Below are 126,816 nucleotides of genomic sequence, written 5' to 3'. Positions count from 1 at the left end.
CACACACACACGATTCTCTGGGATGATCACTTCACCCCTCCCCTCCACCGCATGGTTAACAGCGGGGAACATTTCTGTTCAGAAGAGCAGGAACGGGCGCCTCTGAATGTCCCCTTAATAAAATCACCCCATTTCAACCAGGTGACCGTGAATGATATCACTCTCCTGAGGATAACAAAGAGAGACAAGGAATGGATATTGTCTGCATGCCAGCAAACACCGGGACCATACGCTGCCATGCTTTGTTATGCAATGATTCCAGACTACGTGCTACTGGCCTGGCGTGGTAAAGTGTCCTACCATGGCGGACGGGATAAGGCAGCCCTCCCCAGAAACCTTTTGCAAAGGCTTTGGGAGTACATAAAGGAGAGCTTTCTGGAGATGTCCCTGGAGGATTTCCGCTCCATCCCCATACACGTTAACAGACTTTTCCAGTAGATGTACTGGCCGCGATTGCCAGGGCAAATTAATCATTAAACACGCTTGCTTTTAAACCATGTGTAATGTTTACAAATATTTACAAAGGTACACTCACCAGAGGTCTCCTGTGTGCCCTGAGGGTCTTGGGTGAGTTCGGAGGTTACTGGTTCCAGGTCCAGGGTAACAAACAGATCCTGGCTGTTGGGGAAACCGGTTTCTCCGCTTCCTTGCTGCTGTGAGCTACCTACAGTACCTCCATCGTCATCTTCCTCGTTCCCCGAACCGTCTTCCCTGTGTGTTTCTCCAGTGAGAGAGTCATAGCACACGGTTGGGGTAGTGGTGGCTGCACCCCCTAGGATCGCATGCAGCTCCGCGTAGTAGCGGCAAGTTTGCGGCTCTGCCCCGGACCTTCCGTTTGCTTCTCTGGCTTTGTGGTAGGCTTGCCTTAGCTCCTTAATTTTCACGCGGCACTGCTGTGTGTCCCTGTTATGGCCTCGGTCCTTCATGGCCTTGGAGATCTTTTCTAATACTTTTCCATTTCTTTTACTGCTACGGAGTTCAGCTATCACTGCTTCATCTCCCCATATGGCGAGCAGATCTCGTACCTCCCGTTCGGTCCATGCTGGAGCTCTTTTGCGATCCTGGGAGGACTCCATGACGGTTACCTGTGCTGATGAGCTCTGCGTGGTCACCTGTGCTCTCCACGCTGGGCAAACAGGAAATGAAATTCAAACCTTCGCGGGTCTTTTCCTGTCTACCTGGTCAGTGCATCTGAGTTGAGAGCGCTGTCCAGAGCGGTCACAATGAAGCACTGTGGGATAGCTCCCGGAGGCCAATAACATCGAATTCCGTCCACACTACCCCAATTCCGACCCGCAAAGGCCGGTTTTATCGCTAATCCCCTCGTCGGAGGTGGTGTAAAGAAACCGGTTTAAAGGGCCCTTTAAGTCGAAAGAAAGGGCCTCGTTGTGTGGACGTGTCCAGGCTTAATTCGGTTTAACGCTGCTAAAGTCGACCTAAACCCGTAGTGTAGACCAGGCCTAAGAGAGCTGATCAGCAGCATTCAAATAACCAAGTCCAGATTAGTGAGCCAGCAAATAGCTCTGGAAGTGGCTTAGTGTCGTCAATTAGGGTTGATGAGTTACATATTACAGAACTTTAAACTTCTATGAAGCTCATTCATATAAGTGATGTCACAGTAAAAACAATATGGGATTGGTTTAGCCTTTGGCAAGAAGCAACATTTCCCTGTCTTCCCCATCCCCTCACTTCTCTGTCCAAGACTGGGCAGCGCTCCCCCACACCCCGCTTCTCCCCCTGCTCTGGACCTCCCCTTGCACTCCCCCACCACCCTGTCTTGCCTCCTGCTGCTCCAGACCTCCTCTCCCTGCTGCATCTGCTGTGCCATCCTCTGCATACTCTCCTCCCTCCTGCACCTCATTCCCCTGCACCCCTTCAATCTGTCTCCTGCTCCCCTTACTCTCCCCACCCACCTGTTACAGGGTCTCTGAAGGTCTGTCTACACCAGGGGTTCTCAAACTGGGGGTTCGGACCCCTCAGGGGATCACGAGATTATTATGTGGGGGGTCGTGGGCTGTCAGCCTCCACCTCAAACCCCACTTTGCCTCCAGCATTTATAATGGTGTTAAATATGTAAAGAATCAGGGGGGTAGCCATGTTAGTCTGTATCCACAAAAACAATTCCCCCCCTTACTTCCTGATTGACGGCAGACTATATAGTAAAACTTAAGTTATGCTTAGCTATACCTTAGCTATACCTTAACCAATCATTTTACTAAAATTTAACTAACTAATCCTAACATATTGTAACATGATTATCTAACCAATTATATCCCATCACCTTAATTGGTTTACACCCAACAAAATTAATTATACAGCAGACAGAAACAATCACAGAACCAGACAGAGATTATACAGACAAACAATAGGGAAATGGGGACTACAATGATAGAACAACAAAGAAATGAGGATTTCACACCCCAGCTATTGATAAGTGATTTCTTTCCAGACAGGACGCTATCAAACTACGTTTTTTTTTAATTTTCTAGGCTCTTCCCTTTCTCTGGAGGTGATAAATTGGATCACCTTTTTAACAGCCCAAAACTATCTTATTTCAGTGCCCGTTTGCTTCCCAGCTTATCGCTGCCCCTGCTGTTTAGCCAAAGGCCTTAGCCTAAGAACAAGGCCTTAGACTATCATAGTGAGAGAAGGCCTATAAACAGGCAGACTGTGATTTTGATTCTTGTTTTGTACTTCTATAACTAGCTAAGTAATAAGAATACACCTAAATTCTTAAAGTATAGGCCTTTGCAGACAGGCCTGAATATCTATATCCTAACAGGGGCGCTAGGGGACGAGAGCTGAGGAAGCATTGTTCTAAGTCAGCCATAAAAATGTCGGCATACTGTGGGGCCATGCGGGTACCCATAGCAGTGCCATTGACTTGAAGGTATAAGTTGTCCCCAAATCTGAAATGGTTGGGGGTGAGGACAAAGCTCAGCCACTAGGTGTGCCGTGGCCTCATCAGGGATACTGTTCTTGACGGCTTGTAGTCCATCCTCATGTGGAATATTGGTGTAAAGAGCTTCTACATCCATGGTGGCCAGGATGGTGTTTTCAGGAAGATCACCAATGCATTGTAGTTTCCTCAGGAAGTCGGTGGTGTCTCGAAGATAGGTGGGAATGCTGGTAGCGTAGGGTCTGAGGAGAGAGTCCAAATAGCCAGACAATCCTGCTGTAAGAGTGCCAATGCCTGAGATGGTGGGGCGTCCAGGATTTCCAGTTTTATGGATCTTGGGTGGGAGATAGAATACCCCTGGTCGGGGTTCTGGGAGTGTGTCCATGTAGATTTGTTCCTGTGCTATAGCAGGAAGTTTCTTGAGCAGATGGTGTAGTTTCTTATGATACTCCTCAGCGGGATCAGAGGATAGTGGCCTGTAGAATGTGGTGTTGGAGAGTTGCCTGGCAGCCTCTTGTTCATAATCCGACCTGTTCATGATGACTACAGCACCTCCTTTGTCAGCCCCTTTGATTATAATGTCAGAGTTAAAAGCAACAGAGGGTCCTGTGGCACCTTTAAGACTAACAGAAGTATTGGAGCATAAGCTTTCGTGGGGGAATGCCCACTTCATCAGACGCAAGTAATGGAAATTTCCAGAGGCAGGTATAAATCAGTATGGAGATAACGAGGTTAGTTCAATCAGGGAGGGTGAGGTGCTCTGCTAGCAATTGAGGTGTGAACACCAAGGGAGGAGAAACTGCTTCTGTAGTTGGATAGCCATTCACAGTCTTTGTTTAATCCTGATCTGGTGGTGTCAAATTTGCAAATGAACTGGAGCTCAGCAGTTTCTCTTTGGAGTCTGGTCCTGAAGATTTTTTGCTGTAAGATGGCTACCTTTACATCTGCTATTGTGTGGCCAGGGAGGTTGAAGTGTTCTCCTACAGGTTTTTGTATATTGCCATTCCTGATATCTGACTTGTGTCCATTTATCTTCTTGCGTAGTGACTGTCCAATTTGGCCAATGTACATAGTAGAGGGGAATTGCTGGCACATGATGGCATTCTCAAAACTATGATACCCACACAAGGAAATAAAGAAACAATTCAACAGAACCAGACGTGTACCCAGAAGCCTCCTGCTACAAGACAGGCCCAAAAAATAAACCAACAGAACTCCACTGGCCATCACCTACAGTCCTCAGCTTAAACCTCTCCAACGCATCATCAGTGACCTACAATCCATCCTGGACAATGATCCCTCACTTTCACAGACCTTGGGAGGCAGGCCAATCCTCACCCACAGACAACCCACCAATCTTAAGCATATTCTCACCAGCAACCACGCACTGCACCATAACAACTCTAACTCAGGAACCAACCCATGCAACAAACCTCGATGCCAACTCTGCCCACATATCTACACCAGCAACACCATCACAGGACCTAACCAGATCAGCTACAACATCACCGGCTCATTCACCTGCACGTCCACCAATGTTATATATTCCATCATGTGCCAGCAATGCCCCTCTGCTATGTACATTGGCCAAACTGGACAGTCACTACGCAAGAGGATAAATGGACACAAGTCAGATATCAGGAATGGCAATATACAAAAACCTGTAGGAGAACACTTCAACCTCCCTGGCCACACAATAGCAGATATAAAGGTAGCCATATTACAGCAAAAAAATCTTCAGGACCAGACTCCAAAGAGAAACTGCTGAGCTCCAGTTCATTTGCAAATTTGACACCATCAGATCAGGATTAAACAAAGACTGTGAATGGCTATCCAACTACAGAAGCAGTTTCTCCTCCCTTAGTATTCACACCTCAACTGCTAGCAGAGCACCTCACCCTCCCTGATTGAACTAACCTCATTATCTCCATACTGATTTATACCTGCCTCTGGAAATTTCCATTACGTGCGTCTGATGAAGTGGGCATTCCCCCACGAAAGCTTATGCTCCAATACTTCTGTTAGTCTTAAAGGTGCCACAGGACCCTCTGTTGCTTTTTACAGATTCAGACTAACATGGCTACCCCTCTGTTACTTGACACCAATGTCAGAGTTGTTTCTGAAGCTGTGGATGGCATTGCGTTCTGTACGGCTGAGGTTATGGGGCAAGTGATGCTCTTTGTTCACAATTTCAGCCTGTGCATGTTTGCAGAAGCACCCTATGTAGAGGTCCACTTTGTCATTTCGAGCGTCAGGAGGAGTCCACACAGAATTCTTCTTCTTGTAGAGTTCATAGGAGGGTTCCTGTGGGTCAGTGCACGGTTCAGTAGTGTGCTGAAAATATTCCTTGAGTCAGAGATGATGAAAATACGCTTCCAGATCACTGCAGAACTGTATCATGTTCGTGGGGGAGGTGGGGCAGAAGGAGAGGCTCCGAGATAGGACAGACTCTTCCGCTGGGCTAAGTGTGTGGTTGGATAGATAAACAATATTGTCGGGTGAGTTGAGGGTACCACTGTTGTAGCCCCTGGTGGCATGTAGGAGTTTAGATAGCACTGCTCTACAGCCAAAATGCTTCTGAAATAAATGTAGTCAAACTTTACTAATTCTGGATCACTGAGAACGAAAATGATGCTTAAAATTGTTGATTGGCTCTAGTTTTCAAGATATGCTATTGGGTCAGTGTATACGACCCTTGACTTGGGAATGGCGGAGGATAAGTGAGTTATAAAGGGAAGGGATCTCAATTTAATCCAGAAATGACTAAAATACATCTTTGACTGGATCTATGAATAAATCTATGACTGGGTTTGGACAGTACTTGCTTTTTAGGCAAAACAATGAATGATGCAATCTGAAGCTGGTATTGCATCATACATGATATGAATTGCATCATGTTATTCCTAGAAGTCATGGATGATGCAATCATAACGAAGCTTACATCACTCTGCTGAACAAATTGCCCTATATCAGCTCTAGAAATCATACAGTGTCGTGCTCTCTTATATGTCAGTGTTTGATTTTGCAAAGGGACACATTTCTGTTTAGCCAAAGTGAGCAGAGATGCCTCGTACTTGTGTGAACAGTGCAGATAACTTCTGCTATGTTTGTGGTGAAGTGACTTTTGTATCACAAAAGTGCAGTCTAACCACTATGGTTAAGGAAGCCTATCACCTTTATTTTGGCTGCAAAATTGGAGATCAGGACAAGAGGTGGGCCCCACACATATGCTGCAACACTTGTGCAACAAATCTTCGCCAGTGGTTGAATAGGAAAAGGAAATCTATGCCTTTTGCAGTGCCAATGATTTGGAGAGAGCCAACAGATCATACCAGCAATTGTTACTTCTGCATGGTGCCTCCAGTTGGGAAAGGTGTGTCAAAGAAGAAAAAGCAGACTGTGCATTATCCAAACATTCCATCAGCTATACGCCCAGTACCCCACGGAGAAGGACTGCCGGTTCCTGATGCACCAGAATCATTCTCACTTGAGTCAGACGAGGAAGAGGATGAAACTTCTGGTCCTGAACCATCAATGTCACAGGACCCACATTTTCTCCCATCCTCCTCCTCTGAACCACACCTCATAACACAAGGTGAACTGAATGACCTTGTCAGGGATTTGGATCTACCCAAGAGTAAGGCAGAGCTGTTGGGCTCCAGACTACAGCAGTGGAATCTCCTGGCAGGTGATGTTAGGGTTTCCATGTTCCGTGACTGTCAAAAGGATCTTGTCCCATTCTTCTTCATGGAAGGTGATCTTGTAGCCTGCAACAACATCGATGGTGTGATGGCAGCCCTCAACATCGTTCACAATCCAGATGAGTGGAGACTGTTCATTGATTCATCGAAGATGAGTCTTAAAGCTGTTTTACTGCATAATGGCAATGTTTTGCCATCAATTCCAGTTGGTCACGCAGTCCTTTTGAAGGAAACCTATGTCAACATGACACAACATTTGAGGTGCATAAACTATGACCAACATCAGTGGCAGCTTTGTGGCGATTTGAAGGTTGTTGCTTTCTTGCTTGGTCTGCAGACTGGATACACAAAGTACTGCTGTTTTCTCTGCGAATGGGATAGTCATGAAAGAGATTCCCACTACATCAAGAAAGATTGGCCACTCCGACAGTCATTGGAGCCTGGGAGGAAAAGTGTTCAGCATCCACCACTTGTTGAATCAAGGAAGATTTTGTTACCACCCTTACACATCAATCTGGGTCTGATGAAGAACTTTGTCAAGGCCATGGACAAAACACAAGCAGCTTTCAAGTACCTCCATGGAAAATTTCCAAGGTTAAGTGAAGCTAATATAAAGAAAGGTGTCTTTGTTGGTCCTCAGATTCGTGAACTTCTTCGAGATGATGCATTTGACATTGCACTGCGTGGCAAGGAAAAGACGGCATGGAAAGCCTTCCAGTTAGTGGCAATAAATTTTCCCGGAAACAACAAGGCAGACAACTACAGGTTGTTGGTGGAAAACCTCCTCAAGACATACAAAAGCCTTGCTTGCAACGTGTCACTAAAGATACATTTTTTGCACTCTCATCTAGATTTTTGTCCACCGAACTGCAGAGCAGTGAGCGACAAGCACGGCGAGCGATTTCACCAGAACATTGCAACAATGGAGAAACGCTATCAGGGCAAATGGAGCCCATCAATGCTTGCAGACTATTGCTGGACAGTGACAAGAGATGCTCCATTTAATGAGTACAAGAGACAAGCCATGAAGCGCCGAGTAGACACTGAATAGGACTAAACTATGTTTATAATAGTTTTTTGCCTTTTGTTTCATAATAAATTTTATTTATATAACCCTTTTGCTGATTTTTAAAGTGTTACATAAACAGGACAGGTGAAATATTATCATGTAAAGCAACCATAAACACAGAAAAGACCTAGGTTTACAATTTATGATTAAAACTCTACTATCTACACAATATACATAGACATAAAATGTAAAAACTTAAATATCTTAGAAACATTAGCCAATCAGTTGTTTTAATTGTCATATTTGAATTCAGCACATCAAAATACATAATAAATAGCACATTTTATCTCTGAAGCAGACGACTTCTTAAAAATTGTAGACCAGTGTAGTTTACTGTCCTTTTTCCTCTGTAGAGAAGTGAAGTGTGCATTGTAAATGGCTTGTCTTGTTTTTGGAAAGTCCAGCCACGTGGAAGTCTGTGTGGAAGGTTGGTTTTATATGAGAGTCTCCAGTTTTGAGAGCTCATTCTTGATCTTCTCCTGTGTGCTGTACAGGATGCTGATCAATCTGTCACCACAGTCAGTGTAGTATGTCGATTGCAATGGATTTTTTACCTTCAGTCCATTTGGTATGATGTCCATCTGTTTGCACTTGGAGAGGAAGATGATGTCTGTCTGTATCTGTGTGAGTTTTTTTATGGGGTTGATGGATTTCCACATCTCTTCATGTGTCAGTATAATAATGCCTGCATCTGTAATTTTCACTCATTACATCTGAAGAAGTGGGCTTTTTACGTACGAAAGCTTATAAATCTGTTAGTCGTTAAGGTGCCACCGGACTCCTCATTGTTAATATGTAAAGACGTGTTTTTAATTTTAAAGGGGGGTCGCACACAGAGGCTTGCTATGCGATGGGGTCACCAGTACCAAAGTTTGAGAACCGCTGGTCTACACAGCAAAGAAAAAGCTGACTTGGGCTCAGGCTGCGGGGCTGTTTCATTGCTGTGTAGACTTCCGGCCTTGGGCTGGAGTCCAGGCTCTGAAGGTCCCAGGGCTCTGGCTGGAGCCTGGGCCTGGAAGTCTACACAGCAATGAAACAGCCCCGCAGCCTGAGCCCCGCAAGCCCGAGTCGGCTGGCATGGGCCAGCCACAGGTTTTTCTTTGTTGTGTAAACGGATCCAGACACTTCTCACAGTCAAGGTGTTCTGTCCAACCCCCTGAACCATAGTGTGGCTGCCCTCTTGCCTCTGGACATGGCTTCATCTTCACTGAATGCAGCGGCAGGTGGCAGCCAACTTTATTAAGTGTTGTTGTAGCTGTGTCAGTGCCAGGCTATTAGAGAGACAAGGTGGGTGAGGTAATTTCTTTGATTGGAGCAACTTCTGTCAGTGAGAGAGACAAGCTTTCGCGCTTACGTGGAGCTCTTCCTCAGGTCTGGGAAATGTAATCGGCATGTCACAGCTAAATACAAGGTGGAACAGATTGCTTTGCACAAATAGTTAACCCATAGTTCAAGGGACCATTCAAGGTGAAGGGGGCGGGTAAGGGGTAAGGCAACTGGGAGGGGTTGTTCATGAGTTACAGATTGTTGTCATAAGCCATAAATCCAGTGTCTCTGTTCAGTCCAGGATTTTTAGTGTCTAGGAAAGTTACGAATTTAAGCTACCAGGCTCATCTTTTGAAAGTGTCTTGTAGGTTTCCTTTGAGGACAAGGCTGCTAGGTCAGACGTAGAGTGATTGCTTTGTGAGAAGTGTTCACCCACAGGAGATGGCGTGTTTTTATCTTTTATCATTGTCCTGTGTGAGTTAGTTCATGTGTTCTCGAATGACTGGAGGGGTGGCACCTTTACTGGTACCCAGAAATATGTGTTAACTACTTATGCTAAACAATCTGATCCACCTGGTATTTAGCGCTGAGAACCTTTCCCAGACCTGGGAAGAGCTCCAAGTACGCTCGAATGCTTTTCTTGCTCCCCTACAGAAGTCAAAGCTATTTTCTCCCCCAACTTGTGTCTCAACTTGTCAAGGGTAGCCTCACTCCCACGTGCAGACAGACTGCAGGGAAACGGCAGCATCTCCTTGGCTGCAGGCCCATTGACAGGACTAGGAGCTGGTGGCCACTTTTAATAAGGGGACATTTGTGAGCTGGCGCCTTTCATCACGTTTTCATAAGACAGTTAGAAACCCCCCCCCGAATCACTAGTGTTGTGATAAAATCGCCGTAACGAGTTTGGTCACAGAGTGGCGGTTGCCAGTGTCACCCAAACTGGCTGCAGCAGGGCCTTGTGCTGCCCACAGGTGAAGGGTGCAGCCGGACTGCTCACTGGGGAGTGACGGGAACGGGTAACGGGCTGGGGGGGGGGGTGTGCCAGCACCAGGAACCAGCTCAGAGCGAAGAGGCTGATGCTGTGAACTGGCCACATGGGCTATTGTCGCCAGGCAAGAGGATGTGAGGAGCATCCACAATTTAACTTGGCTGAATTTATGGATGGTTTGACGGGGGAGGGTTAGACTAAGCCAGGGGTCGGCAACGTTTGGCACGCGGCTCGCCAGGGTAAGCACCCTAGCGGGCCGGGCCAGTTTATTTACCTGCTGATGCAGCAGGTTTGGCTGATCGCAGCCCCCACTCAACGTGGTTCATCATCCCGGGCCAATGGAGGCGGCGGGAAGTGGCGTGGGCGAGGTATGTGCTGGCCGCGGCTTCCACCGACCCCATTGGCCCAGGACGGCGAACCGCGGACAGTGGGGGCCACGATCGGCCGAATCTGCCGCGTCAGCAGGTAAATAAACTGGCCCGGCCCACCAGGGTGCTTACCCTGGCGAGCCGCGTGCCAAACGTTGCCGACCCCTGGACTAAGCCATTGGAAAATAATCTAACAGATTTCTGATGAACACAGCACATGTCTGGGGTCCCTGGCTGCTAGGGGCTGAGAGCCCACCCTACCAGCAGAAGGCAGTGGGAGCAGCCTGTGCTCAGCTACTCTAATAGGGTTGCCAACCCTCCAGGATTGTCCTGGAGTCTTCAGGAATAAAAGATTAATCTTTAATTAAAGATAATGTCATGTAATGAAACCTCCAGGAATTCATCCAACCAAAGCTGGCAACCCTACACTCTGACCCCGGGCGGCTCCAGGCACAGCGCACGAAGCGTGTGCCTGGGGCGGCAAGTCGCGGGGGACGGCCTGCCGGTCACCGTGAGGGCGGCAGTCAGGCTGCCACGGGAGGTCCACCGGTCCCGCGGCTTTGGTGGCAATTCAGCGGTGGGTAAGCCGAAGGTGCGGAACCGGCGGACCTCCCGCAGGCATGCCGCCGAATCCGCGTTACCAGCCAAAGGCTGCCTCACTGCTGTGCTTGGGGCAAAATACATAGAGCCGCCCCTGACTCTGACCATCAGGCCCGGTGTGTGAGGCATCCGTGCTAAGGCTGTGTGAGGGGCTGACACGCAAGCCAGCCCTTTGGCACCTTTCCCATCAACATTTATTATTGGAGGAATATTTTATAAACTTTCACCTACTTTCCAATTCCTGAGCTCACAATTGGGGAAAGCCTGCTAGGCCCAAGTGTTACAACAGCTCTTTTAACTGTTCACCGCCCAAAAAACCCTCCCAAAGAATTAAAAATCCATCCCCCTTCCCAAAAGGGCACTAACATGCTGTATGTAAACCCTGGCTTTGCATGTCCCTGCCCCACGTCTACCTTGTCTGCTTAGTCTGTGCCGGTAAGGGGCAGGAGCTGTCTCTTGCTACGTGTTTGTGCAGCACCGAGCACACAGGTTCTCGATTGGTCCCGGGCACTAACATACCACAAATTATCACTAATAATGGCACATGAGACCTGTCATCACTGGGATTATCCAGCATGCGTGAGGCTTGGAGCTAGCATGATGCTCCGTGTGTGTGAGGCTCAGCCAGGACTGTGAACCCCAGACAATTAGACAATGTTTGTACAGCACTAAAAACGTTAGACACCCAGTCATAATACTCAGCCCTTCTAATTATAGTGTAAGAAGAGCCAGACCAGGAAAGAGGCCTGGGCTGTGGGGGATGGAGGCCTGTGATCCAGTTAGAGGTAAAGAAACTAAAACAATTTATGGAATATTGGGCATCAAGACAGGTACAAATGGAGATGCTAGTGTTGTGTCACTAGGCATGACCCTAGGTAACTCGGGAGGGTGGAAGACCACAAGTGTCGATGAAGCCTTCCTGCACTAGGCCTAAATGAACCAAAGCTCCTCCATGTTTGAACTTTAATCGACCTAATAAGCCAGTAACAGAGAATGGAATGTGTAACGGTCAGTTATCAGTTGCAACACCGCTCAAACCGGTATAAAGCAGTAGTAATAAGGCCTGCATGCTTCTGGCTGAGAGGCAAAATAACAGATCAAAGGGAAAAGGACAAGATAATGGTTCAAAGAAGAATTACTAATGAGCTAGACTTATAGCCGCCAAGATGACTTAACTGCTTAAATGTAATTGCTACTGCTTAATGTAACTGCTATAGGGAGGAGGGAAAGGGGAAAGGGAAGAGCTTAGCTAAAGTAAAGTATAAAAAGAGAAAAACTGCTTATGTTGGTGTGCTTGATCTGAGACGTGCTAAGTCTCCTTGCACCACTTTGAGATCTCAAATAAACTTTGATTGCTTCTCCATCCTGGTGTGTTCATTGGTGCGATGCACACCGGGCAACAAACCCCGCTATTGCTTTCCTCGGGCACTCTGTGCCGGCAACACTAGGAGGGTGCAGGCCAGACCCTTTCCCCAGTCTGACTAAGGGGTCTGAGTGACTCAATCTGGAGCATGACTTCAATTCTGAAAGCGGAGGGGAAAGAGGGGAGCAGGGGCTGGGGCTGCCTGGTCCCTGTGAGCTGTGTCTGGAACTGCCAAGATGCTGAGTGCAGAAATATTGACTTTGTTATTTTAGTCCAAAATCTGAGTGCAAATGGCACTGCAGGCAGGCAGCCCGGATTCCATTTTCAGTCCCCCTCTGCCTCCAGCACACACAGGGTACATCCACACCACAAATTAAGGTGTAACAGTAGCATGGCTAGTCATACCCACACTCGCGTTCCTGTAGCTAGCATGGGTAACAATACTAGTGAAGTTGTAGCTGCAAGGACTTAAACATGGGCTAGCTGCCCCAGCACAAGCCCGCCGGTACTCTGGGTATGTATTTGGGTTGCTAACCATGCTTAAGCCTGTGCTGTCATGTCTTCACTACCATTGTTACCCATGCTAGCTAGATTAAAGATAGCAGGGGTAGGCCTACCCAGGCGCCAATCACATCTTAATTTGCAGTTTAGGCGCATTCTAAGTCCTTCAGAAGAGTGGGAAGTGGCAGGCCTCTCCAGGCAGGTAAGGAGCACGGAAGTGCTGTGGTCGCCTCAGTGCCCAACCACAATGGGAAATTAAGAACAACCCTCGGACTCTTAAACTAGGGGCGTTCCCCGCTCTGACTGCTGTGCAGGAACACTGCGCTTCTGATGGACATGATGCCGACAATCGGCAGATTATTATTTAGTTGGGCTTGGAAACTGAAAAGCAGTTACTTGGCAAGAACAACACACTTTTATTGAAGTGTAATTGGGGCCCAGTGCCAGCTTGGCTCCTGCAGAAGGAACAGTGCTCATCACATCATGGGTGTGAGTCCTGTTCCAGAAGGAGCTCAAAGGGAGAAAATGCAGCCTCTTTGCAGCTCCATACCCTGAGATCAGTGCTAAACACAGTTGCATAATATATAAAAAGGAAAAAATGTGCAAGATGCAAAGAGCTCTGTATTGTGAATTATTTACACCTCCAGAGAAGTGGCAGGTGGGGCTCTGGGCTCATGTACTTGCCTGTCAATCAGTGTTTAAGCCATGGATGGGTGGGCAATACCTTCCAGCTTTGGACAAATTATTCTCCCCTCACTGTGTCTCCTGCAAAATCCAATCCTTGCATGGATGCAGGAGTGCACACGTTCACCAGTGCCACTGGGGCCCTCCCAACTCTGGTCACTTCAACCAGCTAGCAAGCCAGTGCTCGAGTCAGTGCTCAAAAGCAGGGGACAGCTCTAGGGCAGTGCCCAAGGACATGGTCAGTCTAACTTGGCTGGAGAGCTGAATGGTGCAAGCACCTGTTAGCAGGGCCAACGAGAGTTGGGGGGAAGCCGGTACAAATTACCAGGACCCGGCGGTTCGGAAGGGGGCCCGGGGCCCGGCTCTCCCCCTCCCCCCTGTCAGCCCTGTTTAGCCGGTCCGCCCTTGCTGGGGGGCCCGAAAATATTTTTTCAATGGGACCCGAACCTGCTCCCAGCAGCCCTGCCTGTCAGTAGAGCCCATAGCCATACCAGTTCTTTGTCCAAGAGTGAGGGTAATTAACCATTGGAACAACTTACCGAGGTTCATGGCGGTTTCCCCATCACTGAGCATTTTTAAATCAAGACTGGGTATTCTTCTAAGAGATCTGCAGGAATTATCCTGGGGCATGTCTCTGGCCAATGTTACACAGCAGGTCAGCCTGGATGATCACAGTGCTCCCTTCTGGCCTTGGAATCTCTGGACCTAAGCAGAATTGTCAGATCAGTGCCTGATGGGCAGGGCTGGCTCCAGGGTTTTTGCCGCCCCAAGCGGCGAAAAAAAAAAAAAAGCTGTGAGCGCGACCGGCGGCACTTGGATGGCAGTTCCACCGCGCTGCTTTCTTCGTCGGAGGCAGGTCCTTCCCTCCGAAAGGGACCGAGGGACCCGACGCCAAATTGCCGCCAAAGAGCCTGACGTGCCGCCCCTTCCCCTTGGCCGCCCCAAGCACCTGCTTGCTGAGCTGGTGCCTGGAGCCGGCCCTGCTGACGAGAGACCTCTAGGAAAAGCCCAGGTGCTGCGTGGAGCATGTGGGTGGCTCAGTAGGGGGCATTGTCCCCTCCCAGGCAGTTCTGGCACCAATGCTGCAATGTGGAGTTAGGGGGTACTGGGCTGCAGGTGGCTCAGCGGGGTAGTAGAGAGACAAGCTGGGTGAGGTAATACCTTTTACAGGAACAACTTCTGCTTCAACATAGCGCTCTCCTCTGTGTAAAGGTGTCTCTCCCCAACAGAAACTGGTCCAATAAAGCATATTCACTCACCCCACTTGTCTCTCTAATATCCTGGGATTGACACGTCTACAACACTGAGTACAACAATCAGACGGGTAGTGTCCTCAGTGTCCCAGAGTGGTGTTAGGCCTCACTGTGACTGGGACCTGAGAATCTTCCTCAGTTCCTGTCCTGACTTGTAGTGCAGTGCTGTTGTGAACTGTACCAGAGAGGGACCACCCTAGCTATGGAACGGTCTCTTTCTGTTCAGTGTGCCACTGCTCTCTCCTCAGTAATACCAGGAGAGGATAATATTGCTGCACACAGGGCTGCCGGGGGTGGGGGTGAGCAAGTGGGGCAATTTGCCCCAGGCCCTGGGCCCCACAGGGGCCCCGCGAGCCCTGGCCCGGCAACAGTCTGGGTCTTTGGCGGCATTTCGGCGGTGGGGGGCCCTTCATTGCTGCCAAAGATGCGGAGCGACTGAAGGGCCCCCCCGCCACTGAAATTCCGCCCAAGACCCGGACTGCTGCCGGGTGAGTACAAGTGCTGCAGCTCCCCGGCTTTGCCCCAGGCCCCCTGAATCCTCTGGGTGGCCCTGGCCGCACAGTGGTAAACAGCTGCCACATTTCACCTCAGCGGTGGCTAGATTTCATTAATGGGGCAAGTGATCCCTGCATCTGTGTAAAGCCTGATTTATTTCCCATTTAAATCAATGCTTCATCTGGGGGCAGGGTTAGGCCCATAGCACATGAAGTGTTTTGGGACCCTTGAAGACACAAGAGAAACATAAAACACTGTTATCAAAGCCAGATGCTCACAGGGAAAGGAGTTGCAAAGAGACCATTGGCTCAAATCCATCTGAGTGGTCATGTGGACGCTCCAGATGGAAAATCTGAAGCCATGTACAGAATGCTACATCTCCTCGATATGTTTGTTTCCAAGCACTTTATGTCCCCTGTATGTTTGCGACTTTGCTTTGTTTGCTAACCTTGTTATTGCTGAGGGAGATTGCTCAGAAACACACCTGCATTGCACAGGTGCTCACCCAAATTTCTCCATCTCTAAGACTAAGGTCTGCTTAACCAAAGCCTGCATCCACTTCATGCAAGTAGGCCCCTCTGTACCCTCTTCTCTTTGGCCATCATTGGAGCAGCCTCTACAGAACACACTCCCTTCTCCTCTCTGACATCAACTCAGCTTGCAGATTCATCAGTATGCTTGTTCCCATAAGAATTAAGTTGACCTCATGTATGAATTGCCTACCTAGTGTCACCTCTGGGGTACATGGAGGGAGACCCAAGGAGACATTTTTTTCTGGAGAAACACTGAGGGATCTGGTTGAGTGGGGAGATATTTGGGTTTTCATGTCTCATTTTGGAAGCTTCACCTCCCTTATGTGCTAGAGGAATCTAGCAAGAATGTTTACATAGGTGACAAACCTCCTCCAACACAAACCACTGGGACACGTCAGCATGTGGAGCTGTGCAGTCTCCTAAGACAGTGGTTTTCAAACCTTTTTCCTGGTGAAGAAAATTGTTGATGTCTGTGACCCAATGGAGCTGGGGGTGAGAGGTTTGGGGCGTTGGAGGAGCTCAGGGCTGGGGAAGAGGGTTGGGGTGCGGGATGGGGTCAGGGCTCTGGGCTGGAGGTGTAGGGTCTGGGGTGGGGTCAGGGATTGGGGGGGATTGGGGTGCGGGGTTGTGGTGGCATGGGCTTACCTCATGTGGCTCCCAGTCAGCGGCGCAGCGTGGGTGCTAAGGCAGGCTTCCTGCTGTCCTGGCACTTCAGACTACGCTGTGCCCTAGAAGCGGCCAGCACCAGGTCCGGCTCCTAGGTGGAGGTGCTCAAGTGGTTCCGTGCAGCTCTTGCCTGCAGGTACTGCCTCCCCCAGCTCCCACTGGAACCAGCCAATGGGAGTGCGTTGCCGGTGCTCGGGGCGGAGGCAGCATGCGGAGCCCCGTGGCCCCCCTGCCTAGGAGCCGGACCTGCTGCTGGCCGCTTCTGGGGTGCAGCGCAGTGTCAGAACAGATAGGGACTAGCCTGCCTTAGCCAGGCAGCACTGCTGACAGGACTTTAAACAGCCCCATCGACGGTGCTGACCAGACGTGCCGCGACCCAGTGCCTTGCATTCTGCAACCCATACTGGGTTGTGACCCACAGTTTGAAAACCACTGTCCTAAGATGTGCTAGCTCATTCGTCACGTCTTATGCTGCCGCCTAAGGCTCAGAAAGAGGGACCTGTGCAGGCTGTTCCATGGACTATCTCGCTAACAGAAAGGAACTGTGTCACGCTCAGGACTTGTTGACACAAGAAAGCTGCACCAGTTTAACCTCCGCTGTGACTTTTGAACCAACGTCGTTAAACGGGGGCATAAGGCCAGGGCTGGCTCCAGCGGTTTTGCCGCCCCAAGAGGCAGAAACCCCCCCCCCCCCCCCCGCGATCAGCGGCACTTCGGCAGCTGCTCTACTGCAGCCGCTTATTGGCGGCAATTTGGCGGCAGGTCCTTCCCTCCAAGAGGGACGGAGGGACCTGCCGCTGAATTGCCGCCGAAGAGCTGGACGTGCCGCCCCTTCCCCTTGGCCGCCCCAAGCACTTCCTTGCTGCGCTGGTGCCTGGAGCCGGCCCTGCATAAGGCTGTGTGGATGCTTCATAGTTCCATTTAGCTAAAGTCGATTCCTTCTTGAGCTGAGTCCTCCTGCTTTACACTTAACTACAAGTGTCCACACAGCCCTGTACACTGGTTTAACTAAACTGGTTTTAAGTCACCCCTTAGAGTGCCTCTTTCTCATGTAAACAAGGCCTCATTTTAGGGTGCAGCTTTGGGTGTGCCTGGTCCTTCTCAAGTGAGCATGTTCATTTGGCTGCCCCTGCTCCACCTGGGAGAGCCCTGCCTAACAGCTGGGGCAGCCATTTCAAGGTAGGAGCTGATTATAAAGAGTTCCTGGCTTCCTCTTTCCCCAGATCAGCTGGGGAGAGGAAACCTGTGCTGGGACCCAACCAGCTCCTCTGTAAGCTCAGCAGGTACGGTAGTGTGTGCCAGCTGGCAAAGGTGCCAGATTACCAGGGAGAATGAGCCTGTTGCTCAGGGTGCAGGAAGGGGTACTGCTGTTGCTCAGGGTAGGGGGGCTACCTGCAGGCTGACTCCTGTCACTCAGGATAGGGGGGTTGAGTGAGGGACTGATCTCCGGGCTAGCGAGCAGCAGAAGGAGTGACGCTTGTCACTCAAGGCAGGGAGATGGGCAGGAGCTGACCCTGCTGCTCAGTTTTATGTGGCAGCGACAGCAGTGGTGGTGACCCCATTCCCAAGCTGCCCTTGTTTATACATAAAGGGTGTTTGATACTTTACAGCGGGCTGTCTCATTCAAACGAAGGAAGCAGCTGGCAAGAGCCGGAGATGATTTTCTGTCGCTGAGTCTCAGATCCTGCCCATGACCCTGAGGCACAATAAACCATTCACAGCAGCATGACCCCTTGCCACAGGAGGCTAGTTCCCTCCTCATCCCTTGCTTCCTGCTCTGGGAACTGGCCAGGCAAGCCCTGCTCCTCCTGGCCCCAGGCATCACCGGCTGGGCCTTGGTAGTCAGTCATGTGGTTGGCGTCAGCCTCTGTTTGGAAGTGCTGCTGCCGCCAACAGTTTGGCCTGGAGCAAATGGCATCCCTTAATTGCCGTGGCCCTGCAGGACAGGAGCACAGGAACTGATGGTCTCTTTTAAGGCTCCAAATTTCAGGGAGAAGCTGTTTAAAAATGGGACATTTGGGCACTTTACAGACATGCCTGTGAGCTGTATGTGGAAGCATGTGCCAGGGGCTTGAGCACAGGATGGGGGATCAGGAAGCCATGGTGCAGATACCAGTGCTTAAGGCAGGCTCTGAGAAGGTAATGTGTCAGCCCCATGTCTCAGTTTCTCTATTTGTAGTGAGAATAATGCTAGATCCCTGTTTCCCAGAGGCCTGTGAGAAGCAGTTATTTATTTGCAGTTAAATAAATAACAGTTATAGTTAGCTGGGCTCCCTCACCTGTTTGATGCATCCACCTGATGTCTCTCAGGTTCCACTTGGATTGTAATCTCTTCAAGGCAGGGATTGTCATCTTGTTCTGTGTCTACAATGCCTTCCTTCATTAGCTCACACAGCCCAACTGGGGTCTCTAGGCCATATTGCAACAATAACAACCATCAAGTCAGTATAATTAAAAACAGAACTCTGCTTTTTAAATATACCGGGGGCACTAGCCAGCCTCCCAGCTCCAGCTGTGATCCAGCTGCTTTGCACCACGCAGCTGTCTGAGCCTCACCAAAGGCTTCCTTCCTTTCCAGGCTTCTCTCTCTCCCACCAGCTGGGAAATTCAATCCAGGACAAGCAGGGCCGGCTCTAACTTTTTTGCCGGCCCAAGTAAAAAAAAAAAGAGCACCGCCCCGCTGTAACACACACCCCCAGTGCCGTGCCGCCAAAACACCCCACTGAGCACCACGCCGCTGAAACAGCCTCCCCGAGTGCCGCGCCGCCGAAACAGAAACAACCCACCCCCCCCGAGTGCCGCCTGGCTGAAACAAAAACAACAACAAAAAAACCTCAAGCGCCGCCCCACCGAACCAAAAAAACAAAACAAAAAAACAACTCGCGCGCCCCCCCACCACCCCAAGATTGGCCACCCCTTACAAGGTGCCGCCCCAAGCACGTGCTTGGTCGGCTGGTGCCTGGAGCTGGCCCTGAGGACAAGGCTGAAAAAATGGAAATGGCCCCATCAAGGGAAATACTTTGGCTTCTCAGGGGCTGTATAAACCCCTTCTCGATAAGGAAAAGAGAAAAAAATGTGTCTTTCCTTTCTCTGGAGAAGGATTAGGAGCAAGATGCTGCAGTGACTTACAGCACAGAAACAGCAGAGCTAGGTGGGTATATATTCAGGGCCGGCTCCAGAAACCAGTGTAGCAAGCAGGTGCCTGGGCGGCCAATGAAGAAGGGGGGCGGCACGTCTGGCCGTTTGGCGGCAATTCGGCAGCGGGGCCGTCACTCCCTCTTGGAGCGAAGGACCTGTCGCCGAATTGCTGCCATAGAATGAAGCGGCGGTAGAGTGCCGCCGCTTGCGATCGCGGCTTTTTTTTTTTTTTGCTGCTTGGGGCAGCAAAAACGCTAGAGCCGGCCCTGCATATATAGCATTCAATCCTACTCTCTCCTAGTGCATAGGCTCACAAACAGGCCCACTCCCCCTTTTATCTGCTTTACCAGAGACCATTCAAATTTGCTGCTAGAATGTCATTGCTGGCAAGGCAGCGCTCTGTTTCCCCAGAACAGGGGTGCTGCGGTTTTCTCTGAGGCCCAGTCCTGAGTGTTCTGGCTTCCCACGGTGTTTGTTAACCCAACAATCTGAATGCACTCTCTCTCTCTCCCCTCAGGCTCTTAGCCACCATGCTGAAGTCAAACAAGACAATAGTGAAAGTGGTCCTGGCAGTTCAGTCCATTGTTTTCATCTGCTTCCTCTCTCATCTTCGCAGCAGCTATTCCCCCCAGGAAGAGAAGCCAGCTCAGGTGCACATCCTCATTCTGTCCTCCTGGCGGTCAGGATCTTCCTTCACTGGCCAGCTCTTCAGCCAGCACCCTGATGTCTTCTACCTTATGGAGCCTGCCTGGCATGTGTGGAAAGCCATGTACCAGAACAGGGCCAAAGCCTTACAGATGGCAGCACGTGACCTCATCAGGTCTGTCTTTCTGTGTGACATGTCTGTGTTTGATGCCTACATGTCTACGCAGAGGAATAAATCTGATTTATTTCAGTGGGAGGCCAGCCGGGCCCTGTGCTCCCCCCCTGCATGTGACCACTTCCAGCGCAACCACATCATTTCCAAAACCGCCTGCAAGACCCTCTGCAGCAGGTACCCATTCAGCAAGGTGGAGGAGGCTTGCAAGACCTATAGCCACATTATCCTCAAGGAGGTCCGGTTCTTTGATCTGACAGTTCTCTATCCCCTTCTCACCGACCCCTCCCTGAATCTCAAAATCATTCACTTGGTTCGCGACCCCAGGGCTGTGTTCCACTCTCGTGAGAAAACAGTGGCTGCTCTGATGCACGATAGTAACATTGTGGTGGGGCCCCAGAAGAACCAAGGGGAGAGGGGGCCCTACAACGTGATGCAGGAAATCTGTAAAAGTCACATCCGGATTTACACTGAAGGCAGCCAGGCCCTTCCCAGCTTCCTCAAAGGCCGCTACATGCTGGTGCGCTATGAAGATATTGTCAACGATCCCCTGGCAAAGGCTGCACAGATGTATAAGTTTGCAGAGCTCCATCTCATACCCAAACTTCAGGTGTGGCTGTATAATATCACTCATGGGAAAGGCCTGGGGATGCAGGCCTTTGACATCGGCTCCAGAGATGCAGTGAATGTATCCCAGGCCTGGAGGAAGAACCTGTCCTTCCAGAAAATAGCAAAGTTGCAAAATGTGTGCAAGGATGCCATGGACCTATTGGGTTATCGACTAGTGATGTCCGAGGAAGAACAGAAAGATATGGCACTGAACCTGTTATTTACCCAGGGCCTTCCACCCAGTGACACAGGGAGCTGAATGCCGAAAATTTGCCTCCTGTTTGTCAGCTGAAGGCTGCAGAATTCAGAACTGTATGCACAAGTGAAAATGTGTGTGTGTGCGTGCATGCACATATGTGTACAGAGTGATAATAGCAGTTGAGAGGGAACAGAACATCCAAGTAACAGTACCCAAAAGAGTCAGAAATCTCCCAGAAGGCCAATTTAATTAAACACCAATAAAACCACAATTAGCAGGTGTATTCCTGGAGACCAAGAGGCACAGTGAGTGTCAGACACTCAGGCCCCTACCTGTACAAATTCCATGTAAATTCCAGAGCTTATGCATTTTTACCTAAGGATTTAGTGGATTTTCCAGCACTTGAAGTTTTTAAATCAAGCTTAGTGTCTTTTTAGAAGAGATGCTCTAGCTCAATCATAAATTATGGGTTTGTTGCAGGAATCACTTGATGAAATTTTCTGTCCTGTATTATGCAGGAGGGCAGCCTGGATGGCTACAATGCTCCCTTCTGGCCTTAAACATCTAGGAATCTATGCAAATATTAAGAGTCCCAGAACAGGTTTAAAACTCAGGTAACCCAAGTATCCTTGATCCACTCAGTTAGTTTTCATATCACTGTCAAACTACATGTAATCAGGGGATGGTCCTGCTATCGTGGTGAATTTGCCTGGTTTCTATACTGCCCCAGGTAGAATTGGAGGTGACAGGTTCTGAGTCGCCACCTCAACAATATTTACCGGATGCCTGCTAAGCTCGAGAACGCCTCTGCCTTGCTCCCATCTGACAGAGCCCTCGTAACCCCGATAAGGCTGGGGCCAGGATCACTGGGGGATTAACCCCCAGTCTCATTATGGGTTGCTCAGGACTGGGGCTAGGGTCTCTCCTCTGTGGGATACTCTCTCCTCCCCGGCCACTTCCCTGATCATCATTGCATTGAGTTTAAACCACGTACAATTTATTAACCAGCAACTGTAAACCAATCAGGGAAAAATGGAGATGGTGTAAGGATCCAGAAACCAACACAATGGGCACCGGGACACCATAAACTACAGTTTCTCTGGGGCTAGTCACAGCCTATTCCTACACATCCCAAGTCCTGGCTGCACTGCTGTGACACCATGGGTCAGACACCTGCCCTGGGGTGAGGGGTGAGGGATACACGCTCTCAGGCTCCAGGTGGCAGGACGCTTCTTCCCATCATCAGCCCTCCCATTGGGGTCATGGTCCCTACTCCCAGTCTAGCCTTCAAGGCCCTCTTGTCTGGCACCATCTCCCTCCACTGAGCCTTCTGTCCAGGGCCCCCCTCACTTTCCCCTGCTGTTCACTGTGCTCAGCTCCAGTTTGCTTGTGGCATGGCCAGCGTCCATTATCCTAGCTCTGGCCCCACAAATTTCTGCTGTAGCTCAGCCCTGGCACCCCACTGGTGCAGCTGGACAGCGCTGCCGCAGCTCTGGCTCCCCTGGCTTTCATCATAGAATCATAGAATATCAGGGTTGGAAGACACCTCAGGAGGTATCTAGTCCAACCCACTGCTCAAAGCAGGACCAATCCCCAACTAAATCATCCCAGCCAGGGCTTTGTCAAGCCTGACTAGGGTGACCAGATGTCCCGATTTTTATAGGGACAGTCCTGATTTTTCTTATATAAGCATGGCCCCCCTTACAGTCATCATCTTCTCTCCAGATTAGCCTTACAGGGCCCAAATGCAGTGTTGCTAACTCTTGTGATTTTATCACAAGTCTTCTGATGTTTGGGGAATAAGAATCTGAAAACATGACCCCAAGTGAACCCTTCAGACTCAGAAATCAAATGGCAAATAATAAGCCCTCAAAATGTACTATTATGGTGCTGTGGTAGCACCTGCTATAGATTTCTGTTCATTTTAAGAATGTATTACAGGTTTCATTTTATAGGTGTAGTTCTTTTTTGGCGCCCCTTTTGCAGTAAATCTGAAATGCTCTGGGCTGTGGCTCTACGTTGCTCCTTCTGCTGCTGATTCAGACAATATCAGTTATACAAAGCACTGTTTGTTAATGGAGCATATTTTAGAATAAACACTTCTACTGCTGTCTAGAAAACAGAGTGTCACCCATTGGGATAGTGTGTGTGAAGTCCTTCTCTAGTTGATGGTCCACAAAGAGGCAATTACTCCAGGAGTTAAAGCAATAGGGGTTTGAACTGGGAATCTGACAGTTGAATGTTCAAATGCTCCTGCTGATCTGCATGGGAGATATTCTGATTACATGTGATTCACACAGTCAGAAGAAACCTGGGATAATCAATAAATTATGGTGTGAATCACCAAAAGAATACAGGTGTCTCACATTTCAGTCATTGGTCACGTATCTGGTCACACATTGCAGGTGTCACAGATTAGTAGGTTTGAAGGTTTATGAGTGATATTTCACACTAGTAGGCCAGACAAACACAGTAATTAGACATGCTAGGGAAGTGCAGCCACTCCTGGCTGTATCAGGTTACAAAAGTCCATGAGAGGTTACATCCTTGGGCTGGCAGGGAACTGGACTTCTGCCAGGTGTACTGATGTTTATACTCCTAGTGCTGGGTTGACATGGAAAGAGTTAACCTTGTCCTAGGAAGGGCCACAGCTGTTTGCAATGATTGCAAAGACTCTCGGGAGAGGGTGGAGACAGGTAGGAAAAAGAGAAAGAGGTAATAAGGTAGGGTTACCATACGTCCGGATTTTCACAGACATGTCCGGCTTTTTGGTCCTCAAATCCCCGTCTGGGGGGAATGGCCAAAAAGCCGAACATGTCCGGGAAAATGCCGGCATCCCTGCCCCAGTCCCATGCTCACCTGAGCGGCTCCCGGAGGCTACGAGCTGTAGGCGGATTCCCTGCTGCAGCGGCGGCTGCTGCTGCTGCTCCCCCCAGACACCTCAGCTCTGTGCAGCTGAAGAGCGGAGCTGCCCGAGCGCTACCGGCTTCACGGTTTGCCAGGCAGCCTCCAGACCCTGTGCCCCTGGCCGGGCGCTTCCCCTCCCGGGCTCCGGCTGCACTGAGGAAGGGCCCAGCCGGGGGCGCAGCGGGTCTGGAGGTCTGGGGGCTGCCCAGCAAAGCGTGAAGCTGGTAGCGCTCAGGCAGCTGTTTCGCATGGCTGGGAGGGAGGAGGGGGAATGCGGGGCGCTCAGGGGAGGAGGCGGAGTTGGGGCGGGGACTTTGGGGATGGGGCGGGGACTTTGGGGAAGGGGTGGAGTTGGGGTGGGGCTGGGGGCAGGGCCCCGTGGAGTGTCCTCTTTTTTAAAACCTTAAATATGGTAACCCTAAATAAGGTCAGAGGAAGGAGGGGTGTAATGGGAAGAACTTGCTAGGCTCTCCAAAGGGACCAAACCCTGGGAAGGGCTATGAGAACTATTGAGCTATTGCCTAAAAGGGTGGAGGATAAACCCTGTGTAGTGGGGCAGTAATCCCACTCCTGCCCTGAAGGGCTTAAAACAGCCCTGCAAGAGGGCTGTGGTGGCGAACTAGTAAGCCTGGGCTGATTGGGGAAGGCCTAATCAGGCCTCAGCAGGCCCTATAAAGGGGCTGCTAGGCTGGAGCTAGGCAGTCTTTCTCTGGCTGTTGAGAGGGATAGGCCTGGCTGCTGGGAGCTGAGCCGGGTACCTAAAGTGGAGCAGGGCTGGGGAAAGGCCAGAGGAGCTAGGAAGCTCTGATTTGGAAACCCCCTAGGCTGCAGGCCTTGTTAAAGGCCAAGAAGGGTATCGGGGTTGCAAAGGGGCAGCCAAGGGTAGGCAAAGTCAGCAGGTCCAAACCCTCCTTGCCAATGATGAGTGGCAATTATACTGCAGTCTGCCCCAGGGAATGGGGGCTAGATGGTGACTGGCAGTAGCCCAAGACTGAGGTGAGGTGGGGATAGGAGGTTGGGGGTTCCCTGGGGAGGGGAGACCCAGTGAGACTGTGGGGTACTGCATGGGGCAGAACCCCGAGGTAAGGGGCACCGGGAGGGACATTGGGGCCAGTGGCAAGCAGGACGCCAGCCTACAGAGGGTGCTCCTGAGTGGAAAGAGCTAATTCCCTGGATAAACATCAGGAGGCGCCGCACCGGTGAGTCGTCACACAGCCACAAAGGGGAGAACGGGTGGGCCCAGAGAAGTGCAGGAAGACCATTGAGGCTATGATAGCAGATGACAGGCTTTATGTTAATGGGTTATTTTGGACATTTTACTCTGGAAGACTTGGAGGCTAAACCTCTTCCAGTCTCCCACCTAGGTGGAAGAAAATTGCCACCCATAGAGGAAACTGAGGCACAAGTGCCTCACCCAGATTTCTTCAGGTCTCCAGGGCTAGAGCACCCACAGATTAAAAAAAGGTGAGTGCTGAGCACCCACCGGCAACTTTCCCCCCCCAGCAGCATCTTCCGCCTGCCCCGATCAGCTATTCCGCAGAGTGCAGGAGGTGGTGGTGGGGAGGAGTGAGGGCCAGGTGTGCTTGAGGGAGGAAAGAGACGGGGTGGAGAAGCATTGGGGGGAAGGGATGGAGGGGTGGTGAGGCCTAGGCTGGGGACGGGGGAGTACTGCCTGTCATATTAGAAACTCTGCGCATATGAAAATAGCTATCCCATCCTGGGTTTGAAAACCAGTCAATTTCTGTATGTTTGTAGTCTTTATAGAGAACATTCTCCCCTGTATGTTAATATTAGTGATAGGACAGGGACTCAAAAAGAGCAATGCATTTGGAAGAAAGCGACCTAGTATTATAGGAAGGGGGGTGGTAGCATGTGGCAGTAAACTGGCATAAGAGCAATTACTAATGGCATATTCTCCTGTAGAAGGTCCTCAGCTGGCTGCAGCTGGAATTTTGTGGTCAGGACTAATCACTGACTTCGTCAGGAAGTCAAGATGATGGGAAATTAGTATTGAACAAACAAGATTGATCTGGACAATGGAAGGAAAGACTGCTAGAGTTAAACATGACCAGCCTAGAAAAAAGGCACCAAGGTAAGATTCTATTATGCTGTGTGTGTAAGTATCTATGGAAGGAGCTGCTCAACCAACTATGGTCATAATCTGAAACTAAAGAAGGCAAGGCTTATGGTAAATGGTTTTTTTAGTCAAATGATATAGAAAGGCTGGTGGTATGTGAGCAATTAAGACGAGAACAGAATCTTCTCTACACTAGGAAAATGACCTGCTGCTGAAAATGGTTGTTAGCAAAGGAAAGTCTCAATCACATGTTCTGTAATGGCGCTGAAAATAGTTTTATTCTATCTGCACTAGCAGTTAAACCATCTTCAGCAATGGGTCAATTTCCACAGGAGACATTACCATATGTGTCTGGTTCTGCTCGTTAAGAGAGCGGATCCCTCTTGCAGCAAGACAGAGTATAGACTATATGATCCTTCCCTTCACAAAATGATCTTGTTTCTCTGTCACCCTTGGTTCAGGATGCTTTTTCTAATGATGCATACAAGGATGTGAGCTCATCAGTCTATCCGTCTATTCAACACAGCCTTGTTACATTCCATTTCGATGTTTTTCCATTTCTGTTGTAAATGTAAATCCTGTCCTCCTGCAGAATATCTACAAATGACTGTATGCTATCTGCTAGCCATTCCTTCCAGAGCAGAGACAACTTCTGAATCTTAAACAAAGGGCTCAGCTACAAGATCATTGAGGAAATTAATAATAGAATGAATTATAAAAAGGCTGCTATTTGATTTACTTCTCTCTGTATTTAGAGCTTGGGTATAAGTCTAATTTGAATCCAAATTAAAGACCATGTTATCAATTCTAACACCCAGTACTGGTTCATACCCCTTAGCAACTCAACAGTATAGTATAGCCACAAATAGAAGATCTATATACTCCATCTATAAAGATTTCTTAACTATTCTACCTTATCACTCTGCCACCTGTATAGTGACCATAAAAAACTGGCTGATTATGATCTATCAATACTGAGTGATGGTTTCTTCACCAATTCTGCATCAATGCTTCTGGTATCCAAAGCTTCCCCTTTTGAGTTAGACTGTGGAAAAGATTTGGTGGAGAAGATTCTGGTGAGACAACTCACATTATCTAGATTCCTCAGATTCTCCTTGACCTCACCAACTTGTGAGCAGCCCTGGGTTTGGCATGGGGATCATAGTAGTCTTTTTTTGATGTTTTCCTCTTAAGGGTGGTGATCAGCTGTCTACACTGGTACTGTTAGATATTTTAGTTGCCTCCAATACTGTTGATCATAAGGTGGTGTTGATTTGCCAGAAAATCTGAGTAGGCAGACTGCTCTTCAGGGCTTAATTCCTGTCTTTTGGAAACCACTCAGAGTATTTGCTCTTCTGTCTCAAGGGTTCTGTATTGTGGGATTCCACAGGGCTCCATTTAGATCCCCCCTCCCTTATTTTAGGCTCTAAGGAGGGTGAGTGAAGAGGCATGGAATACAATGTTATCAATATGCAGATGACTCCCCATTTTGTCTTTCTCTCATTCTGCCCAGACTATGCAGTTGAGCACCAATACTTCATTGAGATGGGGGGCATATTGAGGGCAAACTGATTACAGCTCATTCCAGAAAAAAACTAAGGTAGTGATGGTGGTACGTTTGGGAAAGCAGCAAGAGATAGTATTATTTCATTTCTCATTTGATTGCAGGGTGTGTGTCTACCACTCATTGACCAAGTTTGTCATTTATGGGGGTGTTGGTCCCACTTCCTTCAGGATGATCATATTTCAACAGTGACCTGGGAACTCTTTTCCATCCGGGCCTTGTCTTGCGGTCACAAGTTTCTATCAATTGTGGGGAGCTCGCTATTATCATCCAGACCTTTGTCACCTCAGAAGTAGACACCGCAAAGCACTCTGTATGGGGCTACACCTGAGATCAACACAGATGCACAAACTTGTGCAGAGTGCAGCTGCCCACTGAAGTGTTCCACGTTGCAGGGATAATGTGACACTGATGCTCTGTAATCTGCATTAGCTGCCTCTTGGCTCCTGTGTGGAGTTTAAGGAGTTGGCTCTGACCTACAAAGCCCTAAATGGTTTATGACCTGCCTATTTGAGAGGCGCCTCTCTGCTCTCAGCAAGTCAGTTGAGCCACTTGAGCTCCTGTGATGTAGATGGTAGGGCGTTCTCAGACAGGGCCTGGTGGTTCTGGAACTTGGGGTGAGATCCATGAAGGGATGTAGACATTGCAATTCTCAGTGTCACAGCACTTAACTTTTAGGAGCCTAGAAAATCACAGGAACATCATTGCAATCCACAAAGCTGCATTAGGTGCCTAGGCTCCCTGTACAATTACTGGGGGGAGAGAGGCACATAAGAATGCAATCTACAAAAGCCAGCATGGTAGGCAGGGAGTTGCTAAGCTAAGCATGGGAGATGCTGATGAGCGGCCTGTGTGCTAAGCCTGCCCCCACCCCTTACAGAGAGAGGCACTTCCCTGCAGACTGGATTTTGGCACCTATGTCTGCTTAGCAATCCATTAACAGGAAGCCCGCTCCTGCAGTCAGGTGGCTTAGGTATCTGTGCTCTTGAGTTAGGCACCTGCCTCGCTACATGCAAAATGCCCAGAGCAGGTAGAGGTGTCCACCTTAAAACTTCTGGCCCAGCAGTTAGAGCATTCACCTGGAATTTGGGAGACCCAGGTTCAATTCCTCCATCTCTTGGCCAGAGGGGGAAGAAAGGATTTGAATAGAGTTCTACCACCTCTTAGGCAAATGCTCTAATCAGTGAGCTGTGGGATCTTCTAATGTGAGGTTCCCCCAGTCTCTCTTGTTGAAGTTGTTCTACTGTGGATAAATAATGAAAGAGTGACTGGAGCAGAGGTTAGGTCTCCCTTGCAGGTGGGAGACCTAACCACTAGGCTACAGCATCCTTTCCATGCTCTGGCCTAACAACTGGCAAAGTATTTATCCACAGTGGTGATTGAGTGAGCCCCACATCAGAATATTCCATAGCTCAGTGGTGAGAGCGCTCTCCTGAAAGATGGCAGAGCCCTGTGCAAATCCTTCCTTTCTCCCCCCAGCAGAAGAAGAAAGTGTGCCTGGGTCGCCGACATCCTAGGCAAATACTCTAACCACTGGACCAACCATTACAAAGTGGCACCACCAACTCCTCCAGTGGGTTTTCAATGGGCTGCGATCCGGTAGATGTGCTCAAAGGCTGCCTACAAACATCTGGTCCCACCTGCCACTTAAGCAGCTGAACGCCTCTCTTCCCCAGTTCATGAATTGCTCTGGGACTTTAGGCTTAAGACAGGCATTCAAATGCCTAGAGAGAGGCAGTAATGCACATGTCCAGATGGAGAAAAATAGGCACTTTTACTTTTTACTTTGAAAAATGTATGCACCAAATGAGTTTTGGCACCAACAGTGTTGGACGGGAGTTTTGTGGATTACAGTGGAGCCAAAACTGGAAGTTAGGAGCTACATGTGAATTTATTATTCTCCTTTGAATAAAGGCTTTGAATGTTTCCCTATTGCCTTGTAATGGACTGGCTGTTATGGAAAACTATTGCTCTTTCACTGGGTGAGCTGCCGGATCATCCTGGATTAGCGCAGAACATCAGCTGCTGATGTAGTTCTTTCTAAAGTCCCTCTAAATCTGAACTGCACTCAATATATTGCTTTAGTTAAAAGGTAAGAGTCCCAGTGGCCAGTTCTTTGCTGAGGCCCAGGAGGTGTTAGGAAAACTTGTTTCTCAGCAGGTACAGATTTTTTGTAAACCAGGCTAGTTATATTTCTGCAGGAACCAGAAGTCAGTCTGCATGGCATAAATTTTGTTGGTAATGTTTGTGTTGGATTAGCTTGGTTACTCTTACCTCAGTCTGGAGCTACATGATTGGAACATGAGTGTTCCCAAACAGAGCAGAAAGTCAGCCAATAAACAAATGATTTCAAGATTTACACAATTTGGGCTAACAATATGCTGCTGTTTTTTTAAAAAACCCTCAAATTTCTCTAGTAGCTGAAGCATCCACAGTATCAGGGAAAAGCCAGGACAGTTAATTTTAACAAGTTCTCACTGTGTTTAGCTGGTTATATTTCCTAATGACCATAGTTGGTTAGACACTAGCAAGGAAATACCAAAGAGATGCACTCTGCAGCTGAAGTTAAACAATTAAAGCTGTCTTCATGCTAATGCAGGCAAAGGTGACTTAAAATGTTAAGGGAGGGGCTTGAAATAAAAAATATTGATCAGTCGTATGGGAAATGATTTGGAAAAGAGAGTGGGATGTTTATAAAAGAGCATCTCTGCACACACAATCATGTGAATCATAGAATATCAAGGTCGGAAGAGACCTCAGGAGGTCATCTAGTCCAACCCCCTGCTCAAAGCAGGACCAATCCCCAGACAGATTTTTGCCCAGATCCCTAAGTGGCCCCCTCAAGGATTGAACTCACAACCCTGGGTTTAGCAGGCCAAACCACTGAACTATCCCTCACCCCCCACCCCCACAGAAAGATGCAGGTCTGGGATTTCTCCTACTGCAGGGATATGTAAACTCATGCCTTTTGGAAGTGAACTAAAAGCAGTTTTATACTGGGCAGGTTCAGAGTAATAAGGCTCCCTTTCAAGAATCACCTTTATAACAAATAAACTTTGTAAAAAGTGTGGGAAGTTTTCTCCTGAACTACTTTTTGCCTAGGCAAAGTGAGATCTAACACTCAACTCAAGGTGTTTCTTGATCTGGACTAAATCACAATAACTTTTGAAAACTGCAACCATTCAATTCCAAAATTTCAGAGAATGTTATAGGCATCAAAGGCCAGATTTTGGCAAAAAATTGAAATGGGGAAATGAGGAACATATGGAGTCCCAGGTATCTGTTTAGGAGAGCCAGAAGCTTCAACCACCTCTGTAATGGTCTATAGATCAAAGAACCAGTTGGTGATAGCCATTGACAGATTCCAGTATAACAATAGCAAAAGACAATAAGATAGGTTCTTTAAAAAGATTAGGATGAAGAGAATGATGAAGGAAAATATAGGTCTAATACTTAATGAAGGAGAGCTAATAATTGATATCAAGAAAGCTGAGGTATTTAATGCCTATTTTTCTTCAGTTTTCACTAAAAAGGTTAATGGTGACCAGATTCTCAACATAATTAGAATTAACAACAAAGCATAAGGAATGCAAGCCAAATTAGGGAAAGAACTGATTAAATAGTTAGAAATATTCAAGTAAGCAGGGCCTGGTGAATTTCATCCTGGGGTACTGTACTTAAGGAACTAGCTGAAGCGATCTCAGAACTGTTAGCAATTATCTTTGAGAACTCCTGGAGGATGAACGAGGTCCCAGAGGACTGGAGAAGGGCAAACACAGTACTTATCTTTAAAAAGAAGAACAAAGAGGACCCGGGGAATTATAGACCAGTCAGCCTAACTTTGATACCTGGAAAGATATTGGAACAAATTAATAAACTATCAACTTGTAAGCACCTGGAGGATAGTGGGGTTAAAAGGAATAGTCAGCATGTTTTTTGTCAAGAACAAATCATGCCAAACTAACTAAATTTCATCTTTGATAGGGATACTGGCTTAGTGTATAGGGGAGAAGTGGTAGATGCCAGAGATCTTGATTTTTAATAAGGCCTTTGACATAGTCCCACAAGATATTCTCATAAGCATACTATAAAATTGTGGTCTGGATTAAATTATTGTAATGTGGGTGTGCAACTAGGTGAAAGGCTATACTCAAAGAGTAGTTATCAATAGAATATCAGGGTTGGAAGGGACCTCAAGAGGTCATCTAGTCCAACCCCCTGCTCAAAGCAGGACCAATTCCCAACTAAATCATCCCAGCCAGGGCTTTGTCAAGCCGGGCCTTAAAAACCTCCAAGGAAGGAGACTCCACCACCTCCCTAGGTAACGCATTCCAGTGTTTCACCACCCTCCTAGTGAAATAGTTTTTCCTAATATCCAACCTGGACCTCCCCCACTGCAACTTGAGACCATTGCTCCTTGTTCTGTCATCTGCCACCACTGAGAACAGCCGAGCCCCATCCTCTTTGGAACCCCCCTTCAGGTAGTTGAAGGCTGCTATCAAATCCCCCCTCATTCTTCTCTTCTGGAGACTAAACAATCCCAGTTCCCTCAGCCTCTCCTCATAAGTCATGTGCTCCAGACCCCTAATCATTTTTGTTGCCCTCCGTTGGACTCTTTCCAATTTTTCCACATCCTTCTTGTAGTGTGGGGCCCAAAACTGGAGACAGTATTCCAGATGAGGCCTCACCAATGTCTAATAAAGGGGAACGATCACGTTCCTTGATCTGCTGGCAATGCCCCTACTGATACATCCCAAAATGCCGTTAGCCTTCTTGGCAACAAGAGCACACTGTTGACTCATATCCAGCTTCTTGTCCACTGTGACCCCTAGGTCCTTTTCTGCAGAACTGCTACCTAGCCATTCGGTCCCTAGTCTGTAGCAGTGCATGGGATTCTTCCGTCCTAAGCGCAGGACTCTGCACTTGTCCTTGTTGAACCTCATCAGGTTTTTTTTGGCCCAATCCTCTAATTTGTCTAGGTCCCTCTGTATCCGATCCCTACCCTCTAGTGTATCTACCACGCCTCCTAGTTTAGTGTCATCTGCAAACTTGCTGAGAGTGCAGTCCACACCATCCTCCAGATCATTAATAAAGATATTAAACAAAACCGGCCCCAGGGCCGACCCTTGGGGCACTCCGCTTGAAACCGGCTGCCAACTAGACATGGAGCCATTGATCACTACACGTTGAGCCCGACGATCTAGCCAGCTTTCTATCCACCTTACAGTCCATTCATCCAGCCCATACTTCTTTAACTTGGCGGCAAGAATACTGTGGGAGACTGTATCAAAAGCTTTGCTAAAGTCAAGGAATAACACATCCACTGCTTTCCCCTCATCCACAGAGCCAGTTATCTCATCATAGAAGGCAATTAGGTTAGTCAGGCACGACTTCCCCTTTGTGAATCCATGCTGACTGTTCCTGATCACTTTCCTCTCCTCTAAATGTTTCATAATTGATTCCTTGAGGACCTGCTCCATGATTTTTCCAGGGACTGAGGTGAGGCTGACTGGCCTGTAGTTCCCCGGATCCTCCTTCTTCCCTTTTTTAAAGATGGGCACTACATTAGCCTTTTTCCAGTCATCTGGGACCTCCCCCGATCGCCATGAGTTTTCAAAAATAATGGCTAATGGCTCTGCAATCTCACCCGCCAACTCCTTTAGCACCCTCGGATGCAGCGCATCCGGCCCCATGGACTTGTGCACGTCCAGTTTTTCTAAATAGTCCCGAACCACTTCTTTCTCCACAGAGGGCTGGCCACCTTCTCCCCATACTGTACTGCCCAGTGCAGCAATCTGGGAGCTGACCTTGTTCGTGAAGACAGAGGCAAAAAAATCATTGAGTACATTAGCTTTTTCCACATCCTCGGTCACTAGGTTGCCTCCCTCATTCAGTAAGAGGCCCACACTTTCCTTGATTTTTCTTCTTGTTGCTAACATACCTGAAGAAACCCTTCTTGTTACTCTTAACATCTCTTGCTAACTGCAACTCCAAGTGTGATTTGGCCTTCCTGATTTCACTCCTGCAAGCCTGAGCAATATTTTTATACTTCTCCCTGGTCATTTGTCCAATCTTCCACTTCTTGTAAGCTTCTTTTTTGCATTTAAGATCAGCAAGGATTTCACTGTTTAGCCAAGCTGGTCACCTGCCATATTTACTATTCTTTCTACACATCGGGATGGTTTGTTCCTGCAACTGCAATAAGGATTCTTTAAAATACAGCCAGCTCTCCTGGACTCCTTTGCCCTTCATGTTATTCTCCCAGGGGATCCTGCCCATCTGTTCCCTGAGGGAGTCAAAGTCTGCTTTTCTGAAGTCCAGGGTCCGTATTCTGCTGCTCTCCTTTCTTCCTTCTGTAAGGATCCTGAACTCGACCATCTCATGGTCCCTGCCTCCCAGGTTCCCATCCACTTTTGCTTCCCCTACTAATTCTTCCCTGTTTGTGAGCAGCAGGTCAAGAAAAGCTCTGCCCCTAGTTGGTTCCTCCAGCACTTGCACCAGCAAATTGTCCCCTACACGTTCCAAAAACTTCCTGGATTGTCTGTGCACCGCTGTATTGCTCTCCCAGCAGATATCAGGATGATTAAAGTCTCCCATGAGAACCAGGGCCTGCGATCTAGCAACTTCTGCTAGTTGCCAGAAGAAAGCCTCGTCCCCCCCACTCCCCTGGTCTGGTGGTCTATAGCAGACTCCAACCACGACATCACCCTTGTTGCTCACACTTCTCAACTTTATCCAGAGACTCTCAGGTTTTTCTGCAGTTTCATACCGGAGCTCTAAGCAGTCATACTGCTCTCTTACATACAACGCAACTCCCCCACCTTTTCTGCCCTGCCTGTCCTTCCTGAACAGTTTATATCCATCCATGACAGTATTCCAGTCATGTGAGTTATCCCACCAAGTCTCTGTTATTCCAATCACATCATAGTTCCCTGACTGTGCCAGGACTTCCAGTTCTCCCTGCTTGTTTCCCAGGCTTCTTGCATTTGTGTATAGGCACTTAAGATAACTCATCCATCGTCCCTCTTTCTGAGCATGAGCCAGGAGTCCTCCTCTCTTGCGCTCTCCTGCTTGTGCTTCCTCCCAGGATCCCACTTACCTCAGGGCTTTGGTCTCCTTCCCCCGGTGAACCTAGTTTAAAGCCCTCCTCCATTGTTCACTGTCAAACTGGGAGGATGTTTCTAGTGTGGTCATAAATTGAATGAGTCAACAATGTGATGCAGTTGAGAAAAAGGCTAATATTCTGGGGTGTGTTAACAAGAGTGTTGTACACAAGACAGGGAAGATCATTGTCCTGCTGTACTTGGTGCTGGTGAGGGCTCAGCTGGAACATTGTGTCCAGTTCTGGGCACCACACTTTAGGAAAGATGTGGACAAACTGCAGACAGACCAGAAGAGAGCAACAAAAATGATAGTTTACAGAACCTGACTTATGAAGAAAGGTTAAAAAATTTGGGCATGTTTAGTCTTGAGAAAAGAAGACTGGAGAGGAGGGGAATCTAAGGCTTCAAATATTTTAAGGGCTATTCTAAAGAGTGTGACCATTACTTGCCATATCCATTGGATGTAGGACTAGAAGTAATGGGCTTAATGTGCAGCTAGGGACATCGAGGTTAGATAGAAGGAAAAGCTTTCTAAATCTAAGAGAAGTTAAGCTCTGGAATATCCTTCTAAGGGAAGTTGTGGAATTCTCATCATTGGAGGTTTTTAAGAACAGGTTGGACGAACCCCTGTTGAGGATGTCTATGCTTACCTGATCTTCCCTCAGCAGAGGGCTGGACTTGATGACTTCTCGAGGTCCCTTCCAGCCCTACATTTCTATGATTCTACAATATCCCCAAACTTAACTCTGCACGGCCTCTCAATACAATTAAAAATTCTAATGTCCTGAAAGAGCAAAGAAAAATATGAAAATGGTGTAGGAGTTAGGGGTGCACACAGCCCTGGCATAGAAGGGAAAAGGGTGCACACAGAATCCCAAGTGGGAGGAACGGAGAACCTGGTATAGGGAGAATGGGGGTGCAAACTGAGCTCCTGGCTTGGTGTGTATGTCATACACACAGCCCCTGGCATGGTGGGCAGAATAGGGGACCTGGCATTGGGGAAAGGGGAAACGAGGAGGTTTACTGGAGCGGCTTCTCCCTGCTCCAGCCAACCTCCTTAGTTTACCTACTGACTGATCGGAGTACAGTCATTACAGTTAACTGCTCTAGTCTGAGAAACATGCTTTCATCTCCCCCATTCTTCCCTCACCAGTGGTTGTATGCTTGCCTTTCCTTCTTTTGCCAGGGTCTGTATGTCCCCTTTCTCCATTGTGCCAGAGTCCTAGTCTCCCCCAGTGCCAGAAGCTCTGTGTGCTCCTGCATTCCCTCCTGGTCTTTAGGGGCACTGAGGTTTTGAGAACAGAAAATAACCAGCATCAGGACAAAGGAACCAGATATTTGCAGTGGTACATATAGACTTGAGGGACTCTAGGGACTCATAGTTTTGATGTAATATACTTAGACTTCTGTAAGGTGTTTGATTTGATACCACACAAAGTTTTCATTAAAAAAATAGAATATAAAATTAAAATGGCATACATTAAGTGGATTTAAAACTGGCTGATAGGTCTCAAAATGTAACTATAAATGGAGAATCATCACTGAGCAAGTCTGTTTCCAATGGATCCCACAGGGATCAGTTCTTGTCCCTATACTATTTTTTTTTTTTTATCAATGACTTGGAAGAAAACAAAATCACTGATAAAGCTTGCAGATGACCCAAAAATTGGGGGAGTGATAAATTATGAAGAGGACAAATCACTGGTTCAGAGCGATATGGATTGCTTGGTAAACTGGGCACAAACAAACATGTACTTTAATATGGGTACATGAAAATGTACAGGTGAGTCGCATAATACGCGCATTTAAACTTACGCGAATTCAACTATACGTGCTTGGCAAAAAAAAAGAAAAACACAAGATACCCGTAAATAGTGTGGGCGATTCCACCCAATGAGCGTATGCCCCGGAGTGAGAATGAGATGGGAGATGTGAATCTGCTGTTCCCTCAGTCGGTCTCAATTCCAACGTGCCTCTCATAGTGTGAGCATCTCGCCATGCTGAGTGTGATTTTAGTGTTTAAAGATACGTATTTTTCGTACAACATGGCCCCTAAATGCAAGCCAACTACTTCATCTGGTGCTCAACTGAAGAAACAGCAATCTGTTCCAACACTGGAGAAAAAACTGGCTGCATTGGACTTATTGAGAGACGGTATGTCGGTCTCCGTGGCACGTAAATATGGCCGCAACAAATCTAGCATTGTGCCATCAAGATTCAAGAGAAATTCGTCAAGTCGTGGCATCAAGTGCTTCAATAACTGCTAAGGTGACAAGCCAGGTGCATGATAAGACTTTAGGGAAGACTGAAAAGGCATTAAACTTATGGCTGGAAGACATGAACTGTAAAGCGTGCCTATCGATGGCAACACGTTTCAAGAAAAGGCTCTTAAACTCTATGCGCTGTTCAAACCTCCTGCCGAAGAGGAACAGCCTTCTGATTAGAAGAAATTCAAAGCCAGCCAAGGTTGGCTTAAGTTTTAGGAATTGCTTCAACCTCAAAAACGTGCAGACTACTGGTGAAGCTGCATCTGCCAACGAAGAGGCAGCAAAAGCCTACCCCGAACAAATTAAAGAAAATCATAGAAGAAAAGGGCTATCTTCCGGAACAAGTTTTTAATGCTGACGAGACTGGGCTCTTCTGAAAAAAATGCCCACCCACACTTACATTTCGAAATCAGAAAGACAAGCCCCTGGCTTCCAAGCAGCTAAAGACCGTGTGACTGTGGTGTTTTGTGGCAATGTGGCTGGGCATTTAATAAAGCCAGGCTTGCTCTACGGGGCTGCAAATACTCATGCCCTAAAAGGCAAGAACAAAAATCTCCTGCCTGTGTTCTGGCAATCAAATAAAAAGGCTTGGGTGACAGCAGCATTATTTCTGGATTGGTTCCACAAGTGTTTCATTCCGGAGGTCAAGCGGTTTCTCGACAAGAAAGGACTTGTCTTTAAAGTGTTGCTGATCGTAGACAATACTCCTGGCCACCCTGCGGCACTCCGGTTTGCACATAATGACATTGAAGTAGTCTTTCTCCCCCCAGTACCACCTCCAACCTCTCGACCAAGGCATGATTCGCTGTTTCAAGGCCACATACATGAGGCTTACGTTATCACGGATATGTAGCGCTATGGATGCTGATCCCAATCTTAATGTGATGGAGTGTTGGAAGTCCTTCAACATTGCCGATTGCATCACTTATATTAAACAGGCAATGGATGCAATCAAGCCTGAAAGAGTCAATGCATGTTGGTGAAACCTATGGAAAGAATGTGTGAATGATTTTAAGGGTTTCCCAACCATTGACAAAGAAGCGAAATGTATTGTTCAGGTGCCAGGCAAGTGGGTGGTGACAGGGCCAGCTTTAAGCCGATTCACCCTTGTAGTAGGTCCTAGCCGGGGCTCGACCCTTCCGGGCAGGAGGGGAGCCACACCGACTCACTACTGTGGGTATAAACAGTCAGTTAGTCCCGAAACTCCGGCTCTTTGGTGCAGAGTCGGAGCAACCACAGTTAAAGCTCAGGAGCCCAGGCCCTGGATCAGGGCGGGGCAAACACAGTTAGGCTCAGGCCCTTGTTGCAGGGGCTGAGCGGGCAAATAATTCAAAGCCCAGGCCCTGGATCAGGGCGGGGCAAACACAGTTAGGCTCAGGCCCTTGTTGCAGGGGCTGAGCGAGCAAATAGTTCAAAGCCCAGGCTTTCTGTAGCCGAGCGTTGGGTGAGGGGGAAGCCTGCCACCCGTGCGGAGGGTGGCAGGGGGGAACGCAGGCCCACCCACTCCACTGCGTTCCAGCCCGGGGCCCTAACAGCGGTTGCTGCCGCTGCTGGTCAGTGGGGTATCCAGACCGCAACACACTGACATAGGCTCACACTCAGTTGCAGCCGGACCGGGGTCGGCTACCCCCGGGCTACTTCCGTGATCCCCCTCAAAGCCTACCTCGGTCGTTGCGCCGGGATCGGGCCAGTCCACCTGCATGGGTTCCTCTCTGCCCGGGCTCGGCGGCAAGTCTGGTAGCTCTGCCGGGAAGTCCGGCCAATGGTCCTCAGGCGGCTCCTCTGGATAGCAGCAGGGGCGAAGGGGTTCAGGTCCAGTCTCACCCTCAGGGTTAGTGGGGTTCGGTTCCCAGGGATTCTCCCAGTAGCGGGCGTGAACGGGCTCCGGCGGCTCCTCCTCGTAGCGGGCCCGGGGTAGCTCAGGCCAGCTAGGGTCTTCGACGGTCTCCTGGCCGGGAGCTCCCGGCCGCACGTCTGCTCCCTGTGGTGGCTGGCCGCCGACTGAGCTCTGGCGGCCGGCCTTTATACTTCCTGTCCCGCCCCTTGACTTCCGGGGGGCGGGGACAGGGGGTGGTGGTCCCACCCACTCTGGTGCCTGCACGTGGGCTCCCTCTTCTGGGCAGGAGGGGAGCCACACCGACTCACTACAACCCTATTCCCCAGAATCGGGCCCCGCTCCGGGGGTCTTCAGCGGCATTTTGGTGGCGGGAGGTCCTTTGGTGCCACAGAAGACCCGGAGCGGACCCCCCGCCGCAAAGTGCCGCTGAAGCCCCGGACTGCTGCCAGGTATTGGAATTGGTCCCCGTGGGTCATAAAGCCGGCCCTGGGTGGCGATGACTTCGTCGACATCCTTCAGGAAGAAATTGAAGAATTAATTGAGAGCCATTGAGAAACATTGACTAACGAAGAATTAGAGGAACTCATAAATCCTCTACAGAAGACTAAGATGATGACGACGAACAGGAAGAGCCAGCAAGTTGGAATCTTCATAAATTTGCTGAAGTGTTCCAAGCAGTGAAACACTTGAATGATTTAACTTCTGAATACAATCCCTCTATGGAACGAAGCCTCAAAATCACATGTAGTATTACGGACTATTTGAGACCGTATCAAGAAATGTGTGAGCAGCTCAAGAGACAACAGCGACAGTTGCCAATCACCATGTTTTTCAAGGAAAAACAACCAGCAGCAGATGAGCCTACGCAATCAATTTCTCGAGCTGAACCAGAGCCCATCACTTCATCTACGACTCGCTCTCAGTCACCCAAGCTCTCAGTCACCTCCATCTCCTGGATCAACATCAAGCCCTGACGACCCACTGTAATTAAAAATACAGTACTGTAAAATTATATCTTGCATATGTACTTTATTATACTGTACATTTATACACATTACTGTACAGGGTTGTATACACAGTATACTATATTTTATGGGCAATTTAAGGGATTTTCAATTTTTACTATACGCGATTTTCACCTTACATGCTGACAAGCAAGACAAATTCAGACTGGAAATAAGGTATACATTTTTAACACATTTAATACATTTTTAACTGTGAGAGTAAACCCATGGGAACAATTTACCAAGGGTCACAGTGGAGTCTCCCATCACTGACAATTTTATAATCAAGATGGGACAACTTTCTAAGAGACCTGCTTTAGGAATTATTTTGGGGGAAGTTCTGAGGCCTGTGTTATACAGATCAGACTAGATCAGGGGTTGGCAACCTTTCAGAAGTGGTGTGCGGAGTCTTCATTTACTCACTCTAATTTAAAAGGTTTTGCATGCCAGTAATACATTTTAATGTTTTCAGAAGGTCTTTCTATAAGTCTACATACAACAATAGTTTAGTTATATATTATAAAGTAAATGTTTAAGAAGCTTCATTTAAAATTAAATTAAAATGCAGAGCCCCCCTAGACCGGTGGCAGTGTGAGTGCCACTGAAAATTGGCTTGTGTGTCGCCTTTGGCACGCATGCCATAGGTTGCCTACCCCTGGACTAGATGATCACGAAGATCCCTTCTGGCCTTAGAATCTATAAGCCACACAGGAAGCTTTAGGCAGGAGACAGAGAGAGGCACGCTTTCATGGGGAAAAGGGGTTAGGTACAGGGCCAACCAAGATTAGGGGAAAAACAAGCTAACCTAGAGGGAAAAAAACTCCACAGTTCAGAAGTCAAGCCATGAGCTGCAGATCTGCACCCCAGCTCCAAAGAGTACTCCAGAGTGGTGAGGAAACAGAGTTAGGAAAATGCATGTAGGGTTTATTATTTATTTTATAGAGCTGTGCATTTCTCTTGCTATTATCATAGCTCTTTAAGAGCAATGGGGTGTTAGAATCCTGTACCAAGTTTTTCTGCTGCATTATAGCTATTGTGCCTTGAAGACGTAAACTGTAAAACAGAAAGCTCATACCTTTTGAGGGACATTCTGGGAGAGGATATAGATATGGGGAGAGTCTATAAAGAGTCAGCACTGGTGTCAGTGACTGGACAGTCAGACTGTGGGGCCTCACCTCACAGGAGGGAGGCTCCATATGGAGGATCTATACCCCAAGAGTGTTTGCCTGGACTCTGTTCAAACGGCAGTTTTAATGCATAGAGGATTCAATGACTGGTTCTGTCACAGCAGTGTGTGTGCTCAAGATGCAGTGTTCATCTAGATTTGAGAGTAAGTCACACAGAACCCCTGTCAAGGGAGAACAGGGACCCTGATATGAGGGGAGGGGGGGAAAGCTTCTGGCCTGTGGGGCTTGCAGGGAGTCCCTAGAAGGAAGGCACTCAGAGTGTGTGTGGGGATGGAAGGAGGCAAGGAGACCCTAGTGTGTGCAATTTGCTCAGCCTACCGAGGCAAAAATGTGTGCCCCTCTAGTTTAAATAGTGCATATTGTAATTAAGTTTTAAACAGATGGAAAAAGGAGGGCTGCATCCTCCCGAACATGTTCACTTCCTATCATGCTTTTTAATACTGTTTCTATAAATAGGAAAACTACATTTGAGTAGAATATGTACAAGTGCTGAACTATGATTCAAGGTAATAGATGCCTTCTAGCCCCAGTGTTAGGAGTAATCTTTGTACGCACATTTAAAGGTGAAAATACTACACAAGGGCTAAATATCCTGTATGGCAGGGTTTGTTCCATATCCTGAAAACAGAAACCCACTCTTAATCATGCATCCACTTGACATCCAGGCAGAAGGCAAGGCATACATATTGTTTCCTCTATTTGCTTTATGCCTAAATATTTTTACATTTATACACACTTATATTTAACTAATATAACTTAAAGGTACTTCATATAACATGAAATCTCATAATGCATTTGACTAAATGTTATAGGTGAAGTGAAGGAATTTCTTGGCTGCACTGAGTAATTGAACTTAATGTAGTTTTGATACTCAATAGTCCTTGAAACTTAAACCTATCTGGTAACTACTGCTGCTACTCATGTAAAAAGTGTTTAATCCTTTTTAATCTTATTACATTATTTGCCTCACTAGCTTGGGACCTCCACCTAAATACTTGCCTCTTCCATAAAAATCTAGAAAAACCACTTTGAAAGGTTTTAATTTAGCATCCACATCATTGCACTCTTGCCATTTTGTTAACCAACAGGTCTTAGAGCACTTTGCAGAGGTAAAAACATGCTACTGGCATTTTAGTGGGTGCATGTATAACATTTCTCTAGCAAGGTCTGCTCATGTAACAGTGTTGAATTGGAGGGATATTCTCTCCCCACCAAGTTACAACTGAATTTAAAAATAATATATTCCCACATTTGCTAACTACCAATTCAACTTAAAACAAAACCAGAGCACAACAGGCAGAGACAGACTAGAAAGACTTTAGCGGGACCCTTACTAGCTGTGTTTAAGCCCTTCCAAGCTTTGGTCAGGTACTAGTGATCAGAAAAAGTTTCAATCCTTAGCTAGCATTTGTATCACATACTAGATTAAACTCCCTACTAGAAAGTGTAATTTTATATGATATAAATATATTCAATACCTGCACTCTGCAGTGGAACCTATTCCTCCCTCCAAAGGCTTGGAAACAATGAGCTTAAAACCCATCCTGAGACTAGACAATCATGCCATCTGTTAGGAAGGACTGGTGGCTTAGCAGCTGCTACATGCAGCAATGCTAGAGAGTCTTACAGAATGTACAGGGTTATAAGACCGCTGAAGGGTACAGAAGTCTGGAGCATAAAGGAGAATCAAGATGCTTGCTCTGTAACCCCAAGGCAAGTCTTGTCATCACATAAGCCTGTTTACTTTGACCTAGAAGAGAGAGGTTTGTCTGCCTCTGACCCCAGGGAAGCCTTACAGGTGCAAGAGGGTGATGCTGTTTTTGTTTGTATAATGAGGCACACCTTCCCACCTTAATGCCAATTAAAATATGCTGAAATGCATGTTCATGTATCATCCCATCTCAACGGACCAATGTGCAGACTCTCCCCACCCCACTGTGTATAGGAAAAAGCAGATTTCCACTGCTCAGCCATTTGGCTCTGAAGAGATTAAGGAGCTCTCATCTTCACCCAATATTTTAGTTTTAGATTTATCAGTGGGGTACTCAGTACAAAAAACCCCCAAATATAAAACAAGGCCTTGCATAAATACGGAAACTCAAGGGAAAAGTTTACAGAAAATGATGGAAAGGATAAACTGTTTGGCACAGAGGTCTTTTAATTTTCGATGCCAGATTTTTCTGTATGAAATGAGATTGCAGGTGGCTATCCTAGAGGCTTCAGAACATCTACAAATCCTCACCCTTTCTTCCATGACGGTCAGAGATGCAAGTCTCATCTCCTGCTCTCCTGTGAGGGTCCCAGTCCATGAACCATCCTTCACAAGTTACTATCTAACTCTTCCTGAATGCAACCCGCTTTACCACATTCTGAGCTCCAAATTTTTCTATTAATTTGCTTCTGACATTTTCATCTGCTTCTTGCAAATCTAAATCATCCTGTCTGGTCCATATAGGGTATCCATCCAAGCGCTGACTGCTATGTAAGAAGTAGGAAGTGGCCTCCACTTCACCACTGTTTTTCAGAAAGGCTTGTGTAACAGTTGAGAGGTCCATGCTGAATTCCTCCATGAAATGCTGTACTGTCTTCACTGCATCTGCCACCTCAGTGGGGGAAGGGCAAGACCTTATGGGCTTTTCCTCCTCTTGAGGCTCAGTTTCATTTATAGCAGAGTCCTCTGCAGTTACCAATTCTTTCAGTTCCATTTTCTGACTGGAGACTTTTTCAGGGGACTTCAGCTCTTCATCTTTTGCAGGATTTTCTTCCTGAAGGTCAGAGGTCTCATTTTCTGACTAGGAATAAAAGTTAGAGTGAGTGACATTCCACTATAACTCAGGCAAACAAAACTGCTAAATTAGGAGTCCAGAGCAGTGCAGTCCTCCCCTCCTCCCATATGAATCCTTCTAAAGTATACTGATATGTTGAACATGATAGCTGTGCCCAATAAAATCCAATAATCCAAGTACAGCAATGCACAACACCCACGATACAGTGGAATGTGGAAAGGCAGGAGACAAGGGACAGGATTTAAATAAACTAAATCTAACCAGAGTCAGGAATTAAGTTTTGTCATTGTGAATTGTGTAAATCTGCTCAAGAAGCACACCCTGCTTGTGACAGGAAGGCCTTGTTTACATTGCCACTTTACAGAGCTGAAACTTGCTCGCTCAGGGGTATGAAAAAACACCCCTGAGCAAAGCAAGTTTCAGAGCTGTAAAGTGGCAGTGTAGACAGTGCACCAGCGCTGATAGCTACTCCCCTCGTGTGGGATGGTTTTTTTACAACGCTAGTGCCGCAACTACACAGCCATGTTAAAGCGCTGCCGTTGGTAGTGAAGACATACCCTTAGTGAATCACTCCCTACTAGCCAATGGAGCGTTAGCACTTACAACTTAACTCAACATGACAGTGATGGGCAGATGACCATTCTTTATCAACCATTTTTGGTCTCATCCAACATCCTCCAGTTTCTGGACAGGGTCAAATTGGAAAAAATTAGTTCATGCTCTTTTTACTTGATATGCCACAATGATACCATTCATAGTAAGTTGTGTAGTTAATAATATCCTTCCTCCTTAGATGCTTTAGCTAGCAGTGTAAAAGTTTAAAATGTTAACTCAGATGACTATTTAAAGTGTTAACACCTAGAAAACATGTCTTATTTTATTTATTATCTGGGAATCAATTGACTAGCAGTAATTTTGTAATGTAATTCATCTTAAATCAGAATAGAACATGGAAAACATTTATTGCTGCTGAAGCTATTTTTGCTTCTTTGTTATTAAAAATGTAAGCCATTGGTATAAAAAAGCATGCTGTATCCATATTAAGCCATAATTGCCCAGCTAGAGAGAATAAATCTGCACCTGTGAATTAGAGAAATACTTCACAGGATGGCATGCTCCAGATGCTTACCGTCTTACAAAGGGCATTTTAGCCACACTTTTGTTAATTTGATTTTAGTCAGTTCTAGGTAACCCTGGGAAGCAGTTTAAGTTATAACCATGATTGTCGGATAGTCATTCTCCAGGGAGATGGCTGGTGTAACCCATGTGTTTATAACTTTATATATACATACCCCATCCTTTCCAATATTGCCAATACTGTCCTCTCTTTGGCACCAACACAAGATCAACTCCCTCTCTGCTACCTTGATGTACCAACCTGTTCTGACTAACGACTGAATTGTTCTCCCCCAGTCATTGGTCCTGTTGTTTTTCATGCCACACAAATATTGCACCCACCTGATTTACCACCACTGTCAATTCCTGATTCAATGGTCAAGCTGAAAAGTATCAGAAGTGGGAAGCAGTCTGGGGAATGGTAAAGGTTTTTATCACAAGCAGAGCAGGTCTTGCTGTAAGTAGGGGCCCCAATATGGCCTGCTGCTGAAAACTCCTTTATCCCTGAACTAGCACACCCTAACTAATATTACTACAAAGCTGTAGCAAGAATCAGCATCCCGGTGTTATTCACACAGGAACAAAGTCATATTTAAGATTAAAGTTATTTATGAAGGTTTAAGTAGTAAATTTGAGGCGTAAGTATTTTAATCTATACATCAGAAAACATTCAACATATCTGTGTGATCACATTATGCAGATACAGCTGTCCAACTATGAATGTATACCTCACTGCCTTCAAATTCTTTGTTAGCCAGCTGGAAAAGGCTACCCCCTTTTGTTAATTGGTCTTGAACCATTCCTTGGGGTACATCGGCTACTTCCTTCCTCCAGGACTCTGTTAGAGAGAGAGAACATTAGCATTTGCTGTGTAACTGCAATGCTATTATCCTCCTAATCATAATTTGAGATTACATTTCACATCCTACTAACTGCTACAAATAATCAGTTTGGTAGTCTCCTAATCACTCAAAGGGTAAGAAGAAACTCATGTTCTGGCAGAGTTAATGGTTTCTGTCCAGATGAGGTATAGGGTGAGGAAGTTGTGGGTCTATGTTCAGTTTTAATAAAGATTCTAGGAGTGATCCAAGGAATTAAACCAGTAAACATTACACCTATCAAAAAAATCACACGCCAAACAACCCTGATTCATTCCCAGAGACCATCCATTCTGTGCACTGAAGCGATCATGTCATTAAGACAACATGCATCTGCACAAGGGAGCCAAATTAAAGCCACCTGTATGACTTGAAATCTGGCATTTCCTAACTCTTAAGGTTGCAAAGTCAAGAACTCAATGCTCCTTAGATGCTTTAAAAAATAATTTTTTTTTTTTTTTTTTTACTAAAGCTGAGAAATTAAATTCAATCATATGGTACCAAACTGAACTTCCATGGATCACGAGCAGAGTTTGGACTTTCAGATTTACAGAACAGACTTATAGTTTATAAATTCAGAAGGGACCAGCAAGATCATCTAGTCTGACCTCCTGAACATTGCAGGCCACAGAACCTCACCCACCCATTCCTGGAATAGACCCCTAACCTCTGGCTGAGTTACTGAAGTCCACAAACCATGGTTTAAAGACTTCAAGTTACAAATGAATGAACCATTTACACTAGTTTAAACCTGCAAGTGACCTGTGCTCCATGCTGCAGAGGAAGGCAAAAAGTATGTCAGTGTAGGTGCTCTACTTTCCTGAGAGGTGGTAGTTATGTCGACAGGAGAAAACCTAACTACAGCCATACCCCTGACAGACACTGTTACACTGACCTAAGTTCCTAATGTAGACCAATCTCAGTATCTTGTGGCAATGAATTAACAGCTTAACTGTTGGGGTAAATATTTCCTTTGATCAATTTTAAATTTGACATCTTTCGTTTCCTTGTATTAGGAGATAGTAAAAATAAACAGGGTAATGCTAATTGTCCTACACCACTTATTTTGTATAAATATCTATTGTACCTTCCTACTCAACTCAATAGTCACGTTTTCACTCTCCTCACATGAAAACCTTTCCACACTAATTTCACTGCTCTCTTTGTGCTCTCTCTCAAGACAAATCTACCAGAATTGAATAAAGGATTCCTGCTGATGTCATCCCATTACATTTATATAATGGCATTATGATTTAATTCCGTTCAGCCTAAATTACAATGAAAAGCTTCTGGATATGCCTATTAGACTGTGGAACAGTTTCTCCAAGGAATGTGGGGGCAACTCCAGGCTTGGGGCATTTAGCCAGACTCCCCCAAACACTGTAAGAGCATACTGGAGGAAGCACTAGATCTCCTGCAGCTTTTGCAGCTCAGGTTTCTAGGATTTCATGAATACAGGTCACTGAGGTGTGTTTATGGCTGTGTGCCTGCTATGCTCACCTAACCCCAATGGCTGAATGAATGCTGGTCTACATGGGCGTGACCCAGGTGCTTTGCAGGCCACGGTGGGTGGGTGGCACTTATCCCCAGGCACACACAGGTGGAGAGATTACACAGGGCAGCGGCAGAGCTGGGAACAAAGCCCAGCAAGTCTTTACCCCCCGCCCCGCCGCCCCCGCTTATCCGCACCGCTATCCGCCGGCTGCCGGGCGCTCCTGGCGAGGCTGCGGGGCGGCGCGGAGCCGGGCCCGCCCAGCAGGTACTTGTGCTCCTGGCCCCGCAGGTGCCGCAGGTAGCGGTCTCGCATGGCCTGCCAAGAGTGCGGCGTCAGCCGGGCCCGCTCCATCTCCTTCCAGAGCGCGGTGCCGGTGACGCTGCCCTGCGCCCGGTCCCGCACGTGCAGCAGGATGGCCTCGTCCTCGGAGCCCGTGAAGGCAGAGCGGCCGGCCGGGGCTCCGGCCGGGACCGGGGCCTGCTCAGCCGCCAGCCGGTAGTGCTCAAGCGGCAGCCGCTCGTTCCTCTCCACACAGCGCCGCACGTACTCGGTGGAGACGAAGTTGCCCGTGGCCCCCCGCTCGTCGGGCTGGGCCAGCAGCACCGCGCCCGGCTCCTGCACGCGGCAAAGGCGCCCGCCGCCCGCCAGGATCAGCGGCGCGAGCTGCAGCTTGGCGGGCCCGGGCCGTACGTAGAAGCGCATGGCGCTGCCGTCGTCCTGCAGGAACAGCGTCCGCGAGCGAGCGGGGCCCGCGCGCTCCGAGCCCATGGTCGGGCGCCGCCGACACGCGCCTTAACTTGCACTTGGAGGCTTCCCGCCACCCGACATGCGCGCGCACCCGTAGTCCCGCCCCTTCCTATCTGCGCGCGCACACAAGCCAGGATGTCGCCAGGCCCTGACCCACATGGTCTCTGACCCGGAAGTGCTCCTTCTCTCTCGGACCGGCCCGGGAAGATGGCGGCGGCGGCCGGGGCTGCTCCGGCCAGTGACGTGGTGGAGGCTGAGGCCCCTCTTAGCAAAAAGTGAGAGCGCGGGGTTGGGGGTCTGTGCCGGGACCTGGGGAGCGGGCGGCCTGGGCGGGGCCCCGGGAGACGCGGCCCTTCGCTGATCCGGTGTCTGTTTCTTACTAGGTGACGGTCTCTAGAGCCGAGCGCTCGCGCCCGCGCCATGCTGAACCCAGCAGTCGCTCGGCTCCTTCGGGGCCGCTTTGGCTGGGCCTGGCGGGCTCGGCCTCCCCGCGCCGCCTGCCCCGCTCTCCGAAGGCTCCAGGCACTTCATGACCAAAGAAGGTTGGTGATTTGTTGCTCTCGTCTTGAGTGTCGCCACCTCCTTTCTCATGAAGTCCCTGCCCGGGAAGCCCTGCCCGGGGCGCTACAGGTGGTGGGCGAGTGTCTTGCGGCGTCAGTGACCTTCCCTGATGAATCCTCTCATGGCATCTCCCCCCCTTTGCCTGGGGGCCCTGGGGCACCATAGAAACCTTTGTGCTTTGGCACTTGTCTGTGGAGCACGTGGTAGAGCAGAGGTCCTGGAGTGATTAAGGCCTAGATCCTCAAAGGTATTTAGGCTGTTTCTATCTTCCATTTACTTCAGTGGAGGTCAGGCGCTAAATACTTTTGAGAATTTGAGCCTAGAACATAAGAACGGCCGTACGGGGTCAGACCAAAGGTCCATCTAGCCCAGTATCCTGTCTACTGACAGTGGCCAATGCCAGGTGCCCCAGAGGGAGTGGACCTAACTGGCAATGATCAAGCGATCTCTCTCCTGCCATCCATCTCCATCCTCTGACAGACAGAGGCTAGGGACACCATTCGTTACCCGTCCTGGCTAATAGCCATTAATGGACTTAACCACCCTGAATTTATCCAGTTCTCTTTTAAACGTGTTGTAGTCCTAGCCTTCACAACCTCCTCAGGCAAGGAGTTCCACAAGTTGACTGCGCTGTGTGAAGAAGAACTTCCTTTTGTTTGTTTTAAACCTGCTGCCTATTAATTTCATTTGGTGCCTAAGTAGGTTACAGATATGCATGGTGATTGTTATAGACTGGAGACTCTATATCTGTTGTGCCCAGGGGGAAAACACTTTAGTTTCTTCAAACTGTACTGTGATTATCCTTGGTGCTTCTCTCACTGAAGACTTTTACCTTATTTTGACTGTCTGTTATGTAAAGTTTCTAGGGGTGTGAAAGGTGAACAGTGTAGGGTCAAGAAAAAAACAAGCACATTTCCTCTATATGAGACAATGCCCAGCTAGTACTGCTTTCTCTGGATACTGCTGACTGTAAGGTGAGAGATTGGAGCAGCTCAGAATAGAATTTGGGTACTTATCACTTCCTATGAGGTGGAGCAAGGCAGCATATCCTCTTGGGGAGATGAGAGAGAGTTAAGTATAAGGTGACCCTTGGACAGAACCTCTCTGGCAAGTGTTTCTTTCTGTGACTTTCAAAGTGGCTTCTGTGTCTGTTTTCCTCTCTTTTTTCTAGTGAGCTGAAGAGACGTTTGAAGGCCGAGAGAAAAGTAGCCGACAAAGAGGCAAAGCAAAAAGAGCAAAGTGAGAAGCATCTGAGCAAATCTGCCTTGACCCTGGGATCTGAGAACTGCAATGGAGCTGATGAGGAAAGCCTGGACCCCAATGTGAGTAGTTTGGCCAATGCCTGTTAGGACTATGAGAATAAGTCTTACTGATTCCTGTTTGATTGCTAATCAGTGCTGAGCTGGAGAGTTAGAAGGGAAGTGAACTATGGCCTGCGCCAGCTCTGAACTGCACCTTTTCAGGAACATTAGCTGGGAGGCTATTTCAGATGGGTGTTTGGTTTATGTGCTTGCTTGGCCACTCATTGAAGAAGGCAATAACTGTCTGCAATGGGAATTTTGCCTGTACTACCTTACTACTTAAAATGTGGAAAAAAAAAAAAATTATGCACAATATAAAGATGATCAAAAAAATCCAGTTTATTAATATAACTAATTTCAGCTGAATAAGAAATCTGCTCCCTGCATTATATATTGTGCTAGCTAGGAGCATATATGGTCTATCTTATAGAATGACTGAGATACGGGATTTATCCTGCAAAAGGAGTGTCATTAGCAGCATTTCACTAGAGTTATGTTCCAACCTTCCAATAAAATCATGACTGGTGTGGAGAAAGTAAATAAGGAAGTGTTATTTACTTCTTCATGTAACGCAAGAACTAGGGGTCACCAAATGAAATTGATAGGTAGTAGTTTTAAAACAAAAGGAAGTATTTTTTCACATAACACACAGTCAACCTGTGGGACTCTTTGCCAGAGGATGTTGTGAAGGCCAAGACTATAACAGGACTCAAAAAAGAACTAGATAAGTCCATGGAGGATAGGTCCATCAAAGGCTATTAGCCCAGATGGACAAGGATGGTGTCCCTAGCCTCTATTTGCCAGAAACTGGGAATGGATGACAGAGGATGGATCACTTGATGATTACTTGTTCTGTTCATTTCCTCTGAAGCACCTGGCATTGGCCACTGTCAGAAGACAGGATACTGGGCTACATGGAGCTTTGGTCTGACCCAGTGTGGCCGTTCTTATGTTCTTAGCTGGACAGTGAGGCTGCAAGCAAGGATTACTAATATTCCCCAAAAAACCTGCCTGAGGGAGAGGATATACAGTATCTCCTCACTTAGTCGTCCCGGTTATCGTTGTTACGTTGTTGATCAGTTAGGGAATATGCTCGTTTAAAGTTGTGCAAAGCTCCCTTCTAACGTTGTTTGGCAGCTGCCTGCTTTGTCCACTGCTTGCAGGAAGAGCAGCCCGGTGGAGCTAGCTGGTGGGTGGTTGGAACCAGGGTGGACAGGCAACCGCCCTATCAGCTCCCCGCTCCCCTAAGTTCCCTGTGCAGCAGCTGCCCAGGAGGCTAACAATTGCAGCTGTCCCTCCCCCCACTGCCATGTGCTGCTCCTGCCCTCTGCCTTGGAGCTGCTCCCTGAGACTTCTGTTTGCTGTGCGGGGGGGAGGGGAAGAAGAGAGGGGCTAATGTCAGGGTGCCCCCCTGCTCCTGCACCCCGCTGACCCCATCTTCCATAGAGCAGGGGGGACACACAGCAGGGCTCAGGACAGAGGGAGGTCGCTGGCAGCAGCTGCTGTGGTCTCAGCAAGCTGATCTAATTAATAAGGCAGTGTACTTAAAGGGGAAATGCCACACACACACACTCTCTCTCTCTCTCTCTTCTCTCCCCCCTCCCCTCCATTCCTGCTGCTTTGTAGACTGTGAGAGTTAACCCTTGAGGGCTCAGCCAATTGCTAGTTCATCATTTAGCAGTAAGGCATTCCCTGGAAATATCCCACCCTCTGACTCCTCCACCTCAACCAAGCTTCACAATCATCATCACTGTGTACCAGTATTAAATTGTTTGTTTAAAATTTATTGTGTGTATATGTGTGTGTGTGTATGTGTATATATATAAAAATAGTCTTTTGTCTGGTAAAAAAAAATTCCCTGGAACCTAGTCCCCTCATTTACATTAATTCTTATGGGGAAATTGGATTCACTTAACATCGTTTCGCTTAAAGTCGCATTTTTCAGGAACATAACTACAATGTTAAGTGAGAAGTTACTGTATCTAAGGTTTGAATGGTAATGGCTTAAAGCAATGACTCTCTTCTTCTTGCTTCATCACTGCATTCATTTAGCCTCTTCTTAGTCCAACCTCTTAAGTGCCCTCTGCCTTTTTTTTGTGCTTTCTGTCAGAGGAGCTGACTCTTCTGAGGTGAAAAAGCCTTAGTCACTCAGGTATTGTCTGACTTGTCAAATAAATATTCACAAGTCAAATCAGCTCTGCTTTAACTTGTGAGCTGTACAATCCCTTTGGTGTCTAACATAAATGTTCTTGTTTATGACTGATGACAGCAATATTACAAGATCCGCAGTCAGGCAATCCAGCAGCTGAAAGGAACCAATGAAGATCCTTACCCACACAAGTTCCACGTAAGCCTTTCCCTCACAGACTTCATAGAGAAGTACAGCCACCTGCAGGCAGGAGATCACCTGAGAGACATTACAGTGAGAGTGGCAGGTAAAGACTCAACTGGGACTTGGGGGAGACAGTCTGCCACTTTGTGAAGACAAGCACTTACCATTCTTGGAGGGAGATAGATGGGAATGCCTCCACAACTCTGTGGACCTTGCCCAGCAATTCCTCATGGTGCTAAGGCTGTAGCAGGGTTGGGACCTTTGGGATAGAAGGTAGAGCTTTAGAGTCCTTGACAAGCAAGGAAGCAGGTCTGATGAGAGGGATTAATTCTGAGATTCTATTACCTTGCTAACCAATGATGGGATGGAGGTTGGTGATATGTTGCCTGGGTACAAGGTAGGAGTGATGCTGTGCCTTGGCTTGGGCATGGAGTTGTATCTTTGTTTTGGGAAAATGGAAAGTGTTCTGACTTTGACTTGCTGTAACCATTGGACCATCTAACTTTGGGTTTCTAGGTCGAATCCATGCAAAACGTGCCTCTGGAGGGAAACTGATCTTCTATGATCTCCGTGGAGAGGGAGTCAAATTGCAAGTTATGGCAAACTCCAGGTAACTAGGGATAGCCATAGCAGCATTCTAAATCAGACTGTACTTTCTGAGAGGAGCAGATTAGCAGATGACATCTTCTTCTTCCCTATGCCTGTGAGCTTCATTTCAGATTCCTAGTCTCTAGCCAGGTGGTGGTGAACACAGTACAGGACCTCGAGGCTCCTATGCTAGCCAATAAGTGAATATTAAGTAATGAGGAGTTCGGTGGCACCTTAAAGACTAACAGATTTAATTAGGCATAAGGTTTTGTGGGTAAAAACCCACTTCTTCAGATGCATGGAGTAGAAGTGGGTTTTTTACCCACAAAAGCTTATGCCCAAATAAATCTGTTAGCCTTTAAGGTGCCACTGGACTCCTCGTTTGTGGGTACAGACTAACACGGCTACCCCTCTGATACTTGAATATTAAGTGTTTTGAGTGGAAAGAGATTCAGCAGAGCTTGATCTAAGGACAAAAAGTGCTTAAAAGGTGTTTATTTTTCCACTTGCAGGAACTACAAATCAGAGGAAGAATATATCCACATTAACAACAAGCTGCGTCGGGGGGACATTATTGGAGTTCAAGGGAGTCCTGGAAAGACAAAGAAAGGGGAGCTGAGCATTATTCCCTGCGAAATCTCTCTGCTTTCTCCATGCCTGCACATGTTGCCCCACCTTCACTTTGGGCTCAAAGACAAGGTAACAACCACTCCTGGTGTTGAAGCCAAACTGGCAGATTTTGTGTGTGTGGTATCATTGGTATCAGTGCACCAAATGAAGATCAAGTTTTATTTTTTTCTCTTTGGCAATAAGTATAATTTAGATTGTTCTAAAATTATCCATCCTTTTCAGGAAACTAGGTTTCGTCAAAGATACTTGGATTTAATTCTTAATGACTATGTGAGACAGAAGTTCATAATCCGTGCAAAGATCATCACATACCTCCGGAGCTTCCTGGATGAGTTGGGCTTTCTTGAGGTAAGGTTTGGTACTTTGCTTCTCTCTGTGTGCTGGTCTTTTTCACACTTCTTCAGCCCCGAGGAGAAACCAACCCCACCTCACGTACAAAATGTGCATGGGAGTGGGAAAAATATACATATTGACTTTGGCTCAGTATACATGTTCTATCAATTTTGTGCCATGGAGCCACAAAGCACACTAAGTGCAATAGAGTTTATTCTTCTTTGTCTGCTCCCTTTCAGGTGACAGGGCAATTTCTGAGGGTTGCTCTTTGACTGAGCAAACCCCAAGTTAGCAATTCAATTTATCAATTATCTTTGTTCCCCCATTGCGTTCTTCCATAATTGAAGTTTGTTAAATAACACCCTTGAGAATGAGGGGACGTTCTCCCCTCCCCCCACCCACCCCAAAAAAGAAGAGTCAATCTAACTTACAATAAATACTACCTATGTTTCATGCAAGATATAACAGCAAACAACATACCAGAACAAAAGACTTGTTTATTTCTAATACTTCCAAATTTCTGTTTCCACTTCCACTCTCAAAGTATGACTCTCTTTGCCACCCACTACTTGGCAAATTTTAACCACTTTGTCTACTTGATCCACAAAAGCTGCTAGTGGAGTTGTTTGTGTGAAATAACTAATGAATATATTGCGGTTCTCAAATATTAAACACCGATATGTGCTGTGTCAAGGTGCCATTACTTCATGACTGTACGTTTCCTATTTTCCTGAAATTAATCACTTGTAAACTACCATTCAAATAGGCCATTTAGGCTTGGTGATCATGCTGGTAATTAACTACCGTGCAGGAGAAACAGCCAGTGTCTTTAATACAAAGTGACTTGGGAAGGCATTGCCACACAAACTCTACAAAAGTTACTCTTTCCCTTCAGATCCTAGATCCGTTCTGAATCTTCCTTCAATAGAGACTCCCATTTGGCTTCCATTTCCTATGTTGTGGACAGACCTTTTTGCTTCCACTGGAACCCTGAGTCTCATTCTGAATCAGTATGAGAAACTCGTTTTCCTTGTTTTTCCCTGTTTTAAATGGTTGCAGTTGGAATAAAAAAGTGCTTGTTTTGTACTGTCCCTAAATGAATAACAGAGCTGGATTAATTCCTGCTAATGCAACCCAAGCGCCGGACCCCTAGTGGTGGTATGGTACCTAATGCAGTGGGACATGCAGCCTGCAACCCCTACTTTACTTGTGTGGAGGTTAGAGCTGACTGGTCAGCACAACCCTGACAGTGGGTAGAACGAGGCAGACTCTTGTGGAGCCTAACCAAATTGTAAAATTGCCCACATCTTGGGGAGCCCTGTTGAAAGAGGAGCGGGTAACATTGGTATTGCCATCGTTTGGGTGAATTGCCATGCCACATCACCTTCTTCCCATCACTGATGGCTGTTTTTAGAAAATGTTTATTTTATCTATATACCTGGCAGATCCTTCCGTTCCCTGGCATTTTACTCTTTATTTGGGCCTAGTGATGTATAGTACTCTTGAATAGACTAAGTTGTGAGGCATGTGGTTATACTCCATTACTCATGCACCTTTAAACACCTGAAAAATGCAGCTTCCGTGAAAGTTAGGTTGGCATAGTCTCCAGGAGCGCTGCAGCCCAGAGAGAGAGAAATCACATGTTGATTTTGCCTGCCTACGTGCTCATATCTACAAGACACATATTTTGAAAACCATTGTATACTGTAGAACTCCTTTGGGGCTCCAGAACTCTGTCTCTCCACACAGACACACATGCAGACAGACCCCTTCTCTTCTCTCTCCCCCCCCCCAGCTAATTTTAAAATAACAGATCTAGCCGTATAGTGTCCTTATGCTCCTGGAAACTTTTTCAGATGCAATATTTTATATCTTAATTTTAAATAATTAAAACCCCCATCTTTTACCAAAGCAATTACATTTAAAGTAGTGTAGTTTTTGCAAAGTGTTCAGGTAGTGAAAGGCATTCTGCTTCTTTCAGTATTTATTTCTCAGTTGGTTGCTGTCAGTTGCTGCCCCAAGGAACTTAGTGTAATCGGTGAAATGGAGCAGATGGGACACATTGAGAAGGATTGATTAACTTTTGTTTTCATATACATAATTTCACTTGTCAGTGTAGTTTTACAAGGTTTAGAATTCCTGAGAAGCCAGACTTTCTCTGCTGGAGGCTGAAAATGTCTTCAACAGCTTGGCCCAATCCCTGTTCCTTCGCCTACTCCACAGCTCCTTAATTGTGCAGAATATAGTTGTTCCTGCTAAGCTCTTGATAGAGAAGATGGCTTAAATAGACTGACCTTGTTGACTACATAGGAAAATCTTTTATTTCAGAATAATTTCTCTGCTCATGATGGTGAATGAATAAATAGAATGTAGAGATTTTATATCTGAGCCAGGTTCTCTCTTTAACGGAAGTATTTATTGAACACACATTATCAAAATAGTTGTAGCATGGGGAATGGAGGGGAGGGTATGATTGAGTCGGGGGCATGAGAGTATTTGAGCTAAGGTTTAACACATTTTTTTTCATCAGATTGAAACTCCCATGATGAATATTATTCCAGGCGGAGCTGTGGCTAAACCTTTCATTACGCATCACAATGAACTGGACATGAAGTTGTACATGAGAATTGCGCCAGAACTCTATCACAAGGTGAGAGGTGATTCCCCCAGTGGGCTAAGCATCACACTTTTCTGACTTTATCTGCCTTCCCAAAATGTGAAACATAAGACTGAAGTAACGATTAGACTAAAGGCCAGCAGATTTAATTGGGTTGACAAAAGCAACCTTGCTGAGGTGGAGCATGGCTAAAGAGGTGAGCAGGAAAGAGGCCCACATTGATTGGAGAATAGTGGATGTCAGGATAATTGAACCAGAGTTCATTAGGTTTGTCTAGTGCTCCTTTTACCTCTGTTTTTTGCTGATAAGCTTGGGAATGTAGATTTGTGCAATTTTGTGCTAGTCAGAACTTTCTTGACTTCATTTCAGAAGGCTAATGTGACCAGCTGGATTTCTTTTTGTTTAGATGTTGGTGGTTGGAGGCATGGACAGGGTATACGAAATTGGGCGCCAGTTCCGGAATGAAGGAATTGATTTGACTCATAATCCTGAATTCACAACCTGTGAGTTTTACATGGCTTATGCAGACTATCACGACCTGATGGAGATCACAGAAAAGCTGCTTTCAGGTGACCTAACTAATATTAATTAAAGGAGAATAAGAATCAGTGTGAAGATAGCATGTGATACAGCATGGCATTGATTTTAAGTGCAGTTTTATCTTGTAGGAATGGTGAAGCACATTACTGGAAGTTACAAGGTCACTTATCACCCAGATGGTCCTGATGGCCATGCCTGTGAGATAGATTTCACCCCACCCTTCCGGAAAATCAGCATGGTGTGTGAACTGGAGAGAATCCTGGGAGTGAAACTTCCAGCAACGGATCACTTTGAGACTGAAGGTCAGATGAGGAGTCTGTGTGCTTTCACCTCCCCCTCGCTATTATGGGGCAAAGACCTCTAACCCCAGTCCATGTTGATCTATAAGCTGCCTTTAATACTGTTTATTACAAGGTTGTGTTCTGCTCAGATCTGCATGTAAGCTGAGTAGATGGGGTTGCCTGACTGTGGTTTTGTTTGATTTAACTACAAGATTTCAGAGTGTAGTCTTGATGCCCTGCAAGTTCTTGTAAGGGTCAGCAAGGTTCTGCTTGATTGCCTTTAATACTTCATTGTGTATACATGACACTGTTGGGAGAGTTAGTGAGGAGGCCTGTCTTGAAGTGTTTTCACTGCATTGACACCCAGTGTTGTATCTCTGTTTCGTCTGTCTCTTAGGGAGCAGAGAAGACCCTCTGTATCTGGTAGTTATTAGGGTGTGACGGGTTGAATCACAGAAACCCCCTTGGGGCTGCCAACTGATGTGCCAAGACTACTTCTTCCCCTGCTTTCCTGCCCTGGCAGCTTGGGACTTCAGTGCCCTGCCTGGTTTGAAGCCAGACCCGCTAGCCTGCTGCAAACCCAGAGCCAGGTCTGAACCATGTCCCCTAACAGCTGTAGGCTTAAACTGAAAGCAGCTTAAGAAGTGTTCCTGTCTTTAACACTCAGATGCCCAACTCCCAATGGGGTCGAAACCCCAAATAAATCCATTTTACCTTGTATAGAGCTTATACAGGGTAAACTCATAAATTGTTCGCCCTCTATAACACTGATAGAGAGAGAGATGCACAGCTGTTTTGCCCCTCCAGGTATTAATACATTCTCTGGGTTAATTTAATAAGTAAAAAAGTGATTTTATTAAATACAGAAAGTAGGATTTAAGTGGTTCCAAGTAGTAACAGACAGAACAAAGTAAATTACTAAGTAAAATAAAATACGCAAGTCTATGTCTAATAGAGTAAGAAAACTGAATACAGATAAAACCTCACCCTCAGAGGAATTCCAATAAGCTTCCTTTTACAGACTAGTCTCCTTCTATTCTGGGTCCAGCAATCACTCACACCTCCTGTAGTTACTGTCCTTTGTTCCAGTTTCTTTCAGGTATCCTTGGGGGTGAAGACAAAATGGAGGGCTCTCCCCGGGGTTTAAATAGACTTTCTCTTGTGGGTGGAGACCCCCTCCTCTTTCTCATTGTCCTTTGAGTGTTTCTTGATGGGGCACTTAATTTGCACATTCCTTTCTCAAGAAGCTGACCAAATGCTTTACTAAGGCTACTTAGAAATCAAGCAAGTACACAGCCAGTATTCATAACTTTGAATACAAAAATGATACATGCATATAAATAGGATGAATAGATTCAGTGCATCATAACCTTTACAGAGATGTTACATGGCATATGTAGCATAAAACATATTCCAGTTATGTCATATGTACATTCATAAGCATATCTCCATAAAGCCTTATGGGGTGCACCGTCACATAGGGCATGGAGTGCAAATAGGTTGGTGTAGCAACTGGAAGATTATATGGGGCCCTGTGGCTGAAAATGCATCTGCCATTTGTCCCTTGAGTTGACAGTTGTGGAGAGCTGCTTTTAGGTGATTACATAGCAGCAATGATTTGGTTGGGTAGTTATGATCTTTTCCCTCAGATGTGAGCCTTGCTACCTCTAGACAAGGCTATAATGCATTATACCGCAGTCTACACCAGTGGCTTTCAAACTTTTTTTCCGGTGACCCAGTTGAAGAAAATTGTTGATGCCCACGACCTAACGGAGCTGGGGCAGAAGGTTGGGGTGAGGGCTGCTGGATGGAGCTGGGAATGAGGGGTTCAGGGTGTGGGAGGGGGTCAGAGCTCTGGGCTGGTGATGACGGGTTTGGGGTGAAGGGGAGGGCTCAGGGCTAGGGTGCAGGAGGGGGCCATGGTTCTGGGGTGGGGCCAGGGATGAGAGGTTTGGGGTGGGCTCAGGGCTAGGGGTGGGGCAGGGGATTGGGGAACAGACTTACCTTGGGCAGCTCCTGGTCAGTGGCGCAGTGGAGGTGCTAAGGCAGGCTTCCTTATGTTCTTATGTTATATGTTCTTATGTTCCTGCCTGTCCTGGCACTGCGGACTGCGCTGTGCCCTGGAAGTGGCCAGCAGCAAGTCCACTTCCTAAGCGGAGGTGCGCAAGTGACTCTGCATGACTCTTCCACCTGCCCCTGCGCGTCGGTGCTCAGTGTGGGGGAAGCACGTGGAGCGCCGCCCTTCTCTCCCCCCCACCCCCGGCCTAGGACCTGCAGCTGGCCGCTTCCAGGGCGCAGCACAGTATCAGAACAGGTAGGAACTAGCCTGCCTTAGCCAGGCAGCACCGCCAACGGGACTTCTAACAGTCCAGTCGGCAGTGCTGAGCAGAGCTGGCGCAACCCAGTGCCTTGCATTCCGCTACCCAGTACTGGGTCACGACCCGCAGTTTGAAAACCACTGGTCTACACCTTAAATATATCTGAAAACTAAAGCTAGTGAACAATTTGGTAGTTCTCTTAAGTGGAAAATCTCATCATGATCATGTGACATTAGGATCTGCATGGGTTTTCTGGCTTTTTCAGCTGCTTGATTTCGTTTTGTTAGCCCTAAAATAGCTCTGGGACCTGCCTACTTGAGAGATTGGCCCTCTCTTTGTGTGATACTGATGCTACTGCAATCAGCAGAAGTGCTTAACATAGGAGCCCCTTGATTTATGAGAGTGAAGGCTGCTGGCAGATATGCTCTTTGAGGACCTGTCAACTTTGGAGTATCCTCCCACTGCCTCCTTGATCTGAAATGGTCCAAATCTGTTGACCATTAGGACATTCTTCAAAACTCCTCAGTTTGAGCAGATATTTGGGAGAAATGATAGATCAGTGGTCTCCAACGCGGTACCTGTGGGCGCAATAGTGCCCGCCGGGGCATTTATGTGCACCCTTCTACTGACAAGGGAGCGCTTCCGCTGGACAACCCGCCGCCGAGGAGTGCGGCCGCTGGACAACCAGCCATCAAAATGCTGCCGAGAAGTGGCAACGCCAAGAAGCGTTGCCATCGAAATGCCGCTGCTTCTCAGTGGCATTTCGGCAGCAACACTTCTCGATGATGCCAGTTCTTGGCGGCATTTCGGCAGTTGGTCGTCTGGCGCCCGCCACACTCTTCTGGGAACATGAATATGCTATTGCAACAGAAAGGTTGGGGACCACTGGAATAGGTCATCTTTGTAGATAGATTTTTTTTTTTTTTTTTTTATGCTGAGACTGGCTGTTTGTCCACAGTGGCGCTCTCTGTGTGGGATTGTGTTTATAACTGTTGTCAGAGCATCTAGAGTCTGGGATTAGGAATCTTATTTTTGAGTTTAAATTGGCAGCAATTAATACTGCCCTTCGTGCTCTGTGGAAGGCTGAAACTGTATTCCTTAGCTGGTATGTCTCACAGTGTATTATGACAGAAAATACTGAAAGTCATTCCAGTCCTTCTCCATTGTGTCCGGATCATTCTGCAGGTGGGGAGGAGGGGGAGAAGAACTGATTATATGAACAGCTTCTCTAATATTTTGCATTATGAAACAGAAACTCGCAAGTTCTTTGATGCTATTTGTGTGGAGAGAGGTGTTGAGTGTCCACCTCCCAGGACCACGGCCAGGCTTCTTGATAAGGTAAGTGGAGGTGGCTTTTTCATAATCCTGAGATCTGGCCCTCAGTCCTCCTCCAGCACACACACAGGTAGGGACACAGCCAGCTGCAGAAAGACAGACACTGAGATCAGCTCTGCATGGGAAAGTTCAGCTAAGGAACTGCCCAGCACTCAAGTGCACACCCCCTCTGGAGTGTAAACCCCAAATTGTATCCTCTTGTGCTGCACAGAGAACTGTACAGCGTAAGCTCATAAAATTCGCCCCCTCCCTCAATGTGGAGGAAGATATGCACAGCTTTTTGCCCTCCAGTTATGAATTCCACAAACTGGTTTTAGAGAAAACAAAGACAAGTTTATTAACTACAAAAGATAGATTTTAAATGATAAGCGTTAGCAAAGAGATCAAAGCAGATTACTGAGCAAATAAAACACACGCAAACTAAGTTTAATATACTAAAGAAACTGGGGAGGGATAGCTCAGTGGTTACAAGTAGTAATTTCTCACCCTAAATGTTGTTTTATGGCAGATTGCAGAGGTTTTTGAAGACAAGCTGCTCTTGTTTGCAGCTTAAAACTCCAGGTATTTCTTTCACAGGCCAGACATCTTCCCAGCCTGGGTTCAGCTCTTCTCCCCCGCTTTCTCTTTGTTTCTTAGGCCTTGTCTACACTGGCAAGTTACTGCACAGTAAAGCCACTTTCTGTGCTGTAACTCCCGAAGTGTACACACTGACAAACAACTTTGTGCGCAGAAACTCCTCAGTTGCAGCGTTGCAAAAAAAACACTTAGCCGAGAGTAATAAGCCTTAAAGTGCAGAGGCTCCAGCGTTGTATTGGCAGAGTAAACATATTGCAGCGCAGAAAGCAATCAGTTGGCCTCCGGAAGTGTCCCATAATCCCTCAAGTGGCCGCTCTGGTCATCGTTTTGAACTCGGCTACCCTGGAGACATGTGCCCCTTCCCTTTCAAAGCTCCATTTCTGACAGCCCTTGCATGCTGTGCTGATCTGCTCCAGGACACAAAGCAAATCATTAATGCGTAATGCTTGTGCTGTGCAGAGAGCTGGGGAGGGAGGCGGGGGCTGATGGTCAGGGTTTCCCCCTCCCCCTGCCTAGGATTGGTTGGTCCTGCTGCTGTCTGAATTTACAAGACAGCATGCTGACACACTCTGTCCCCCAAAACACACGGTCTCTCTCTCCTCCCCCACCATACACACACACACACTCTGCCTCCCCCGCGCGCACACTTCAGTTGACAAGCAGCTGGCAATGTAGTAGGATGCCCATGGAACAGTGGGATTGGGAAATCTGCATCATGTGATGCTGTGCCTGCCCCATGAGGCACTGCAAACCCTTCCCAAAGCACCCTGCGGCCAGTTACACAGTGGGATAGCTACCACAGTACACTGCTCTCTTTGCCGTTGCAAGAGCTGATAATGTGGATACGCTCCACCGTCACGAGCACAGTGTGGACACGCAACAGTGGTTTAATTCCAGCGCTTTAATAAAAGTGGTATAACTTGTGCAGAAACTTGCCAGTGTAGACATACCCTTAGATGTTTCCAACAGTCGCCTTAGGCAGGAATTCAGTGAAGAAAAAACACTGATTAAGTCACTCCTTGGCCTTAAATAAGTTTTACATAGGGCGGGAACCCTTTTTTCCCCAGTGTGGTTATCTCCCCCCACCCCCAGTGGAAAAATACTGGTATTCTATTAGGGAGTCCAGTACCAGGTGATGTGATCACATGACTCTGCAGTGTCAAAGCCATGAGTCAGAGGTTGTTTGTGGCATCCCAGGAAAGCTTCTAAGGAAGGTGGGAGATTAGCATCTTCAAAGACCTATTGTTTTTTCTAATGGCCTATCCAGACTGATTGCATTCTCCAGGTGTAAACCCAGTTGTAATTGATAGTCAATATTTCTAACTTCTATACAGAAATAAATATCCATGCAAATAGGATAATCATACTTAGCTAATCATAACCTTTCCAATGATATCTCACAAGACCCATCTTGCATAAAACACATCTTAGTTATGCCATATTCATATCATAACAATATCTCTATGAAGAATATGGGGTATAGCGTCACAGACCTGTTTTCCATGAATTTATCTAATTCTTTTTTTAACTTAGTTATGCTTTTGGTGATAACCATGCCCCATGGCAATATGTTAATTGTGTGGGGAAAAAGTACTTCCTCTTGTTTAGACTAAACCTACTGCCTGTTAATTTCATTGGGGGACCACTGTTTTTTGTATTGTGGGAATGGGTAAGTAACACTACTTTCTCCATTTTTTTTCCATACCATTGGTTCTATTATACACCTTTTTCATATGCCCCATTAATTGTTTATCTTCTTAGCTGAACAGCACTAATCTTTTTAATCTCTCCTCATATGAAAGCCATTCCATGCCCTTGATAATCTTTGTTGCCCTTTCGTGAATCTTTCCCAGTTCCAGTATATCCTTTCTGAGATAGGTGACTAGAACTGCATGCAGTATGAAAGGTGTGGGTACACCATGGATTTATAGAGTAGCATTACAATATTTGCTGTCCCTTTCCTAATGGTACTTAACATTCTGTTAGCATTTTGACCGTTGCCATGCATTGAGCTGAAGTTTTCAAAGTGAGTCTAAGATCTTTTTCTTGAGTGGGAACAGCTAATGTAGAACCCATCATTATATATGGGTACTTATTGGAATTATTTTTTCCAATGTGCATTACTTTCAATTTATCAGTGTGGAATTTCATCTACCATTTTGTCACCCAGTCTTGTGAGATTCCCCTGAAATTTTTTGTATCATCTGCAAACATTGCCACTTCACTGTTCACTCCCTTTTCCAAATCGTTAATGAATAGGTTGAACAGCACAGGTCCCAGGTCAGATCCTTGGGAGACCCTGCTATTTACCTCTTTCCACTGTGAAAACTGGCCATTTCTTCCTACCTTTTGGTTTTTATCTTTTAACCAGTTACTGATCCATGAGAGGACTTTCACTGTTATTCTATGACTAGTTTCCTTAAGAGACTTTGGTGAGGGACCTTGTCAAGGACTTTCTGAAAATCCAAGTACACTATATCGATTGGATCACCCTTGTCCACATGCTTGCTGATTCCCTCAAAGAATTCAAATAGATTGGTTAGGCGTAATTTCCCTTTACAAGAGCTGCACTGACTCGTGTCTTTCTGTGTGCCTGATAATTCTGTTCTTTAGTATAGTTTCTACCTGTTTGCCCTGTACTGGAGGTAGGCTTACTGGCTTGTGTTTGCCAGAATCACCTCTGGAGCCCTTTTTAAAAATCTGCATTATGTTAACTATTTTCCAATGATCTAGTACAGAGGCTTCTTTCAATAGTAGGTTACATATGGAGAATAGGATCTGGCCCTCTGAAAGGACCTCAGTTCAGATTCCATAGGGGTTCATGGTGAAGAAAGGAAATGGCTTGCAGTCTTGCTTGCCTTTACCAGTCCAGAGGTCAGAGGTGCTGGCTTTGTGGAGGTGGGGGGACTGCAGCATCTATAGAATGATTGTGTAGCAGAGATGTACATGAGACTTTCAGTGAATCGGGATGTTTGGCTACATCTAGGAAAACACACTGGAATTTAATTCAGCCCTTTTCCTGTTGCCAAAGAGAATTCAATAATACCCCAGAGATGTTGTTCTGTGTATGTTTATAACAGAACACGTTGTACTGGTGGCAGAGTGATGTAGAGGATTCTGGATTGATACCTGGCCTCCTAGTTCCTGAGCTAGTAGGATAAGAGAGAGCTATTTTAGTACAGTGGATGGTCCCAGGTAGGAAGAAATATCTTATAACAGGGATGGCCAAACGGTGGCTTGCAGGCCACATGTAGCTTACAGTTAAAGTGCGGCTCACCCCAGCCCCCCATCTCGTTCTCCACCTATGAGACTGGGGGGGAAGGGGTTTGGGGTTTCAGACCCACAGGGTACATGCACCAGCCGGGGCTCGGGGCTTTAGTAAGAGCAGGGATGAAGCCCCGGCAAGCGCCTCCCACAGGACTGAAGCCCCGAGCCCTGCTAGGTGCGGCCTGGCTCTCAAACTTCTGAAGATTGTCATATGTGGCTTGGAGAGTCAGTAAGTTTGGCCACCCCTGCCTTATAACCTTGCAGTGACACTTCCTCCCAGTCAGTTAGAAGCAGTGTAGATCAACTCTGAAAGAAATAGGGGATCAAATTTTTTTTGTGGAGCACCCCCCCCCCCCCCCCCCACACACACACACATTCTGCATGAGTGGAGAGAAGAGTGTAATTAGATTCACATGTCCCTCCAAAATGTAAGGTAAATGTATAATACACATACTGGCCCTTTGCTTTGTTTTCCTCTTTTCTGCCTCTTCTCACCCCAACTATTGCCTGATTGTTTTTTTTCTGGCTGCTTTGTCTAGTGGCTTGTGCCACAGATGTCAAAACTGGAATTAAACTCCAATACCACCCTGAGACACTGTAGGTAATAGCGGTAGGTTTATGTTTTGACACTGGAGTTCTTGTTAAACTGGATGAAGTTTAGACAATACTCTTGTGTTTTATACAGTCCTGGGCTAGATCAGATTTTAACCTCTCCAAGCAGGATGCTTGGCCTGTCTTGCAGGGACTCATATCTGTCAGTGAATACGTTGCCCTAAGTAGGCTTTTGAAGTAGTGAGTCATCTCAGTCTTATGGCATCTCCCTTCATTATGAGATGTTCTAACATGAAAGTTCGGTCCTCCTATTTTTCAGCTTGTTGGTGAGTTTCTGGAAGTCACCTGTATCAATCCCACATTCATCTGTGATCATCCCCAAATCATGAGCCCTTTGGCCAAATGGTAAGAGTATGAGATTTTATATAAAGTCGTGAAATCATGACAACCTTTTTTATCCCCAGGAGAAAAATTGTCTGTGAAAAGGAAAGCTTGACTTTAGCAAAGCTTTTGATACGGTCTCCCACAGTATTCTCGCTGCCAAGTTAAAGAAGTATGGGCTGGATGAATGGACTGTAAGGTGGATAGAAAGCTGGCTAGATCGTCGGGCTCAACGGGTAGTGATCAATGGCTCCATGTCTAGTTGGCAGCCGGTTTCAAGCAGAGTGCCCCAAGGGTCGGTCCTGGGGACGGTTTTGTTTAATATCTTTATTAATGATCTGGAGGATGGTGTGGACTGCACTCTCAGCGAGTTTGCAGATGACACTAAACTAGGGGGCGTGGTAGATACACTAGAGGGTAGGGATCGGATACAGAGGGACCTAGACAAATTAGAGGATTGGGCCAAAAAAAACCTGATGAGGTTCAACAAGGACAAGTGCAGAGTCCTGCACTTAGGACGGAAGAATCCCATGCACTGCTACAGACAGGGACCGAATGGCTAGGTAGCAGTTCTACAGAAAAGGACCTAGGGGTCACAGTGGACGAGAAGCTGGATATGAGTCAACCGTGTGCTCTTGTTGCCAAGAAGGCTAATGGCATTTTGGGCTGTATAAGTAGGGGCATTGCCAGCAGATCGAGGAACGTGATCGTTCCCCTTTATTCGACATTGGTGAGGCCTCATCTGGAATACTGTGTCCAGTTTTGGGCCCCACGCTACAAGAAGGATGTGGAAAAATTGGAAAGAGTCCGACGGAGGGCAACAAAAATGATTAGGGGTCTGGAGCACATGACTTATGAGGAAAGGCTGAGGGAACTGGGATTGTTTAGTCTCCAGAAGAGAAGAATGAGGGGGGATTTGATAGCAGCCTTCAACTACCTGAAGGGGGGTTCCAAAGAGGATGGAGCTCGGCTGTTCTCAGTGGTGGCAGATGACAGAACAAGGAGCAATGGTCTCAAGTTGCAGTGGGGGAGGTCCAGGTTGGATATTAGGAAACACTATTTCACTAGGAGGGTGGTGAAGCACTGGAATGCGTTACCTAGGGAGGTGGTGGAGTCTCCTTCCTTGGAGGTTTTTAAGGCCTGGGTTGACAAAGCCCTGGCTGGGATGATTTAGTTGGGAATTGGTCCTGGTTTGAGCAGGGGGTTGGACTAGATGACCTCTTGAGGTCCCTTCCAACCCTGATATTCTATGATTCTATGAAAGATTTGGTTCCATGTGGCAGTTTTGGACGTCTGACACTTGTCCAGGTCTTGGTTCCTGAGCCAAGGAGCCCATTTCATAGGGCATAAAATACAGGGGGGAAATGTCTATACTGAGTGGCCTGGAGTTTCACAGTGGTGACTGTCAGAGTGGACATCTCTTCTGAAACAGTGACCTTGTTTTTCATGAGGAAGCTCTGTTAGTTTCTGAGCTGCCTGGTGACTTATCTCCTCTGCACAGGCATCGCTCTCAGCAGGGACTGACAGAACGCTTTGAACTCTTTGTGATGAAGAAGGAAATATGCAATGCATACACGGAGCTCAACGACCCCTTCCGGCAGCGGCAGTTTTTTGAAGATCAGGCGAAGGTAGGGAATTGTACGATTAGAGACCGAAAACATTTGTGGTTGGGGTGAATGCCAGAATGTGTATTTCCAGTTTACACAGAGTCCTATCTCCTCTTTCTGTGTCCCCTACTGGCTGTTCTAAACATTCCAAACTAACATCACAGGAATCTACTGGCACTGAATCTCTCAATCAGATGGGTCTAACATAAGCTTTTGTAAGAAATATCTCCTACATCAAGTCCAGTCCTATCAGCTCTGCCTGCCACCAAATGGAGAATTGTTAGAGGACAAATGAGTGGTGCAGCAGGCACAGAGGGAAGAGTTTGGCACAAAACACATGGGAAAGATGGGAAAAAATGGAGAACCAAAAGAGCTTGTTAACTTTTTTCAAGAACAAAATACTTATTGCATTAGACAATTGTTTCCTGAACACTTTCTTAATATAACTTCGATGTATGCAACTGCTGTAGACTGCCATCAGGGTGTAGTTCAGCTATGAATTATATTGATTATGAGAGGAGATATTGACAAGATTATCTATTGAAATGTAATACTAAAAGTTTTAAAGATACCGCCTATAATCCCTTCTTCTGGTACTAGTTGAGTGCTGTGTCTCCAGTATCCCTAGGTACATTTCTTCACATATGCCAAAAGGAATCCTGTGCAGCTTGAGTGCCAGAAACACTGTTTCACAAGACATTTAACTTGGTTAGAATTAGATGTTGTGGGCAGCACCCATGTCATTTTCTAAGGCTATGTCTACACTACTGCCGTAAGTTGGCCTATGCTATGCAACTCCAGCTACGTGAATAATGTAGCTGGAGTCGACGTACCTTAAGTCAAGTTACCGCAGGGTCTACACCGCGGGGGATTGACAGGAGAAACTCTCCCATTGACTTGCCTTACTCTTCTCATCGGGGGTAGAGTACAGGGGTTGACTGGAGAGCCATCTGCTGTCGGTTTGGTGGGTCTTCACTAGACCTGCTAAATTGACCGCCGGTGGATCGATCTCAGAGCATCAGTCCTGGCTCTAGTGTAGACATAGCCTGTGATGTAGCCTTCAGACTACTTCTCCAGACGATAATACCCCGGGATGAGGGGTAAGATCACCCCCCTGTTGTTCATTTCTTCAGCTGATTTTACAAATATTCAAACCCTCCTGGAACATAGCCTCCTAGGTTTTAGGAATGTAGTAGCACCCCTTTGTGGTGACATAGGAATTAGGAGTGTTGACATTTCCTGCACTATGGGCAGTGGGAACTACGTCTCACTGTTCATTAATCATCTAGGCAAAAGCAGCAGGTGATGATGAAGCCATGTTCATTGATGACAACTTTTGCACTGCATTGGAATATGGACTTCCACCGACAGCTGGATGGGGCATGGGCATCGATCGGCTCACCATGTTCCTTACAGACTCCAATAATATTAAGGTAATGGACCACCTGGAGGAAACAACAAGGAGTCTGGTGGCACCTTAAAGTCTTTAAGGTGCCACCAGACTCCTTGTTGTTTTTGTAGATACAGACTAACACGGCTACCCCCTGATACTGGAGGAAATAGGGTGTAAGAAATCCTGCAAGGTACTCTCTAGTTGTAAAACATAAGGCTACTTATGTAATATGAGACTCTGATTGAAACACCTGTCTCCTTCCACATCTCATTCTAAAGACCAGGAAATTCAGAGTTATAGCTGAAATCCACACTCCATAAGCACCATTGTGGGGGATTAAATGGCGTAATGGTAAAAATTAAATTTTTTCTGAATTAGGCATTTCCGGGGTTTTCTCTCTGACTCCTGGAGTTTCATGATGTCCATTATGGGACCTGGGGAAATCCAACTTGAGCATTGAGGAAGTAAAGAGGGTTTGTAATATTTAAGTATGCACGAATCAAGTACTTACAACTTGCTGGTTTAGGGGTTCTTATTTTTATGCAAAAAGGAATGTGAATGGGAGGTGAGGAATAGGGAGAGGGGGGAAGCTGATGGTGTTTGGTTCCCCCCACAGGAAGTGCTGCTGTTTCCTGCTATGAAACCTGAAGACAATAAGAAGGAGGTCGAGCCCAGTCCTTCTGCTGAAGGCACCTCAGTGTGAGAGGCTGCTGATCCTTGCCTATGTTCGGTTGGGAGGAAGATGTTTGCTTTGTCTTCAGTAATGAAGGATCGTGGCCAAAGGTTGCTCCTGCCTTGAAGAGACCAGTGAAAGTTGCTGTATCATGGTTCCTGTAAATGAATAAAAGACGGCACTATCCTGCCTCCTCTTGCTTGGTGTTTGTGTGGAAGGTGGTGGGGTGGCAGCAGCTGTGCCTAATCCAGGGTTTTACCTGCCTGCGTGCAGCCAGGTTTGGACTTCATGGGATGGAGCATGTGGTTTGAAGAGGTTCCTCCCACCTGTGACAGGTCTGCAGATCCCTGTCCTGCAGGATCACGTGGGAGCTCAACCTCGGTGCCAGCCTGGTAGAACTGCAGTTTTTCCTCCATTTTCCCACCCACTGCTTGCTAGGAACCAGCACTGGGTTGGGAGGTACAGGGCCAGATTAACCTTTTGTGGGACCGGCGCCAAACATATCTGTGGGCCCCTTCTGAGGTGGGCCTAGTGGCACCATTGTAAACCTGGTACTGAATCTGAGACATTTTTCATTTTGATCACACACCTCTGCAAGCCTATATGTATTGCCATACACTGCTTCCTCAGCCCCCAATTTTTCTCACTGAGCTGTACCCATGTGGGTTTACCAGTGTCCACAGTGAGCAGAACTTTCATAATGATCAGGGGAAACTCCCCACAGGGGGAGGGATAGCTCTGGTTTGAGCATTGGCCTGCTAAACCCAGGGTTGTGAGTTCAATCTTTGAGCGGGCCAATTAGGGTTTTGGGGTAAAATCCGTATTTGATCCTGTTAGTGAAGGCAGGGGGCTGGACTCGATGACCTTTTGGGGTCCCTTCCAGTTCTATGAGATAGGTATATCTCCATTATTTAGCTCCTTCCTTATTCAGAAGTTCTGTAGTCATGTCACCCGTACCACCCTATTTCACCAGTCACTATAAGTGATCCTGGCCTCAGCTCAATGAAGTTCCACAGCCAGCAGATATCCAATCAGTTCTGACAATCCCCTCCCCTGGTGCCCATTCTGCCATTTGAGCAAGCCACTTGCAAACACCATTTCCCCAATCCTGGCTCAGTAAGCAATTCGCCATTGGGACCCTGAAATCACCAGCCTTTCTCCCTTTGCTCTGATTTACATGCTATTCCAATACCTGGTCACCAACACCTTTCCTCATGTGTTTCCCTTCTACCCTGTTTGTGCTCCCCAGTCAGTTGGTCCTATTCTCCCCCTGTAACCCTGACCTTCCTCTTTCCCTGCTCCCTTTGACATTCCTTTTCTATGGGTGACCTTTGTTCCTTAAGGTTAACTCCAATTTCTTTCTCTGCTCCTAGCTTAATGGCCCCCAATAGTCACAGAGCCACCTGTAGCTTCTCTGGCTACAGCCGTGGGGCCAATTGCCAAAGACCAGCCTTAGACAGCTGCAGCTTCTAGTCACAGGAGGGTTGGCAATTCCAAGGCTGAGCATGCTTGAACCTTGCGATGGCAGCAGTAGGTACTCTCAATCCTCAGCATTAGCCCTAGGCAACTGCAGTTAGGTGCTTCCCTACTCCAGGCCATGGCTTTGAGATACCCATCACCTGCAGCAGAGGCCCCCAGTGTCATCAGACATCACCAGTGTGGTGCTCTGCTCTGTCCAATGTTAAGTCAGCTGTGTGTGTGTATGTGTTCTCCCTGGGTGCGGTCCCAGCTCTGCGCAGATATATGGCACAGCAGATCTCGAGCGAACCACCCAGTGACCACAGACTTCGATAAGGTATGAAGGCAGCCGGCCAGGTTTATTGCCAAATGAAACACAGTCTCCAGCTCCCCAGATCAGATATCTACAGTTCTGCTAGTACAGGGGTTCTCAAACTGGGGGTTGGGACCCCTTGGGGGTTGTGAGGTTATTACATGGGAGGGTCACGAGCTGTCAGCCTTCACCCCAAACTCTGCTTTGCCTCCAGCATTTATAATAGTGTTAAATATATAAAAAAGTGTTTTTAATTTATAAAGGGGGTTGCACTCAGAGGTTTGCTATGTGAAAGGGGTCACCACTACAAAAATTTGAGAACCAGGGCTAGTACATATGTGCTCTCTGACAATGGACCGGCTCAGTCAGTGGCAGGATTTACCACTACCGCCTAGGCCAGACAAAGGCACCTCCTCAGGGGTGCATTCTTATACACCAGTACAAACAAGTTACACATCACTCCTGATGTATTGAGGTACAACCCCTCTATGTGTTAGGGTGCCACCTCTCACCTGGTACATGTTGGTTTGGACAAAACAACACTATCCATCATATCCTTTTGACCCTGTCTTTGGGATGGGTCAGCATGTTCCTTGTTATCTGTGTGGAATGTACTAGTATCAGTGGTCATGGTGCCATCCTGGCACATGTTTATATCTCTAGTGTCCAGTACCTTTTAGGTATATGTATTTTTGCAACATCAGCCCTTTCCTTGCCAGACTATGAGTAGGGCCTGCCTCTTGCTCACAGCTTAACTTTGCTTTATGTTAAAATCTTGACCATTACTTTAGTTCAGGCCTTAGGCTTCATACTGGGCCTCTGAAAAAGGGTTTATGTTTCAGGGCCTCCTCTTACTATATTATGCACCCCTCAGCTAGCACATAGTCATGCAGAAGGTGCAGCCTGGATGATTTTGGAGGCTGGAATGCCAGAAGGTTCCCCATCCCCGAGCAGTAGCTCTGCAACAAACTCACACTGCCCCCCTCCGCAGTGGGACCGGGACCCTGTGAAGACAGTGGAGTTACCCCGTCTATAATCAGTTCCACCCAAAGCCTGTTGAAGTAAGTGGGAGTCTTTTCATTCATTTGTCATGGGCTGCATATAGAGTCTAGAATGAGGTCCTTTGCTTCTAGGAGCACAGTGCATTCTAAAACTATGCTGCACTGGTTTACTATTGTAAACAGGAGGGTCTCCCATGACCTACTGAATAATCAACACCCCCAGTCTGAAAATATCAGGTGGTATGGTTACAAGATGTGCACAGAATGCAGGCCTGCTTCCTGCATTGTTGCAAAACTGCAGTAAAGTGGAACAATTTTCAGTTTGTGTGATTAGAGGATATCTGGATCCATATTGTAAGGCTGTCCCACATAATGAGGAAAAGTTGAGGTGCTTTGCTGTTCTTTTGTTCCACTCTTAGTTTCTGTGGAGAACTTGCCAATGCAATATTACTGTCATTTTTATGGGAAATCAAACTAAAAAAAATGGTAATGGTTGTTGAAAATAGCAATTCTGGTCCTAGTTAGCATTGAGAAGAGGCCAGCATTTGTTATTAAGTTTTAGCTTACTTTTTCTACAGCAAATTATAGTGGAGACTTGGGAGAAATGAAGTAACAGAGAGTGGCCCAAACTGAACCTTAGTATTTCTGAACTTTGAGGATGTTCAAATCTGGAAGGCAGGTGCTAGATTCCCTTTCTGAATATTAGGCAAATCTGGAAAAGAAGCTCAGAAATGGAAATTGAGTCACATCCTCGTGCATGCCTGGTACCTAAAGCTGCCCAGGTCCTCAAGTAGAACCTCTCTTTCCTTTCTTACTATTTTAACTTCTCCTGGTGGGGTCCACATACCTCTGACCCTTGCTAGGCTTCAGGTAAAGATGCATTGTCTATTCATTCCACCCAATTCCTTCGCTGGGGGCTGCCAGCCAAGGCCACCACTATTGCTAATCCAGTTTGGGGAAGTCTCCTGAGAGCGATAGCGGGGCCGACGCCTTGGGCATACATGTTCCCCACTCACCGCACCACTGCCCGCTTCTAGCGGCCGGCTCCCCACTCCCCGCAAGCTCAGGGCGCAGGTCGCACCAGCCGGGCAGCTACCCCTCCCTTTCCGGTTGGTAGCAGCCAAGGGCATGCTGGGAGATGTAGTTCCTTTTCTGTTCCGGGGCGGCTCGCCAAAGAGCTGCGGGGTCCCTCGGCCTGCGGCCTGGATCCAGGCGGGCAGGGGCGAGCGCTGGAGCCCGTCTGGGGCCGCGGCGGGGGTGCAATGTCTCCTACCGGGGGTGGCCTCCTGCCCCAGGGCTGCCCGGGAAGGGTTGGCTCTGGGGCTGTGGTAACCGGGGTACCGCCCCTCGCCCGCTGCCAGGGAGCTGTAGGCCTTGGCGGGCCCGCGGCTGGCGCGAGCCCCCTCCCAGCAGCGCTCCTGGGCGAGCCCCGCGCGAACAGCCACGTCCGGGTCAACCTTGCAGTCTCCGGCACGGGGTGGACTTTTGCGCATGCGCTCTCCTCTACCCCCGGCCCTAGAGCGCGCCGGCTCGCAAACGTCCTCGTGCGCGGGGGGCTCCGGCCGTCGCCGCGGAAACCAACCTCCTGACAGGTCGCGGGCGAAGCTCGCCTTGGGGCCCGGGCTCTGCTTCCGGAGCAGCCGGGAGCTCGGCAGGCCCGGGTGAGTGTCCCGGCCGGGGTTCCCTGTCCGGCCCCACCCGCACCGCTGTCTCCCGGCGCGTAGGCGGGGCTAAGCTGGCTGGAAAGGAGGCGGGGGCCAGAGATTGGTTGTGTTATGGTGGCACCTAGGGGTGCTCCCTGTGACCAGGCCTCCTTGTGCCGGGCGCGCTGCAGACCCCAGGAGAGTCTGAATGACAGTGGGAGGGGGAGGGGGAGAGGAGCAGTGAATTGTGCATGGCAGGTCAGAGCTGGGAATAGAAACTGGGTCTCCTGACTTTCAGTCCAGGGCCTTATCTATTAGCCACCGCCTTCTTTGGCACTTCTCCAGCCCTCCAGCGACTCTGGGAAACATCTAAGGGGATTAGCTTGTTTGAAATACCACCTGCAAATAAAGTTCTGCTGTATTATGATGATGTGTAGGTGGGAACTGATGACACTAGGGAGGCTGGGGGGGTTGGACGGGGGTACTAGGAAAGGGTAATATGTGGTGGTGGACTGGGAAGGGCAGGTGATGCTTTTCTGGTTGTTTTTATGCTGTATCCCAATTCTGTTCAGAAGCTGATGTGGCAGCTGTAGCCATGTGGTCAGCTGATGAAGTTGCTGGTCTGTGCTACACACATTATAGCACCAAGCTTCCTAAGCAGGGGAAGCCGGATCCTAACCGGGAGTGGACTTTACTGGCAGCTGTGGTTAAAGTGGAGTCTGCACCTGAAAGAGAGGCTTGCCTTAATGTTGGGAATCTACAGGGTGAGAATGCATCTTCCTTTCTCAGTAAATGCCTGTTACGTGATTTTAAAGGTGACCTGTAAAGGAAAAAAATTGTGAGTTTTTTGCCTAAAAAGTGTTTGAATTCTTTCGCTTACTTTTATCCTAGAAACATCAGGGATGTTAAATATTCTTTTCCTGTTTAGTGGAGATCTCCATTGAAGGACCCTGAGAAGTAAAGTGAGATCTTTTGCAGATCTTATTTGAAAGGACAGGGATGTGACTCTAGCAAAATTATCTTCTCTCAGGAAAAATGGAGTACATAATTATTGCTAGCCCAGTATCCTGTCTCTGACAGTGCCCATTTTCAGCTGCTTTACAGAAAGGTCTGTGAAACCCTATAATGAAAAATAATGGCATAATCTGCACAAAGGAAGATGTCCCTTCCTTTCTGTTTATATCACCTAGAGTTTTGTTGTGCCACACATCATTGTATTGTCTGATCACTTCCCATGTAAAATAGACTGGCAATAGCAAAGTTCCTAGTGAGCTTTACAGAGTGTCTTACTCTTCTCCCTTTTTTGGCTTTTGAAAACTCTGCAGGGGCCGGCAGTTTGTAATGTGTGTTTTGTGAGTGTGACAGATAGGAGGGGTTGTTGGTGTTGCCAATATCAGTCTTGTCTTGGTGGAAGGGCTCTTTCTGGAGGAAGGTTTTGCAACACTTGTGAAGGGGCTTGAACTCTGCAGTCTTCTGCTCTCTGGAAGCTTGTTCCATAGCCACATCTCTTTGATTGAGACCACTTTGTCCCTGGCTGTCACATGCTTTGTTCTGGACTTTGTGATTTGCATTGGCCCAACTCTCTTGGCATTTTACAGTTTGGAATTTGATCTCTAATGTAACTGGTCTTGAGTCATTAATTGGTCCTAATCTTCAAGCAGTCTTAAAACTGGCATTGGAAATGGACTGGGAGCCAGTGGAGGGACAGTGCCATGCGGTTAATGTTCTCATGGCACCCTAAACCATGGAAGAGGTGGACAACCGCAGTTTGCATCAGCTGGAGCTGTTGCATTATTCTTACATTCTGCTTCAAACACAGTGAATTACTGTAATCTAGCCTGGAAGTGACAAATGTGTGCATCATTGTGGTCAGATCCTCATCTGGGAGGAAAGGGAGGAGTTACCAGTAAGCTGGAGGTGAAAAGTGGCATTTTTAGATACTGATGCGACCTGGTCATCCAGGGTTAGTGGGAAGTCTTCACATCACTTTGATGAATGGACATTGTGTGCTTTCAGCGAGAGGGTTCTTCAGTGTTACTCTTTCCGAGCAACTCCACCAGATTTACTAGCCTCACCAGGGAGAGACTGTGTCCCAGCTCATTCTTCAGTGTTTCCCCATTCTGTCCAGCATCACTTCCTGTCCCACATTCTAACCCTCATCAGGTAGTGGTTGATTTACATCCTAAAGCATGAGAGATTAGACTGTCATATAATGTGGATGTTATCATTATTCATATTAATGTTTAATCCTCCTAAGTCCTTGGCCTTGGTGACATCTTGTGGCAGAGAGTTCCACATGTCAGTTATTCAATGTGCACAAGTATTTTATCACTTTTTAAATGTAAAGGAAGGAAAAAGAGAGAACTTTCTCCCAATAGGCAGCTGACCCACCAGGAAATGTCTGTACTTACTGCGGGCAGATCTGTGGTTCCAGGATTGGACTCCTGAGTCATCTCGGGACCAGTATATAAATCAGTGGTAGAGATGATCCTTGAATTGAGGGATCACCGATGATGAAATGTACTGCCTTTCGATTTCAGTGAATGTTCCTTGTTCTTGCGTTATGAAAGAGCATAAATGAGTCCGCAGTTGACCTTCTCTATACCATTAATTGTTTTATATACATTTATCATATCCCCTCGCTGAATGAAACAGTCCAAGTCTCTTCAATCTCTCCTTATACAGAAGTCTTTCCAGGACTCTAGTCATCCTTGTTGCCTTTCTCTGGAACTCTTCTATTTTGCTATATCTTTCCTGAGAAGAGGTGACTAGAAATGAACACCATGTTCAGGGTGCTATGAATCAGGATTCAGGCCTTGTTGTGCTGGGTGCTGTAGCAATGCATATGAAGAGATAGACTGCACAGTCTGAGACAGGAACTAAGAAGACAAGTGACTACAAAGGATGAGGGGACAGGATCACAGTGAAATACATACCATTTTTATGGAGTTTTGCAGCTGTAGGACCTGTTTGGAGAGTGGAAAAAGAGGATCAATTGAACGAAACTGAAGGAGTGATCTGAGAGGAGAATTGTGAGAGGACAACCACAAAAGCCAAGATGGTGAGATTTCAAAGAGTGTTACAGAATTACAGGCTCTGGGTTTGGGCCAAGAAAAGGCAATAGAAATCTTGGGGAGAGAAGTTTCATTGGAGCTGAGGGGATAGAAGTCAGACTGGAAGGGGGTCCAAGATGGAGCTGCAGAAGAGGAACTCTAGACAGTGGTTGCACATGGCATGTTCTCAAATTTGGAGGTGAAGGGGAGAAGGAGATAGGGTGGGCAATATTTGGAGAGGCAGGTGAGGTTGAGGGATGGCACTTTCAGCATTCTCATGTTGTGAGGGGAAGGGGTTAGAGGCGAGTGAGATTAAAGGGGATTGTGAGGGAGGGATGAGGGGGCAAAGGAGGTCATGAGGCAGGAGGGGGATGGATGTGGTCACCGTTGCATGTGGAAGGTTTAGAGGAGGAGAGCAAATGACAAACCTCGGTCAGTGATGAGGGAAAATATGGGGAAAGGAGATACAAAGATTTTGTGGTAGATTTTTGTCAATCTATTTGAAAGAGCAAAATTTTGCGTAGAGGGGGTGAGGGAAGGAGGGTTTAAGGAAGGTGTCAGACATAGTGACTTGGCAGCTGGGATTGTGGATGTGGCCAGGTCACCACTCTCCCCTTTCTCCAGATCATTGTTAGATATATTTTAACACTAGTCTTAATATGGATCCTTGGTGCAACTGCTGTTAGCCACTTAATCATGGGAAGTGGTTGGTTATTTCTGCTTTGTTTCCTGTCTTAGACAATTTTTGATCCATGACAAAAATTTACCACTCTCCCCATGTTGCTTATAATTTATTGGGACTTTCATTAATGACCTATCAACATGTTCTCCTGTATCCTCTGTTTTCTTGACATGCTCAAAGATTGAAGAGGCACAGTTTTCCTTTACAGAAGCTGTGCTTTTTTGTCCCTATAGTATCCTCTCTATCTTGGGGTTGCATAAGTCTGTAGTCATCACTTCAGCTGCTTTCCATATTACTAAAGTAAAAGTTGCTGGTCTATAATTCCCAGGATCACTCTTAGTGTTGGACAGAAAGACGTTTGCTACTTTCCAGTTCCCTGGCATAATAATTGATTTTTAATGAGTGCATATTTTTGGTAGTAGCTCATCCACTTCATCCTTAAGCTCCTTCTGAACTCCTGGATGTACCTGCTGCTGGTTAATTTATCAGTGTCTCCTTTGACACCCCAGTCTCCGACGATGCCACATTTACCTTTTCTGTGGTGTCCTTGTCCTCTGTAATTGCTTAATCTGGTGATTCAGTGGAACCACCAGGTTTTTGTGGGCTTTGTATTTCTGATGTACTTAAATTATGTCTTTGGCTATTTGTTCTTCCACTTCTGTCTTAATTAAAGTGGAAGTTACAGAAGTGATTACATGCTGTAGTTTATGTCTGGCTTGGGCTGGATTTCCATTTTCTGATGGATGCTTGCTTTGATTTGCATAACTTCTTGAACCTTGCCAGTTAACCATAATGGCTTAATTTTTTGCTTTCCAGCTTCTTTTTTGTTTGGGGCATACATGTCTTCTGTATCCCTCTTTCTAGTTTTTTATATTCTTCCCATGATAATATTGAAGAAATTATCTTCTGATCACTTTTGCTTCAATTCCTCAGCTACAGTTACTTCCTGAACCAACTCCTTACACATTACTCCTACACATAGTCTCTCCTCTGTGCACTTTGGAGTTAGCTGTTCCAAGAAGCAATCATTTAAGCTGTTGAAAAATTGCAGTTTAAGTTTTCAGAAGTGGGTAATGATTTTTTTTGAGTGCACAACTTGATGCATCTTAGAGGTGCCTGCTTTTCAGACAGTGCTGAGCACTCACCCTTTTAAAGTGTCTCTTGGCATCCAAAATCGCTAGTCACTTAGCAAATGTAGACCTTCTCTACCATGTGTTCTGATGTGAAACTGACCAATTAGCATGCAGTGAAATAGGCAAGACCTAAATTTCTGAGTAAAAAAAACCAAACCCACACTTTGACATTCTTCATAAGAATCCAAAAAAGGATACTAATCCAATTTTTTTTTTTCTTAGCAAGTCTCCTTTAAAAGGGCCTCCTTTGTGCTATGCATTGTATGGTGCATTTCCCTTATGTCGTCTTCCCTATTTTGGGGGTCCCTGAATTGGTGGTCACCTTGTGTTGTCTGTGTGTAGGACCACATGTCAGTGCTCCCCTCTTCCCTTGCCACATGTCATGGCTTTCCCCCTACACTGGTGCTGTACCTGGTACGTGACTTTCCTCATTTCAGTGTGTCTGGCAGTCTGGTACATAGCCTCCCCCTCCAGTGGGGGGTGTGTGTGTGTGAGAGACAGGTGTTACTTCATCCCTCCTCTTGTACCTTGTCTCGTGTGGGGCCCCCATGTGCTGTCTGATTGAAATGATCAAATTAGGGTGATTCTTTTAGAAGTGGTTCAGCTAACTTTACTATTTTCTTTTTCAGTAACTAAGGAAGTTGTTGCTATGGGGACTGGAACTAAGTGCATTGGCCATACAAGAATGAGGAAAACTGGTTAGTATGGTGTAGAAACCAAGACTACCGATCTTGGCCTCTTTATTACTTGTCATTGGCATGAGCTCAGCCTCCTGAAATGCAACAACAGTACAAGACAAAGTCCCAACCCTATAGGGTTGGGTAGACAGCATTACCATCTAGGTTTGCTGCACTGAGCTCCCACTATCTGCAGCCCTTAAGAGAAACTGACAAAAGCCATATAAATGGACATTGTCAGGTAGTGTAGGTCCCAAATGTATGCGTGTTTACAAAAACAACAAAAAAGGCAAATCTTGTTTTCTAGTCTGATTCCTTCAGAGCCTGTTGTGAAAAACACCACAGTAACCAAGCTCCAGAAAAGTGAGAGAAAACGCCTCTTATTTAGCTGTAATCAGCAGCGAGATACCGCACTGATTTCTCTATAAGTAACTGAGAGCTGCTGTGAGAATTTATTCATCCTGTCTCCTCCCTTACTATGCATATTCATAACAGAGGAGGACCAGACTGCACTTGGCTACTCCTCCTTGGAGAGTGGGGGGGCCACAGAGACTCATGTCAGGAAATATCCTGGGCAGGAGACATGGCCAAGAGCCTTTCAATACAAGGCTCTTTACCTCTACCTCTGGATTCTGGGGAAGACAGAGTATAGCAAGAGAAGAGAGCAGGTCTGGCAAAGCTATTTCTGTGCTCTATTGTGCATTTTGCGTATAAACACATCTTGAAGCCTTTTTATTTTTTGCCTTGCACTAAATGCTATGTCTTGGATTGCTTATTATGGATCTTTCTGGGGTCAGCACCACCACAATGTAATATTGATCTGGATGGTTTCATTATTTATTTTTAAATTTTAAATAAAAACAGTTTTCTAACTTAATTTTTTTTATTGCATTGATTGCAACCAATATGATGTCTTGTAAGATCTAAAGGGTGACATTTACCAGACATATGAGTGAAATTGAGTAGGTTTTTTCCATCATCTAAGTTGAGTGCAATGAAACTTAAACAAAGAGTGCCACTGTTGAAAAGTCAACTAGATTTTAAAATTAAATTTTGCTTTAATAATCTCGGGTAGCATTGGTAACCTGACAAATCTATTAAGAGAATAGGGAAAGTTTCTTTGGTGCTATTAGCAATCTCAAAAACCTATACGTCTAAGGCAAAAAGACAACTAGAATGTATATGGATTTTGTGATATTTAAGTTTAATAATTTAATAAAGTGCATTTAAAAAAGTGCAAGAGATTACAGTGAAATGCATTATACAGTACAGTGATGAAAGTGCATATGATTGCATTAAAATGTAAAGAAAGCAAGGATATGTGCTTTAAAGTGCTTTACATAGATATGTGATTGGCAAAAAGGACATTTCTGAGAAGCTAAATGGTTTCTTTGCATCATTCTTCGCCTTCAAAAAGGAGAGTCCTACCCCACATCTGTTGTTTCCTGGTAACAAAGCGGAGGTAGTCTCAGATCTTGAGATGACAGGAGAAGAGATGCTAGAGCAAATCAGTAATATTAAATGCAGTAAGTCACTAGGCCCAGATGGTCCATCATCAAGTTCTGAAGGAGCTCAAATATGAAGTATCTGAACTGCTCACAAAAATGTGCAATCTTTCATTAAAAACAGCTACTGTTCAAGAGACTTGGAGAGTAGCAAATGTTGTTGTCCTTTCGAAAAGGTTCTAGGGCAGGGGTTCTCAACCTGTTTCTTTCTGACCGCCCCCCCCCACCCCAACATGCTGTAAAAATTTCAGGGCCCAGCAAGGGAGGTGGGGGACTTGGGTCTGTGGGCCAGGGGTGGGCCCTCGGGCATAGGCATAGTTTGACTTCTATTTTGGGGGGGCAGGGGCTGGCAGGGCTTGGCCAGCTCTGCAAAGTGGGGACCAGGAAGGCAGTGCCACCTCTACCCCCTGACTCACTTCAGCAGGCCACCCAGCCTGTCTGGGTTGTGTGTGGTGGGGGTTCAACTCAAAAAGTTTGAAAACCACTCAGGGTACAGGGAGGGGGTAGCTAGGGGCTGTGTGCGAGCGGGGGGTAGCTCCAGGTGCAGGAAGGGGGTAGCTAGGGGCTGGGTGCAGGCAGAGGGATAGTTCAGGATGCAGGCAGGGGGTAGTTAGGGGCTGTGTGCGGGCAGGGGGTAGCGCAGGGTTGCAGTGAGGAGGTAACTAGGGGCTGTGTGCCAGGAGGGCTCCCCTGTGGTCACTGCTCCCCAAGGGCTCTGCTGGCCACAGAGAGGGTCCCCCTGCCTGGGTGGCTCTTACCAGCTGCCTGAGCTGAGGAGCAGCACCAACCCCGGGCACCAGCAACAGCGGCAGATGGGAGAATGCTGTGGCTGCCTGCTCCATAGTACCATCCAGAGCAGTAGCTGCCCACACTGCCCGATTCCGGCTTCCCGCCTCTGACATGGCCAAGGAGTGGGGCCTCAGGGGCGGGGAGAGGAAGAGGGATGTATGTGGAGCTGCTCCTGGGACTGCCCCACTCTGGCACTGCAGTGAGGGTGGCAGGGTGGGAACCAGTGCTCAGGGTTTCAGCCCCACAGTTCAGGATTTCAAGCCTGTGGTGGGGAGCACAGGGGCATGGGGTTTCAGCCCTGCAGCAGGAGGTGCTGGGGCTCGGGCTCTGGCTTTCAGCCGTGGGGTCCCGCGATCCCCCTGAAAGGGCTCATGTACCCCCATGGGGCCATGGACCCCCCGGTTGAGAACCACTGCTCTACGGGTAATTTGGGGCAATATAGACCAATTAACTTTACATCTATACCTGGCAAATTAGTTCTGTTTTTAAATTTTTGATTCAACCAACAAAACACCCAGAAGATCATGATATAATAGGATCTAACCAGCATGGATTCTGTAGAGGAAAATCTCATTAATCTCTTAGAATTTCTTGAACATATCAATAAAGTAATGGATAAAGGGGAAATAGTTGGCCTAATTTATTTAGCTTTTCAAAAGGGTCCCTCACTAGAGGCTATTAAAGAAGCTATGTAGTCATGGTGTGAGAGGCAAAGTATTATCATGGATCAAAAACTGTCTAGGAGACAGAAAGGAAAAAGGACTAAATGGTCAGTTTTCATCATTGAAAAAGGTTAACAGTGGGGCCTCAAGATTCTGTACTAGGTCCCATGTTTAATATTAAATGATCTCAAAACTAGGTGAGTGCTGAGGTAGCAAAATTTGGGAATATCTGGGGATCACTGTAGACTGCTTAGAGACCTCTGCATCAAAAAAGCAAACAAGGTTCAGATGCATGAGGAATGGCATGAAGAATACCAGAAATAGTATTCCTTTATATAAATCGGTGATGGGACCTGTGCAGTACTGGGTCCCCGCTCCCAAATTTCAGAATGGGAGGGGTTTCAGAGAAGAGCAAACATGATGAAGGCCCTGGAAAAGTCACATGAAGAGAGATTGAAAAGATTGGTATTGTTTACCTTAGAGAGGAGATGATTAAGAGGGGACATGATAAAAGTACATAAAATAATGAATGGTCTATACAAGGAAGAGCAGGAGCTTCTGTTCTCCTTGTCTAATAACAAGAACAAAGGGACATTCAATGAAATCAAAAGGTGGGAAATTAATAACTTATAAAAGGAAACACACTTTCACACAATGTGCAATTACACTGTGGAAGTCAGTGCTGCAAGGAGTAATTTGAAGTCGAGAACTTTAGATTTAAAAAGGGATTGGACATCTATATGGATATCAAGACCTATCCAGAGGTCATACTCTAAAATTAATTATGCCTAATTTTGGAAGAGTTATTCAACCTTGTGGTTCAGGCCTTAAGTCAGTCTCTAACTAGTAAAGACCAGGATGAAATCTATGTGCGGGAGAGATTACCCATATTTGTCTACTGCAAGGCTCTTCCACCTTCATTTGAAACAGCTAGTTCTGGCCCCTGAGAGAGAGAGAGAATACTGGACTAGATAGACTTTGGTCTGGTTCACTGTGGAAATTTCCATGTTCCTAATACATGGGTAAAATCTTTACAATTTTTGATTCTGAAACAGGAAATTAATTAGACTCACCTATAGATATTTCACTAACATTTGTAGTAACTCAAATTTATTTCTGTACATTAATATTTCCAGCACTTTTCTGTTCCTAGAAATGGGTGGAGGCTTTCTGATTGTCTAAAGCTTTCTATGATTGAATTTTTGTAGACAAGGGTCATCATCCTCTGAATCAGACACACAAAGTTCCTCCTGCACTTATTTAATCAGAAGAAATTTTGCTTGTAACAGGCAAAACGCATTCAAATTTAGTAAATATTTCAGTTCTCTTCAGTAAATATATCCCAGATCTATTAGCAGCCTTTAGTATATTAACAAGGGCTCATTATCAAATTTCAAAACATCACCAATTTTCATATTCGAACCCATCGACACTGAATGTTACCTTCTCTAACATTAGTAGAGGAACATTCCAACATTTATTTACGTTGCTAACAGATGATCCAACCAGCCTCTGCTGTTTTTAAAACCTTCCTGAAGCATTAACTCTGAGAATTCCTTGGCTTTTGTCTGGAATGCTGTGTTTTTTAGTCTTACCTGTGGGCTGTGTGGTTTTTTTTTTTTTATAAAGAAGGAGGGCAGTTAAGGAGATCACTGAAGATACAGCTCTGCAATCCTAAATGCTTTGGGAAGTTCATTTCCAGTGGGCCCACATCCAGTGTGGTGAATAAATTCTTTATTTTCCAGTGTGCACACCCATATACTCCCCATCACTGTTATACATGCCTGCTCTGAATGCTGTGGAATGAGATCATTACAGGTCTCCCATTCAAGTACTGTCCCAGTCCTGCTTTCCTTGTAGGATCTGACTGGATCATAGCCCAAAGAGGTATGGCTTTAGGTGATGGTCCTTTGGGTTGGTAGTGTGCGGCAAGAGTCACTGCACCATGGTGCAGGAGTGTGACAGTAAGCATTTATGGTAAATGAGTTGTTTAAATACCTTAGGATAGCCAAGTTCAGACAACTGCACTAATACTAGTGTCAGACCCACAAAATGCTGGGGCAGAGCTGGCAGACTGCACAAGTCTACCTCTACTTGTTGTTGCATGTGACTTTTTCCTTCTGTCTGGTCCACAGTAATGTTGGATTATTTAATTTTTTTGGATGCTGCTGCAGGGGATATTCTCAACGACAGTCATGCTGAAGTCATTGCCAAGAGGAGTTTCCAAAGGTAAGACATTAAACCCCTTGTGGTGTTATCTGTTCAGTGGTCTGTTTGGTCATATCCACTTTCCTCAGGACGTTTACGCTATTGTAATGTAAATGCATGTGTCCTTCACCTGTAAGATTTGGAACACAGGCCCTTTCCCCTCTCCAATGAGCTAAGCTGTGCAAGAAGAGAATGGAAGAGGCTAGCACCTCCCATGTTCCTTCCACAGGCAATATGTTTCTGTCCTGTGCACAGGTCTGTTCTTTTCCCCTTCGGGGCCCCTCTCCTGTCCTACACACCCAGGCTTCTTCTTGCCCATTGTATACAGACTTTGCAAAAATAACTCTTCACATGGGGCTGATTCCAGGTCCTTTGGGCTCACTATGAAGCTTCTGATCAGACAGCAGGTATCCTTGTGGAGACTTTTGGATCACATCTGCCTACAGAAGACTAACCAGCCACTTGACTCACTGTAGTGCACTTCAGTGTCAGCTGGCTAGAGGTTTGTGGGTAGAGCCCTGCAAATCCGCAGATATGTGAACCATTTTTTGCGGATTGTGGATGGATGCAGATCCAAATTTTATATATTTAAAGCCCTGCAAATCTACGGATATCCACAGATCACTTTTGTGGATCATGGATTGGATGCGGATACAAATTTTGTATTAGTCCAGGGCTCCATTTGTGGGCCTTAATTTAATTATCTTTACTTCTTCCTCTCCTAAGTTAAGGGAGTGATTCTCAGTAACCCTTCTTGCTCTCCAGGTATCTCGTCCACCAGCTGTGGCTGGCAGCCTCACACCAACAGGGCAGCATCTTCAGCCCAGGGACTGAGATTGGGAAATGGAAACTCAAACCACACATCACCTTTATTTTTTTCTGCAGCCATACCCCCTGTAAGTACATAAGAGCCAATCCCTCATGCTCTCATCCCTGCCTGGTGCATGTGAGCCAGCTACCCCAACCATGGCTGAGAGAGGGTGAGCCAGCCTCCTTCATATCAGTAACATATGCAGTGGATCAGCATTGGCCTGGCAAATTGGTGCGCTGCACTTTCTACCCTATTAGGTATATTGATGTGGGAAGGCAGCATACGTATAAGCCAGTACCTGGCTCAGTACATACAAGTGCTTCAGTCTCCCCTGATTAGACATGGGCCACCATTTTCTTGTCCCGAAACTAGCATCTGCCAGTGGTCCTGTCATACTAAAAGCCTGTCATTTTTCCTGGTTGCTTTGCTTTACCTGCCTACTCACCTCTCATAGGGAGCCCAAGTACGTTTATTATACTCTGTGGGCTAAAGATAATTATTTTATTCCCCAATCCCCAAAAAATCCAAAAAATTAGGATTTTTTTATAAAATGAAATCCAAAACCCATGCTGTATGACTCACTTCACAGCAGATTTATTCCCCCAACATAAAAAGATGCACTGTCCAAAATGACAATGTTGCAATTCTATAAGTGAAACCCAAGAACACGAGTCCCCAACCTATTAAGTAGTTAGGCCTATTGATGTTTCATATGTGCTGTGACAAAGTTCCTCCTCTATCTTGGTGGGTCCTGCGCTTATTGGTGGATTTTCTTGCCTCAGAGATTCACCATGTGGGTTGGGGAACAGCCCAGAGACCTTCCCCTCTGGAAGAACCCACAGTCCAGGTCAATTGGGAGGTTTGGGGGGAACCCAGGCCCACCCTCTACTCCGGGTTCCAGCCCAGGGCCCTGTGGACTGCAGCTGTCTATAGTGCCTCCTGTAACAGCTGTATGACAGCTACAACTCCCTGAGCTACTTCCCCATGGCCTCCTCCAAACACCTTCCTTATTCTCACCACAGGACCTTCCTCCTGGTGTCTGATAACGCTTGTACCCCTCAGTCCTCCAGCAGCACACCCTCTCAGCTCCTTACGCCTCTTGCTCCCAGCTCCTCACACTCACACCACAAACTGAAGTGAGCTCCTTTTTAAAACCCAGGTGCCCTGATTAGCCTGCCTTAATTGATTCTAGCAGCTTCTTCTTAATTGGCTCCTAATTAGCCTGCCTGCCTTAACTGGTTCTAGCAGGTTCCTGATTACTCTAGTGCATCCCCTGCTCTGGTCACTCAGGGAACAGAAAACTACTCATCCAGTGACCAGTATATTTGCCCTCTACCAGACTCCTGTACCCCACTGGTCTGGGTCTGTCACAGTGCCCTTAGATACAGATACATTTTTGTCCCATGTTTGCTTTTTCAACACTGACCCTACTACAAAGGTTTCACTAAAATATTCCAAATATGCTGAACCATGCTTGACTGAGAAGGAACTGGCATGGTCAGAGTGCAGGCCTTCTAAAAAGCAACAAACTGTGAATTTACATCCATGATTTTCCACCATTTTGATTCAACAAACTGATCCAGTCTTCTTCACTAACATAGATTTGGGACAGGAATTTGGATCTTCAAATCTAAGTGCGGGAAGAGAAGGAAGGGTACTCAGGGTTATGTTTTGTCAGCTATGTATCAGCCCCTTCCTGTTCTAGGTGTAACCCGGAGTGCCTGGGGTAGCCCTCGCTGAAAATGCTAAGATCAGGGTAGACTGCAAAAAGGAGAGCAGATTCTCCCAAAACTGGTGGTTAACACTGAAATTAGACTCACCAACCAGTCACAAATTGTTTCCCCACACTGGTTATCAAGAAGCTAAAAAGAAATCACACAGCCCACTTTATTGCATTCCAGTTCTCTGGCTCCCAATCACATAGGTCCAATACAGTGAGAAGTTATTTAAAAACTCTGTTTACTATACAGAATGTTCTTCTGACCCCAAAGAGCCAGCCACACTATGAGGTCAATATTAGTGCTGCCAGCCAATCCTTTAATGTCTAAAACTAAAGGTTTATTAGAAAAGAACAAGAAGAGTTGTTAAATGGTCAATCATATAAATATATATATTTATATTTAGAGAGAGACTTCAAAGTCCATATACCAGGTTCTTAGCAGTATTGGTGAGTTTGCTGGCTTGAAAGTCCCTCTGAACACATCCATCAGTCCTTTGTTCAGAGCTTCAGTTTGTAGAAAAGTTGCTTAGGAGGTAAGAAGTAGAATTGAAGACAAAACGGAGAAGATGCAGCTGCCCTTTATATTCCTTTTGCCATTTGGCTTGTCCTTCCTGTGTCCCAAACACAGGTTTCACAGCACATAGCATGGAAAAACCTTAAGGCACATCTACACTGGCAAAGTTAGATCACCGCTCAGAGAGCGCTGAAGGGAAATCACTGTTGTGTGTTCACACTGTCAGCTGCCTGCACAATAGCGTGTTCGCACTTGCAGCAGTACTCGGAGCAGTGCACTCTGGGCAGCTATCCCACAGAGCACCTCTTTCTCTTCAGCCACTAAGACTTGTGGGAAGGTGGAGGGGGTCGCCGGGCATCCTGGGTCCTATCCAAATGACCTGTGATGCATTGCTTCGCATCCTAGAAATCCCTGTGCTTCCGTCCGCATTTGCTGCCATATTTCAACAGTTTGTTTACTGCGTGCCCTGCCTTTTCGGGCTGCAGAAATGGATCCTGAACTGTTGACCAGTATGCTGCTCGCTCTAACATATCATGAGTGGCAGTGGAGTTATTTCTTATACTGCAAAGGCAACAGGAATGCGATATTGATCTCACCACGCATACTAGCTATGACACGAGATTGCTTGTGACATTCACAGAGGTGCTGACCACAGTGGAATGCTGCTTTTGGGCTCGGGAAACAAGCACTGAGTAGTTGGATCACATTGTCATGCACGTCTGGGATGAGGAGCAGTGGCTGCAGAACTTTTGGATGAGGAAAGCCACATTCATGGGACTGTGTGATGAGCTTACCCCAGCCCTGCGGTGCAAGGGCATGAGAATGAGAGCTGTTTTGTTGTTGGAGAAGCGTGTGGCAATTGCACTGTGGAAGCTGGCTACTCCAGACTGCTACCGATCGGGCGGTAACCAGTTCGGAATGGGAAAGTCGACCCTTGGACTCATGTTGATGGAAGTATGCAGGGCCATTAATCGCATCCTGCTCCGAAAGACCATGAGTCTGGGCAACGTGCGTGACATTGTGGATGGCTTTGCATAAATGGGCTTCCCTAACGGCGGAGGGGTGATAGATGGCACACGCGTTCTCACACATTCCAATCTGGCACCAGACCACCTAGCCACCAAGTATATTAATCGGAGGAGGTATTTCTCAGTGGTTCTCCAGGCACATGTGAATCACCATGTGCATTTCACAGACATTAATGCAGTCAGGAAAGATGCATGACACACGCATCTTTCAGAACACTGGCCTGCTCAAGAAGCTGCAATCAAGGACTTTCTTCCCGGACCAAAAGATCATCGTAGGGAAAGTTGAAATGCCCATTGTGATCCTGGGAGACCGCACCTACCCCTTAATGCCGTGGCTTATGAAGCCATATATGGGCAACTTGACAGCAGCAAGGAGCGTTTCAACAACAGGCTGAGCAAGTGCAGAATGACTGAGTGTGCTTTTGGCTGTTTAAAAGCCCGCTGGCGCTGCCTCTATGGGAAGCTGGACCTGGCTGATGACAATATTCCTATGGTTACAGCCGCGTGCTGTACGTTCCATAATATTTGTGAAGGGAAGGGTGAAAGCTTCACTCAGGGCTGGACCGCAGAGGCTCAGCGTCTGAAGGCTGAGTTTGAACAGCCAGAGACCAGGGCACAGCGTGGGGCCATAAGGATCAAGGATGCCTTGAGGCAGCGATTTGAAGCTGAAAACCACTAATATTTGTTGCTGTGATGAGGATTGCAGTGCTTGTAATGCTAGGAGGTGATTGGTGCACATGATGCAATAAGGGGATTTAACATAATTGTATGTTGCTTTGCAGAGCTCTCTTTGCTTTCAATTAATAGAATAAAGATTGCTTTCAAACCTACACAATTCTTTTATTAAAAGACAACAAACGGAGGAGAGAGTCAAATGAAAAAATACATCAGCATGGAGGGGGATGGGGGAAGGGAAGGTCCCAGGAGGAGGAGGGGATCCGGGATGGCTAAAGCTTTGTGTATGTCCAGGGATCATATCCTGCCTTCTCCTTTGGAGTACAATGCAGTGGGTACTGTACTTCAGCAGGGCCAAACTGCAGAGGGATGGGTGTTGAGTGTAGTGGGTAGTGGGAGTCCACACTGCTGCACTGTGAGGAGGGAGGAGTGGAATGCTGCGGGTAGAGTGGAGCCAGGAGGTTAAGAGTGTGTTGGCGTTGTCTGTGGGGTGCATGGGAAAGAGTTTTGTGAGAGCGGCTGCAGGACAGGGCGGGCGCGTTGCTGCTCAGTTTGAAGAGCTAGTGTTGCCTGGAGTGTGTCTGCTTGGTGCTCCATAATGTTTAAGAGCTGTTCCATGGCTTCTTTCTGACATGCTGCGTTGTCCTTTCGGTCCCTCTTCTTGCTGTCCCGCCACTCCTTCAATTCCCATTTCTCAGCAGCTGAGTGCATCATAACATCACACAGTAAGTCCTACTTAGTTCTTCTTGGCCACTTTCTATTTCTGCGCAGCCATTTTGCCGCCGATAACAGGGAGGCTGGGCTCCCAAGGTCATCTCTGTGAAGTGTTAATGCAACATTTTACAGAAGCGGTATTGTTTGCAACACACACAACCCTGATTCAGTGCTTTAAAACACAGCCAGTACTCTCACACCTATCACTAACTGGCTGACTCCAGGCAAGCACACATGAGCCACAAGACCCTCAAAATGGTGAGTAACCACAGGGGCAAGGTAAATCACTCTTCCCAGACCCTCCTGGAAAATGGGCACGTGGCTCAGGCACTTGGGGAGAGCCAGCACTGTAGGGGGGGCCTGATAATCATTCCTGTCCCCACACTTTCAACAGGATGTGATCATTATGGAAGATATCTTGCTGCTGGTGGACTGAGAGCAATCAATGGGACACAATCATTCCGGGGTACAAAATATATCGGAAGGACAGAACAGGTCGTGCGGGGGGGGAGGGGCGCGCTATATGTGAAAGAAAATGTAAAATCAAATGAAGTAAAAATCTTAAGTGAATCCACATGTCCCATAGAATCTCTATGGATAGAAATTTCATGCTCTAATAAGAATATAACAGTAGGGATCTATTATAGACCACCTGACCAGGACAGTGATAGTGATGATGAAATGCTAAAGGAAATTAGAGAGGCTATCAAAATAAAGAACCCAATAATAGTGGGGGATTTCAATTATCCCCATATTGACTGGGAACATTTCACTTCAGGACGAAATGCAGAGATAAAATTTCTCGATACTTTAAATGACTGCTTCATGGAGCAGCTGGTACGGGAACCCACAAGGGGAGAGGCAACTCTAGATTTAGTCTTGAGTGGAGCGCAGGAGCTGGTCCAAGAGGTAACTATAACTGGACCGCTTGGAAATAGTGACCATAATACAATAGCATTCAATATCCCTGTGGTGCGAAGAATATCTCAACACCCCAACACTGTGGCATTTAATTTCAAAATGGGGAACTATGCTAAAATGAGGGGGTTAGTTAAATAGAAGTTAAAAAGTACAGTGACTAAAGTGAAATCCCTGCAAGCTGCATGGGCGCTTTTTAAAGACACCATAATAGAGGCCCAACTTCAACGTATACCCCAAATTAAGAAACACAGTAAAAGAACTAAAAAAGACCCACCGTGGCTTAACAACCATGTAAAAGAAGTAGTGAAAGATAAAAAGACTTCCTTTAAAAAGTGGAAGTCATATCCTAGTGAGGCAAATAGGAAGAAGCATAAACGCTGCCAAATTAAGTGCAAGAATGTAATAAGAAAAGCCAAAGAGGAGTTTGAAGAACGGCTAGCCAAAAACTCCAAAGGTAATAACAAAATGTTTTTTAAGTACATCAAGAAGCAGGAAGCTTGCTAAACAACCAATAGGGCCCCTTGATGATCGAGATACAAAAGGAGCGCTTAAAGACGATAAAGTCATTGCGGAGAAACTAAATGGATTCTTTGCTTCAGTATTCACGGCTGAGGATGTTAGGTAGATTCCCAAACCTGAGCCGGCTTTTGTAGGTGACAAATCTGAGGAACTGTCACAGATTGAAGTGTCACTAGAGGAGGTTTTGGAATTAATTGATAAACTTAACATTAACAAGTCACCGCGACCAGATGGCATTCACCCAAGAGTTCTGAAAGAACTCAAATGTGAAGTTGCAGAACTATTAACTAAGGTTTGTAACCTGTCCTTTAAATCGGCTTCTGTACCCAATGACTGGAAGTTAGCTAATGTAATGCCAATATTTAAAAAGGGCTCTAGAGGTGATCACGGCAATTACAGACCGGTAAGTCTAATGTCTGTACCGGGCAAATTAGTTGAAACAATAGTTAAGAATAAAATTGTCAGATACATAGAAAAACGTAAACTCTTGAGCAATAGTCAACATGGTTTCTGTAAAGGGAAATCGTGTCTTACTAATCTATTAGAGTTCTTTGAAGGGGTCAACAAACATGTGGACAAGGGGGATCCAGTGGACATAGTGTACTTAGATTTCCAGAAAGCCTTTGACAAGGTCCCATACCAAAGGCTCTTATGTAAATTAAGTTGTCAAGGGATAAAAGGGAAGGTCCTTTCATGGATTGAGAACTGGTTAAAAGACCGGGAACAAAGGGTAGGAATTAATGGTAAATTCTCAGAATGGAGAGGGGTAACTAGTGGTGTTCCCCAAGGGTCAATCCTCAGACCAATCCTATTCAACTTATTTATAAATGATCTCGAGAAAGGGGTAAACAGTGAGGTGGCAAAGTTTGCAGATGATACTAAACTGCTCAAGATAGTTAAGACCAAAGCAGACTGTGATGAACTTCAAAAAGATCTCACAAAACTGAGTGATTGGGCAACAAAATGGCAAATGAAATTTAATGTGGATAAATGTAAAGTAATGCACATTGGAAAAAATAACCCCAACTATACATACAATATGATGGGGGCTAATTTAGCTACAAGAAGTCAGGAAAAAGATCTTGGAGTCATCGTGGATAGTTCTCTGAAGATGTCCGCGTAGTGTGCAGAGGTGGTCAAAAAAGCAAACAGGATGTTAGGGATCATTAAAAAGGGGATAGAGAATAAGACTGAGAATATATTATTGCCCTTATATAAATCAATGGTACGCCCACATCTCAAATACTTCATACAGATGTGGTCTCCTCATCTAAAAAAAGCTATTCTGGACTAGAAAAGGTTCAGAAAAGGGCAACTAAAATGATTAGGGGTTTGGAACGGGTCCCATATGAGGAGAGATTAAAGAGACTAGGACTCTTCAGCTTGGAAAAGAGGAGACTAAGGGGGGATATGATAGAGGTATATAAAATCATGAGTGATGTGGAGAAAGTGGATAAGGAAAAGTTATTTACTTATTCTCATAATACAAGAACTAGGGGTCACCAAATGAAATTAATAGGCAGCAGGTTTAAAACAAATACAAGGAAGTTCTTCTTCACGCAGCGCACAGTCAACTTGTGGAACTCCTTACCTGAGAAGGTTGTGAAGGCTAGGACTATAACAGCGTTTAAAAGAGAACTGGATAAATTCATGGTGGTTAAGTCCATTAATGGCTATTAGCCAGGATGGATAAGGAATGGTGTCCCTAGCCTCTGTCAGAGGATGGAGATGGATGGCAGGAGAGAGATCACTTGATCATTGCCTGTTGGTTCACTTCCTCTGGGGCACCTGGCATTGGCCACTGTCGGTAGACTGGATACTGGGCTAGATGGACCTTTGGTCTGACCCGATATGGCCGTTCTTATGTTCTTATGAGGGTGAGCAGGGAATCAAGGGAGGGTCTTCTCCAAGCCTGCGGCTTCCGCCCTGGCCGCTATGCTGCTTGCCTGTATGCAGCAATGGTCTCTTCCACCTCCGCTCCCGCCTCCCATGACAGCACAGTGGCATGGTAAAGTTACCATTAATGGGGCAAGAAACAAAGCAGCTCTGCTGAAGAACCAGCAGCAGCGGATTGCCTAATAGCTCCTCAAGATCTCTGAGGGAGATTCCCATGAAATGAGGAAGTCAATCAACAGCCTGTTCTGCCGCTCAGACTAGGCATGCGGTGGGAGACAAGCATGCTTTCTGCAACTCTCCTGCCCGCAACAACTCGCTTCAGCAATTCTCAAAGTCAGATCCACTTACCAGGGACCTCCTCTCCTGTTTGCGCTTCACCAAGATCCGACGACTGTGACTGGCTAGGCTTCTCCGGGGTAGAAAAGAGCTCCTGGCTGCATGTATCTCTGGCCTCCGAGTCATCCTCTGCCTCTGGGTCCCCCTCCATATCCTCGTCCAAGATTTCCTCCTCCTGTCTCGGTCCACTCTCGACTGGCATTTGAGCCCACAAAGTATCCACAGGGGCTTTCGCAGTGGAGGTGGGATTGCCACCGAGTATCCTGTCCAGCTCTTTGTAGAACTGGGTGCAGCACTGGAGCAGCGGTTTGCCTCCCACGCCTTGTGGTAGGGGATACGCAGCTCCTTCACTTTGACCCTACATTGCAATGTGTCCCAGTCATGGCCCCTTTCTGTCATGAATTGTGAAATTTGTCCGTAGGTATCATAATTCCTACAGCTGGAGCACAGGTGGGACTGCACAGCCTCCTCTCCTCAAAAGCTGATGAGGTCCAGCACCTCGGCATTGCTCCAAGTGGAGGATCACCTGGTGCGTGGAGGAGACATGGCCACGCTGAGACCACTGCATGCATCACCGAGCAAACAGGAAGGGGACTTTCAGATTTCCAAAAGAATTTACAGAGTGAGGATGACGGCATGGTCACCTGAGGGCAGGACAGTAGAGTTCAAACCGATGACCAGAGAGGTGAGAACAGGCATTGTGGGACACTTCCCGGAGGCCAATCAGAGCGCTATAATCGCCACGGTGTCTTCACTGGCACTGCAGGTCTGTAGCCACGGTGCAGAAAGCTGTACGCCTCTCGTTGGGGTGGGTTTTTTAAAGTACTACAGCTGTGCAATTTCTGCACACTAAGTGGCTTGGCAGTGCAGAAAGCTGCTTTACTGTGCAGAAACTTGCCAAAATAGACAGGGCCTTAGAGTTCTCTGTCCACTGGCCTGCCCTTACACGCCTTGCTGACTCAGAAGGTGTATCCCCTGGCTCCTTTCAGTGGGTTCATTGTACAGCGGATGACCCTTGATTGGCCATCAAACCGGCTAGGTGGTGCTGATGGCAATCTGTCTGGGGTATCACCCAGAAACACAGCACAAGTTTGGAAATACAGATGTACCATACATATCTATAACACAATACAAAGGTGTTACAAATATATAAATAACATTATCATACTTGGCAAATCAAAACATTTTCACTGACACCTTACATGGCATATCTGGCACGATTATTGCAATTTTATAACATTGATAATATTATCAGAGTTTCCATATTCTATACAGTGTCACACTAGGCTCAACCCTGAACTTTGTATTTGGGATCTGTCATTTTAGCTAAGCAGTAGAAAGGTTCTGTCACTTCTCATGGGAGTTTTTCATTATTATTATTATTACTATTTTATTTTATTTTATTTATTTTGTCCTTATTGTAGTTCCATTTCTTTGTTAATTAGATCGTCAGATTTCCACTGAGACTGCAACAATACTGTCCTCTGCCTGCAATCTGTCAAGACTCTCTCATACCTCCTTTAGTTGTTTTTGTAATTGAATGTTATTGTTTTGATCCATCTCTGCTCTGTTCAGTGCAAATTGCAACATTCTCATGGTAGCTGGAAGCAAATGGAAACACAGTCTTCCTGAGAGTTCCACCATGTATCATTGCAAAGCTGGGGTGTCAGTTATAAATTTTTAATCAACTAATCATGCCACTGATGTAACTGCTTTCTCAATAAGGTTTAAATAGTTGTTGAACACTCATGTGCCAGACATATCAGATGATTGAAGCTGAGAATTTTTCTAATCTTTTCCATTTTAGTTTCTTCTAAGGAAATGGCAAAGATCTTGTCATTCTTTTCACTGCATTTTTGGGTGGTATTTTCAGCAACTTGGACACAATGTTTTGAAAGGGGGTGGGATTCAGATATAAGATCATTAGCATTAAGCAGGAATGCAATTTCCCCTGTATAGATGTGTACACACATTATCTTATCATTTCTCATGCTTGACTAGCCATCTAGCATTAAGTATTTATCTTGATTCCTGTGGGAATGGACATTTAATTTTTCCTCTGTTTCTTCATTTACACCCTCTATTAGTGTACATGTGAGTTTAAAATCTGTCTGGAAAAGATGCTTTATTCCTTTCCTTTTATGGCTCGTTTTGTGCTATGCTGAAGGTGATATTGTTAGCATAGAAGAGAGTTGCAACTTTCTTATTGAGTTTAAATCTTGATCTTTCCGTTGCTTCAGTTTAATAATTTCTGACCGAACTTTGCTATTTTAGTGCCAAACTAACAGAAAATGACGTTGAAGAGTTGATGGAAAGCCTGGAACCAGAGACCTTAAATTGTCCTCATGGCTACATTTTGAGGATGACAGTGACATACTCATTACTGTTCTGTGCTTTTGCTTAATTAGACAGTCTTATTCAATGGCACATTTGATCTTGAAATACATGGACAAAAATGGATTGTCTACACTTCTGAGATGAGCACACATCTTTTCTTTTTTGATATTTAACCCTTGACACTGATATTTTACTTTAGAATTCTAGTTTTCACTACTTCAGTCACTTGCTTCCTGTCACTTCAACTTCAAGCATGCTGAATCAGATAAATGCTGACGTTAATCACTGAATGCTAATCACTTGTTTTCTATATTGATTGGTAGCTTTCACATTTACTACACTTAGAATAAGAAATAACCACCTAGTTGATTGAATTCTGTGAAGACTTAAAAAAAAAAAAATATGATGAGCTACTTAGTTAAATATAGTCGTCTTATCAGCTGTCCTGCCCACGTTCCAGAAATTTCTATATTCTATCAAACAGAAACACCCAAACAGTTCACAACTCCATCTATTCCCCTCAACATGATAGTTGATTCTAGCCATGTCCTTACCACAAATGACTCCACCTGTTCCTCTTTCCTCTCCAGAGTTCTAGATTGCTCAGTAAGAAAGTTATATTTTCCTCATTGGTGTTAACAGGAAACTTAGTGTTTTCATTACGTCAGCTAACTTCTTAGAGTAGTTAGTTTTAGAGTGAGATTTTCAAAATCTTTGTCCCAACTCTTTCCAACCTTTGTGTTTTGTTTCTTGTAATGTTAATCTTCTTGTAAGGGGACTGTAATCCTCATTTCCTGGTTGGTAAACAGCTGAGTTTTGGGAACTGACAATGTCCCATCGTGGAAAGGTACGAGAAGTACAGGGAAATAGTGAACATCTGCAATCTTTACTCCAGGTTAACAAAGTTTTTTGCATGTCAATTAATGGAACAGTGAAGGTACCCACTGACTGAACGCATATGGAACCTGAATTTAGTTCTTACCTCGTGAAACAGAGTTGGTTCCTTCAGGATAGGGGTGAGGTCCATTGCTGGAGGAGTGTGAGGGCTCCTTGAATTAAATGTAAACCATGTCTGAATTCTCGTTCAAGTCTAATTAAAGTACACCTCTACCCCGATATAACGCTGTCCTCGAGAGTCAAAAAATCTTACCGCATTATAGGTGAAACCGCATTATATCGAACTTGCTTTGATCCGCCAGAGTGCGCGGCCCCGCCCCCCCGAGCGCTATTTTACCGCGTTATATCCAAATTCATGTTATATCGGGTCGCGTTATATCGGGGTAGAGGTGTACAGTGCAGTGTCATTTGAAGAGGTTATTCTCCCTGGTACTTCAGGTACTTTTTGTTTTTGTTCAAATCTTTAAAAACACGTGGTGGTTGCCTTATCTATGAAGGGGTCTGCATTAAATGGCAAGGAGAAGCAGAAATCTCTTTCTAGGCCAGTGCTAATGTAACTTCCTTTCGTCTAGGTGGAGATGCCTCCATTATTCCAATGACCAAACCAGAGGACCAGCCTTGTGAGCTGGTTAGTAGAAAAGATCCAACAAGGCATTCAGCAGATTGCAGTGGCAACCATGATCCTGTGGGTCCAGAAAATAAAAGGAAAACAGAGGAAACTGCAAGTGATCATGTGACCAAGAGAATGAAAACTGTCATCAGTGATTCTACATGTGAGGTCACTGAGAGAATAACTGCTCAGTATGTTCCTGGCAATCAACAAAACATACAAGACACAAATATCAGCCGCTCTGAATTTATTACAGATGGACAAAGAGAGATCTTAACGTGTGCTAAGGAGACCGGACTAATAGGAGCCAAAGTGATGGATGTTTATAGAACCGGAGCAAAGTGTGTGCTGGGAGAGAGGGATGATGCTCGGAGACCTGGGGTAGAATATCATCATGTTGAGTTACTACGAGTGAAGCCAGGCCGTGGAGACAGGACCTGCTCCATGTCCTGCAGTGATAAACTAGCTCGCTGGAATGTACTGGGCTGTCAAGGAGCCCTCCTGATGCATTTCCTACAGCACCCGGTGTATTTCTCAGCGGTTGTAGTGGGGAAATGCCCATATAGCCAAGAGGTCATGCGGAGAGCAGTTATTGAAAGGTACTTGATCCATAGAAGACCAGGAAGAGTGTACCAAGACTGAGTCATGGAGAGCAATGCCTGTCAGTGTGGTGTAGGGACATGGGTATTAGAAAGTTTGCAGTGCTCAGTCAGACAATCAGCAGAGAGATCAAAGTGATAAAGCAACCATGTGTGGCTTAGAGGGAAGGTGACTGCTCCTGATGAATCAATAATGAGAATTTGATGTTCTCCAGGAAACACTTCTTGGGTTTCTAACTCTTGCTGTTCTTAATCCTTTGATCTGATCCTAATCCCCCTATCATCATGCAGTCCCTCAAGAAAATGACATCCTTTTCTCTTCGATCCCTGCTCTCTCTCTCCTCTCTTCCTTTTCACATTATAGACAATCCCAACAATGGTTCCTTTTCTTTTGATATTGCTCCCAGTACTCTCAAATCTGTTGCTCTGGCCCCTTCTTAAAGGGGACCTACTGAGATTGATATTGAGTTTGCATTATTTTTTTTTTTAATGAAATACAAAGAACGTCCTGCAAGAATTTTATCAAAATAAAGTTGTTGTTTTTTCCTACTTGCTTTTGACATTTGAAATTCAGGACTTGTCTACCTAGGAAGATTCCCTGGTGACTGTAGATCCAGTGACATTGTGTCACACATGACTTAGTGCTGCTGCAGTTGAGAGGGAAAGATTTTTAATCCGACTGTTTAAAACTGTTTAAGATGCTTTTGTTAATACCTGTTTAACTCTTAAGACCATTGAACATTTAGGGTTTTTGTTTGGTTCAGACTCATCCAGCTTCCCTTCAGTTAAGCTATCAGAGCACATGATTCATACTCGAGCCTCCACCGTGGCTCTCCAGCAAAACCAGGGAAGGCCAAATTTAGAAATATCAATTTTCTTTTAAAACATAAAGGATAACAATATACTACTGCTATCAGTTACTCTTTTAATTTACCTGGCAGAGGTCTGTGCTGTGGATTTAAATGTCCTGGGTTCAGAACCTGCTGATTGCCCATGCAGGGATCAGTATAATTCTATATGATAAAATTTCTGTTTCTTCAGTTTTCTTTTTACAAACTCCAGGAAATGTCATTAAAAAAATACATTAGAAGACCATTAAGGTTGTAAAATGAAGCTCTCAAAAGTTTGGCAATGCCAAAATTAAGGTTGGCTATGCTACCTTAATTTTGCCTTTTTGTGCAGCGGCATTCTGATACAGTCTTAGATGATCACATATCATGCGGGAGCCTCTACATTTATTTATTGACAAATAAAATTTGCAGAATTTTAAAATATTGTGCACAGAATTTTTGTTTTTTTGGCATAGAATTCCTGCAGGAATAATATAATATACTACAGTTTTTACTTACACATACTATGTATCTAAGATTGTTTCTTCTGGTACTGTGTTCCAATCTGTGTATGCCAGACAGTCCAGGAAAATAATTTTATTTACAAAATGCACAAGGCATGAATTCTGGTGGAGACCTTTCCTCACTCGCTCTGTACCTTACAAAATAAGAGATGTTAAAATAAGGAATATGATTTGTCCTTTTCTTAATTTAATTATATTACTCCTGGTTTTATTCCGAGAATATGTGATACAGTTCCTAACTGGGAAGTTGTTTGTATTAGATTATGGAATAGTCTGTCAATGCAAGTGGTGGATGCCTAGTCTCCAAGGATAGCTAACTGATGCAAATTGTGCATATTTGAACTTTTTAACTCTTGCTTATTTGATTTACCTTAAGTTGTCTACATTAGGAGTTTGCACCAATTTAATTAGATCTCTTTTAAAATGAAATTGGTGAAATTTTCTAGTATAGATAAGGCTTTACTAAGCTATTTGGTTCAGCAATGTCATGAGGCACAGAGTTCCACAGATCAAACAAAAGTTGCTTGGTAAAGTATTTCCTTGTATCTGTTCTGACTTCATAGCATTTCAGTTTCATTAAGTGGAGGTTGCAGGGTTATAACTGGGAGTCTGCTGAAGGATCATTTCAGTGACTTGCATTTCTCCATATCTACTGTAGATGTCAGCACATCTCATTTTTACCTGATGGTTTCCATGTTCAGGAGGTGAAAATGTTGCAGTCAAATCTTCAGTTTAAACATAGCCGCCATGCAATTCAGACAGGTCATGCTAATGGCAAAGCAAAGCTTGTTCCTTGTGGTGCAGGTGAGTGACTTGGACCAGTTTCTTAAATACCTACAGAGACCAAAGAGTAAATGGCATGACTTTGGTATATTTTTCCTGAAGCGTTCTCTCTTTAGGGTTTTATGTAGCAAGAGACCGCTTTTATGCCAAGACTTCATCATCATTAGTAATTATGATTAATATTAAATTATTCATACAGCTCCTGAAGTGTGCTGAAGACCCTTCACAGAATGTGTAAAAGACTTGGTCAGTGCCCTGAGAAATTTACATCTATAAGACTATGTCCTTGTTTCAGTTAGTTATGCATTCTTGTTGGTGTAGGAATGCAGGAGTTGCCATACTGGATCAGATCCACACCAGCTAGCGATTCCTATGTATATAGAGCGTACAAAATAGTATGATGTAAAAGTTTTATTGGCATGAATCTGGGATGTCTGCCTTATTTATCAGTGGCAGTGAGTGAGGTAAGCAGGTCATTGCGTGGTTTCACAGTTTATTCTCATGCCTTTGCAAAGTATTACATGGATGTCACCACCACATGTGTAATATGCAGTTTCTCTCCATCTGTGGGATATACATGTACCATCTGTTACCATGTACTTCTCTGGCTTAGCTGAAAATTGACTTGGAATGTTTAATGGAGATGTGCCTAGGAATACTGATGCATGAAGAAAACTGGTGGAAGGATTGTAAACAAAATAAAAGCCATGTCACAGGTTAGATGGGTGCTTAAATAAGCAGGTCCAGGTGCTCCCAGTTTGGCCAGTTAAGAGAGCAGGGCAGCATCTGGGGCTATAAAGAGAGAGGTTGTCAGTAAGGAAGTGGGAGCACAGCAGAGAGTCTGCTGAGAGGGGAGGCAGTGTAGTTAGGGGAGAGGGGCAAGCCCTGGGAGGTGGTGATCAGTTAAAAGAGCAAGGAAGAATCCTACAGGAGGGACTGAGATAAGCAAAGGGAAAATCCCCTGGAGCTGTAGCCCAGCGTGGGCTGTGGAACTGTTTTGTTTTTTACTTGTGTTTAGAAAATAAAACTGACCTGAAAAGAGACTCTGGGTGTGGCAATAGGTCCTTCACGGGCTGAAGACATGCCAGCACTGTACAAGTCACCTCTGGCCATTTGGTTGCCAAAGATTTCTGTGTTAGGACTGATCTTATTTAGCAACTTCATTGGTAGGATAGAATGGGAAAGAAACAGTATATTAATAACATTCACTAAATTGGAGGATATTGCAAATGCCAGTGAGGAATATATTTAGCTACTGTGGTGATAAGGACTCAAAATAACTAAAACAGAGAGAGATTAGAAACATTTCCAGGAAATAACAAAATGAGATTTCTCTTGGAAAAGTGCAGCTGATTCATCTGGGAAAAGATAATCTGAAACACAGGTACAAGAGGAACCTTAGAAGCAATAATGCTGAAAGAGACCCAAGGTGGGAGTGGACTACAAATCAGACTAGAATTTTTTGCAGTGCAATACAGCAGCTAAAAAACCACTGCAATTTTGAGCTGCTCCCACAGAGGCATTGCATCATGGAGCTGAACGGCAGTGGGTTCTCCATATGCTGCTTGATACAACTACACCTGTGCCATGTTACCAGGAAGACCGAAAAAAAGAGGGAATTCAGAGATGAACAAAAATAACTTATCATGTGGCTGTAGAGATTTGTAAGGAGAGAGTAAAGGAGCTGTAGTTAGTCTATGCAATGATAAATTGGGTACATTGTTAGTGTTTTTTATGTATTTATATTAGAATAGCACTCACACAGTGCTAAGCACTTTCAACCCATATAAGAATATATAGTCCTGGTACCAGAGACCTTACAATCTGGGAAGTGGTTGGGTTTAGGTGAGGCTTGGCTAACACACGTTGGCTAAGCCCAACCTAAATTCGGCCCCTTTCCCTAGTCATGACATAGCCAAAATTACTGGGAGAATACAGGGACTCACTCACGGGCAAAGATTAAAGGCTCATCTATGCACAAAACTCTTACTGGTTTAATGAGAGGTGAGGCTTTTAAATGGATTTCAGTTAAATCTGTGCAAATCTGTATGTGGACAAACAAATCACTTTATACCTGATTTATATTCATTTATCTTAAACTGATTCCTTACTGGTTTATGCTAAATTGGTGTAAGCCAGTTGGAAACCAATGTCAGTGTGTTCACACAGGGATTTGCAATGGTTTAACTAAATCAATTTTTAATACACCAGCTAGAAGAACTGGTAGTAGAGACAAGGCCTAATATAAGTAAGACTATAAGGAATTAATTCGTCATTAAGGGAGGTCTAGGTTGGACATTAGGAAAAAGTTCCTAACTGTCAGGGTGGTTAAACACTGGAATAAATTGCCTAGGGAGGTTGTGGAATCTCCATCTCTGGAGATATTTAAGAGTAGGTTAGATAAATGTCTATCAGGGATGGTCTAGACAGTATTTGGTTCTGCCATGCGGGCAGGGGACTGGACTCGATGACCTCTCGAGGTCCCTTCCAGTCCTAGAATCTATGAATCTATGAATCTATGAGTAGAAACAGACAAAGTATAGGGGAGAGGGATAGATAAATATCAGCTCTTCCCTGCTCTTTCTACTCAGCCTTTATTCATTCGCTAATTTCTGATATCACTTTCAAATATCTACCGATATTTGAAAAGTATAAGTGTGAAAAAGGTTGAGGGATTGTTTAGGGTGGGGGGAGGCAGCAGCAAGAATATAAGCTGACTAGTATGCAAAACTTTTGCCATGAGATGGAATATTCCACAATCTAATATCTCAAGCAAAGCAAGGGGAAGCCTTGTTGTCTGGGTCACTTAAAATATGTTTGACCAAAACATGACAGAATGTATTGAAGGGAACTCTCCTGCCTTGTGGATAAGAGAGACTACGGGCCAGGTGTTAAAGGTATTTAGGTGTCTAAATAGGTAAATAGATGCTTCTGAAAATCCCACTAGGTGCCTGTCAGCATCTTTAGGTTCTTATATACCTTTGAAAATCTGCCCCGAGATGACTTGATTGGTCTTTGCCATCTCTAATTTTTTGTCTGTTTCAGGAGTCTAGTGGGTTATTGGGAAGGGAAGAAATGTTTAATCAAAATGTTTCTATATGAAACTCCAGACTTATCCCTGATGGGACTGGAAAGATTACAATGCTAGTGGCATATTCATTTAAGTTTACCTGAATTAGTCTGGGTAGTGGTATATTGGCATCACAAACCCTTTTGTTTTGCAGTATTGAGAGTTGTGATTTTCTGCTGAGAATCTTTGTTCATGATCTTTTTTCCCCCAGCTATCAGCTGGAGTGCTGTCCCTGAGCAACCTCTAGATGTCACCTCAAATGGCTTCAAGCAAGGAACAACAAAGAAAGGAATCGGAAGTTGCCAGACCAGGTGTGGTGGTAGTAAGGGCTTGTGATGTCCCTCTGGGAGTGTATCCTTATCAATGTATGTTCCCCTCTCTCTTTTACTTTGATATAGAGTGTGGTGTGTAGGGACTGCGGGCATCATTAGTGGGTAATGCGATGGGAAAGAAATCCCCATGTTTGTTCCATCCCAGACCATGCTCCTACTGCACAGAATAGAGAGTAGGGGCGGGGCAGGTTGAATCTGTGTGTTTATAGGCTTAGCCCCTTCACTGGGATGTTTCTTGTTACCTTTGCCTAATAGAATTTTTCTAATAATTAAACCAGGGGGGATATTTTTAAATGAAACCAGAATCTTTTGTTGATGATGTAGACTAAATTGTCATTCTCTGCCTAGCAGAAGGCAGTGGCCTCCATCCTGGTTATTGGGTAGGAGATGAACCTGTTATTTGATAGAATTTTCACATGTGGCCACCCCCTTTTCGGAGAGGATTGTTACAGTGCTTCCTTTATTGTTGGAGTAATTGATTTCTTTGGTTGCACTTGTTTGAGATGTGTGTTTTCCCTTGCAGGCTGCAAATCTTATTTCTGCCTGCTTTGTGTGAAGTGTAATCACTTTATTGGAAGCTGGAACACTTGTGGTTTATTTCTAGCACTTCTGTCTTACTTTTTCCCATGACACTTGCTCTTCTGTGGTCATTAACATGTCAAAAATGGAAGCTGGCCTCTGTCCTCAAAGCTGTACTTTTTAGAAGAGATTGCTGTTTTGTCCTGTCCTGACCAGTTTGGAATGAAAAATTTCCTATGGTATTATCCTAGAATCATAGAACTGGAAGGGATCTCGAGAGGTCATCTAGTCCAGTCCCCTGCACTCAAGGCAGGACTAAGTATTATCTAGACCATCCCTGACAGGTGTTTGTCCAACCTGCTCTTAAAAATCCCCAATGATGGAGATCCCACAGCCTCCCAAGGCCATTTATTCCAGTGCTTAACCACTCTCACAGTTAGAAAGTTTTTCCTAATGTCCAATCTAAACTGCCGTTGCTGCAATTTAAGCCCACTGCTTCTTGTCCTGTCTTCAAAGGTTAAGAACAACAATTTTTCTCCCTCTCCTTGTAACAACCTTTTATGTATTTGAAAACTGTTATCATGTCCCCTCTCAAGCTTCTCTTTTCCAGACTAAACAAGCCCAGTTTTTTTCAATCTTCCCTCATAGGTCATGTTTTCTAGACCTTTAATAATTTTTGTTGCTCTTCTCTGGACTTTCTCCAATTTCTCCACATATTTCCTGAAATGTGGCACCCAGAACTGGACACAATACTCCAGTTGAGGCCTAATCAGCGTGGAGTAGAGTGGAAGAATTACTACATGTGTCTTGCTTACAATACTCCTGCTAACACATCCCAGAATTATGTTTGCTTTTTTTGCAACAGCATTACACTGTTGACTCATATTTAGCTTGTGATCCACTATGACCCCCAGATCCCTTTCTGCAGTACTCCTACCTAGGCAGTCATTTTCCATTTTGTATGTGTGCAACTGATTGTTCCTTCCTAAGTGGAATACTTTGCATTTGTCCTTATTAAATTTATCCTATTTACTTCAGACCATTTCTCCAATTTGTCCAGATCATTTTGAATTTTAATCCTATCCTCCAAAGCACTTGCAACCCCTCCCAGCTTCGTATCATCCGCAAACTTTATAAGTGTACTCTGTATGCCATTATCTAAATCATTGATGAAGATATGGAACAGAACCGAACCCAGAACCCGATCCCCGTGGGACCCCACTCGTTATGCCCTTCCAGCATGTCTGTGAACCACTGATGATTACTCTCTGGGAATGATTTTCCAACCAGTTTTGCACTCACCTTATAGTAGCTGAATCTAGGTTGTATTTCCTTTGTTTGTTTATGAGAAGGTCATGCGAGTCAGTATCAAAAGCCTTACTAAAGTCAAGATATACCACATCTACTGCTTCACCCCTATCTACAAGGCTTGTTACCCTGTCAAAGAAAGCTATCAGGTTGGTTTGACACGGGTACAGAAGTTAAACTGACTGGTCTGTAATTCCCCGGGTTGTCCTTGTTTCCCTTTTTATAGATAGGTACTATATTTGCCCCTTTCCAGTCTTCTGGAATGTCTCCCATGTTCCATAACTTTTCAAAGATAATTGCTAATGGCTCAGATATCTCTTCAGTCAGCTCCTTGAGTATTCTAGGATGCATTTCATCAGGCCCTGGTGATTTGAAGACATCTAACTTGTCTAAGTAATTTTTTACTTGTTCTTTCCCTATTTTAGACTCTGATCCTACCTCATTTTCTTTGGCAGTCACCATGTTAGATGACCAATTGCCACCACCCTTCTTGGTGAAAACCGAAACAAAGAAGTCATTAAGCCCCTCTGCCATTTCCACATTTTCTGTTATTGTCTTTTCTCCCTCATTGAGTATCAGGCCTACTCTGTCCTTGGTCTTCCTCTTGATTCTAATGTATTTGTAGAACGTTTTCTTGTTTCCTTTTATGTCCCTAGTTAGTTTGATCTCGTTTTGTGCCTTGGCTTTTTTAATTTTGTCCTTACATACTTGTGTTGTTTGTTTATATTCATCCTTTGTAATTTGACAGAGTTTCCACTTTTTGTAGGTCTCTTTTTGAGTTTTAGATCATTGAAGATCTCCTGGTTAAGCCAGGTTGGTCTCTTGCCATACTTCCTATCTTCCTATGCAGTGTGATAGTTTGCTCTTGTGCCCTTAATAATGTCTCTTTGAAAAACTTTTTGAAAAATTGTACTACTGTGGATGAGACTGCTGGTTTCTGTAATATGAACGTGTCTGGGGATTGACATATCGACAATGTTGATAAGTTGGGATGTGATAGCTCAGAATTGATGATGGGATATAGAGACTTTTGCCTGTGGGTTGCTGGTTCAATTCCAGTTCAGGTGAGTGATGACCAAAAGTTGTAGCTTGTTCAGTAGCTTGTTTGAAAGTAGACTCATAGACTTTAAGGTTAGAAGGGACCATCATGATAATCTAGTCTGACCTCCTGTACAGTGCAGGCCACAGAACCTCACTCACGCCTGAAATAGACTTCTAACCGAGTTACTGAAGTCTTCAAATCATGGTTTAAAGACTTAAAGTTATAGAGAATTCACCATTTACACTAGTTTAAACCTGCATGTGACCTGTGACTCAGGCTGCAGGGGAAGTCAAAAAGCCCTCAGGTCTCAGCCAATCTGACCTGGAGGAAAATTCCTTCCTGATCCCAAATATCGTAATCAGTTAGACCCTGAGCATGTAGGCAAAACCCACCAGGCAGATAAATGGGAAAATAGTTGGCAGTATTGGCCGTGTTCTGGTACTGTAGTCAGGTGTCCACATCACCAGTCCATTAAGTGGTGCCTTGCATGGCCTGTCTGTTTTCCAGTCAGCTGGGAACTGAGCAGTAGTGAGTGAGGTGATGGGGAGGAGAATCCTAGATTTAGTCTTACAGAAGGAGAGTAGGAGAAAAATCTCCTTGACTTAGAACTGCTGTTTACCTTTATTAAAAGCCCACTGTACAATATTTCCAGCTCCTCTCTAGGAACAGGAGGACCAAGAGCTTTATAACTTCAGTGTGGTATTTGGGAGAATATTAATTAATATAGATGATCCTATTTGATTTTTGTAAGTATTTTTGTAATTTGTTTGTACATTTTGTACAAATTGTTTGTTTGTACAGTGAGAGGAACCAGCCAGAGACACTAGCCCATGGGAGCAGAACCAGGAACCTTTTGGACCTATGGATCCTTAGATCTTTCTGCAATTTTCATTGGACTCTTCCTGCTCTGTGCTGATTGGCTGCTTGTTCCATCCCTCCCTCAGTCTCCTCACCTCATCTTCACTCTACATCTGACCCTCTTCTCCCCTGTCCTGTCCCCCTCATTCCCCTTCCCTTTTCTTTCCCTTTAGCTTATCTCCTCTTATGTAGCCCCCCATCTGCCTTCCTCCCCGTTCCTCCCCAAAAGTGGAACTAGCATGCTGTTTGCTGTCATCACATTGCTCACTCTGCTGGTGTGTTCTATTCCTTCCCCCACCCTGTGTCTGTCTGGTCTAGTTACACTGTAAGTTCTTCAGGGCAGGGACTGTCTGCTGCTCTGTATTGTACAGCGACTGGTCCTGTTCTTGGTGGGCCCTTAGGCACTGCCATAATAAACATGTTAAATAATAATACCTGCTCCTAGAACTGTGGATAAGTGCACTTTATATAATTGCAATAAAGTCAGACCAGAGAGACCAAGAACTGGATGGACTATGGAGGTTGAATTAACCTCTCATCCTGAACAGGTGAGCTGATGGATGGTGTGAGGGAAGCTTACAAGACTGTGCTCCATACTATATCTGTTCTGTGGCTAAGTAGGACTCTCTTCATTTGCACTAATTTAACACATTTGAAAAAAAAAATCCGGTGTTGATCGACCTGCAAAGGGGTGTATATCCTTTTCTTTCTTTGTGACTAAAGTTCAAAAGTTTATTTTCTAACGTAAAGGCTTTGTTTGTTACATTAAAAATTCATGTCTTGTCTACTGTTTTTCCTGGAAGACTTTATGGATCGCTATTATTGCTAAAATTATATAATTGGCTCTTTATGACATTTAAGATTACGACATAACAGATAGCAAGGAAATGAAACCTGATTAACTGAAGGAGGAAGCAGTTTTATACAGTCTTTTTTGGCTTTTGTTAATAAAAATTAACCAAACCACTAAACGTAATAAAATATCTTTGTTAAAGGCTCAATATTCTAAGCATTCATTTAAGGCTGAAGGCACTCCCCATTCTACTTTCCTGGGTTCTCCAAAAAGTCTTCTGGCAAAAACAGGGAAGAGAAGACTTGATATTCCTGCTATCTCTAAGGTTAAAAAATTGTCAGGAAAAAAACTATTTAACAAACTCCACCATCTAGGCCTTCCTTATAAATCATCATTTTCAAATGGCACTCACTTTCCTTACTTACTGATGGGCCTTTTGATGTCGCACCACTATACCGTCCGAGTGCCTCGCAGCCAGTAATGAGTATGTCTGCCTGGCACCCCTGTGAGGCAGGGCAGGATTTTTATCCCCTACCCCTTTGCCCCCATCTGTCTTATTGAGGGTTTTTATTCACGATAAATAATGTAATTGTTGGCACTTCTGTCAAAGTCTTGTGGGTTGTTCTCTTGCTTGATGTTTGGTGCTGAGCCCCTCGTTTCTGAGATGGATGTGGGCTGGCAGGGGCACAGTCTCTTGCACAGGATGCTGTGGGGATATTGAAATGTCCCCTCTGCAGTCTGCCATAGTACTGGCTAGGATGGCTTTACAGCTTGCTTCTTGGACAATGTAGCTCTTTATCAGTGTATCACTTCAAGTGAAGGGAAAGGAGAGTGGGGAGCTCGGATGGAGCAGCAGAAGTTAAATCACTACGGATCCCTTTACATCATTCAAGAAATTAACAAAGGGTCTTTGTCTGAGCTGTGCTAATGTGAATTGTAAAGGTAAGCATACCATTCCAGATTCCCATGCCACTGCTGAACACAGCCAGAAAGAGAGAGGCCAGAAAATGCTCCTGATACAAAATTCTGATTCACTCTTCTGTAGTATCCCACTGCTGTCTTTGTCAGTGTACACTAGCCTACGGCTGTTCTACGGTGATTCTATGAATGATTACCTCTCCCTTTTGGCTTTCCATGACCCTTCCTTTCTCATCATTTCACTCCTTTCACTTCTCTAGCAAACTCATTATTTGAACATTTAAAACTATAATTAGAAAACCAATTCTAAATTATCTCAGAAACCTACAGAACTGTTAATTGTAGTTGTATTTTATCTTTATGGCCTCTTTCTAAATATTTATAAAATTACCACCATTTTGTGGTTTGAACAGGGAATAACTTTGTAAATGCCCTAAAAAAATTCATACAAGATAGTGTTTATAAGTAACCAGACTTTTCCAGTAAGTGAAGATAGTTACTGTCACCTCCACCAGGCGTAGAATGGAAGCAGGGGACCATTTTCTCCAACATATCAACCTCATCTGCAAAACTCTTTAAGGTTTTACAAACAAACAAAAGTGCATTTGTTGAAAAGTTCCTTTCTTGTGTCATCCTCTTCTTCTCCCTGAGAGCAATTCTAGATGTACAAGACTCTGGGAGGTGGCTAGTCATTTGTAAGAGTATCCTAGGCAAAGCATTTATAATTGAGGGAAGGAGCAAATTATCTATCATTGCTGTAGGCCTAATGAGACAGGTGTCCACAGCAAAACTGCTGTTTTATTTATCCTACAGCTGATGATTTGAATTCAGTTTCCTCTTCCTATTAGGTCCCGGATCTGTAAGGTGGAACTTTTCCATGTATTCCAAAGGCTGGTGGCTAGTATTTCACAGGAGAATCTGCCAGAATCTCTCAGGTGAGGAATTACTCTTTCTGATTGGTTATAAGGAGAATCTCAACAGATCCCAAGAATGGCTCTGATGAAACCAGAGGCTGCCAATATAATGAAATTTTATTTCTGCTGGGATCAACATTAAAATTTGACTTTTTAAGGCTACAACATTTGGATATTGGCAAATGCAGTATATGCTTTCTTACATCTGTTACCCAGTTGGAGTTAGCAGTAGTGGTACCTCTTGTATTCAAGTGAGACCATGATATGAAAAAGTTCTTCTTCGAGTGATTGCTCATGTGTATTCTACTATAGGTGTGCGTGCTCGCCACGTGCACCGGTGCTGGAAGTTTTCCCCTTAGCAGTACCCGTAGTGGGGGAGCACCGCTGCGACCCCTGGAGTGGCGCCTCTATATCACGCCATAAAGGGGGCTGCGTGCTCCCCCCACCCTCAGTTCCTTCTTGCCGCCAGTGAAGGTAGTCCGAACTTCTGCTCCAGCCTTGGCTGCAGTGCTTCTATCCTTAGTGGTATCCAGTTCGAGTATGAACACTTTCTCTAGTTCTTAGCCTGGCTCAGGGCATGCCCCATGGTCCAGGCTTCAAGTCGTGCGACTCTTGTCGCAATTCTGTGCCCAGAAGCGATCTGCACTTCCAGTGTCTTCGCTGTCTGGGCGAGGTTCACATTAGTGAGCGTTGCAAAATCTGCCGCTCTTTCAAACCCCGGACAAAATGAGAGCGTGAGATCCGACTCTGGGCACTTCTGATGGAGTCAGCACTAGCCCCGGCACCGGCACATCGACCCAACCCCACGCCGGGCACCGCATCTTCGGTGCATAGTGAAGCGCCGTCCCTACCTAAGAAGCAGGGAAAGACTCAGCGGTGCTGGGAGAAAGAATGGGGTGAGGCCAGACCCGAGCTGGGCAGCCCACAATCCCCGTCGGGACCTAGACCTCCAACTCGGGCTGAGCAGAGTAGTCCGGTCCTGTCCACGCAAGTGTCTCCCGAAGTGCGGATGCCTTCGACGGCAGAGGCAGCCCAGGCCGCGCGCAACATCTTAGCCCTACCAATGCCGGGAGCGCCACTTCAGTTGGGCCCCCGGTCCTGAGGGAAACCGCCCTTGGGCGCACATCAGCCCGCCCTGGACGTGTCAGAGATCGAGGTGCCTTCCCGGGTTGAAGGGCCGGCCCGAAGCCCGCGACACACTTCCGGCCTGCGGGCCGGGTCTTCTGGGAGTGAGTTTGACTCCTCTGATCGCAGGGACCGTAGACGCCGGGACAAGAGGTGGCACCGCCCCTCTTCAAGCCAGAGTGAGAGGAACAGGTCTCGGCGCCAACGGCACCAGCATTCTTACACCAGTAGACGCCGCGCTCGGAGTGCATCCCGGGAGTCCCCGACACCGCAGCATCATAGCCACAGTCGCCGAAGGGAGTTGAGAGACAGCTCCTTGGAGATCTACCTGTCCTCGTCATCGAGATCAAAATCTCGGGGCAGGAGACGTCATGACTGGGACCGTTCCAGTTGATCATACGGCACCGTGCAGTCGTCCAGGACCTCAGCGTCGGCACCTAGCTGCCCTTCTCTGGGCCGCTCCGCACCGCAGGACCAAGCGGCTCTGCTGGGCCCCCACGCGTCTCAGTGGCAGGGGGTTCCCTGGCAAGGACAATGGTGCCAGTGGGCACCGTGGCCCCAAGCACCCGCACCGCCGAGACCCCGCTTTGTGGCTGGAGCCTCTCAGGCCCACTCGGCGTCTCCGCCTCGGCACCATGACCAGGTTGCGGGCACCAAACGACCGGCGCCGACCCCGGGCCCGGGTCCGGAGTTCAAGCAGCCGGTGCTGCCGGACGTTGAAGGCACCATGCCAGCTGCCTCCTCGGCGTCGGACGAGTCCATTGCGGTGCAGCCTCCCGTCTCTCAGGAGGACTTTAAGGCTCACCAGGAGCTACTTAGAAGGGTGGCGTCGAACCTCCAGCTCCAGGCTGAGGAGATGGAGGAGTCCTCGGACACTTGAGTCAATGTCCTGACCTCTTCGGCACCGGCCCGTGTGGCCCTTCCTCTGCACCAACGGGTGGTCAATATTTCCACTGGCCTTTGGCAGACCCCGGCCTCCCTGGGGCCCATTGCTAAGAAGGCCGAGAGGAAGTATTTTGTGCCCGCAAAGGGGCACGAAAACCTCTATATCCACCCAGCTCCGAACTCTCTGGTGGTAGAGTCCGTTCACCACCGTGAGCGGCATGGCCAGCCCACACCCACATTCAAGGACAAGGACGCTTGGAGACTTGATAACTTTGGAAAAAAGGTTTATTCCTCAGCGAGTTTCCAGCTCAGAGTGGCTAACCACCAGGCGCTACTGAGCCGCTATGATTTTAATCTGTGGGGGTCCCTCCCAAAGTTTGAACCCCTCCTTCAGGACAAGGACAGGAAGGAGTTCCGGGCCTTGGTCGATGAGGGTGCGGTGGCGACCAAAGCAGCTCTCCAGGCGGCTTCTGATTCGGCGGACACAGCGGCCCGTTCGATGGCTTCGGCCATCTCCATGTGGAAGGCGTCGTGGCTCTCGCTGTCGGGGCTGTCCGTGGAGTCCCAGTCCATCATGCAGGACCTGCCATTCGACGGGAGGGCCCGTTCGCGGACCAGACAGACATGCGTCTGCATGGGATGAAGGATTCCCGCACCACCCTGCAGACGCTAGCCCTGTATGTCCCGCCCACCAAGGATAAGCCCAGGCCTCAAACCTCCACTCGTCCGGCTCGGGGCAGATACGAACCCCCGCCTAAAAGGCAGAGGGAGCAGAGGTGTCGATCCCAACACCAGTCCCGTTTGGCCCCACGGCCTGGCCCCTCGAAGGGCAAGAGGCCAGGGAAAAGGCGTTTTTGACTCATTGTGGGGGGGTCACCGGGCCTGTTGCCAGGGGAACCCCCCCCCCCCGTTAATAAAGTTGAGTTTTGCCAACCATTTTCTGCCTTCCGACAGCAATGGTCCCGTATAACGTCAGATCGATGGGTCCTCAGCACCATCTCCCAAGGGTACAGGTTGCAGTTCGTTTCGCCCCCTCCCCATCATCCTCCATCCCGGGAGCCGGCCGGAGCTGTGGAGAGGGTACCTCGGGAATTCCAGGGCAAGGGATTTTACTCCAGGTATTTCCTCATCCCGAAGGCAAAGGACGGGCTCCGGTCCATCCTCGGTCTGCGGGATCTCAACCAGTTCCTGGTTCGTTGCAAATTCCGCATGGTGTCCCTGGCCTCTATTATTCCATCCCTAGACCCGGGGGATTGGTTTACGGCTCTGGACCTCCAGGATGTGTATTTTCACATCCACATTTTTGAGGGTCACAGGTGCTTCCTCCGTTTCCTGGTGGGTCAGGACCACTACCAGTTTACGGTCCTTCCCTTTGGCCTTTCTACTGCCCCTAGGGTCTTTATAAAGTGTATGGTGGTGGTGGCGGCCCACCTCAGGAGGAAAGGGCTGCAGATCTTCCCCTACCTAGACGACTGGCTGCTCAAGGGCAAGTCTCGGTCTCAGGTGCAGGAGCAGATGAACTTCCTGCTAAACACCTGCGCAGCTCTAGGCCTAGTGGTAAACGAGGAGAAATCCACGTTAGCCCCAGTTCAGGGCATAAACTTCATAGGAGCGCTGTTAGATTCCCGGGTGGCCACGGCCTCCCTCCCACGAGACAAATTCGAGATGCTCAAAGCTCTCATCGCCTCAGTCACGGCCTTTCCGGTAACTACGGCACGGGTGTGCCTTCAAATCCTAGGCCATATGGCAGCATGCACCTCTGTGGTGCGATATGCCAGGGGTAGGATGAGGCCCCTTCAGCTCTGGCTGGCCTCCCGTTACTCCCAGGCCAGGGATGGCCTGGACAAGGTCGTCATGGTGCCACCAACGGTGGTGGCAGACCTGCAATGGTGGTCCCTCCCGAGGAACATGCTTCAGGGTATTCCCTTCCGAGATCCCCCTCCCTCACTAGATCTAGTGTCGGATGCCTCAGACCTGAGATGGGGAGCCCACGTGGGGGGCTTCAGGACCCAAGGTATGTGGTCACCCGAGGAACTGACCCTGCACATAAATGTCAGGGAGCTCAGGGCCGTGCGCCTGGCGTGCGTGGCATTTCGCCAGCACATACAAGGGAGGGTGGTCAGAGTCCTCACGGACAACACGACCGCCATGTATTACGTCAACAAGCAGGGGGCATGCGTTCCCGGGCCTTATTCCAGGAAGCCCAGCTCCTGTGGGAGTTCTGTATAGCCCACAACATCCTCCTGCGGGCCTTTTATCTGCCTGGCAAGAGCAACACACTCGCGGACCGCCTGAGCAGGGTTTTCTCCCAACATCACGAGTGGTCCCTGCACAGGGAGGTGGCCAGGTGGATCTTCCTACAGTGGGGTACTCCCCAGGTAGACCTGTTCGCCACCGCCCAGAATCGCCTGTGTCCCTGGTTCTGTTCCAGGGCGGGAGAGGGTGACGGGGCGATATCGGATGCATTCCTGCTCCCATGGTCAGGGCCCCTGTTGTACGCCTTCCCGCCCTTCCCCCAATAGGCAGGGTCCTACAGAAGGTGAAGTCAGACGGGGCGAGGATTATCCTCATAGCCCTGGACTGGGCCCATCAACATTGGTATGGGACCCTACTGTAACTCTTAGCGGCCCCCCTCGCAGGCTGCCGCTCCGCCCGGACCTCCTCTCCCAGGACGAAGGTTGTCTCCTCCACCCCAACCTGGCCCCGCTCCACTGGACAGCGTGGCTGCTCCGTGGTTGAATGAGGAGGAAGGGAGATGTTCTGAGGATGTGAGAAGTGTCCTGCTGGAGAGTAGGAAACCCTCCACACGTCGAACCTACCTGGCCAAATGGTATCGGTTCTCTGTGTGGGCGAGGGATAGAGGTTCCTCTCCCTCTTGCGCATCTATCCAGCTCGTCCTCGATTACCTCCTGTCCTTTAGGACCCAGGGGCTGGCGCCCTCCTCGATCAGGGTGCACCTGGCAGCCATTTCGGCTTTCCACCCCCCGGTGCAGGGCCTTTCAGTGTTTTCACATCACATAAAGCAACAGAGGGTCCTGTTGCACCTTTAAGACTAACAGAAGTATTGGGAGCATAAGCTTTCGTGGGTAAGAACCTCACTTCTTCAGAGTGAGTGAGGTTCTTACCCACGAAAGCTTATGCTCCCAATGCTTCTGTTAGTCTTAAAGGTGCCACAGGACCCTCTGTTGCTTTTTACAGATTCAGACTAACACGGCTACCCCTCTGATACTTCACATCACATGATGTCCTGGTTTCTAAAAGGGGTAGATCGGGCATTCCCTTACGCCAGACCCCCAGTCCCGCTCTGGGACCTGAACCTAGTGCTCTCCCGCCTCACAGGGCCTCCTTTCGAGCCTTTAGCCACATGTTCGTGGTCCCATTTATCGTGGAAAGTGGCATTCTTAGTGGCTATCACCTCAGCCCGCCGGGTCTCGGAGCTCAGGGCCCTGACCTCTGAACCACTGTATATGGTTTTCTATAAGGACAAGCCCTCACCCGGCTTTTTTGCTGAAGGTAGTCACGGCTTTTCACATGGATCATGATATTTTCCTTCCGATACTCTGCCCTAAGCACCATTCCTCTAATGAGGAACGCCACCTGCATATGTTAGACGTGCGCAGAGCGCTGGCCTTCTACCTAGACAGAACCAGGCCATTTAGGAAGTTCCCCCAGCTGTTTATTGCATCGGCCGAGCGCATGAGGGGGTGTCCGGTCTCCACCCAGCGGATTTCCCGCCTGGATCACCTCATGCATTCGCACCTGTTACGACCTAGCAGGGGTTCCCCTGCCTCCTATAGTGAAGGCTCATTCAACGAGAGCCCAGGCCTAATCAGCTGCCTATGTGGCTCACGTCCCTATTCAGGACATATGTAGGGCTGCTATGTGGTCCTCTGTCCACACCTTCTCCTCGCAGTATGCGATCGTCTCCCAGACGCGGGATGATGCAGGGTTTGGTAGGGCGGTGCTCTGCCCAGGTAACCCTTAAATCTTAAAACTTAACTCCTACCCACCTCCATCAGGGATAGCTTGGAGTCACCTATAGTGGAATGCACATGAGCAATCACTCAAAGAAGAAAGGACAGTTAGCTGTTCTGTAACTGGCGTTCTTCGAGATGTGTTGCTCAGGTGTATTCCACATCCCGCCCTCCTTCCCCGCTGTCGGAGTTGTCTGGCAAGAAGGAACTGAGGGTGGGGGGAGCACGCAGCCCCCTTTATGGCGCGATATAGAGGCGTCACTCCAGGGGTCGCAGCGGTGCTCCCCTTCTACGGATACTGCTAAGGGAAAAACTTCTGGCACCGGTGCACGTGGCGAGCACGCACACCTATAATGGAATACACCTGAGCAACACATGTTGCCAGTTATGGAACAGGTAACTGTCCTTTTGGGGGGACTTGCTAGTTCAGGTGAGCAAGGATGAGAAACAGTCGGGTTAAAATCCAGCAAGTGTTGGCACAGACAGAAACCAGTGGTGATAATTAACCACTGTTTGCTTTCTGCGAAATGATTAGATGGGTCTCAGTGCATTCCCTAGTGCACAGGTGTCCACATCACAAAAACCACTGTTGTAGCTGTTACTAATTGCCAGTTGTGATGAACTGGGACTGTTCTTACTGTGGTCTGTGAATGCTGACAGGGGAGTGGGGCTAGGATAGTCTGCCCGAAGGCGAATACCTGGGCATGTAACATGAGAGCCCAGGTGACACCGTGGCCCGGGAAACTGAACAAAGGCTGTGGGAGGGGTCCCTGAAGGAGAGTCTTGGAAGCTGGGTGATCAGATGGTGGGGAGGCAGAGATTGCTCTGACCTCCCAAGGGGGGCTGGGATGCCCTGGGACCCCAAGATGGACCTAACTGAGGGGGTCCCTGTTGTCTGTGCCTGCAAGACCTGTCTTGGACTGTATTCCTGTCATCCAAATAAACCTTCTGCTTTACTGGCTGGCTGAGAGTCATGGTGAATTGCAGGAAGCCGGGGGTGCAGGGCCCTGAGTCCCCCAATACTCCGTGACAACTGGTGGCAGCGGCGGGATCTACTGCACCCCGTGGACGGCGCTTCCTGTAGTAAGTGACTGGGGAGCAGTAAAACGAAGGGGGATTGATGGGGATCAGGCGTGCTGAAGAGTGAGAGAGACGGTTATTACCCTGGGAGTGTGTGACCAGCGAGAAGGACTTTTGCAGTAACAGGGTCCCCCGGGGGCATCGCAGCGAGTGGTCCCAGGGGCGGAGGAGTCTGCAGCTCGACCCTGGCAGAGAGTTGGTGACCTCGAGAAGGGCTGGCACACTAGGGGTCTCCCTGGGAACTGTGGGGAGCTGTGAGCACACAGGCCGGTGAGTGGCCAGCAGGAAGATGTATGCCAAGCGGCTTAAGAGCGACCTGGTGGAGCTGTGCAAGCAGAGGGGGCTGCGCAGTGGGAGGCTCACCAAAGAACAGCTCATTGCCCGGCTGGAGGCGGAAGATCGCGCGAATGAACTGCTCCCTGTGTCTCAGGGAAGCATCCTGGCAAATGCAGCACAGGCACCAGAGTCTGTCCCAGCTGGGAGTGGTCAGCCGGCTGCTGAGGGCTTCCCGAGACCCCTCCTTCCTATGCCTATGGGAAGGGTGGGGAGGAGCCCAGCAAATACCGAAGGCGCCGTGACTCCCCCGGCCAGCAGGGGATCCTCCCGGCGAAGCTCGCCGGCCAGTAGAGGATCCTCCCGGCGACGTTCGGCATCCGTGGAGCAGAATTGGCTGGAATGGGAGAAAGAGCTAAAACTGAGAGAGCTGGAGGATCGTGAACAACAGAGACAGAGACAGCATGAATGGGAGGAGAAAGAGAGACAGAGACAGCATGAACGGGAGGAGAAAGAGAGACAGAGACAGCATGAAGAGAGACAGCATCAGCATGAACGGGAGGAGAAAGAGAGACAGAGACAGCATGAACTGGAACTGGCGAGATTGAAGGGCAGCGAACCCCCGGCTGCGGTGAGTGAGGGGGGACCCAGGACTGCACGGAGCTTTGATAAGTGCATCCTGGCCCCACGCAAGGAGGGGGAGGACATGGATGACTTCCTGGAGGCCTTTGAGACGGCCTGCGAGCTGCACCGGGTTGATCCCGCGGACAGACTCCGGGTCCTTACCCCCTTACTGGACCCCAAAGCCGTGGCATTGTACCGCCAACTGGAGGAGGCAGAGAAAGGGGACTACGAACTATTCAAAAAGGCCCTGCTACGTGAGTTTGGGCTGACTCCTGAGATGTACCGGGAAAGGTTCCGGAGTCAGGATAAAACCCCTGAGATCTCATATCTGCAACTAGCCGTCCGCATGGAAGGATACGCCAGCAAGTGGGCTGATGGGGCCCAGACGAAGGAGGACCTGGTCAAACTGCTGGTACTGGAGCAACTGTATGAGCGGTGCCCATCCGACCTGAGGCTGTGGTTGGTGGACAGAAAGCCAGAGAACCCGCGACATGCAGGCCGGCTGGCCGATGAGTTTGTAAAGAGCCGGTCAGGAGATAACAGGGAGGAGTCCCAAAGGAACAGTCCCACCACAACGCAGAGAGAGAGTCACCATGGGACCTCCCCGTGGGAAAATACAGAAAAACCCCATCAAAGGGGAACATCCGGCGTCAGGACCATCCGACCCACTCGGGGGGACCCATGGGACATGGGCTGCTACCACTGTGGCCAAAAAGGCCACATACGGGCCCAGTGCCCCAGGCTCAGGGACAGACTGAGCAGGCCGAACCCACAGAGGGTTGACTGGGTAGAGACCCAGCCCGGTGAGAGGCAGCATTCCCAGGGAAGGGGGGCTGGCAGAGTACCACCTGCTAAGGAGGGAGGAGAGCTCCAGGCCAGCTCCTCTAGGGGGCTGGATGCTCCAGACTCAGGGTTCTTGGTTTATACGGTGGGCGCGGGGCTGTCCCTCCGGAGAGAGTACCTTGTTCCCCTGGAGGTGGATGGGAGGAAGGTCAATGGATACTGGGATACGGGTGCAGAGGTGATGCTGGCCCGGCCCGAGGTGGTGGCCCCAGATCAGGTGGTGCCCAACACCTACCTGACCCTGACGGGGGTGGGCGGAACACCAGTCAAAGTGCCCGTGGCAAGGGTACACCTGAAGTGGGGGGCCAAGGAGGGCCCCAAGGATGTGGGGGTACACCCGTATTTGCCCACTGAGGTATTGATGGGGGGGGGACCTGGAGAACTGGCCAAGCAACCCCCAAAAGGCACTGGTTGTGACCCGCAGTCAGAGCCGGCGAGGGGCACTGCGCCCTGGCCTTGGGGGGGGTGCCTTGCCTGAGGCGCAGGACCCTAACCTGGTGGGGAGGGAACGCCCAGGGACACGGCTCAGGGAGGCTGCAGCTTCAGACCCAGCGGGCGAGAAAGAGCAGGTGGCCATCCCTGTCCCAGCTGCTGAGTTCCAGGCCGAGTTACAGAGAGATCCCTCCTTGCGGAAGATAAGGGACCTGGCCGACCTCAATGCGGTACAGACCATGGGACGAGGTGGCCGGAAAAGGTTCCTGTGGGAGAAGGGGTTCCTGTACCGAGAATGGGCTCCCCCAGGGAAAATGGAGTCGGGGGGATCAGGAGGCAGCTGGTGGTACCCCAGAAGTATCGCCGCCAGCTGCTGTACCGGGCCCATGACATTCCCCTCTCAGGGCACCAGGGAACCTGGCGTACCCAGCAGAGGCTGCTACGGAGCTTTTACTGGCCTGGGGTCTTTGTTACTGTCCGACAGTACTGCGGATCCTGTGACCCCTGTCAGAGGGGGAGGAAGGCCTGGGACAAGGGGAAAACAGCTTTAGGACCCTTGCCCAGCATAAAGGATCCTTTCCGGAGGGTGGCCAAGGTTAAAAGGGCGGCTCTAAACCAAGAGAGCCCAAAGCACAGACCTCCAGACTGGAGCGCTGGGAGAAGACCACAGCCCAGTTGGAACCCCAGAGGTATGGGGGCGGGAAAAGGGCACAGGCCACATAAACCTTCCCACATGCGAACTGCGAGGGCCATCAAGCACCCCCGACCGAAGGGGGGGCGTGAAACTGGAGGGGCCTGGTGTAATTCTCACCAAGGAATGGGAGGGATGCGGGGGCATCCATGGGAACGGGGGTAGGTTCGAACTTCCCCGGGTCACTGGCTAAAGTGACCCTGCTCAGTTCGGTCTCGAAGGGGGGAGATGTGACGAACTGGGACTGTTCTTACTGTGGTCTGTGAATGCTGACAGGGGAGTGGGGCTAGGATAGTCTGCCCGAAGGCGAATACCTGGGCGTGTAACATGAGAGCCCAGGTGACACCGTGGCCCGGGAAACTGAACAAAGGCTGTGGGAGGGGTCGCTGAAGGAGAGTCTTGGAAGCTGGGTGGTGAGATGGTGGGGAGGCAGAGATTGCTCTGACCTCCCAAGGGGGGCTGGGATGCCCTGGGACCCCAAGATGGACCTAACTGAGGGGGTCCCTGTTGTCTGTGCCTGCAAGACCTGTCTTGGACTGTATTCCTGTCATCCAAATAAACCTTCTGCTTTACTGGCTGGCTGAGAGTCATGGTGAATCGCAGGAAGCCGGGGGTGCAGGGCCCTGAGTCCCCCAATACTCCGTGACACTAGTGTCAGCAGAGAGAAGTCAAGGGTTAAAAGTTTCTCCCTTCAGGTCACAGCGAAACCCCATGGGGAGTGGGGGCCATGTGAACAGCTTGCATGTCTGCTTCCTGTGCTGTATCTGCTTTGTGTATAGAGACTTTTACTAAAAGCAGCAGCTCTTACCTAGTGGGAATTTCATTATGTTACTAAAGAAAGCAATGCATACGTTTTTAGGCCGGAAGGGACCATTCGGATCATCTAGTCTGACCTGCATATAATACCACAGGCCATAGAACTCCGTCCACCACTGCTGCATCAAACCTATAACTTCTGGTTGAACTCTAGATCATATATGTTAGAAAGAGACCTCTAATCTTGATTTCAAGATTCCAAGTGATGATGAATCTATCACATCCATTGTTAATCTGTTCCAAAGGTTAAATATCCCAACTTCTTGGGAAAAAAGTCTTATTTCCAGTTAGGATTTTTCAACTTCCGCCTATCGGATCTCATTTATGCTTTTGTCAGAAGGCTCAAAGATCCCTGAAAAATCTTCTCCCCATGTAGATACTTCTAGACTGTGATCAAGTTGCCCCATAACCTTCTATTTGATGAGCTGAACAGATTGAAGTCTTTAAATCTCTTTCTGGGATTTTTTTTTTTTTTTTAGACCTTGAATCATTTTTGTTCCTCCTCTGAGCCCTCTCTAGTTTTTCAACATCTTTTTGAAGTGTGGACATGAAAAGTGGAAACATTATTTGAGTTGAGAGAGGCAATACCACCTCCCGACTTCTGCTGGATATGTACATGTTTTAAACATCCAAGGATTTGCCCTTTTAGCCACAGCATTGAATGGGGATCTCTACTTCAGATGTTTGTCCAACGTGACTTCATAACTGGGATGGTAGGAGCTGGGTTTGTGTGGTGCATTGAGGGCGTGCTGCTGCGTGATTGGAAGGTTGGCTATGTGGTGCTTACATAACACTCTTTCACCTCAAACCTTTAAAGGATTCCTGTGGTTTTGTAATTTCCTATGGCATTTTTGTCCTTTGTCATTTTCTGTCTCTGGACTTCTCTTTGTGGCACAGTTCAGCAGACACACAGATACGAGTGTCTCTGATACAGGCTATGCAAGCTTAGTGTGTACAGCAGGGGGACCTAGCTCTCCACTCAGCCTGCCCTGCTGCTTTCCTGCTACCAACCAAAACACGCTATTCCCCCTCCGCTTCCCCTTCATGCCACCTTCAGAACATATTCTCTTCCTTCGCTCTGGGCTCTGATTCAGAGTGGACTTTTTCTATTGATTTCCAAGCTGTCAAACCGTCCCTCCTCACTCTCATTTGTTTACTGCCTTTCTCACCGATCCCCTGTCTGTCTGCCTCACCAACTCCTTTTCTTCTGCGTTCAAGTGCATTCTGGTATCCCCTACCTAACGCTCCCAAGACTCCACTTTCTTACAGCCATCAGTCCATCCTCCCCACTTTGCCTCCTAAGTTCCTCCCTTCATTTCTCTGATTCTCTTCTTGATCCCTTGCAATCTGCCCCCTTTACTCTATTGACACATCTTTTTCCAAAGTCACCAACTGCCTTCTCTGGGCCAAGTCCATGGGTCCCTTGTCTGTTCCCAGGTCTTTCTGCTACTTATGATGATTGATCAATCCCTCCTCCCTAACAGCATCTACTTCTTGGTCTTTGGGACTCCATGCCATCCTGGTTCACCTATCTCTTCAACTGTACTCTCCTTTCTCTTCCCCTCTCCGCCTCTCACCTGGGGGATCTGTATGCACACTGTATTTAATTGCAACACATCTCCTGTGGAGAGCTTGTTTGCTTCAGGGACTCTGATTACTAATTCCTTTAAATTGCAGGGTATGAGGCCTTGGAGATATGGCAGCATAGGTATCTTTCATCATGGCTGGCGGGCTTAGTCCTTTGGCTAGTAGGTCTGGGTAAATTTTTTAAGACTTGCTTGTAAACTTTCCTTTAAACACAAGCACAAATGCAAGAGGAGGGAGAAGCTTAGGTGAAGTTAACAAGAGTAGTACCCCTGCACTCTCACACTGTCACTTCTTTCCAGAGTATTGTTCCCCCAGTCTGTAGGTATGGCCTGCATTTTTTGTCCCTAGATTCATGACCTTGCATTTTGTTTGAATGGGTCCATCTTACCAAGCAGTCGAGATCATTCTGTATGACTGCTCTGTTTTCATGATTATTTATTGCTTCAGCAGTCTATCACCTGTACTAGCAATGATTTTATATTTTCTTCCAGAGCATTAATAAAGATATTAGATAAATAGGCCCAAAACCAGATCCCTGGGGGACTCTATTGGATGCACCCCAATTTGAGGGCAATTCCCCATTAACAATTACGTTTTGAAGGTCTGTCAGCCAGTTTTGAATCCACTTGTGTACATTGCATTTATTTAGTATAGTTCTAATTTTTTAATCAGAATGTCCTTGTGGTACTATGTCCTAGTACATTATGTTAACACAGTTACCTTTACTAACTAGATTTGTGATCTCAAGTATGGATGAAGACTTGAAAGTAAAGTCTGAAACTGAATAATGGATCAAAGGTGTGGCTTTTGTGTTGTGGAGAAGAGTAGGTGTTGAATACATGCACGTGCCAATGTGTCAGATTTTTTCAGAGATTTGCCTGGGGCTGCAGGAGAATAGATCATCTCTTTTCCTGCCTGCCAATCATGTGAGCATTTCTCGTATAACACTGATTTACATAAACAACGAGGAGTCCTTGTGGCACCTTAGAGATTAACACATTTGGGCATAAGCTTTTATGGGCTAAAACCCAGTTCATCAGATGCATGGAGTGAAAAATACAGTAGGCACGCATATATATTACAGCACATAAAAAGATGGGAGTTGCTTACCAAATGGGGGGTCAGTGCTAACGAGCCCAATCCAATCAGAGTGGATGTGGCCCATTTCCGACAGTTGGCAAGAAGGTGTGAGTATCAACAGAGGGAAAATTACTTTTTTGTAATTTACAAAATGCTTTTTCCCAAGTAGCTGAGTATTTTACAGAATTACAGATTATATCCAAGGATCCCCTTTCTGCCCTCCAAAATGCAGCCATCACAGTGGTACCACCACTAATAGTACACTGTATCTTAGGGAGAAGGGTATAGTTAGCCAGTAGAGGCCTAGTCTGTCTGCTAGATCCATGGGTCTGAGGTGGAATGGCAGTAGGCCTTTTCATCTCTTTCCATTTATTCCCACAAAACTCTTGCAGATTAGTATTTATATGCCTGCCTGTTTGCCAAGTGGGTCAGGAAGCGCAGTCAGTGGAGTGCAGACTGGCCTCTCACAGGGTGGGTGTTTGTTCAAAAAGGAAAGGTTAACCTCCTGTTAATAAGAAAACTGAAATCTGTCCATTGTTGTGGTGCATTTCCTATCAGGGAGAAGAAGTTGGAGACCTATTGGGAGTACAAGGAAGCTGCAGCAAACTATCAAGAAGCTTGGAAAGTGCTGCGTAGCCAGGCCCTAGGAGCCTGGGTCAAGAATACCAAGGATTACCTGCAGTTTACATAAAATGGCAGCTGTGTGAGCCCAGCATTGATGGAGCCTTCAGACACAGAGTGGGAGATGTTACTTTAGAATATGGGCCAAATTCTGGCTGTCAGTTGAAGCCAGGACCTTGTCTCTAAGGCCCAGCTGTTTAAAGTGATTTGAGTCATTGCAATGCCTCACTGACTTAGGAGACTAAATCCCATTTTCCAAGGGAGCGTGGGATTTAAGCTGAGCACAGCAACACCTCAATACCTTTAAAAATCTGAGCCTGAGGGAGGGGGATAGAAAAGGGAACTTGTTATGGCTGCTTGTTTGTCATTCTTTATGAAATATAAATTAGACCCCAGTGGTCTTGGGTGGTCACTTCTGAGCTGTATTTACCATGGCATATGTCAAGGCTGAATCCCCACTCTGGCACTTTGAGTGCAGAAGGTGGGGGTCTGCAAGGATTTTAAAAATTAATATGTGCCACTCCAGGCTTGTATTACACTCCCAAGGTTACAGCTTTTCTCTGACCTTGGTTTGGTAAATGCTGCCACCACCCAAATGCAAAAACCCCCTTGATCCAGCAAGAAGCACTTGGGAATTCCTCCTTGTGAGGTACTCTCAAGCCCTTTCACCCCCCCCCCCCATCCTTCCCCCCCGGGGAAGAGCTGAGAAAGAAAACAAAGGAAATTAGCTGTTGCCACTAGCTAATTAAACAGCATATGCACAAACCTCTTAGGACACCAAAAATCCAATTCTGTTCTCAAAAAAGGTAAATTTTATTAAAAACAAAAAAGAAAAAAACATGACTTGAACTTAGGCTTTTGCTAGATTTTAAAGGAGCATTTCCAAAAATTAAGCACCCAAAATAGCTTTCTTGGGGGTTCAGCTTAAAAGTTACAAGCAAACAAAAGCATTTGCGGTTAGCACAGGGAAGATTTCTCCGCCCCCTCCCCCCCCCAAAAAAAAAAAAAAGATTTTATTTATAGAAATAAAGGAAATAACCCTAATCACATCTTTGTAGACATTTTCTGATGTACTTACATATTTGGGGGGCGGGTTCAAATAAGTAATTATAGGTATGATCTGATGATTTCTCATACCTGGCTTAAAGCGGCTTATAGCATTGCAGCTGTGTGTCTCCTCTCTCCGGAGAACAACCACAGACAACAAAGGGGAGTCTTGTTTCAATTTTTAAAAGTTCTAGCCATCCCATTGGCTCTTTTGGTCAGGTGCCCACTCCTTTCTTTTTACCTGTGGACTTTTTAATCTTTACAGGTAAAGCACGTAGAGAACAGCTACTCAGAGGGATTTTATAGCTAACTGGCTGGCTGGGTGTCCATAATAGGGAGCTACCCCCTCTTCATTTATCACAGCATATGAGTAGGGGAACTCCTGATCCATCTACTACCAACTCTGATATCTTTGACAAGGGAGATGAAAGTAGGAAGGGGTGACATGCCAGCCTTTTGTTCTGCTGTGGAAAAGATACAGCACCCAAATCTGTTGGCTTGGCACTATCTGTTCTCTCATACGTCCAAGCCAAGACCAAGACCAATCCCAGAGGACCAAGGTATCTAGTCACCCTACTGATGAGAGATAATTTGATGAGTTGGGTAAAAATGGGGCTTTTAATTAGTCATTTTATTTTTTTATATCCAGATCGTTCCATAAAAGCCTCTGCATTTTACAGTGGGGAAGGTTTTTAAAAAAAATATGAATCAGAGAGCAGAAAGGATGCCACATTTCCCTTAAAAACAATTTTCAGTGAGATAAGACACTATGAAGTCTGAGCCAACAGATACATGAAAGAAATACTAACACTGAGACACTCAAGCCTTTTATTCACCATTTCTCCTTGGGAAAACCGATCTTGGTTTTATCAGTAAGGGCCTCATGTTACAATGTTACCATTTAGCTTATGCCATGTGTTAACTGAGCCTGGTAGAAGCTGGAGAGGCTTCTGGTAGCAGTATACAGTCCCTGACAGGCTTTGCTTTAATAGATGGGTCTCAGCAAAATATTATTAGATGACATCAGCATGGCAGAACAGTCTAAGACTGGTGGGAAATGTCCTAGTCAAACTAGAAGTGTTGTGTGGTCTACCCAGATTCTTCCATCTGGGCAGTTGACAGTTCACATGGACATTTTTCTTCCTTAAGTCCAAGACTGAGATTATATAATCACCCAAGAGCCACTGTTCTCTCAGATGTCTGTCCTGTTGTAGCCTACATTTTACAAAAACATTGAGCAGAGCGATGGCAGATGTATGCTGCTTTAATGCATAGGAGGGAGAAATGGAGCTAAGCCTATTGCCTTCCTTGACAATCCTTTTGGTTCACACCGTGGCTAAATTATGGTTTCCTGTAGGAAGTGATAAAGCTGGAGGAGGAGACAGCCTGAGTCTAATCTGTCTCCTCCCACACTTTTCATAGCCAGCATCAACATCCCAGCCCCTCTTGAAAGAACTGAGCCAGTGTAGGGGTAAAGAAGCTGCTATCTAAAACTTGTGTAAGGAACCAGCAGCTGGAGGTCAAGCCAGATCCTAGTATATTTTGGGATTGGGGTGAATTGCAGGAATGTGAAGCATCTAGGAAGAGGGTATGGTCGCTTGAGATGGAGAAGCAGCAGGTCTTAGCAGTTAGTGCACTATAATATACTAATATAAAAACAAACCAGTACATTTTCAAACTCATTACCTCCTCCCTTTCCTAAAGCCTTGTGAGATACCATGTAGCCAGCGTAAACCAGATCTTC

General features: G+C 46.7%; 4 protein-coding genes across 13 annotated transcripts; 3 read left to right on the top strand and 1 right to left on the bottom strand.

Annotated features, from left to right (window-relative positions):
* Positions 1-20,044: 20,044 nt before the first annotated feature.
* Positions 20,045-21,670, top strand: CHST4 (carbohydrate sulfotransferase 4). Its single transcript, XM_034788550.1, has one exon. The coding sequence runs from the start codon at positions 20,055-20,057 to the stop codon at positions 21,207-21,209; it is 1,155 nt and encodes a 384-aa protein (XP_034644441.1). The 5' UTR covers positions 20,045-20,054; the 3' UTR covers positions 21,210-21,670.
* A 19,623-nt stretch (positions 21,671-41,293) lies between these two features.
* TERF2IP (TERF2 interacting protein) lies at positions 41,294-48,215 on the bottom strand. Its single transcript, XM_034788247.1, has 3 exons — positions 47,565-48,215; positions 45,726-45,835; positions 41,294-43,887 (listed from the first exon to the last, which is right to left on the bottom strand). Exons 1-3 carry the CDS (start codon positions 48,136-48,138, stop codon positions 43,429-43,431), a joined length of 1,143 nt encoding a protein of 380 aa, XP_034644138.1. The 5' UTR covers positions 48,139-48,215; the 3' UTR covers positions 41,294-43,428.
* A 37-nt stretch (positions 48,216-48,252) lies between these two features.
* Positions 48,253-69,593, top strand: KARS1 (lysyl-tRNA synthetase 1). Of its 3 annotated transcripts, none has more exons than XM_034788243.1 (15): positions 48,270-48,392; positions 48,501-48,659; positions 49,850-50,000; positions 52,249-52,414; positions 52,828-52,921; positions 53,412-53,598; positions 53,752-53,877; positions 56,393-56,512; positions 56,886-57,048; positions 57,148-57,321; positions 60,871-60,956; positions 65,668-65,753; positions 67,231-67,357; positions 68,626-68,769; positions 69,346-69,593. In XM_034788243.1, exons 2-15 carry the CDS (start codon positions 48,538-48,540, stop codon positions 69,430-69,432), a joined length of 1,833 nt encoding a protein of 610 aa, XP_034644134.1. In that variant the 5' UTR covers positions 48,270-48,392; positions 48,501-48,537; the 3' UTR covers positions 69,433-69,593. The 3 variants fall into 3 exon arrangements, with proteins under 3 accessions (XP_034644136.1, XP_034644134.1, XP_034644135.1); XM_034788244.1 differs by lacking the exon at positions 69,346-69,593 and adding an exon at positions 68,893-69,061 and having other exon boundaries at positions 68,626-68,787; XM_034788245.1 differs by lacking the exon at positions 48,501-48,659 and having other exon boundaries at positions 48,253-48,392.
* A 3,858-nt stretch (positions 69,594-73,451) lies between these two features.
* ADAT1 (adenosine deaminase tRNA specific 1) lies at positions 73,452-124,437 on the top strand. Of its 8 annotated transcripts, none has more exons than XM_034788184.1 (10): positions 73,453-73,835; positions 74,390-74,581; positions 79,315-79,383; positions 84,493-84,547; positions 85,292-85,506; positions 97,467-98,103; positions 100,116-100,261; positions 103,522-103,621; positions 109,929-110,015; positions 123,058-123,243. In XM_034788184.1, exons 2-10 carry the CDS (start codon positions 74,413-74,415, stop codon positions 123,110-123,112), a joined length of 1,533 nt encoding a protein of 510 aa, XP_034644075.1. In that variant the 5' UTR covers positions 73,453-73,835; positions 74,390-74,412; the 3' UTR covers positions 123,113-123,243. The 8 variants fall into 8 exon arrangements, with proteins under 8 accessions (XP_034644078.1, XP_034644075.1, XP_034644077.1 ...); XM_034788183.1 differs by lacking the exon at positions 123,058-123,243 and adding an exon at positions 123,963-124,437 and having other exon boundaries at positions 73,456-73,835; positions 74,393-74,581; XM_034788182.1 differs by lacking the exon at positions 123,058-123,243 and adding an exon at positions 123,963-124,437 and having other exon boundaries at positions 73,457-73,835.
* The last annotated feature ends 2,379 nt before the right edge of the window (positions 124,438-126,816 follow it).

The sequence above is a fragment of the Trachemys scripta genome, chromosome 13, assembly GCF_013100865.1.
Source record: "Trachemys scripta elegans isolate TJP31775 chromosome 13, CAS_Tse_1.0, whole genome shotgun sequence".
NCBI lineage: Eukaryota > Metazoa > Chordata > Testudines > Emydidae > Trachemys > Trachemys scripta.
This window is presented reverse-complemented; position numbering and strand designations above follow the sequence as displayed.

Coding starts and splice junctions, on each gene's coding strand:
- CHST4 (XM_034788550.1), top strand. CDS start 20,055: ATGCTGAAGTCAAACAAGACAATAGTGAAAGTGGTCCTGGCAGTTCAG.
- TERF2IP (XM_034788247.1), bottom strand. CDS start 48,138: ATGGGCTCGGAGCGCGCGGGCCCCGCTCGCTCGCGGACGCTGTTCCTG. Junction 45,836..47,564: donor CCGGCAGCCGGCGGATAGCG/GTGCGGATAAGC, acceptor TCTCTCTAACAG/AGTCCTGGAGGAAGGAAGTA. Junction 43,888..45,725: donor AAGAATTTGAAGGCAGTGAG/GTATACATTCAT, acceptor TTTTATTCCTAG/TCAGAAAATGAGACCTCTGA.
- KARS1 (XM_034788243.1), top strand. CDS start 48,538: ATGCTGAACCCAGCAGTCGCTCGGCTCCTTCGGGGCCGCTTTGGCTGG. Junction 56,513..56,885: donor CGCCAGAACTCTATCACAAG/GTGAGAGGTGAT, acceptor CTTTTTGTTTAG/ATGTTGGTGGTTGGAGGCAT. Junction 57,049..57,147: donor CACAGAAAAGCTGCTTTCAG/GTGACCTAACTA, acceptor TTTATCTTGTAG/GAATGGTGAAGCACATTACT.
- ADAT1 (XM_034788183.1), top strand. CDS start 74,413: ATGTGGTCAGCTGATGAAGTTGCTGGTCTGTGCTACACACATTATAGC. Junction 74,582..79,314: donor TAATGTTGGGAATCTACAGG/GTGAGAATGCAT, acceptor TTTCTTTTTCAG/TAACTAAGGAAGTTGTTGCT. Junction 100,262..103,521: donor GCTTGTTCCTTGTGGTGCAG/GTGAGTGACTTG, acceptor TTTTTCCCCCAG/CTATCAGCTGGAGTGCTGTC.